The sequence below is a fragment of the Lynx rufus genome, unplaced genomic scaffold (genome assembly GCF_022079265.1).
Source record: "Lynx rufus isolate CCGP_SWC_20201006 ecotype Redwood Valley unplaced genomic scaffold, mLynRuf1.p SCAF_2, whole genome shotgun sequence".
In the NCBI taxonomy this organism is placed as follows: domain Eukaryota; kingdom Metazoa; phylum Chordata; class Mammalia; order Carnivora; family Felidae; genus Lynx; species Lynx rufus.
The window spans coordinates 176,783,474-176,927,652 of record NW_025814834.1 but is presented as its reverse complement, the minus strand read 5'-3'; the positions used below and the strand labels follow the sequence as shown (position 1 = coordinate 176,927,652).

Below are 144,179 nucleotides of genomic sequence, written 5' to 3'. Positions count from 1 at the left end.
AGGCCCGGGCTATGTGCGCAAGTTTTCAGAAAGCTTTGTTTCTTGTCGAGAGCTAAACTGATGTTTTTCCTGGAATGGGTTTTGGAAGGAAGCATGATTGCTGATTAAATATGAAGTGGTTTGAAACCTCAGGGTCTCTCTGAATAACGTAATGTGTACTCCTGATGACCAGGAAGGGGTGCCAAGGGGCTGTCTCCTCAGAGTTATTTACATGTCCGGGTCTCCAACACCCCCTTTGGAAGCTGCTGCAGTGACCCTCTTTGGGTTGGACGCCCCTGAAGGGATCCGTGTCCTGAAGTGGCCTGAGGGCTGGGAGGGAGGACTGCTGTCCCCAGAGCCATCATCTCTGCTGGCTGCACCCCCCACACCCACCCCCAACCCTTGTGCCTGCAGAGAGCTGTCTTCACTGCTCCGTGCCCACGGGAGGAGGCAGACACATACAGACTCACAGTCTCCCACCATCTTAGCATGGGGCCAGGGGATCCTGGCCTGTGATGCTCTGGAAGGAATCCTGGAGGCAGGTGGAAAGAAAAATAAAAGTTTCATCTAAAAGGGCATCCTAGGGGTGCCTGGGTGGCTCAGTCAGTTGAGTGTCCAACTTTGGTTCAGGTCATGATCTCACGGCTCATGAGTTCGAGCCACACATCCGGCTCTGTGCTGACAGCTCAGAGCCTGGAGCCTGCTTCGGATTCTGTGTCTCCTTCTCTCTCTGCCCCTCCCCTGCTCGTGCTGTGTCTGTCTCTGTCTCAAAAAAAAAAAAAAAAAAAAAGATAAAAAAATAATAATAATAATAAAATAAAAGGGCACCCTGTGCTACATCTATCATCTCTCTGAATTCTTCAAAGAACCCTCAACGTGATCATTCCTGTTGCCGTTTCATAGTTAAGAAAAGCCAAGACCCAGGAAAGTTAACACTTTTCCCAAGTTCTCAGAGGATTTGCCCCCAGTACTGTCTGATTCTAATGCCTCTGTTCACTTCAGGAAGGAAAGGGCAGGTAGGAGGAAAGGGGGACTTATTTTCTGCCATGCACTGTGCTGGATGACTTCCTCTCCATTATCTACTTTATTCTTCCTACCATTCTTGTGAGAAAGGTAGGATCATACTCATCTCACAGGTAAGAAGACTGAGGTTCAGAGGACTGGAGTGCTTGCCCAAGGGCACACATGCAGTGAAAAGAGCTAGGGGGCCACCCGGGTGGCTCAGTCCATTACGCGGGACTCTTGGTTTCGGCTCAAGTCACGATCTCATGGTTTAGGAGTTCAAGCCCTGTGTCAGGCAGCATCTGCTTGAGAGTCTCTCTCTCTCTTTCTCTCTCTCAAAAAAAAAAAAAAAAAATGTTAGAACCGGGTGATAGTTGAGGCTGGTCCTCATTTCCCATCCCCTTACACTGCCTCACTGACAATGAGTCCCAACGTCTGAATCTCTTTCTAACCCTACCCCTAACTGATGTGTGATCTGGGATCTGGGGTAAATCACTCGCCTCTCTCAACCTCAGTTTCCCCTTCTGAATCATAAAATGGCCGCGAGAGTCTCCTAGGTTTCTAAATCTGAAACAATGGAGGCCCATCAGAACAGTCTCTACGTGTGGAGAGACAACCTGGCTCCTGGTCGGGTTTTAAGTAAATGTTGTTTAAGTAGCTGGCTCTTAGGCTGTCTTTGTGTAAGGAAAATATCTCAGAAGATACCCAAAAAGTTTTGTCGGTCACTAGGGATAGGCTGGGGGCAGGTGGGGGGGGGGGGGTTGGGTGGGGAGGAAGAGTGGGATGTAGGAGTGTTTGGGAGAAGAAGCTTCAAGAAATCCCCGGAAAGTCCCTGAAATAGCTCACGTAGCCACCACCTCGCTCAGCCACAGCAGGAAAAGTGTAGGTGACCCAGGGCTCGCGTGATGGTGTTCTGAGGATGTATCACGAGGCCATCACCCTCCATTTCTTCACCCCCAAATTCCATGCCCCTGACACGTGCAAGAGTCAGGGCTCGCAAACATCAGTCCAGGGACACCAGTTATAGGAGAGAGTGCAACAGACCAAGCTTGAGAAAGGAAAAAAACCTAATTTGTTGCAGACCAAATGAATACCAGACACATATTCAATAATAAAAGTAACAAATACTGCAGTATTTTTTACCTACTAATAAGGATAACAATAAATAGGAAACGAAAGACAAGTAAGAACAGTAATAACTGTGACCAACATTCCCAGAGCTCTTCCTTCGTACCTATGCCCCAGTCCCTCTTTGCATGCATTATGGTCACGAACCCTGACAACAACTTGCTAGAATATTTACTGTTACTATGCTCATGTCACCAATTCGGCCCCTTGAGGCTCAGAGAGGTTGAGTAACTTATACAAAATCAAACAGCAGGCAGCTGGCAGATTGGGAATCTGAACCTATGTCTGTGACCCGAATGCTCTGGTTACTCTCCATTAAACCATGAGGACTCCTGGAAGAATTCCAAGAATTTCCCCATCTTTCCCCTTATTAACTCTGCCACCTTGGTCAAGGCACTGAACGTCTCAAAACATCAGTTTCCTTATCTGTAAAATGGAGTTGTATGAGGACCAAGAACATTAGATCTGTTTGTGTACTTAGCCAGTCATTCCACAGCCACTTGTGGGGCTCCCCTGATCTATCAGGCACTGAGGTTCTGGGGTTTGGGAGGTGAATGTGAGTGTCCACCAACAAGGGCAAAAGACCCCTGCACAACTAACCACAGGCAGTGTGCTAAGCGTTATTAGGAAACTGACTGTGCACCCAGTGACACCGATAAAAGCTCAGGGTTCTTAGGAATACAGAATATTTATAGAATAAATTATTATTACGGCTGTTCACTGGGACATTAAAGGCCCTTCTGAGTCTCCCTTCCTGACTTCTCCCTTCAGATCCCACATTCCCCAGATGAACACTTTGACCAACAGAACGTGTAAATGCAGCTGGGTTCAGAACTTGCAACACTATGGACTTTTTTTTTTTTAACCCTCCAGGAGCTGATAACTTGGAAAATCCCAGAGGTGACTCAGAGACTTTCAGGGAAAGCGACCAAAGCTGAAGCCACTAAAGCCCCTAGACCCTACCAACCCTACATCGTCCCCTCTCCCGGGGGCAGAACTGGCCGGAGCTGAATCCCACAGACCTTCCCACCGCCTGTGGCAGCTGAGGGAGGGCACAGGCGCCCCGTGGGATCTGCTCATCCAGGCTCCACCTGCCGCTCAGCTCTGGGTCAATTGTGGGTCCCTGGGCAAGTCCCTCCAAGGTCAATGTCCTCTTCTACAAAGTGGAGACAGAATTTTTCTACCCTCTTTTCCTCATAAGGCTGCTGTAAAAACTCAACAGGAAAGTACAGTATTATGCAATGACTTACCTGTAAGAAAGAATCCATTCATTCTCTATTTGTTGAGCATATGCTTTGTGTCACAAGCTGACCGCAATAATTTATTGGGTACTAATTCCATGTCTCAAATTAGTTAACAATTCTACACTACATTTCATATATTACATTTGTCAATACATATTTTTTTAAAGCTTAGTTTTACATATATTACCTAATTTAATTCTCATAGCAAGCCTGTAGGTATATATTTTCTGTATCCCTACGTTGGGTTAGGCGACCTGCTTGGGTTACACAGACGTGGCCGGGGTATAAGGAGCTGGACTCTGAACCTGGGCAGGCTAGCTCCAGAGTCTGTGTTCCCAGCCTTTACAGTACTTCCCTCTCCCTGGGGGCAAGACACGGTTTCTGCCCTCAGGGGGTTCGTGGTCGGGTAGGAAAGAGAGACAAGTAAGCAGACAATGACAGTATACAGTATGATACTGCTGTGATGGGGGATGTACAGGGGCTCGTTCTGACGGAGCCTGGGGGTATCAAGGAAGACTTCTCGGAAGAAACAGATATGGGGTAACAGAGCCAGAAAGCCCCGGGGTGAGAAGGAGCCTGGTGCATGTGATAACAGAGGGGGCCAGGGAAGAGATCAGTCGGTGGGGGGGGGGGGGGGGATCACACAGGGCCTTGTAAGCCAGGGTCCCAGCAGGAGAGAGGAGGCACGCTCGCCTGCACGGTTTAAGAAAAGCTTAAGAAAGGGACTTCACACAAAGTGTGAGCAGGGACTAGGAGACTGGTAACAGATGTTGTAGGGGTCATGGGTTAGCAAGCAGCAGCACCAGCAGCCTGAAGAGATAAGAGGCAAGAGGAGTATACAGGACTGTGGCAGGAGCTGTGGCCTGTGGTCCAGGGGCACAGCCCTCCATGGGAACCTGGCAGGAAGGAAGCAGGAGGTAAATGCTCTGACCACTCTCTCCTCCCCTCCCACTGCCTGGAGCTTCGGGGGTTGAACCCAACTGGAAACACGCATGCAAGCAGGCTCTGTTGGCACAGTCAGGACGGCTCGGGGTCTTGAGGCACAGGGCGGGGTGAAGAAGGGAAGATGGGAGACCGATGGGGTAATCCGAAAACAGCCCTGCCATGGGATTTGTTATTCATCCTGGGGCCCACGGGGAGCCATTACTATACTAAGTGGAGTATCATTCTAGAAGAATGGATCACAGTGTGAAGGAGAAGGAAAGCAACATGCGGGCTGGAGGCAGGAAGGCCAGTTAAGAGGCCACGGGCGGATGTCCCCGTGGGAGGGGCGTGGGCCTGGACCACAGCAGTGGTGTTTAGGGTAATGAGATTCTCACAGGTCATTAGGGAAGGCCCTCCCAAACCTCAGGAAACTGCATACCTTTCCTTTTCCTCTTCCTCTTCTCTTACACGCACCCCTTACATGCACCCTCACGGGCACGGAGCCACGTGCCCTGGTGCTGTCCCCAGCTGCATCCTCCGTTCCTCTGACTCAGATTCAGCTCACACTTGCCGGGCATCCCCGGGAGAGCCGACACTGTGTCGCTGTGTTGTTTCATCCATACCCTCCACAGACCTGTGGTCCGGGCACTCTGCTTTCGTCGTACAGCTGAGCGCCGAGAGGGTCAGACAAATCCAGAGACTTGCCCAGGGCTCCCGTGGCAAGTAAGCGGCACGGCCAGGACTGGGAGCCAAGAGTGCCTGGCGCCCCCCCCCCCCCCGCCGGGGCCCTGACTATGCAGAGTAGCCCCCCTCCTCTTCCCTTTGCCCTGCCATGAGACCTCTGACTCTCACACTTTGCCCCCACCCCGGGATTTCCTCGGTGAGAGGCATCACTCCCCACGGGGTCCTCAACAGCCAGATCGGGATGTAAAGTCAACTTCCCACTGGCACAGGAAGCCCAGGGCACCGCGGGGCCCCACAGTGGTCTCCAAAACGGAGGGCATCGCCTGCTGTGGGATGGGTGATGATCACAGTAACTCTTTATACCTGCAGGCCACTTACTTTACTTTATGCCAGGCACTGTCTGAAACGGGAAACCCCACATGGTGCATACGGTGAGTATTCCCATTGCACAGATGAGAAAACAGAGGCGCGGTTTAAACGAATTACCTCAGAACGCAAAGACTGTGGGCGGCAAGGCTGCATCAGAATTCGGGCAAGGTGGTTCCTGAGTCTGCTCACTTAATCTCCTCATATGTTTTTTGCCGGAGCTGGAAAGTCCCAAAGGACATCCAACATCACCCCTCATTTTGAAAATGAAGACCATGAGGCCCAGAGAGAGGGAGGGGAGCTTGCTCCAGTCCGTGGGTCCGTGGCAGAGCCTGGACTAGCACTCTCCCCCCCCCCCCGGTTCCAGAGCCCCTCCTACCTCTGGCACTGCACCCCTTCTTAGCCTTCCATGGAACTAGTCTCTCCTGGCTGGAAACGGGCTGGGTTTCTCGCTAACAGCTCGATTATACTGGGGTGAGCACTCCACTCCAGGAAGCCGGTTTACGGGACATTAAAGTCTCTTGCTAATGACCTATGTTCCTCACATTCAAACTGGAGCCTGGCCAGACGCTCCAGGCAACCCCTTGCAGGAGTCACGAAGCTTTTGGCTGGGGAATAAGCGAAGTCACATATTTCCAGAGACAGGAAAACCCCTAGGGTCCCGTTGCTCAGCTCCTCCACAACCCACAAGGAGGTCGCTGTGTAGCCAGTGGAAGGCTTTTTTTTTTTTTTTTGGCCTCCTGAGATTCTCCCGGAGGACACCTGGCTAGCCTGGGCTCCCATCACCCTCACCCCGGAATTGTTCTATAGATGAAAAACTGTCACGGGCTTTTGGATAGGGGATGTCTGTCCAAACCCCACCTTGAACCAACGGGGAAACTGAGGCCAGCAAGGAGACTGGGCCAGCTCCGAGCCACACGGTGGGCCAACAGCTGCCAGAGGCAGGCTGGAAACCCGACCTGTCCACTCGGAATCCTACTTTCCATCACACTGGCTCCTCCCAGCACTCTGCCCAGAGTAAATAATCCCTGAAAGTGTCTTAGGTTCTTCTTAAAACTTTAAACCGTTGTAGATATCTCTGCAAAGACATATTTGTGGAAATAAAGACAACAATCGTTCAGGGAATAACTTGTCTCCCTCATCCTTTACTTAATCTGTTTACTCAGCATTGCTGGGCCAGTTACCCAGCTGTCCCCTTCCTTCCCCGGGGGCTTGAAGGAGGTAAATTTAGGACATATCCATGAGCTCAACGAACTAATGTTTGTGAAGTGCTCCACTTCACACAATGGTTTCGTGTTACATTTTCCAACGGCCTTGTGAGGTAAACACAAGCGTCTTGCAAGAGACGGTATGGCATGCCGTCTCCACCGGACACGAGAGTGAGGTAGACCGAGGGCTGGATCCCAGTCTCAACACACACGAGCCATGCGAGCTCAGGTCACTCATCTACCTTCTCTAAGCCTCTATTTTTCTCACTGATAAAACGGACATCGTACCCACCTCACAGATTTGTTGGGGAGACTGAATGAGGCAAGGCGCCCAGCACACGATAGCACTCAGAAGATGCTAGCAATGGTTATTCTTGCTTCCTCTGTGGCCAGGGGCCACATTACCAATAAGGCAGTCACCCCTGGGGTTTGATAACCCAATATAGGCAAAAACTACAGATGAGCATCAGAAGGGCCGGATGGATTCCAGTTGACAAATCCATAGCGGGAGCTGGATATACTCAGGATTGGCACATCACCCTGGCTAATCTAGTCAGGGTGAAGCCGGGTTTTGTGAGGGGGCTGCTGGGAAGATGCACTACTTTTTTCTGTTGGATGTGAATCCAGAGAACGCAGGCACGGAGGTGGCGGCTGCCATGCTGGCACTATGTGGAAAGTGGGAATGAAGCCAGCAGGGAGAAAAGAAGGCCCAGGAAGGGGAGAAAGGGGGTCCCCGATGACATCATCTTAGCAAGTTCTGCCCCAGGGCATTCAAAGGGCAGGAACCAATGCATCCTTTTTTCGGTCGGTCAGGGGAGAATGTCTATCACTTACAAGTGAAAGAATCCTACAGATTCACCCACTGGCCCCCCGGGGTCTTTGATGGATCAAGAGAGCCACTGGCCCGCTGGGAGAGAAGAGTTGGGCGATGCCACTGGAATGAGAATACACAGGGCACTTCAGAGAACTGTGGAGGAGTTCTACTTCTTAAACTGGAGAGCGAGTATGCAGGTGTTTTTGATGTTATTCTCTGTGCCTTGCACGGATGAAAAATCTCACCAAAAAAAATTTTTTTAATTCTACCTAAAGAAGTATACCTCACAACTTTTCTGGAGACAATCCGGCAACACATTGTATTGTGTCCTGTGTATTTGTGTAAACACAAATGTATTTATCCATTTTTAAATTACCAACTGAAGGTGCACAAACAAGTTAACCCTAAAATCCCTCTTCTTATCCTAAGAAAACATTACCGTGGGCACAAAGATTTATGTTTCACACTGTTTATAATTTTCAAAAATTGAAAAGACCTTATGAGATTGATCAATAAGGAACTGAGTAAATCCTTATGCGGGAATATTTAATCATGAGGAAGAATACAGATTTTTCAATGTGCTAACCGGGAAAATATCTACAATATAAAGTTAAGCGGAAGGGGTGGGAGAGAACTAGGTGTCATTTAGAAACTGCATTCAGTATCAGGAGCAGATGACTTCATCATAGTGGCCTAAGCTCACAGGGGATTATTCTCCAATGTTAAAGAGAGCCTGAAGAAGGACGATCAGAAGTGGTGTGGCTGTTCCTTTAAGCTGTCAATGATTCAGACACTTTCTTGTGGCGTCCAACGTGTAGCTTCCATCCTCAGGGTCCCCTCATGGCCTAGGATGACTGCTGGAACTCTCTTTCACATCTGTTTTTTAGGCTAGGAGGAGACAGGAAATGAGCTAAAAAGATGCACCTCCCACCTGACTTAGCCTCATTTAAGCAACCTTCTCGGTGTTGCACAGTCTGTCTGCTTATCTGCTATTGGTCAGAAGTTAGCCACATGCACACGCCTTGCTGGAATGGAGACTGGGAAAGGTAGTCTTTATTCCAGGTGGCAAAGTGCTCAGCTAAAAATCAAGATTCTGCACTAAGTGGGGTGTGTGTGTATGTGTGTGTGTCCACATGTGTGTAGACTGCAACATACATGTTTATGCGAACAGAGAATAAAGTCTGGAAGCGTATGCATATGACAAAACATTGTTATGTCTGGGAAGTCCAAATAGAAAAGATTCTTTCACTTGCTACTTCATATCATCCTGAATTAACAAAATTATTTTCAACCACCTTATATTACTGTTAGACTCAGAAAAAAAAAAAAAGCCATAAAGATTCCTCAATACTGGGGACAAAAGAGGTTAATGATGTTAAAATCCTATAAGGTGAACTTCAGAGTGTGCTATGAAATTGGCAACAATATTTTATTTATGCCAGGGTTTGAATACACTCATCTACAGTCATGCAGTTAATAACCATTCTTGGGGTGCCTGGGTGGCGCAGTCGGTTAAGCGTCCGACTTCAGCCAGGTCACGATCTCGCGGTCCGTGAGTTCGAGCCCCGCGTCGGGCTCTGGGCTGATGGCTCAGAGCCTGGAGCCTGTTTCCGATTCTGTGTCTCCCTCTCTCTGCCCCTCCCCCGTTCATGCTCTGTCTCTCTCTGTCCCAAAAATAAATAAAAACGTTGGAAAAATAAATAAATAAATAACCATTCTTAAAGCCTTTAGTGTGTAGTAAGCCTGAATAAGGCTGAACATTGTAGACGTGAAAATCTCTCTTCTGATCTAAAGAAATTAGATCCTCCTGGTGGTGCTCTGATCATGAGTCAATGAAGACTTCCTTTTACAAACATTTCATCTCCCCACGAGACTCATTCAGTGAACATTAACTGAGTGCCCACCACAGGCCAGGCAATTTATCAGGCCCTTTCAACCTTTTCTCACTTCATCCTTAACAAAAGCTCTGCCAGGCAGATACTACCGTCCCATTTTATAGATGAGAAAACCAAGCCTGAGAGAGCTGAAATAAGTCACTTGATCACATACAGCTCAACACTAGATCTATCTGACCTTGAAGTCCGTCCTTTTTCCATGCCAGCCCCTCCTCTGAAGGCCAGTGGATGATAAATGACAAGTAATCTTCACTGAGTTCCTTGTCTCGTACCTTAGGAGACTCAGAGTCTGAGGCTTTCTAAAATTAGGTTGATGGCTTCCTTCTCTACCTCCGGCCAGTTTTAAATATAGGCCCTCCTATCCATCTTCCTTACTCACCAATGTTTCCTCTGCACTTCACAGACCATCAGACCAGCAGTATTTTTCCTATTGCCCTCTTAACTTCCTCTGGGAGTCTGACTTGTTACTCGTTTTGGACCCAGCGTCTTGCAAACTTGTTAATGGTCATCCTTACCTAACCGTCAGCTCTGACACAAGTCAAAAAGGGCCTCCATGTATTAGTCACCCCTTGGGGACAGGGCTCTCGGTGACGTGCCGCCCCTTCCACGTTAACTTGAGCAAATTTCCTGGAAGCAGTGGGTGCGGTGGACAGACCTTGGGCTTCGGGCCCAGAGAAGCTTGGGTGTGAATCTCAGCTGTTCGATATTTCTGAGTCTTAATTTACTTATTCCTAAAATGCAAGTAAGATAATACATCTTTTCCAGGCTGTGGGGGGGGGGGGAGTTAATGGAGATAAGTATTTTATCACCTGGCACCCGGGAATTGCTTACTAACTTTGGCTATTTCTCTACCTTTCAGTTTTCTTGATTGAAAATGCCCCAAATTCTCACTTTATAGCTAAAGCATACAAACACCGGTTGTAACTGTGCCAATAATTACATAGCACAATAGTCCAAAGTACAAGCTTTAGGATTGACTGCCTCAACCCGAATCTCAGCTCCATCACCTGGTAGCAAGGTGACCTTGGGCACTGACTTAAATCACCCGAACCTGTTTCCTCAACTGCAAAATGAGTTGTCTGACCTTACCTACCTCGTGGAGTTAAATCACTTAGAATAGTGCCTCGCCCATTTGTAAGCACTCAGTTTATGTGAGCTATTACAGCTGCCATGCACTGAGCTCCTGCTACATGCCAGCCTCTGTGTTCAAGTCTCATCTATGTGTTCTCATTTCCACTACGTCATGGGTCACACAATCCCCACCTTTAGGCTGCGGGAACCGAGAGTCACGGCAGGAGGTTGACTTCACAGCTGGCAGGTGGCAGAGGCTGGGCTCAAGTCAGAGCTCTTTTCCACTTCACCCCAAGTTTATCTCCCTCTGACTTCCAGCTCATTCTCCAAGGAGCCCCCTTGGCTCCTTCGCAATTTCCTATCCTGATATCTCAGGGACATTTCCACATTAATCTTGGTTTCCTATGCTATTTATGTGCTGTTACCTTGCCCATGCTGTATCACCAGGGTTGATTAATCAGAAATCGTGTCTCCGTGGTTATGACCCTGAAGGAAATGTTTCGGAACCCCTGCCAACCCATCCCTGATGTCAGCTCGTGAAGGACGGGCTGTTTATCAGAGGGCAGAGGGCAGCCTATTGTTGCGATATAAAGGAGAGACGGCCTGGTGGCAGCGTCTCCCACAAGACTCGGCCTCCGGGGCCTGCTGAGTAAGCGGGGGCCCATGTGGCCCTCTGTAAGCAGGACGGTGCCGGCCCAAAGTGCTGACGCAGCTCCGCTGTGCGGTGGAGGGAGGCCTGCAGGAGCAGGGATGCGCACACAGAGACAGTCACACGCCTACCTCCCCACCAGCAGCAGTTAGGATCACGCAACACTCTGACTGTTTCTCCCATGCTGAGGAGGAGGCACACATACGTCTTGGGTGTCAGCTCTCACCAGTCCCTGCCTTGCCCCTGAAGCACCAAGAACCCCAAACAACCCAGAGCTCCCTACAGGCCGCCTCCCCACCAGCCCCCCGCCGAGCTACTTCTTGCCTCTGTGCCTTCATCCATGCATTCCTTCATTTGACGAATATATTTTGACTACCTACTGTGTGCCTTTTGTGGGTTGAATTGCACCCACCCAAAATTCGTATCTTGAGGTCCTAGCCCCCAATATCTCAGGATATGATCTTATTTGGAAATAGGGTCATCGCAGATAGGATTCATTAGGTTGAGGTCATGCGGAAGCAGGGTGCACCCCTAATCTTATATGAATTGGGTCCTCACAAAAAGGGAAAATTTGGACACAGACGCACACACTCAGCGGTAAGGCCACATAGAGATGAAGGCAGAGAGCAGGGTGAGATACTTACAAGAAAAGGAACACCAAAGACTGCCAGCAAACCACGAGAGGCCAGGAGGAAGACATGGAACTGATCCTTCCTCACGGGCCTCAGAAGGAACCAATCCCGCCTATGCCCTGATCTGGGACTACTGGCCTCCAGAAACGCGAGGAAATACATTTCTGTCGTTTGGGCCGCCCACTCTGTGGTCTCTTGTTACGGCAGGCCGAGCAAACTAATCCGGCATCAGGCCGGAGGCAAGGGGGACGCCACACTGAACAAGACAGAGGAGGTCCCCACCCACATCACGCTTACATTCCCACAGGGAAGGCAGGCTGTAAATCCACAAAAATATATATAAGATGATTTCAGGTCATGATAAGTGATATTAAGGAAACTAAATCAAGGTAAAGGAATAGAGGGACCAAAGTACTCAGACCAAATGCCTGTGGGGAGGTGACATTTGAAGCCCGGAAGAAGTAAGACAGCACGCCATGAGAAGTTATGAGGAAAGGACATTCCATGCGGCCCGTGTGTATGGTGGTCCACCTCTCCTGTGCGCCCCAACTCTCACACCCGGCGGACTCATCCTCCAAGGCTCAGGTCAGATGCCATCTCCTCTGAAACAGACTTGGCTGACCTACAGACTAAGCTTAAACGTGCTTCCCTCTGGGCTCCCAGGTCCCTCGAGTTCAGGGCTTTCCCCAAAGTCCCACACTGTTTTATAATTTGGGGGGGTAGAGTTTGTGTGCAAGCCTAGATAGTTTCTGTCCCATTACTCCAGACAAATACCAGAGACACGCTGCTCTGTTCCAAGACAGCAGGAAACACCTGCCCTTTAAAACAAAATAAACAAGAAGCAAAACAAAAAAAGGAGAAAACCATTATACAGACATAGCCCGAAAATCCATTTTTCCAGAGAACTGCACTTTAGTCTTCAAAGCCCCTTTCCCTGGAAGACCAGAGCTCTTCTGGAGGATCGAGCTGGAAGACAGCAGACTGACGATGAATCCGCCAAACAGAGCAGCCCCTTCCACAGGGAAACACGTGGAGGTGGACAGGAATAAGTGTGGGGGTGGACGGAGTTCCAGAAGCTCCTGCCTCACTGACATGGATGGGGGTTTGCCCAAATGGTCCAGTATTCCCAGCAGGAGATGGCAGAGAGCACAAGTCCCAGCGTGGCCGGCAGCCTATAGGCCAGCAAAGGTCACTCTCCTCAGTGTGAATATCGCTGTGACTTCCATCCTTGCTGCCCATGTTGCAAAACAGCCCTCTGTTCCGTCCTGGGCCTCTGTGCCCAGGTCAAGAGTATGGATTCCACCTGGAGAGGTCAAGGTCAGATCCCAGAGCCCCAGTCCCCATGTGGAAAAAAAAAAAAATCTTTCAAGCTTACAAAGCATTTTTGAGTAAAATACCTCAAAATTGGTCTAAAAACGAGGGCTCTTATCCCCCCAAGCTTACTTCCACTCCTGTGTTCTCAGGAAGCACCAATACTCACGTATCATTCAGCTAGAAAAGTAATTAAGCATCTTCGTTTTATCTCCGCATCATTCCCCTATTCAAAAGATGAACAGAAGTAGCTGATTCTACTTGAGAAATGTCTCCCAGTATCCCTTCCTCTCCACTCCCGGAGCACCCGCGCTCCTGCGAGCACCTTATCGCCTCGCTCGTGGCCTTCTTACTACAGCAGCAACCTTCCTCCCCCCCCCCCCCCCCCACACACACACTTGCAACCTACCCTCCCTGTTGGTGCCATCTTCCCACACAGTTACCCTGATCAGGTCAGTTCTCTGCTCCTACTGCTGAATCCCGATTTCCCTCAGGATACATCCAAACTCTTTATCAGGAACCACAAGGCCCGGCACAACCCAGCTTTATCTCCTCTTACCACTGGTGCCTTCCACTTTTCTCTCCAGCAGCTGTCAACTGCTTAAAACCACATCACACCATTTCTCATCTCCGATCATTTCTTCATGTTTTTCCCTTTTCCTGGGACACCTCCCTTCCCTCACCCCACTCCCCTCACCCCGCCCCTACCTAACTCCTTCTCATTCTTTGTGGCACAGCACAGGTATCATCCCCGTGAGGAAGCCTTGCCAGGCCTCCCTCACCCCGCCCCAGCACACCTGGCGAGGGTAGGTACCTTTTCCAGGACCCGAGTAAGTCATCTTCCCACGGCCCTTTGTTGTGACATGGTGCACCCAGAGTGACAGCCAGCCATTCATGTGCCATTCCTCTCATTTGACTGTGAGCTCCTCAAGGGCCAGAGCTGTGTTCTACTCGTGTCTACACCGCCAGCTGCTAGTCACAGCCTTGGCAGAAAGTAAGAACTGAGTAAGGGTCGAATGAAGGAAAGAATCTTTAATGGACTTGATGTAACTCATGAGTGGAAATGAGGAGTCTAGGGTAATTCCAAGTTCAGGAGGCTGGATAGTGATGACTTTTATAAGCACAGGAAATACAGGATGAGTGAAGGTTTAGGGAGCAGATAGCCACCTGCATCAGGAAGAGACTTCACTAAGCAGTTGGGTCTATGTACGCTTCTAGAGTTCAGGGAAAGCTCTCACCCGAATGAGAGATATCATTTGGGGGAATCAATGCAGTGGGAAAATTCCCCAGAGGGTGGTCTAGAGTGAGAAAAATAGTGGAGGAAACCTTGAAAGAACACTGGCATTAAAAGGTGGGCAGAGAAAGACAACCCCATGCAAATGACAGAGGGGGACCGGCCAGAGAGGTAAAAGCTGCTCCACCAGAGAATGATGTCAACCAAATCAAGTGAAGAGTGCATTTCCAGAAGCGTGACAGGGTTTCCAAATGCAGCAGTAGCGACCACACTTTTTCAACTATGGGCAAGGCCCTTTATAATGCAGTCTTTGCCTAGACTTCCCACCTCACCCCCTCGCACTGCAGATCCCAGCCTGTCTGCATGGTTTAGGATTCCCGAATATGCTATGCCATTTCACCCTCTCATACCTTTGCTCAGTCATTCCCTCTGCCTGTAAGGTCCACATCCACCCACTCTGAAATTGTCATCAATCAAATGCCACCTTGAGCTTTTCCTCCTGCAAAGCTCTCCTAGCCTGTGCCCTGACAGGAGAGGGAGGTGACTGCTCCCTCTTGGTAAGCCTCCACTCTTCTGTGAACTTGGCTCTTATATATGACCTGTAATACTATATTTTTCTTTCCATGCTTGAGTTGTCTAGGGGCACGGGCTGTCTTATTTATTTCTATATATTTTTATAATGCCAAGACCAGACACAGTCTGGCATAAAGTCTGAAGTCCATATATTTTATTGAATGAGAAAGAAAGAAGGACTCTGCACGTCAACATCACTCAGAGAACAAACCAACAGACATGCAAGAATCAAAATCTGGTTAAATGGTCTCCTTGGTTGGGATTTGGTTAACAGGTTTTCCTGAGAATGCCTGGGTTAAATGTTACATAGGATGCATTAAGTGAGTTTTGCCCTGGCCTACGGAAGCTCCTGAGCACGGCTGCAAATGAACTAATCTGGGTGGGAGAGAGCACCTTTGAGGGGTCACAGAGAAACATCCGTTTGTGTTGAAGCTGCCAAACTGCCTTTCCCTTGCCCCCAGCGCACCAAGGGTGTCTCATAAATGTTAAATAATCATAATGACCACACTCAAGGGGTGTCAGTGCTCATAAAATCTAGCTTTTATGGATGATTCCGAGTCTCCTGGTGGGTGGTTAGAAATTGAGCAGGCCTCATGGCCAGAGGTCTCCATACAGGCTGCATCTGAGAGACCTATAAGCTTGGGTGGCAGGAAGGGGATCCAATCACAAGCTAGGACGCCCAACCATTGATTGATTGAGGAAGGCCACCCACACTGAGCCTTCTGGAATCCATTGGTGAGTCATGGGCCAAAGGATTATGTCTTCAATATGGGCCATCGGGCCTGATATCGAGGCATTTCCTGCTTACAGCTTAGGGGAGCTATCCTTAATGAGGGTGATGACCTGTGAGTCCAAGAAATAAGCAGCTGAGAGGAAAACCCTGGTCTCCTTTACCCCTCATGGCGGGCGCATGGCTTCCTAAGCCTTTTCTGATGGTATAATCTGTAGCAAACCTCAGTTTACATTCATTCATTCATTCATTCCATCATTATTCAGCTGTTGTATTCACTCTTTCCACAGACATTAATTAAGTACCTGGGCTAGATGTTAGAAGTACCGAGATAAATAAGACACGGTTCCCACCCTTGTTGGGTCAACTGTAGGAAAATGAGTAAAACACCAATTTTTATGTAATGGGTTAAGTACATATAGCCATAGAGGCACGTACAAAGGGCAGAAGAGCAACCTGTACTGCTGTAGAGGATGAAGAGTTCTACCAGGCAGGTAAAAGGGAAGAAGAGAGGGGGCTAGGTATCCAGGGGGGTTGAGAAGGCATTGTAAACAATTAGATACACAAAGTGAGGGTGGCACCAAAATAGGGGTCACGACCAGGACCTCCACCTTGCATAGTTCCAGGAGCTACTACTCACATCAGCATCTATAGTCATATAGTGCACAGTCAACCCCCACACCCGCCCCACCCCTAATCGGGGTTCAGTTCCTGGCTCTGCTTCTAACTAGCTGTATGACGCTCTTGGACAATGAATGCTTTTCCCGTTTCTCAGTCTCTTCAAGTGTGGAATAAAGAAGCTGCACCAGCTAGCTTCCAAATCTCTTCTTCCCTCTAGAGTCCCCTAGGAATCTAGGAGTCTAACCGGAGCTGAAATGACATGGGGTCATTAAAGCTTGTCATTCAGGACCAAATTAGGTATTGTCCTTGGAAATGAAACTTTACTCTTCTCCAAATCTTGATTCACGCAAAGTTTGATTAAACACTGATGCACTAAAATGTAAATTAAGGATCACTTAGGGGCGCCTGGGTGGCGCAGTCGGTTGAGCGTCCGACTTCAGCCAGGTCACGATCTCGCGGTCCGTGAGTTCGAGCCCCGCGTCAGGCTCTGGGCTGATGGCTCAGAGCCTGGAGCCTGTTTCCGATTCTGTGTCTCCCTCTCTCTCTGCCCCTCCCCCGTTCATGCTCTGTGTCTCTCTGTCCCAAAAATAAATAAACGTTGAAAAAAAAAAAAATTTAAAAAAAAAAAAAATTAAGGATCACTTAACCCAAGTGGTTCCTTTTTGAAAAGGTGAGACTGAGGCCCAGAGACAACAAATGATTCACTCAGAGGTAAACAGCCAAGTGGATTAGGACCAAGACCAAGGTCAGGACAAAAGTGTTGTGTGTGCCCAGCCAAGTAGTTACCAAGCTGGACCCTGACTCCCTCCAATGCTTTGTAATGGCAGAGCACCCCGTTGACCAAACCTACAGATCTAGGACTGGAGCACAATTCCAACTGATATGCCTTTAAGACCTAAGACTTCCAAACCCATTTCCTCAGAAGTAAATTGAGTCTACATATATAGTCAAGTTACTTTAGACATGGCCAAAACATTTTAAACACCATCCATCCTGACAGCCAAATGAGAACCCAAGTGTGATCCTAGCTCCTCCCTCTCTCTATTGTCTCTTGCCAGGGGGCGCCTGGGTGGCTCAGTCGGTTAAGCGGCCGACTTCGGCTCAGGTCATGATCTCGCGGTCCGTGAGTTCGAGCCCCGCGTCGGGCTCCGTGCTGACAGCTCAGAGCCTGGAGCCTGTTTCAGAATCTGTGTCTCCCTCTCTCTGACCCTCCCCCGTTCATGCTCTGTCTCTGTCTCAAAAATAAATAAACATTAAAAAAAAAAAATTTATTGTCTCTTGCCAGATCCTAAATACGTGCCTCTCCCTGTCCCACCGCTGACCTGGTTCAGAGCCAGGCTATTGCGTTAGCTGGCTGACTAGTCTCCCGCCCTCCCATGCATCTTCCTCCGTGTAGCTACCAGGACGGTGTTGACTCTCCCCTGCCCTGAGCAAGCTGGGGGCACTCCCACACCTGCCAGATAAAACCCAACCTCTGCAGCATGGCACGCCACACCTTTTGCAATTCCCCCCACCTGCCCGGCATTGTTGGTCTCTGCCTTCATACTCAAGGGTGCACCGGTATTGCTCATGGGTCTGCAGTCATGCCGAGCTCTCTCGGCTCTCTGTACCTCCTCCTCAGACTGTTTCCTACGCCTGGAAGGCTTCCCCCGCCTCAAATCCATCTCCTTGTGCATCCCTCCTATACTAGTCTGCTCGGGGTGCAAAATACCACAGGCTGAGTGGTGCAAACAACAGAAGTTTATTTCCTCACAGTTCTGAAGGCTAAAATGCACGACCAAGATGCAGGAAGATTCAGTTTCTGATGAGAGCTCTCTTGCTGCTTAGGGACAGTCGCCTTCTCTCATGACCTCACGTGGTCTTTCCTGTGTGTGTGCATGGGAACAGAGCTTCCTGGTATCTTTGCCTCTTCTTACAAGGACACCAATCCTATTGGACCAGGCACCCATCTTCATAACCTCATTTAACGTAATAACCTCCCTAAAGGTCATACCTGCAAATACAGTCATATTCAGGGTTAGGACTTCAATATATGAACTTAGGGGAGGGGGACAAACTTCAGTCCATGGCACCTCCATTTAGAGGTCTTATCTCTACGAACTGGGATGATTTATTTTCATATCTGTCTCTTCTACTGGTTTTGAGTTCCTATGGAAAGTTAAAATGGTCTCTGAATCCTATGTCAGTGATGACTGGTCTAGGTTTTGCGAGGTCCTCATTAAGAAAAGGATGAAAAATTAGATATGAAGTGAATTTAGAAAGGGCCCGTACAAGTGACGGACCCTGGAGTTAAGCTTTACGGCTTCGGAGTACACCCGCCTCTGGGCTCATAATAAGAAGCCTCACTGGGTGCTGGAAAGACCACAGGCTGGGCTGCATTCCAACTTCTCCTTCCTTTTTGGGCAGGTGAGTTCACTGTCTGCACTTCAGTATTTCTGCATACCTGCAGGTGAGGGTATTTTGAAAATGTAACGACATAACCCGAAAAAGATGTTACGTATTTGTTTACGTGCCTACTGTCTGTGTTTCTAACTACAGTGTGTGCTCCACGAAGAAGGGGACCTGCCCTGGTCACTGCTGAATCCCAGTGTTCCATGATGGTGCCCGGAAAGGATGAGATGCTCAAGAAACATGTGTTGATTGAAAGAATGTAGTCCTTGGTAGTACCTGAAAGACTGGTGTCTGGAATCCATCTGTAAGTTTTCCCCATTGAAACTCTTGCTATTATTAATGAATCTTAGTTAAATGAATAAAGAAGAGTCAAAACACACCCACGTTCAGAAGACCTAAAAATCACTGTAAGCTAGACTCTGGAGAGCATAATAATTCAAAATTTCTTATGGCCCTAAATGTTTTTAAAGCTAGAATAATAAAATACCTGGAAGGAAGAAGGGAAGGAAAAAAGGGGAGGGAGAGGGGGAGAGAGAGAAGGGGAGAAAGAGAGGAGGAGGGGGAGAGGGAGACAGACAGAGAGACAGAGAGAGAGAGAGGCAAAACAAAAGAACACAGAAAACTCTCCGGGCAGTGGGCATAATCGAAATAGGAAAGCCCCGGAAATTTGACATGGTTTCTCTGGGGACTAAACATATTTATTCCTTGTGGAGTGGCCACCTCCGTACTCTCCAGGGAGCAGAGGGTGCTGGTAGGTGCTCTCCAGTGGGCTGCTTAAGGGGAGGCAGGGACCAGCCTCATCGGACAACCTGGAATAGTGCCAAGCTCCAGTCTCTTGCAGCTTGGAGCTGAAAAGCCAATCCTCCAACTTAGCTCTGAACTCTTCACCCCAATCAATTAAGAGAAATCCCATCAAAACCTCCAGATAAGTCTGCTTGGCCTGACCCTGATGATTCGAGAGACTCTGCTGCTCCTGGAAGAATCGTTTTTTAAATGGCTCACCCTGTCGGGTTGAGGAATTCAGGGAGAGGTAGACAATCCCAGCACTGTAGAGCTGAGAGGGACTTAGCACTCACAGAGTGCACATCTCGACAGGGTCACGTAGCTTCCTTAGTGTTGTTGGGAGAAATTTCTTAAAGTGGTCTGGCTTCCTACGCAGCCCATTTAATTCTCACACTTGACCGTGTCAGTAACTCTGACTCGTGGTTCAAGCATAAGAGCGTGGCCTCAGCTTCACAGACCTTGTTTCATTTCTCACTCTGCTTCCTGTGTACTGTGTGAGCTTCACCTTCCTGGGCCTCAATCCCACCCTCAACAGGACAGATATTATCTCACATTCCTGTAGTCAAGATGGAGTCAGATAGCATTTACCTAAAGGCGGGCACTTTCAGGGCTGAATCAGTGGTGATTTCCCACCTTCTCTCTTGCTCCCTCTTCCCTCGACTCCTTTTCCCCCTCTGTTCCCAGCAGGTACTGTGATGAACGCAGAGTGCAGTACGGAGACCTTGCTCAAAGGAAGCTCACCTCCATGGAGCTTCAAGCTTCCATGTGAAGGTGGGAAGACATGGCTTCTCCAGATCCATGCTCCCCCACAGACTTCTGGGACATCACATCCAGGCCGTGGGCCAAGCTGCAGGAATACACAGATGTCCATTCCCTATCCTCAAGGAGCTCACAGAAAACTCTAGCTAAAGACAAGGAGGAGAAAAAACCCACAGTAAGCATGAAATTATATAGAGCCCAGAAGTCATGTAGAAGGGACGGAAATGGCTGCATCAGGGTCCAACGATGACACGACTGGGGGGAAACCCAAGAACAACTGCAAAGTCCTCCTTGTCTGATTAAAAAAATAAACATGCAAAAAAAAAAAAAAAAAAGTACAAGGAATTAGAAGCTCACCAGTCAGGGCAAACTATTCCTGGGCACCGCATATTCTGAAGAGAATCTGGTGAGTACCAGCTACTACACTTATTCAGTCCTCTGGATCCTGTGATTATTAAGGCTGGTGGGAAAAAGTATACAATCAAAGGAGACTGAAAGAAAAAGAAAGAAAATGAAAGAAGAGCAGAAAAGAGGAAGGAAGAAAGGAAGGAAACTACCTTTGGTTTCACTTGTGTGTACTAAGTCCCCTACCAGGTCCCTGCACTTATTCCACTCCCTGACTGGAAAGAAAGAAGGGGGTGGGGGAGGAAGAAACCCTTGAGATGGATAATATCTCTCTGTAACTATGAGGAAAGTAAAGCCAGGAGATGAAACGCCTTGCCTAAGGCCACATAACCGTCAGCAGAGAACAGGGATTGAAAGTCAGCTATGCCTGGGGCGCCTGAGTGGCTCAGGTGATTAAGCTCAGGTCATGACCTCACCGTTTATGGGTTCGAGCCCCACATCAGGCTCTGTGCTGACAGCTCAGAGCCTGGAGTCTGCTTCGATTCTGTGTTTCCCTCTCTCTGCCCCTCCCCTGCTCGTGTTTCTCTCTCTCTCTCTCTCTCTCTCTCCCAAAAGTGAATAAACATTTAAAAATAAAAAATAAAATAAAAAAGAAAGTCAGCTACACCTGACTCCAAAGCTCATGTTCCTTTCAGGGTATCCTGATCCCTGGGACAGACTCTACCATATTCTTCCCAAATGATGGCGTAAATGGAAAGGGGTAGTCATGGGTGTAGGAATAGGAAGAACAGAGACATGAGCCCTTCCACGTGCCCAAGGAATCCCACCACCCCTGTGACTGACTTCTCCCTTTGCTATTGAGTTAACCCTGGGCAAATTGCCTAACCTCAGTGCATCCTGGGTTGTCTTACATGTAAAACAGATCCCTAATATCTTCATCATCTGATAAAGGAGAATGGATTAGCTAAATTCTTTTTTTTAATGTTTATTTATTTTGAAAGAGCACACGAGTTGGGGAGGCGCAGGGAGACAGAAAGACAGAGTTAATCCCAAGAAGACTCTACACTCAGAGCAGAAGCCTGATTAGGGCTCAAGCTCATGACCCTGGCATCATGACCCGAGCTGAAATCAAGAGTTGGTTAACTCAACTGACTGAGCCACACAGGCACCCCCAGATTAGCTAAACTCTTGAGATCCCTTACAGCCTACTCACATCACAGAATTTCATACCTAGAAAGAACTGTAGAAATTACTGTTTCTCAAGCTTGAGGAATGGCTAAATCCCATGGCAGCTATCTCCATTTGGCCTCTTTATCCGTTCACGAACAAATTTTTAGTTGGTCACAAGAATGTCCAGCTGAAGAGATTTCTTGGCATCCCTTGAAGGTAGGGGTGACCACTTGACCAAACTATGGGCAGGGAACTATAAAAAGAAGTGATGTGTGCAACTTCTGCCCTTTAAAGGAAACAGTTGGCTCTTGCCTTTCCTCCTTTCCTCCTTCCTGTTGGATGGAATACAGACTCAATGGCAGGAACTGGGGCTGCCATCTTGGATCACAAGATGGAAGACATGTGTGGAGAACTACAGGGCAATATGATGGAAAAAGCTGAGGTCCTGATGCTTGAGAAGCCCTCGTTCCCCTTGGGATGCCTATCTGGACTTTATATTTGAGAAAGAAATAAATTCCTATCTTGTTTATGTCTTCTAACAAATACATTCCATTTAAAGAAAAAAAAAATTCACAGATTCCCCAGTTTGGGAAGCACACTGCACAGAAAGTGAAATGGGAGAAATTTTAGATGTTTTCAGGCTGCTGCCACAGTCCTACATATAAATGCCAAGGGAGTGACTGAAATTTCATGTCTATCCATGAGAAAAAGGGGTGAGGGAGGGCCATCAAGATAATCTGGATTATGTTTATATGTAATGGCTAGAGCGTTGGATAATCATTTAATGTATACACAAAATTATAAAATTATCACAGGACTTTTTAATTGCCCTCACCCCTACCTTGAGCCCAGGGACCCGAGAAGCCAGTTTACAGGGAAAATGTTCGATTCGGTTGTTTCAAACTAAATTGCACTATACCTCCAGGGCAATGTCTAGGACTCAAAAGTCCTGAGAGGATGAGTAGGACAAGTTGAAATCTAAAGCTAAAATCAGCAGAACCTCAGGCCACAACCCCATGGCTTTCATCTGGTTTATATATTGGGGTTCCACAGAAGAGTTCAAAGAGCTCTGCTGATCACATGTCACTAAGTGAAACCTTCTTGTTAATAGAGGAGGGACCTAATATCCAGAAAGAGGAAGTGATTTGCCCACAACCACACAATGAGGAAGAAGCCCAGTTCCCAGGCCTAAAAAGCAGCCTTTCACCTGAATCTGACCTACTGAGCAGACCATACAGCTTCTAAGCTGAGGACAACCCAACAAGGCCTCCTGGAGTCCCTCAGCCCACTCTTACCCCAGAGATGGAGCTTCCCTTTTGTTCATAAGTTTTAAGTGACTCTCCATCTCCACAGCCAGAAGAGAAAGCAGCTTTGACCACAGCAGGTGCTCCCAGCCTAAGGATGAGCTGGTGAATTCCCATACAGGCCCCAGAAAGTCACAGGTTAGCCAGCCTGCTCAGCTGACCCACAAAGAGATGGTTTCTCTCCTGGGCAGGATGGGCCATGACAACAGATAAGGGAAGGTGTCACATTGTGATCATGACCAAAGGTCACTTCTACCCAGAAAGTAGGATCAGGTAGGTGCCTAGTGTCAGGAACAGACCCCCAAATGCCTGGGCACTGGTGTTGGCCACAAAGATTAAGATTAAAATTGTGTTGGGGCACCTGGGTGGCTCAGTCAGTTAAGTGTCCAACTCTAGATTTCAGCTCAGGTCATGATCTCACAGTTTGTGAGTTCGAGCCCCACATGGGGCTCTGCACTGACAGCACAGAGCCTACTTGGCATTCTCTCCCCCCCCCCCACCGTCTCTGCCCCTCTCCCACTTGCACATGCTCTCTCCCTCTCTCAAAATAAATAAGTAAATAAATGTTTTTTAAAAAGAGTGTCTAGGGGTGCCTGGGTGGCCCAGTCGGTTGAGTGTCTGACTTCGGCTCAGGTCATGATCTCACGGTTCGTGGGTTCGAGCCCTGCATCAGGCTCTGTGCTGACCGCTGGCTCAGAGCCTGGAGCCCGCTTCAGATTCTGTGTCTCCTTCTCTCTCTGTCCCTCCCCCACTCACGCTTTGTCTCACTCTGTTTCTCAAAAATAAATAAATGTTAAAAAATAAAAAAAAAAAAGAGTGTTTACTCATAGGAATGATCCAGAAGTTCCTGGTTCTCAAAGGGCTTTTACACACATTATCTCATTACATACAATCCTAGAGGGAAGGACCCTTATGATACTGTAACAGACACCAGAGGCCCAACAGGATCTCACTAGAACACAAATTCCTCCAGGGAAGGAGACTGTGAAGACTTTGTTCACTACTATTTCCCTCATGTCTACAATACTGAACTTGGAGTGACGCCCACTGATTATTTACTTCATAAGTGAAGAAACGGCTCTGCCAATCTTCCAACCTCGTCTCTTCAAGGCCCCCAGGACACCACGCACTCTCCCTTCTGGTCACAGTGAACCACCTGCAGGTCCCCAAATGAAGGAAGCTCTTTCCCAAGCCTGCAGGTTTGGCATGCTTATTCCTTGACTGGAGGCACCAAAGGGCTCCGCCTGCCAAGCGGTGCATTCTGATACGGGGATGCCCAGAAAAAAAAGGGGGGGGGGAGCGGAGGTTGGCACCTTTTTCAAATTTTCATGAAGGTTCCACTACTAGGGTTGTGGTGGTCCTACTGCCATCAGCTCCTCCAGGGGCTCTGTTCCCATACCCCAGGGTAGTTTAGGATCCACTCACAATGTCTGGCCTTGTCGGTTTCCCCCTCGAGGTTTTGAGTGTGTCCACTATAGGGGCTGTCTTGTTAGGTGTCTCATCCACCAGGACTGTGCCAGGCCCACAGTAGTACAAGAAATGTTAGTGAATGACAAGGGAATTGCCTTTTCCACGGTCACAAAGCCAGTGAGCGGCAGAGCGGGCTCAAGCCCCCCCCCAGACCTCCTGTAATCGAGGGCAGAGCTGCCTTCCACAGTAGAAGCCCTCCTTCTAAATATCCCTTCTTGAAGCCAAGCCTTCAGAGACACTTTAGTTAGCAGTGAAGACAAGCCAGAGTGGCTAAATTAATTTTAAGAACTGCACGCACCTCATCCACTAGGTCAGTGAGGGTCACTCATGAACAAAAATATTTGGGGGGAGGGACTTCAGTTTTGCACCCCCAATTCATAACTCTATCTATTGGTCACTCTCCACCCAGATTTAAGAGATTCTAAGTTCCAGCAGTCCCCATGCCTACGGTGCCGGCTATCCTGACCAGGCTTTGCCCCTCTGATTCTCATCCTGCAAACCTAAACCAAAGTTGCTTTACCAAATGGCTTCTCTAAGGGGTCGCAGAGCCAAAAGCATCTCACACTTTGGTTTTCTGGGATGACGTGATCCAGATCCCCCGATGGCATGCTGCACGGGAGAAAGCAAGGAGGAACACAGAAAATCACCACGTTGGCAGCCAGGAGATCCAGGTGCTTGTCTTGTTTGAGCAGGAAATTCATCATGGGAAAAGTGGTATTTGACCCTACAACTGGAGCCAGAGTGGAGCTATTTTACCTGCTGAGGCCAAAATCCCCAAGGGCAGTGTCAGAAAGATGGGAGTCAGGAGAAGGAGGGCTGTGATCAATTCTCTATCTAAGGCGGGGTTATGCTAGACGGAGCAGAGAGAACCCAGGACTGGTCTCCAGGGCCGGTTCCACCACTTTTTCACTCTGCAACCTTGGGCAGCGGACATCTCTGAGCCTCAGGTCTTCATCTGAATGTGGGGGTGAGACACATTTCTACTGTGAAAGGTTTTTTGTTTTTTGTTTCATCATGCCTTTCTTTCCTTATCTACTTTCCTTATCATGACAGATAACAGAGTAGTCAAGAGCCTGGGCTCTGGGCTGAGATTTGCACTGTGATCTTGGGTAAGTTCCTTCTGTCTCAATTTTCTCCTCTGTAAAATACCTGTAAAAATACTATATTTTGTCCAATACCTCATGGAGTTGTTACGAGGACTAAAAGAAACGCAAGTGTATAAAGTAACTTATTTAGTATGTGCTAAACAAGTGAACTACTCTTACAGAAGTCGGACCCTCAGTTATTAAGAAATCCAGAGAACACCTTAAAGGGTAGAGAACCTGTGTTCAGGCCATTTTGTCTTTCCTGTTCTGTGATCTCATCCTCTCTGGGCCTCTATTTATTTCCTCAGTAAAATAAAAGGGTGGGGGCTCCCTAAGAATCTTCTAGTCAGTCCATCCTGTGGGTACCGATACATGCCCCTTGGAACCTGTCTCAGCCATGGAACTCCCTACTCGTCTTCAGTGGCCAGGTTACATTTAACTTCGTCTGGGAACGCTTCCCTGTATCACACAGAAACAAGCCAACACACAAAAATGACCACTGGAATCTTCCCTTGCCTTGAGCATTCACCAGATACTTACTGTTTCCCTAATCATCAGTTTCCCTCCTCTCCCCACCCTTGCAAAGCCCTTACCCCTGGAGGGCATGTCCCAGGTGGAGTAATACAAAGTGCCCAGGCTATTAAGGCAGATCTGGGCGAAGCCGAATTCTAGATGACACTGGGTACGTCACTTCAACCCTCTAAGCCTCGACTGCCTTATCTTAAAAAAGGCAGACTAGTATCTACATCATAGGGGTGTGAGGATTCCACGCAGGGACAGCCAGGAGCTGGAGCACAAGTCACTAGAAAGGGCTGGAAGTCGCCTTTTTCTCCAGAAACGTCCCAGGCTGTGGCAAAAAGCACGAAATACAGGGCTGGAGGACCGCACGCTGTGCTTTGTGCAGCTTGGAGATCCAAATCGTCCTGCCGCCTCCCCCACGGATAAACCACCGCCACAAAGAGTTAACGTTCAACCAACCACCCTACTGACCCCATTCTTTTCAAAACCAGACCTGGCTGGAAGCCCTGAGCTGCTCCCATTGGGCCCGTGCCTGCCCCGCCCTCCAGCGTCCCACCCGAGGCGGGGGCTGGGGAAAAGCACGCCAAACAAAACCCTGCTGCTGTGATCGGGGTCACCCCAAAGACGCTCCCAGGAAAGCGCGCCGCTGCCGCAGAATTCCGCACCCGCAGTCTAAACTGTGGGCCTGGGGATGAAAAGCAGGGAACTGGGTCCCAGCCGGCCTCACTCCCACCCCGGGACACCCGGGCCGGAGGCAGGGCTCCGGCGCCCACGACGCCCAGAAAGGCGCGCGACGAGCTCACTGCGGGGTCTCGGCGCCCGGCAGCCGGGGCAGGCCCCGCCCCCGCACTCAGGCCTCCAATCAGCGCCTCCTTCCGCCTCCAGCCGCCCGAGTGCATTGCCGGGGGCGGCGGGCGCGCGGGAAAGCGGGCGGAGACCCACCACGGGGCGCGGGCCTCGCGGCCGGCGGAAAAGGCGCTAGGAAAAGCGCAACTCACCTTCTCCCGAAAGGCGGAGAGTAGTCCTCACGGGAAAATGACCGCAGAGGCTATTGCAAAAAGGAAAAAAAAAAAAGAATTGGACAGTCACAAAGGCATATATGTATACATATGTGTATATATATATATGAATATTTTGAAAAGAAAAATCCATACCTCACCCCCACGGCTTTAACAATCCATCGCTCCCATCACCCATACCTCTGTCCTCCCTCCGCTCCCTCCGCAGCTCCAAGGCTAGCCTCCATCACCTTTACTCGGCCTCAACTCTTGTGCCCCATCCCCCACACCCGTCCCGGGCCGCACCTGGCAACCCCCAAGCTGGTTAAAGCCCACCCCCGGCCGCCCTCACCTGCGTCCCGCACCGGGAACGCAGCACGGGAGCAAGCTGCCTTGCTGCCTGGTGTCGATAAATTCCTGCGAGGAACTTCAGGATTTCCCGAGTGGATTCTTCCCCGCTCCTCTAAAGGACATTGCACATCTACTCTCTTATCAGCCCAGCACCTTCGCTCTCCTCACAGCGGCTCGTTTGGCCGGGATGTTACTGCGGAGGTAGGTGCAATCGGGCCAGAAAGGACACTTTTCACCTAGTTCCCCCACCCCCTCGTCTACGGCAGCCAGACTTCTGCCCGCCCCCGCGCCTGGGGGTCTGCGGGGTCGCCCCGGCCCTTTTCTTAGGCCTTGCTTTCGCCGGTACTCTGTGCGCATGCCCTTCCCTTCTCCCCACCCCCCCCACCCCCACCATCACTTGCCCCTTGCTTCCAAATCATTGCCCTCGGCTCTCGAGTTTTCTCCTATCTTCAAAAACAAAAGCAAACCAAAGCCGAGCCAAAAACCAAAAATCTCTCTTGGTGCCCTTATTTCCTCCGGCTACCTACCCGTTTGCCCCCTTTACAGAGCAACTCATCAAGAACCCTTAATGCCAGTGGTCGTCAAACTTGTTTGGTTCACCTGCGCCCGAAAGAATATAGACGAATCGTGTACTCCAAAGCCGATTTTTAAGTTAACGTCTAAAATTGTTCATTTGAAGTTTAAATAGTTGCAAACATGATAATTTATGGCAATTTGTAAATATTGGAATTATAAAGGCACTTACTATTTTAAGTGTATCCAAGTGAATTTAAATATAGCACTCTGTTGCTTGCAAGAATGAAAGATTTAAAGAATCAGAAATTTTGCATAGTTCCTTTTATTCCTTGAACTCTTATTTTTATCCTATTTACCTCCCTTCCAGAATCTTAGCCTACTGCAGATTATTCGATTGAAAGTCTTTTATTCATCATCATACCATATATCTAACAAAACATGGATATAAATGGAAATATAAAATGTTCCGCTTCCCGTGTCCCTGTGGTTCAAAGTATCAGAAAATTCCATCTGCGGGTGGCTGGGGGGCTCAGTCCGTCAAGCGACTGACTTGGGCTCAGGTCAGGATCATTGGGCCCTGTGCTGACAGCTCAGAGCCTGGAGCCTGCTTCAGGTTCTGTCTCCCTCTCTCTCTGCCCCTTCCCTGCTCACGGGCTCGCTCTCTCTCTCTCTCTCTCTCTCTCTCTCTGTCTCTCTCAAAAATAAATAAACATTAAAACATTTAAAAAGAAAATTCCATCTGAATTATAATAATTATCAGTTGTACACAATTGACCAAAACAACAAATATACTATGGATTTTTAAAAATAATTCTGAAACATATAAAGTAAAATTTTATTGGAAATGAATCTCATAATGAGATCTATGAGGATTTTCTCAGTTCATGTTTCCATTGGCATATATTTATTGCTAGAATGGCACAAGGTTAAGCATCAAATCTGTTCCTATTTTTCATATTTAGAGATGTCAGCACTGAGAAACCTTATTCTCAAAAATAAGTATGTGGGGAAAGAGTTTGTTGTAAGAATGTGACTCAATTCTTTGAATTCCTTCTAAGGCACGTTCCAAAACCACATCGCGAACTACCATCAAAAATTGTTTTCAAAACTGTATCATTGGATAACAATAAATCAGGGGCTCAGTTTAGGGTATTGTGAGGTGTCTATTAGATATTTGGGCAGAGACGTCAAGGGAATGCATTCTCTGCTATGGAGAAAACTGTGTTCTCCAGGCGGCATCAGGATGTGAAGTGACTGCAGAGGCCGACCCTGACCCTGACCCTGACGGCCAGTGGAATGGGAAGAGCACTGAACTGGAGTCAAAAACTTGGATCCTGGGGTGCCCCGGTGGCTCAGTTGGTTGAGCAACTTCAGCTCAGGTTATGATCTCACAGTTTGTGAGTTCGAGCCTGGCACTGGGCTCTTTGCTGTCAGTGCGGAGCCTGCTTGGGATCCTCTGTCCCCCTCTCTCACTGCCCCTCCCCCATTTATGCTCTCTCATGCTCTCTCTCTCTCAAAATAAATAAACATAAGAAAAAATAATAAAATAAAAAAACTTGGGTTCTACTCATGGGACCTAGTCTCTGCTGACAGTGTGAGCTTGCCCAAGTTACACAACCTCTCTGAGCCTTAGCTTCCCCTTTCCCCTTTCATGGGGTCCACAAAATCTGGAGCAGGAGGAGCTCTCACTGGGAACACAGACTTTTCTGAGTTCTTTAACTTCTCAGGAGACCAGAATAACACAGATCCAGATACGGCTGCATCACCAGCCACACAATGAGTTTTATTTTATTTTTTTTTAACTTTTAAATATAGTAAGATAGGCATAGTATAAAGTTTATCATCTTAACCATTTTTAAGGGTACAGTTTAATAGTGTTAAGTGTATTCACATTGTTGTACAACTAATTGCCAGAAGTTTTTCATCTTACAAAATTGAAATTCTATATCCATTAAACAATTTTCTATTCTTTCCTCCCCCAGTCTCCGGCAACTGCCATTCTACTTTCTGTTTCTATTACTTTCACTATTCTATATACTCCTATAAGGGTGATCATATCTTCTATGTCCTTGTGATTGGTTTATTTCATTTAGCACGATTTCCTCAAGGTTCATCCATTTGTAGCATATGTCAGAATTTCCTTCCTTGTTAAGACTGAATAACATTCCACTGTAGGTATATACCAACTCTGAATTTTATTTCACACTGAGATGGGATTTTTTTTTTTTTTAATTCAAAAGATGCTATGTTTCTGCATACACATTTGTATACGACCTACCAGACAGATGTAAGGTTCACGGTCTACTGTAGACTTCAAAATTGACCCATTCTCCTGTCCTATTTATTATTCCATCAATCAAAGCTGTGGGTCAGAATATCAAGTTAACACCACAATCCCAGTGTTCCAGTTTGGAGCCCTGAGACTACCTAGTTCCATTCTCCAAGCATACAACACATCTCCAGATCGGTCCTCACACCAACTCAAACCTCTGCTCACCTCTTTATTCACTCTCTTATGATAGCTCTGTAGAGGTCTGTATCTCTCATGAGATTGTATACCTGTTTGCAAATAAGAAGCAAATATTTGATTCTGCATCCCCAGCACTTTAACAAGGTATTTGGCACATGGAAATGTTCAATAATTGTTTTTTAATGTTTACTCCTAAAGTTGGAAAATCCCTTATTTGCTTGTTCCAAATTATTCAAATAGTTCAAAATTTGAATGCAAAATAATTCAAAAATTACTGCTTGCCTTCTCTGAGCCAGGCTCTGTTCTAGGAGATGGACTATCACAAAGAACAAGACAGACTTGATCCATACTCTCATGGCACATTCTGGTAGGAGTGTGGGAGAACCAACAGTCAGTAAAATTCCAGGCCCTGATTAGAAGGGGGTATTGGAGTAGCAAGGGCCTGGGTTTATATTGACTTATAGTGGGGGGGGGGGGGATCACGGAAGTTGTCTCTGCAAAAGTATTAAAGAGAGACCTACATGCCAAGAAGGAGCCAAGCAGGGGAAGAACAAAAAGAAGGGCATTCCAGGCAGAAGGAACAGAGAGTACAGAGGTCCTGAAGCAGGAAAGTTACACTGATGCAGGTTAAAGTCATATTACTTCTATTCTAGAGATACGACAACTAAATCTAAGAGAGAGTGATTTGCCCACCTCTCACAGAAGTGGCAGCTAGGTTGGGAGTTGACTACAGCCAGAAAGTAGTCATATTTAGGGGGTTTGCAGACGCTTACCAAAGTGGTTCAATTCCCTACACTATGAAAAAGAAGTAGCCTGACTGACTGTGATCCCCAATAAGTACGTGTCTTATTCTACACTCTCCCACTGGACCATTTGTCTCATCCACCTCTACTGGCTTTCTCCACCTCCGCCAGTTGTTGACTCCAAAAAGCCTACTAACCCCCAACTGGAATGCAAGCACTATTTTGTTTTGTACATTCCTACATGCCGAGAGCTAAAACACTGTGTGGCATGTAGTAGATACTCAATAAATATTTGTTGAATGAATGGATAACTGGACCGCAAACCTATTTTTCTGTTATTCACTGGAGGTGTTCACCTCGACCTCCCACAAACACCTGAAGTTCAGCACATGCAAAGCAGACCTCCTCATCTCTACTACTCTGTCCCCCAAACTGCCCTTTCCCTGTCTTGTGTTTCTCTCTAAGATCAGTACACACTCCACCTGATTGCCCAAGTAAGAAACCAGATTTCTTCTTGATGATTTCACCCATATCTAACAGAAAATGAGATCTTCTCAGTGCTGACTCTTGATATTTCTATAATCTGTCCCTGCTTCTCTATATCCCTTCTGCTTATGCCTTGGCTAAAAATCTTATCCTTCTCTCCTGAATTAGTATAATAGTCAATCAGTTGTCTCATTTTTTTCTTACTGCCCTACATAAGCCTCTATTCTGTACATGCCTATAAGAGTGATAATTCAAAAAATATTTTTAAATTGTAAAAGCTATATATCCATTCTAAAGATTTGGAAAGTACAGAAAAAACTTGAAAAGCAGAAAAGAAATCACCAATAATCCCTCCACACAGAGATAAGTACAGTTATTTATTCGGGTGTAGTTCTTCCCTTTCTTCCCCTCTTTCTTTCCCTCTTTCTTTTAAAACAAGACCAGGGGCACCTGAGTGGCTCAGTCCGTTAATCATCTGACTCTTGACTTCAGCTAAGGTCATGATCTTGAGATTGGTGGGATTGAGCCCTACATTAGGCGCTGTGGATTCTCTCGCTGTTTCTGTCCCTCCCCTGTTTGTGCTCTTTCTCTCTCTCTCTCAAAATAAATAAACTTTAAAATCAATAAATCAATAAATCAGAGAGACAGAGGTCAAATCATGCAGTCCTGTATACCTACCTAAAAAGTCTGAACCATTTTCTGCACTCCAAATCAATCAATAAATAAAATCAATAAATAAAACAAACCCAGAACCATTGTATTTAAACTTTGAATTCTTCTTTTTGCATTGACATTTTATTATGAATGCCTGCTATACCTTTAAATGTTGTCGAATGTATTTGATTTAAAATATTCTATCATTTGGATGTATCATAATGCGTTTAATCATTTTCCAATTATTTAACATTTAGATTATTTATAATTTCATTATTATAAAACAGTCTTCGATATGCATTCTCGCACATAAATTTTTGTCTTTATCCTGATTATTTCCTTATTATAAATTCCTAGAAGTAAAATTATTAGATCAAATTATATGAAAGTGCTTAAGGCACTTGACACTTTTATCAAGTTGCCTCAGCATAACTTTTTTCTTCTTTCTTTTTTTTTTTTTTTTTTTTTTTTTGCCTTAGAGTAAATTTTTTAAAATGCAAATCAGTTGGCTACGCGTTTAACTCTTTATTTTGGCTCAGGTCATGATCTCATGGTTCATGAGCTTGAGCCCCACATCAGGCTCTCTGCACTGATAGCAAGGAGCCTGCGTAGAATTCTCTCTCCCTCTCTCTCTGCCCCTACCCAACTCATGCTCTCTCTCTCTCTCTCAAAATAAATAAATAAACTTAAAAAATTTTTTAATGAGTAAATAATGCAAATCTAATCACCTTCTTTTCTTAAGTGTTTTTAAAAGATTTTAAGTAATCTCTACACCCAGTGTGGGGGCGTGAACTTACAACCTGAGATCAAGAGTCCCATGCTGCACCAACTGAGCCAGCCAGGTGCCCCACATTATTCTCTTTTTTAAATCTCTAAACATGGAGTGCAGAAAATGGTTCAGACTTTTTAGGTAGGTATACAGGACTGCATGATTTGACCTCTGTCTCTCTGACTTCAGCTTCCACTTGTTCTGTGAGTGAACACTTCGTTTCAACCATATCAAACTATATAACAGTCCATTACATGTGTCACACCTCTGGACAAGGCTGTGTTCCTCGTCTAGAACACCACTAGAACACTTTTATTCTAGCCAGTCTTGCATGTTGCTTCAAAGTTTAGCTTTAAGCATCATCTATATGTGATATAATAAAATATCTTCCACTTGTGGCGCCTGGCTGACTCAGTCGGAAGAGTGTGCCGCTCTTTTTTTTAATTTTTAACGTTTATTTATTATTGAGAGACAGAGAGAGACAGAGCATGAGCAGGGGAGGGGCAGAGAGAGGAGGAGACACAGAATCCGAAACAGGCTCCAGGCTCTGAGCTGTTAGCACAGAACCCGAAACGGGGCTCGAACCCACAAACCGCGAGATCATGACCTGAGCTGAAGTCAGATGCTTAACCGACTGAGCCACCCAGGCGCCCCGAGTGTGCCACTCTTGATCTCAGGGTGGTGAGTTCAAGCCCTACGCTGGGTATAGAAATTACTAAAAACAAAATAAAAAAATAAAATAGCTTCCACTTAAATGCTTGCGGTGAGTCAGACCTTCTGCTAAAAACTCATGTCATTTGCTCATCAGACCATTTCACACAAGTACGTTATCTTCAGTATCCAACTGAAGAAATGGAGTCTCCATTAGTAAGTGGTTTCTACTGTTAAGTGGCAGAATGGAGGCTTAAACTGCTTCCAAGCCCACATTCTTTATCACTGTGTGTGATTTCCTGCCTCTCTGGGCTTCTTGCCATTTAGATTCATCTTCTCTGTGTTTCCATAGTATCCTGGGCTTACCTCTGTCTCTCTGTCCATAAATCAATCTCCCTCCCTAGACTGTAAATTCCTTGAGGGCAGGAGCTATGTCTAAGTCACAGTATAGGAGCTCAGTGACTCTTCATTGAATGAATGGAGAATGAATAAACAAATACTGGTATTACTCTTATAAATCTGACCTCGGTTTTCCTTAATTTCCTTTGCTGTCACTGATGATGACTTTATGAGCTTGTCTCCTTGGGGGATCACCACTCATTTCCTCTGATGTCTTGATTCATGCTGGGGTCCTCCAACAGAGCAGAGGTGACATCATGGTCATGGAACTCCTCTGCCAATAAAGGTGGACCCCTAGACAGCATCCCATGAATCAAGCAGAAAGAGAAAGATGTCGAATGGCAGTGCTGGTAGAAAGTTTCTGTTTGCCCACACATGCCAGAGTAATGAGAGGAAAAGAAACACAGAAATAGAAGGCAGAGGCTTAATGGGATGGAAAGAGGCCCCAGTGTGCAGCAGGAACTAGCCTCAAAGGATTAAAAAGAAAATGAAAAATGAAAACTTGGCACATAAGCTTCAATTGGCATTAAAGAGATCGGGTCCGTAGGAACCGTTGTCCACCGAGGCTGTCCCATTGATGTCAAAACTCATTCTTCCCCCTCCTCCCAACACCCTAAGTGTAAGAGCAGTGTAGTATTTGCTTAGGTAGAATGGATTGCACCCCCCATTAGAGGCACCTTCCATAGGGAGAGTTTCTGGCTGAGGGTTGCTTGGACCACATATGCCACAGTTTGGTCACCAAAGTGGCAATTATCCTTTATTTCCCCTCTCCACTGTCACCGCAAACATCACAGCATCTCCACAAATGCCACCTAACGGTTTGTGTCTCCCACTCAGAAGCAGAGTGAACATGGACATGCATATATTTGGATGCACACACTCACATTTGCATGCATATCCAGAGATACAAATCACGCATCTGCAAATACATATACATACTTGCACATACAATCCCACCCCCCCCACACACATGCAACTTTCACATATAAACTGAAAGAGGGACTCTCTAGTCATCTATTCCATCAAAAACTATTTATGGAGTTCCTACTCTGTGCTAACCCCTGAGCTCCATCTTAAGGAAAAAATGAAGGATGAGACATTATCATTGCCCTCAAAAAGTTCTCAGTCAGTAAGTGAGATAGGGAGACATATGGTCAACTGCAGAACAAAAGGGCAGTTGGAAGGCCCGCAAAGCCATCCAACCCAACCTCTGGACTCAGAGTTTTTCCAGAGAGGTTGGAGGCAGATCCGATCCTCAAGCATGACTGGCTACAGATACAAAAGCAAAGCAGAATGAGTTTAGAAGGATCGCAAGCAGTTCAGCATGGCTGGATTTTAGGGGGCAAGGGGGAAAAGTGAGTACGTTGGGAAAATATAGGGGTAGAGGGATAGGCAAGTCCCAGATCATGAAAGTTACATTCCACGCTGAAATTCCAAATCTAGCAACATGGCAGACTTCACTAATGTAGAACTACCTCTCCCAGAAAAACACATAGAAATACTGAATACAATATACTGCCTCCCTCCACTGAATAAAGTATAACAATTCCATGCCCCCATTAATCCATGGACCAGATGAGTAGAAGTTCCCTATATCTGAAATGAAAGAGAAGTATAAGAGCAAAATAAGACCTTGAGGCTAAAGTTGATGTTGGAGAGGCAGCCATCAAATCACGCAGTCCTATACATCTGAAGAGTCTCAACTCTTTCCTGAAATCCCTCTTTAGAAAGTTTAAAAAGATGGGGCACCTGGGTGGCTCAGTCGGTTAAGCATCCGACTGAAGCTCATATCATGACTTCATGGTTCGTGGGCTCGAGCCCCACGTCAGGCTCTGTGCTGACAGCTCACAGCCTGGAGCCTGCTTCCGATTCTGTGTCTCCCTCTCTCTCTGCCCCTCCCCTACTTGCTCTCTCTCTCTCTCTCTCTCAAAAATAAAAACATTAAAAAAAGAAAAAAATAAAGTTTAAAAAGAGAATAGCATGCTTAGATTTGCATTGCCCAAGGCCTGTGAAATCCCTGGGACTCCCTCCTGGCAGGAGCAAACACAGAACTACTTTTTAAAGACCAGGGCACATGGCACTCCTACGTTAAACATAAGCCCGGCCATAGATAAGCTCAGAATGAAAACATTATAAACCACACAAGCTCAACCTATTTAGTATCCAAAATGAAAACTAAAATGCAAAGGGATTTTACTTATTCATACCTATTAGATCATCAAAATTTTAAAGTCCAACAATTGTTGAAGATGGATATCAATTGGAAATCTGTGCTGCTAATAATAGTTTGAGTGTGATACAACTACTTCTGAGAGTATTTTGACAATGTCTGTTAAAGAAGGGATATATATATATTCTATCCAGTGATTCCATGTCTGTGGATCTCGTGACTAAAACTCACACGGACAAGGAGAGAGACATAAGGGTGTCCATTGCTGCACTGTGTATAATAGTCAAAAACTGCAAACAACTTGAATGTCTTTCAACACTATAATGGATTCATGAGGAATGGTTTACTCATACAGTGCTGCTGCAGAGTGGCTAAGATGAACATTCTAGATCTGTGTTGCATCATGTATAAATTGCAAAAACACAGTGCTGACTAGTTAGAGCCGATTATAAAAATACATACTATTTTGATAATTTTTACATATATGTATATTCAAAGCTCGTAAAATAGTTCTACACATTACTCATGAAAGCATCCATGTATTGTTCAACTACGAAGATCTGATTTGCAAGGACTAGAACTCAGGATAATGGTTACCTCTGGGACAGACTGTATGGAAGAGAGGGGCCGAGCTTAAATTGTATCTTAATGGTTCATTTTTAAATTATAACACTATTTGATCTGGAACAAATGGGGCAAAATGCAAATTTGTTATACCTGGGGGGTTGGCATATGGTTCTCACGTTACTCTCTGTATTGTATTACATTTTTTTTTTTTTTTTTTTTTTTTTTTTCAACGTTTATTTATTTTTGGGACAGAGAGAGACAGAGCATGAATGGGGGAGGGGCAGAGAGAGAGGGAGACACAGAATCGGAAGCAGGCTCCAGGCTCTGAGCCATCAGCCCAGAGCCTGACGCGGGGCTCGAACCCACGGACCGCGAGATCGTGACCTGGCTGAAGTCGGACGCTTAACCGACTGCGCCACCCAGGTGCCCCTTGTATTACATTTTTAAAATAAATTGAAATTTTCAAATAAGAATAAATGCCATGCAAAGATTTTATTCCCTGAGCGGAGAATGACACGGTTAGTTTTGTGCTTTGGAAAGCTCCCTCTGGCCCTTGTGTGGAGGGATTGTTATGATAATGTAGATGGAGGCAGGGCTCTTGCAGTAGACTAAGAAAGAGGTAATGAGGCCTGGCCTAAGTTCATGGCCAGGGAATGAAACGAAGGGATGAGTTTGAAAGTAATTTAGAAAGTAAAATTGCTTATATACTATCAGCCTTTTCCTTTGTCCTTTGGTTTTTTTTTTTTTTTTTTTTTTTTTTTTTTTTACAAACTTTCCTTTTTTCCCCGTTTCAACTGAAGTATGTCATGGCAAAGACTAATGAATAAATCATAAGCATACTGCTTAATAAGTTTTCACAAACTGACCACCACCTAGGTCAAATCCTCTCCCAGCCAGTATACTCCCAAATGTAATCACAAATCTGACTTCTGTCACCGAAGATGAGTTTATTCTTTTTTTTTTTTAATATTGAGTTGAATTTATTAAAATAACGAAGGCATTTAGTGACCACGTATTATGAGAGTCTACATCCAGATGGTTCCAGAGCTGATCCATCCAGGGCATCGGGTCAACGGCCCTGTGAGGTTCTGGCCCTTTCCTTATGGCTGGCAAGGTGGCTGCCATAACCCCAAACATCATACCCTCACAGGACAATGCCGAAGGAAGGAAGCAGCCATAACCAAGCTAATGAGACACCTCCTCAAATGCTTTCCTGTTTTCTCAAATACATAGAATATTAGCAGCTGCAAGGAGGCTCAGAAAGCCAGTGACCCTCTTCTTTAGACTCCATGACGGAGGATAGGTTAAGAACAACCTTCTTGGGCCAGGCGCCTTATGATAGTTAAATAATTTCCTTGGTTTCCAACCAGGCCATTTCAATGCTAGGAATCAAGTAGTACAAATATTTATTTTGGTTCAAGAGTCTTTTTCTGTCTGACGTATAATCATTACCCTGGAATTTTCTGTTCTTATTGAGCTCCTTGAACTATTTTTGTTAGTTTGGTTTTATTTTTTGTTGTTGTTTCCCAGTTTTGAGTTATAATACGCATACAGCACTGTGTCAGTTTAAGGTATATAGCATGACGATTTGACTTACATATATTGTGAAATAGTTACCACAGTAAGCTTAGTTAATATTTATCATCCATAAAGATAGCAAGAAAAAAAAAAAGAAAAAGAAAAATTTTTTTTCCTTGTGCTGATTTAAGATTTATTCTTTTTTTTTTTTTTTCTTAACGTTTATTTATTTTTGGGACAGAGAGAGACAGAGCATGAACGGGGGAGGGGCAGAGAGAGAGGAAGACACAGAATCGGAAGCAGGCTCCAGGCTCTGAGCCATCAGCCCAGAGCCTGACGTGGGGCTCAAACTCACAGACCTTGAGATCGTGACCTGAGCTCAAGTCGGACGCTTAACCGACTGAGCCACCCAGGTGCCCCTAAGATTTATTCTTTAACACGGGTGCCTGGGTGGCTCAGTTCATCAAGCACCCGACCCTTGATTTCGGCTCAGGTCATGATCTCACAGTCAGGGATTGAGGCCCTCATCGGGCTCTTCACTGGTTGTGGAGCCTGCTAGGGATTCTTTCTCTCTCCCTCTCTCTGCCCACCTCCTCAAAATAAATAAACGTTTTTTTAAAAAAAGGATTTATTCTTTAACAACTTTCAAATATGCCGCACAGCAGCGTTAACTATAGCCATCATGTTGTACATTACGTCCCCACTACTTATTTATCTTATAAGTGGAGTTTGTACCTGTTGCCACCTTCATCCGATTCCTTCCCCTCCCACCGCCAGCCTCTGGTACCACAAATCTGATCTCCTTCTACGGCTTTGGGTTTTTTTGGTTTATTTTTTACATTTCACATATAAGCAAGATCATACTGTATTTATTTTTCTCTGGTTTATTTCACTTAGCCTTAAGCCCTCAAGGTGCATCCATGTTGTTGCAAATGGCTGAATTTCCTCCTTTGCATAGGTGAATAGTGTTCTATTGTATGTATATTCCACAACTTCTTCCCCCACTGATAGACATTTAGGTGATTTCCATGTCTTCGCTATTGTAAATATTGCTGCAGTGACATGAGGGTGCAGATATCTCTTTGACAAAGTGTTTTTGCTTCCTTCAGATATCGTCCCAGAAGTGGAATTGCCGGATCATATGGTATTTCTATCTTTAATTTTTTGAGGAACCTCCATACTGTTTTCCACGGTGGCTGCACCAGTTTGCAATCCCACCAACAAGCATAAGGGTTCCCTCTCTTCCACATCCTCATCAGTATTTGTTACCTCTTGTCTTTTTGATGCCGTTCTAACAGGTGAGGTGACATATCACTGTGGCTTTGGTTTGCATTTCCCTGATGATGAGTGATGCTGAGCATCTTTTCATGTACCTGTTGGCCATTCATATATCTTCTTTGGAAAAGTGTCTATTCGTGTCCTTTGGCCATTTTTTAAAATCAAAATTATTTATTTATGTTGAGGGAGAGAGAGAGAGAGAAAACAGGGGAGGGGCAGAGAGAGAGAGAGAGAGAGAGAGAGAGAGAGAATCCCAAGAAGTCTCCTCACCCTCAGGGCCGAGCCCAACGCGGGGCTCTATCGCACAAACTGTGAGATATGACCTGAACTGAAATCAAGAGTCAGACACTTAACCAAGCCACCCAGGTGCCCCTCTTTTGGCCATTTTTAAATTGGGTTATTTGGCCTTTTACTATTGAATTGCATGAGTATTTATATATTTTGAATATTAACCTCTTATCAGATATGTGATTAGCAAGTATTTTTTTCCCATTCCATGGTTGTCTTTTCATTTTGTCGATCATTTCTTTTGCTGTGGGCTTTGCCAGTTCTGAACTTCGTACAAATCAACTCACACAGTATGTATTCTGCTGGGCTTGGTTTCACTCACTCTATAGTCTTCTGTGAAATTCACTCATATTATGCATAGTGGGGGTTTGTTAATTTTCATTGTTCAATAGTATTCCTCATGTGGCTATTTAATTATCCACTCAATTGATGAGAATTTGAGTTGTCTCCAGTCTTACGTAGTGCATCCATGAACATTCTTGTACCTGTCTTTTGATAAGTATGTGGAGATATATATATATATATATATATATATATATATATATATATATATGTATTTGGTGTATATTTAGGAGGAGAATTTCTGGGGGATAGGGTATGTGTATAACTGGCTTTAGTAGATACTGCCAACGTTCTCCAAAATGGTTGTACCAATTTACCTCCCATTTGCCATGCATGAGTTCCAGTTTTGTTTTGTTTTGAATGTTTATTTTTGAGAGAGAGAGAGAGAGAATATGCAAGCTGAGGAGGGGCAGAGAGAGAGGGAGACACAGAATCTGAAGCAGGCTCCAGGCTGTGAGCTGTCAGCACAGAGCCTGACACAGGGCTCAAACTCGCGTACGATGAGATCGTGACCTGAGCTGAAGTAGGACGCATAACCAACTGAGCAACCCAGGCGCTCCAAGAAGTCTACTCTTTGCCCAAACCCAGGATCGAACTAGGGACCTTTAGTCTCCTTTTCTTATTCATTATTATCTACAACCTGTTTTGGTGTCAAAAGAAAACTACCAAAGCCTCCCTGTCACTAACATTTTCTCTGATATCTGGCTGGGGCCATTCCTTCCACGTCATTTAGAAAGAGACGTGGAGAATCCAAATGGGACTGTGTGCACTCAAGGGTCTTTGAAACTGCAAAGGGCTATTAAAGGCATGATTATCATCATTGGAAGGATTCTTGCAGAAGCTAGCATCTTTTTCGGGATTGGATGTCCTAGAAAGGACGCTTACATGAGGTGAGAAGAGGGTCCACATGGAGGGTGTCAGTCTTTCTGATTCATTCCATTTAAGTTCCCAGGACACTTTATACAGGGCCGTCCTCCCCCATCCTACTGCCATAATTATTTACCTACTCATTTGTCTCTTGTCCTAGACCTGCATTTGGCAGACTCTTCATTCGTTCTGTTGGGGTCGGGGAGGGATACAAACAGGCTTTGGCCCAAGGTAGCTCTTAGGGAAACCAGCCTCAGATAGGACATCTCCTTCTGCCTACACCTCATGGCCTCCTCTACTTTCTTCATAACAGCTTAATTCGTGATTACATATTTGTGTGATTATTTGATATTTTACATTCTCCTCTAGCCTATAAACTCCTTAAAACAGAGATCCTGTCCCTTTTATCCACTATCCCACCTTACGTGTTTACTAGTGCTCAGTACACTGTAGGGAATTAATACTAGTCAACAAATAATTGAAATGGGTTGGATCTGAATCCCAGAGGTGCCCCATACTATGGCATGGCTCCATCTTCCCTTAAGTCTCCAGGAAATGGGGCTATTTCTTCTTGAGACCAGTTGAGTCTGTCAAGTGCTACTGGAAAGGTGTGATGGAAAGACTAGAGGATTAGCAGTACAGGGGTTTGGTCTCCTGGTCCCCCCTCCTCTAATTTGCCTTCTCCCCCCCCCAGCAAGTTATTTTGTCTGTCTGGACCTTTGTTCCTCTGGATTTGAAGGGAAAATCTGGACTCTGACCTTGAGGGTCTCCCTAGCTGCATACTGGGGCCCAAAGGTACATTTCTGCCTGCAGGAAAATGCTGAGAAAGTGCTGAGCTAGTGTCAGGGCCTGAGCAGGCTTATCTAGAAGTGAAGAGCAGACTGATTTGGGGGGGGGGGGGCTTTATTCCCCCATGCCCTGAAACCAAATGAAGTTTTGCCTCCTTGGATTTTCAAAGTGCTTGGAATCCATGGCTTTTTTCCTCCCATTTTCTCTTTTGAACAGGAATGTCTGTAACTGTTATTCTATGCCTGTCCCGTCGCTGAATTTTGGGGAGCAGCTGACTTGTGTTATGCATTCACAGTTGGAGAGCAATTATGCCTCAGGATGGACTAAACCCAGAACCCCATCCTTACCTGACTTCGATGACTTAGTTTAGATGATGAGATTTGAGATTCTGGAGTCAAGATTTAGAGAAGACTTCGGATTTGGGTTGATGCTGTAATGGCTTGAGACTTTGGGGGAGGTTGGGATCTGGTGAATCTGTTTTGCATGTGGGCTGGATGTGAATCTTTGAGGCCTAGAGGGTGAACTGCGGTGGGCAGCCTGACCACCCTGCAAGACGTCCGTGTGCTAATCCCTGGGTTCTATGCATATGCTCTGTGACATGGCAAAGGGGAATTAAGGTAGCAGATGGAATGAAGGTTGCTAATCGGCTGACCTTAACACAGGTAGAGCATCCTGGATAAGAGAGGTGGGTCCGTCTAATCAGCAGGGCCCTAAATGTGGAAGACGTGGCAGAAGTAGAGACCCAGAGACCGCAGAATGGAAAGACCTGGTCCAGTAATGCTGGCTTTGCAGATAGAGAAAGAGGGCCACAAACCAAGGGATGCCGATGGCCTCTAGAAGCTGGAAAAGACCAGGAAACAGCTTCTTCCCCAGAGCCTCCAAAACTGTCAGATAGCAAATCTGTGCCGTTTTAAGCTACTGTGTTCCTGGTAACTTGTTACAGCAGCAATAGGCAACGGACGCAAGTCTTGGCTGGCAATTTACTCTTCCAGGATCTCAGACAGGTCGTTCCATCTTTGGGCTCCTTCACGTTCCTCAGTTCTCAAAGTAAGAACTGCCAGAAGGATCAGCAGTGACCAACAGGCAGACGTGCCTGGCACACAGGTGCTCAACGGGTGTGACATGTACCAGCTCCCCCTCTTCTTCCAGGCTGGGGAGACACCGGGAGAGAAAGCAAGGGCCAAGTGCCATTCGCTGGGGAGCGCCCTCCACCCTCCTTCTTTTGATACGTAAAGAGCTCCCTTGGGAGCTCCCCAAGCACACCTTATCAGGAGCCCTGCTTCTTATCTGCCTTTGGGGGACCCACTAGCTCCTCCCTCCTTGACAAACCCCTTTAGAATACAGAAGCTCTTTAGAGCCTGAGACAGAGCAGAGCCAGAGTCTGGCTGGGCAAACAGGCTTTCAGAGATGAAAGAGCAGCTGAGGCAGCTACGGCCACCATATTTCCCACTGGAAGGATCAGGAAGTGGTGCCCCGAGATGAAGCCAGCCCATTGAAAGAGCTCAGATGGCCTGCGAGCCCCCTCCCTCCTGCCACACACCCGAGACAAACACCCCTCACACATTTCAGGATTCCAGCCCCTTCATTAGTTGGGTTATGAGCTTTTATTTAAAAAGCACATTTAATACAAGTGTAGTTTCGCAGATACAAGTTTTCACTTTGTATTCTACAAAAGTCTTTGAATATTATTCTCTTTACAAAATGGAACCTTACAAAAATACTGACACTTTAATGTTTTTATACAGTTTTCTCTAGTTGCAGTTATTTCTTTCATTGTAAAACAATGTCTACCACAGAACTACGATATTTTAGTTGATATTAAAAAAAAAATTAACTCCATGCTTTTTTAAGCAGCTAATGTAAATAACACAGGTCGAGACAGTTTATAATCATAGTGGATGTAGCTAAAATTGTTTCAGAAATAATATCTTACATAGTTAACTTTTAATGTTTTATACATTATTTATATAATATTTATATATAAAAATCATAGCTTGCTAGAAGTGGAAATGAAAAGGACGGCTTCTGGAGTAAGGATGTACATGTGCTTGATCCATGTGGTTACATTTAGCCCTTTGCAAGGTTTGCACCCGCGATCTGAAAGCATTTCTTCCTTCCTCCTTTCCTCGAAGGTTCAGTAGAAAGGATCCCTGTCTACTGCCCCGCGTGGGACCTTGCTTGGAAGGACACTTACGGAGAGAGGATGAGGAAAAACTCTACGGAGATTTAACCCATGTGTTCTGCCCAGCAGAACCTACCGAGAACTGCCCTAGAGATCAACCCCAAGACAATAGTGCTTTACACAGCTTCGCAAGAGCAGCCCCCGCAGAGACGCTCGTCCGCTCCGAGATCTGGAAGCGCCGCCTCTCAGGCACGAGACCATCTGCTGCTCTGGCTCATTCTGACTCTGAGTAGCCAAAAGGTTGGTGAGTTTTTCATTCTTGCCCATTCGCTCCCACGTCTCTTGCACGTAAGGCTGCTTCCCGTCAGCCGACGGCAGAGCACGCCTTTGCTGGTGTCGGGACCCTCCCGGGAGACCCCGGGGGGCACACAGCAAGGACTTCCGGGGAGAAAGCAGTGACCGAAGCTAACTGTTACCAAGAGTGTGAAGGTGCCGAGTGACTGGTGAACACAACAGGGGCATCCCGCTGCTGACGTCCCGCATCACCCAATGATGCGGCCAGAGAAGACAAAGGAGGGCCAGCACCCTCGATCGCTTTTGAAATTGTGCTATTTGTGAAACTCACTCATCCACAAAGAGTCTCCTAATCGCTAAAGTGAGGGGCTGTGGCTGCTGGCCTGGGGTCCGGGGGAGGGAGGGAGAAAGGCCTCAGGACTGGGAATCCAGATTCGGGATCGTGTGGCCTGACTTAGCACACCTGCTCTGCCCTTATATTGAACAAAACAAAACCAACCTTCCCGAACCAAAGTCACAGCACAGATCAGAGTGGTGTGGACAGAGAGACACGAGACAGGAGCCCGCCCAATGGCTGTTTTCTTGATTCAGTGCTACTTCTGGCATTGTGTGCTACAATGTGAATTTGATCTTTTCTCACAGGCCTGGGGTTCCTCGGGTCACAAGCGTGACTGGCAGACCCTACTCAAATCATTTTAGTGTCTGTTCCAGAACAAGCCCGTGTTCACTAGAACATGAACACTTAGACCAATTGCACATCCAGGATTTCGGCACTTGGTGTTAGTTTGCTGTTGTTTCCACATAGGTGAATGCTACCTATTTTGGAAGGCCACAACATAAGACTTTTTTTTTTTTTTCCTTTTTAAAATCAGTTGGGCAAAAAGTTTTTCCCTACATTCTACTGTCTGATGAGATTGGAGAGCAGCAAGAGCTTGCTGTCAGCAGTCACTTTATAAAACAGCTCAGGAGGTGGGCAGCACCTACACCATGTTGTGGTGATTGTTCCTGTCAATAATGTCCACAGGCGAAAGGATTTCCTTCCGGAGAGCAGGGGGAGGCAGGGAGAGTGTCGTCTTGGTCTTGAAGAGGTCGGACACAAAGAAAACCTAGAAGCACAAAATCAGACATCGAAATTAATAACTGACATCTGGGGCCTGGGGACAGGCAAAGGGAAGGTCACAGAAGCACAGACTCTGGGAAAAAGGGACCCCCAGACCATAGATCTTTGACTAGGGAAGGATCCTACGAAGATTTTATTTATATATATATATATATCAATCAACTTGTGTTATACAGGTAGGGAAACTGAAGCCCAGAGAAGGACAGTGACATGTCCCAGGATGCACAGCCATGGTGGGAGTAGAATTCTGTTCTCTGGACTCTCAGTCCAGTGCTTCCTACCAAAAATGCTACTTCCCTATTTCTCAAGGAAAATGAACAGCAGTGAAAAATAAATTCCTACATAAGGAAGCAAGTCATAATTAGTCATGCTCATTAATCTATGATACTTTCCCTTTCCTCACAAAGAAATCTAGGGTGTAACCACAAGAGATCAGCCAACATGAATTCCTATCAGCAGGAGTGGAGAAGGAAGCCGTTGTGACCACGTTTTCCTGAAAGTCCGGATCTCAACAATTTGATGGGGGGTGCAGAAGCCAGGGTTTTGTGGCTGAGGGAGTCAGCAGCTAACCCGGAGGAGAGGTCAATGCAATCTCCTATCGCTCCTTCCCAAAGTCCTTCCCATTTGTGAGCACAAGACCCCACCCGGTCTTAACAATCCCTGAGGAACATTTACAGACACCCAACTTGCAAAGGTACAGGGACGGCTGAGGCATAGCTCCTGTCCCAATTAGCTTACGAGGACAGATTCAAGGGCCTGATGAGTTAGTGGAGTAAGAAAAATTTATGCTTTGTATTACATGGCAAAATAAATACACAGACATCCACTTGAGCCATTCAGCAATAGGAGTTTGTATTGCGTAACCATAAGAGGCGGCTATCAGTCATGTCATTTAGTAGGAAACACAGGGCAGATTTTTGAAATGGAGACTAGAGCACCTCCAAATTCCCTATGCCTAGCCAACTTTCTGGATTGGAAAGTCCTTGTCCTGCCATGGGTCATGCGCTCACTAACAACGATGGCACTGTGACTTCGTTCTGGACACAGTAGAGGCTAAAAAGTTACTTTTCAAATTTTTTTGAGAGAGAGAGTATGAGCTGGGGAGAGGGGCAGAGGGAGAGAGAGAGAATCCCAAGCAAGCATGCTCAGTGCGGAGCCAGATATGGGGCTCGATACCCTGATCCTTGGATCAGGCATCAAGGGTCCATGGATCACCCCTTGGATCACCTATCGAACCAACTTCCATGATGTCCTTTCTATAGTCAGAGCATCAACCAAGTGCCACAGAAAGCACAGCCAGAAACTGGTGGTGCTGGTTACTCAGGAGATCAAGGGACCAGAAGAGGAACAGGAAATAGAGACTTATCAGCCGCTACAAAACCCTGACAACTTTAAAAAAAAAAAAAAAAGAATTTTTTTTTTTTAATGTTTATTTACTTTTGAGACAATGTGAGAGACAGAGTGCAAGCAGTGGAGGGGCAGACAGAGGGAGACACAGAATCTGAAGCGGGCTCCAGGCTCTGAGCTGTCAGCACAGAGCCCAACTCGGGGCTCGAACTCAACGAACCGTGAGATCATGACCTGAGCTGAAGTCGGACGCTTAACGGACTGAGCCACTCAGGCGCTCCAACCCTGACATCTTTTGAATTTTGTACCCATTCTATACATCACCTACTCAAAGGTTTAATTATTATTTGTTTGTAAAAAAGCAATAAATAAGAAAAGATGGCTGGGATGTTTCTGTGCTACTATCAGAAAGTGAAATGTTGCCAAGAAATGTTAACATTTTAATACATTTACAGCCCCAGTGCTATAGAATGTACCATTTTGCAAAGAAAAAATAAATAAATAAACCTTCTGTCCCTTTCTTTTCCAAGGAGGTGTGAACAGTGAGAACTCCTGGCTCCCAGTCCCGGCCAAACCCGAGAACCAGGAAAGGAAAGATGTGTACCCAACCCTGCCAGGAGGTTCGAGGCCCCCTGGCTGGGAATCCTTTACATGTGGTCACAGAAGGAGCTTGCAAGTGCTTCCCGTATAAGGAAGCACTAACGACCGTGACTGAAGTTAAATGTGGAAATAATTACACTTTTCAACTCTTCTCTGACAGGTGCAGAGCCAGTATCCCCATCTCCACCTGGAAACTACCCTCTCCTTCCTCCTTTACTTGGTTTTGGAGGAAGGCTTCAATCTAAGCCCTCTGAGGCGGACTCCCAACTGCACTTCTTCCTGCCCAGCCGCCGGTGGCACCAAATGAGGGCTCTCACAGCTCCCATCTCTTAGAGATCTTTCTCCCAGCTTCAGCCCACCTGCTGAAGGCAAACATAGCAAGGGGATGAACCCCCAGCCCCCAATAAACATCTTCCCTCCGAGAATCTGACACCACCTTAATCTACTGGCTTATTTCCCAGTCTAATTTTCTGAGCTCATTATCTACCGCATATTAGGGTTTCCGTTTCCCAGCTGCGAGACAGGGATAATATGGACGTTAAAGGCAAGAATGTAGGGGCCGCCTGGGTGGCTCAGTCGGTTAAGCGTCCGACTTCGGCTCAGGTCATGATCTCGTGGCTCGTGAGCTTGAGACCCCACGAAGGGCTCTGTGCTAATGGCACAGAGCCTGCTTGGGATCCTGCTTCTCTCTCTCTCTCTCTCTCTCTCTCTCTCTCTCTGCTCCTCCCCTGCTCACTCTCTTTCTCTCTCTCTCTGAAAATAAATAAATAAACCTAAAAAAAATTCTTGTTGCATTTTTTTTTTTAATATGAAATTTATTGTCAAACTGGTTTCCATACAACACCCAGTTGAATTTCTAAACTCCTCTCTACTGGAAGCAAGCATGCTGGTCTTGGGTCTTATCGGCACATGCGAATCCCCCAGCCTTCTGGGGAACCACACGCTCGCACGCTGCATGTACGCGGCCAGGCGGCAAGATGAAAAGTTGAGTCAGGTCCAGCAGAACCCCCCTTTAAAAGCTGCATTTCGCTTTCAGTGTGGCTTGAGCTTACACAAACACTTTTTTGGGATCATGAAACTCGATCCTGTCAAGACTCAAACAGGGCTCAGTCTTCCCAACGCTTGAACAGCAGAGCACAAAAAGGACTAGTAGAAGTGAAAACCTTGCCCCGAGCAGTTCCATTTCCTGCAGAAGGTGCTCTCCACCCAAAAAGAAAACCCAGAGGCCCAGACGGGGAAGGGTCTATACAAATTAGGTAGCTATCTTATGTCCAGGGAACCACTCCCAGCCCACAGCCCTACTTCCACAGATCTCTGCTGTGAGAAGAGAGAACATTAGATAATAAACACAGTGTCAGTGAGCCGGAAATCTATACCCTAAGCACCAAGAAAAGCTCTTGTTTAAACTGCCCTGAGCATTTGCTTTCAATTCCATCTCTCCGATTCTTTGAATTTTATAAAGTGCTTTTTTTGAAAAATGCAACCAGTAACGCGTATTGAACATCTGCTCTGTGCCAAGCCCTGAGATTATAAAGATAAATGTACCTAAGAGCCCTTTGCCCTCCCAAGCTCACAGGGCAATGTCGGGGGAGAGATCCAAGCAAACAGATAGTTACGATACAGTGTTTTAAAGATCATGATAGAGGGAAGCCAGGGGGGTTGAAGAATCATGGAACCCACACTGAAGGGGAGGGTGGGGGGCTTTATAAAGAAGGCTTCCCCCAAAGGAGGTATATTTGAGCTTAGCTCAGTAGGAGTTAGCCAGGTGGCGAATGCCAGGAATGTTGTTCTAGGCAGAGGAGCAGTGCGTGCAAAGGCACGGGAGTGAGAGAGAACAGCACGTTCAGGAGCTGGAGGAAACTCAGCATGGCTACGGCCACGCGGTCAGTAAGGCTGCAGAGGAGACAGCCAGATCCTGAGAAGGCTCCTAGGACACGTTAAGGAACTCGGACCTCATCCTCTTGGCTTCAGGAGCCACTGTCAAGGCTGTAGCAGAGAAGCAGCCTGTTGAGAAGGCTGTTACCTAAAGATGCAGAAGGAGTCAGAAAGGGAATGGAGAACCTGAAGGCAAGGGCACCAAGTCAGGACCCGCAGAGTCCAGAAGACGGGTCCCGCGCTACAACCAAGCCGTGAAGACGCAGAAGAGATGGGCTTCTGGAATGTGGAGAGCAGACGGCAGTTGATAAGAATTGACGGGGGTGGTGTGGACGTGTGGAGGTGGATACGCGTGCAGGAAAAAGGCGATGCTTTCCTTCCTAGTTGCGTGTCTCACTCTAGGAATCTTTGCTCTTGTCCCCCCCCCCCCACCCGCCGAACTCTTGCGGCGGGGGTAACCACGCCAGGGGAAAAAAATTCTAGCTCCGCTTTCATCTGCCTTCTAATAACATTTGGGGTCCCTCTAACAGCACCTTGGGGAAGCAGGTGTGGCCTTCTTCTGAGTTAGAATGGCCAGGCCATTCTGGGACCCGAGTGTGCAAGATGCCCTGACGTACCCAAGCCCTCAGGAGAGTGGAGTCCTTCGACCAAGAGCAATCCTCCACACAAACGAGGCAAGTCCAGGCTGAGGAATCCCATTCGTTACAAAGAGGAGGTAAGAAGCATACAGGGAGCTACCATCCCCAGCGCGCCACTGTGTCATCACCCCCCCCCCCCCCCCCCCCCCCCCCCCGTCCAGCACATGCGGCACTGGCAACGAGCCTTGCCCACAAGGGCAAGACAGACTTGTCTTGAAATCCAGCCTCTGCCATTTTCGGTAAAATACCCAAATGAGGGACACAGTACCCACCTCGGAGGGTCACTCTAAGGATGTGACGTAACAGAAGGCACAAGTGTTGACAGCGTGGTTAATAAACCATAAATAAATAAATAAAGGTTAATAAACCATAAATAAATAAAGGTTAATAAATGGGAGCCATGGCCACTGGCTCAGGCGTCCAGTGCCTACCTACACAACGTCACTTCTCCTTCCCCGCCCCTTGTGTGGGAAGACAAGAAACAAGAGAAGGAACTAGAAGAAAGGAAAAGGGGGGGGGGGCGGGGAAGACGGATGATGAAGAATATAAATAAGCCAAAAGGTAAAAGTCGAGCCAGACAGGAAGATCATACGCAGGTAGGAGTTTTCCACAGGACAGATAGAATCTGATCTCCAAGTCCTATAATTTCCGAGGCTATTTTGGGGAATGAGTCAGCACAATCAAGAAGGAAGATGCCTCTGATGTCTTGCTGTCAGCACTCACTGGCCCCAGAGATGCCAGCCCCCCGGAGCAGAGAGGCCCTTCTGGGGTACGGCCTGGCTGGAGCTCAGCAAGGACCAAGCCGGCCAGAAACAAGAAGGCCGGTCAGTAGCAAGGTTTCCACTCCCACTTGCCTGCGAATGGCCACGTCGGCAACTTCTGAGGGTCACTTCGTTAATCTACCCTCGGTTATGACAACAAAAGTGTTCTTTAAATGTTTCTGGAGTCCTTGAGTGTTTCAACTCCTGAGAATGTGGAAGTTAGCTCCCTGAAAATGGGAATCACCTCCTCATACATCAAGGATTTTTATAAGCCCCTGTTGAGCTTAGATGCCAGCCCAGGGCAGCTAAATATTAAAGGAGAAGAATGTTAGAACCTTAACAACCAGAAGAACACGGAGGGTTGTCTATTCTGGTATTTCTCCAAATTATAATCCTCAGATTATCTGTTTCAGAATCAGCCGGCTGCCTCTTGAAAAAGCAGATTCCTAGGCCCACCCTAGGCCTACGGGAAGTGTAGGGTTTTAACAAACCCTATTTTAGTCTGTTATGCAGACTAAAGTTAGGAGAACCGCCAATGGGCACCCTATGGAGATAACACAGATGGGCTCAAATGCTAGGTCTGCCATTTTAATGGCTGAAGGTCTTACACATCTTGTAATTGCTTTGAAAGCAGCTCCTGTATCTATACACTGGGTTTCGGGATACCTGCCCAGAGCTGCCTGTGTTTTCTCTTTGCTACCCACACTCAACGTTTTTTAAGTTTATTTATCTATTTATCTTGAGAGAGACAGTGTGAGCGGGGGAGGGGCTGAGAGGGGGACTCCCAAGGAGGCTTCATGCTGTCAGTGGAGAGCCTGACGCGGGGCTTGATCTCATGAACGTTGAGATCATGACCTGAGCCAAAACCAAGAGTTGGACACTCAACCAACTCAGCCACCCAGGCACCCCTACCCACACTCAACTTTTAATGACCTTCCGTCTTAGCACTGGGCACAGGCTTTGAGGAGTAATGCTATGCCACGTTTCCACTTTAGACTGTGAGCCACTCAAATGCATGAACGACTCAGAGCCCAGCTGTGGCCCTCAACAAATTCTACTCCACCCCCACGGGAGGATACAGTCCATGAGCTGATCTTTTTCTTTTTAACATTTTATTTTCAAGTAATCTCCACGCCCAGCACAGGGCTCAAACCTACAACCCCGAGATCAAGAATCTCACACTGCACCGACTGAGACAGCCAGGCACCCCTGTGCTGTTCCTTTTTGTAGACATCCCCATGCCTTGGCCTCAGGATTTCCTTTTGGCATCCTGCTCTACCATAATAAACAATCTCATGGATTAAGGAATCATTTTCTTTGCAGGAGAAAGCCTTGGGACCTGGCTCACCCTCGTGCCCCAAGTATAATAAGTGCTGTCTAAAGAAAAGCCATCTTTGGCAGCCCTGTCTTTTGACTAAATGAGAGCTACCCAGTTGCAATCATCACTTTTTGACCTCAGAAAAGGACTTCCAGTGGCTTTTGGCACTGGGGACTTGCCAGCATCTCATTTGAATGGTCTCCTGGTATATCTGAGAGGAACTTGATGGGGTGGAAACGGTCACAGAAAAGACTTGCATCAGGCAGCAGGATCTGGTACCAAAATTGCTTCTGCTGTGTGTGACCTCAGACTAAGTCACACTCTTGTTGGGACTTGAATTTATACCAAATGAAGAGGTTTATAACTTCAGATGATAAATCGTCTCTGTATGTGTGTGCAAGCATTATTTAAAAATTCACCTTCCCATAGTTGTCAGGCTTCAGTGGGAGAATTCACGTGAAAACACCTCTACTGATGTAGGGCTACTCAAATCCTACCTCAGTTATCATCATTCATGACCATCACTGCTACTGAGGGTCACGGATGAAGTTAGTCTCACAAAAACAAGGTGTGTTTGGAACAGCGGAGGAGAGTTGGGGGCAATTCTGGAGGAGAACAGGGATCTGTGCCTGCCTAGGACCCTTCCAGGAAGGCGCTTCTAGGCTATGGCAAAGGAGGGTTTCTGGGAAGGCGCGGGGGGGGGGGGGGGGGTGGGCACAGCACCGACAGCTCAGCTAGTGGGGAGCTACATCTAGCAAGATCTGGGCTTCCGGAACATGATGCTCAAGGGTGACAGAGGCTGGAAAAAGCAGGGGCCCTGCTTCCAGAAGTCCTACATTTTGAAGCTTTCTAGGATCAGAAGACACACTGTGTTCCCATTGTTTTCACCCATCCCCATGTCTCTGCAACATTCCTTCTTCATGAAATGCCTTTCCTTCTCTTTCATAGCTCATAAAAAAATGTCCACTCATCAAGGTTCCATCTCCTCTAGGAATTCTTTCTAGCCTTCCAACACCCTCAGAATGAACTAACTATCCCCTCTCTTGTGCCCCCCATTGTCCCCACTACGTCAGTGTTTTTCAAACCTCATGTCACAAGTCCTGAGAAAGTTACAAAATCCATTTACTGGGTGGTCACTACCAGCATTTGTTTTTGTTTTTGTTTTTGTTTTTTTTTGGATACACTACCAGCATTTTTAAAGGTTGAATGAAAAATATTAGACTGTATCACACACAGTAAGGGTAAGTCTTATTTTGGGAAATTTTCCAGTTATGTGTGAGTGCTTCTATTGGGTTATAATGGAAAACATACTTCTTTTACAGTTTATTTATTGAGAGAGAGAGAGAATGAGAAAGAATATTCCAAGCAGACTCAGTGCTGCTTGCACAGAGTCCAATGAGGGCTCAATCTCACGAACCATGAGATCATGACCTGAGCCGAAATCCAGGGTCAGAAGCCTAACCAAGCAAGCCACTCAGGCGCCCTGGAAAATGAATTTATTATTACGGATCATGATCAAGTCTGGGGAAGCTCCTGCATTAAAACTCTTCAAGGGCCAACTCTTTTTAGCTCCAAATCTTTAAAACAAAGTATAGTACTTCCTCCATGATACACATTCAATTGATGTGTTGCATGTGGCAAACACAAGCATCTTTTATTCATCAATTCCACAATCCAAAGAGAGTGGGATGTTATTATCATCCCCACACCCCACTATGGGGAAAGGTGGCTGAGAAGAAGTGACATGCCCATATGCCTAATTAGCAGGTGGCTAGTGGGATTCCCTTTGGAGTCTCTGACTCATCACTCATTCATCTCAGCAGTGGAATGAGAAACGAGATTTTCGAAGGACACTGAAGATGGTGGAGGCTCCAGTCATCATCTGCTGGGGCCACAGTTTGTCTCCAGACCTTGCTCCCTTCTCTTTCCCACATCACGGTCCTGACACCCTTACCCTCCTCAGAGTGGGGGCCCTGAGGAGGCAAGGTCAGCCCCAGGGCCTACTGGGCAAAGAGCTAGACTTCTGCATGGCCAGAAAAGACTTGCAAGGTCATTTCATCCATATTCCTGTGCCCAGACAACAGTGCGATCAATCCAATGGGAATAGATGGGAATCTTCTATTAGAGAAGGAAGAGATCTCACAAATTCATGGCATAGACCAAGCATGTTTGGAGTTCACGGTTTTAGTCCTGTGAGAGAGAACTGTGAGCCAGGATCTGGTCCCAACTCTGCCACTGTGTGTCCTTGGGTGTGCCACACCCTCTCTGCATCCATTTCCTCTCAAGGGGGTGTCATCACCAAGTTCTTAACACTTGTGTTCTTGCTGGTCTCTTCTCCCAAGGTCACCGCACTGGGGCAGAGACAAAGAACGCCCTCTCCCTTCCCTACATCCTGGAGGAAGACAGCAGCACACAAAAGAGCGACTGCTAGCTGAGCTACACCCCCCAGAAAGAGGAAAACCAGGAAAGACTCTGCTGTGTGTTTATGACATTCGAAAACAGCTGCTTCCTCTGCTGCACCCACAGCAATGGCGGCCTGGCCCTGCCCTGACCCCTCCCAGGGCCCCATCGTTTGCCATCTGCTGGAGGGTCAGGGAAGAGGTGACCAGATAGGCAAGTTGTCACCAGACAGGAAATGAACTGTTTGTCGCCTCGTCGGAGTCCCTGGGTTACTCTATGGGTGAGTCCAGCTGTAGGGCTCATATCTTGGTAGGGCTGACTGTGTGTGTGTGTGTGTGTGTGTGTGTGTGTAGGCAGGAGGGGCACTGCGAAGGTCAGTATGTGGCTGTGTTTGCATTGGCTTGCCTGACTGTGTGTTTCTGTGGTTCTGATCGGAAAAAGGATGGATGTCTATGTGTCTGAGTACTGCTGGGTCTGTCCATGCGCCTCTGGGTCTCTCTACCTCCAGCCACATGTGTAAAGACATACATCAGTGCGCAGGCCTATCTGATCCCGTGTGCCCATGTCTTCGTGTTCAGTCCATAATGCCACATAGGTTTTCTGTTTGTGGTGAGTGCCATCAGCTTCCCTCTTTGGAAAGGTTCAACTAGCGAGCAGTGGGGTAGGAAATCGGATCTGCTCTTGCTTGACACGTGGTTTCTGTCTAGACACATGTGCTTGCTGTGCAGGACTTACTCTCAGAAGACCTGAGTAAAAGTGCTAAGCTGTCACGGCCTGTTGCCCAAGGCTCTGCAGTGACTCAGCCAACGTTCTAGGGTGATGCAAGGCACCCACTGGGACTTAAAAACAAGTCCCGGTCCCCCAAAAGAGGCCATCTTCGTGGGCACTACAGGAAGACGGTTCCATCTGAGAAGGCAGGTAGTTTACTCGCTACAAAGTCGGCCGTGCCTCTCAATCTCTGTGGGAGAAGGTCCCAGAGCTATCACGCCTCCAAGGTCCATTCACAGGATGAGAAAACGAGGCTCAGAGGGGAAGTGTCTCGCCTGAGGTTACAAGTTCACTCGTCACACGCCCTCTTTAACCAAGGCTAATCAAGCACCCCTTGTGCCAGCCACTGTATAAGGCCTGAGGATGACAAAGAGCTGGAAGGTGAAGCCACAGGATTCTGCTAAGGCACTGGCAGCCTGGTTCGGGAGACAGACATTTGAGCAGGCAACTTCAACAAAGCCAGGCTGAAGGCCACAGCAGGAAAACCATGAAAAGGGCCATAGGAACAGGAGGAGAAAGTTAGACAATTCTGTCTTCGAGGAAGATGGCGGGAAACGTATGATAGACTAAACAACGGTGCCCCAAAGATGTCTGTGTCCTAATCCCTACAACCTGCTAATATGTTACCCTCCATGGCCAAACAGACTTTGCAGGTGGGATGAAGTTGAAGACCTGGAGACGGGGAGATTTCCCTGGATCACTGGGTGGACTCCATGGAATCTCCCAAGCCCTCCTAAGAGGGAGGCAAGAGAGTCAGAATCACAGGGGAAGATGTAGTGACAGAAGCAGAGGCCAGAGAGAAGGAAAGAAAGACCTGGAGAGGGAGGAAGGGGCCATGGGCTAAAGAACGCAGGCAGCTTCCAGAAGGAACGCAGCCCGCCAACACCTTGATCTTAGCCCAGTGAGACCTATTTTGTAATTCCAAACTCGAGAACTGCCAGAAAATAAATCTGTGTGGTCTGTGCTGTTCCGCCTCGGGTTAACTCTGGTTGGCCTTCAGCCCCAGTGACCATCCTTCCTTGCCAAGTGCAGAGGGCAAAGCTTTCGAGTCAGGGAGCACCTGGGAGCAGCCATCGACCATGGGTAAAGGATCTGGAATGGTGCCAGCACAGAGTAGGGGCTTAGTAAATGCTCGTACCAACTTCCTCTCCTCAGCTACAGTCAGCCAGAGTCAAACAGGACAAAAGTCAGACCTCTCATTTCCCTTGTTGAAAATAAACCCTGGTCCTCCCAGATACTGTCTCATTGTGCATGGAGAGTGCTATAGGATATGAAAGAGGCAGGCTACAAAGCATCTCTGCACCTTTTTAAACTGGGGGTGCAGGAGACCCTAACTAGGACAGCAGCACGCGGAAGAAAACACAGCAGCCGGTGGGCCGGGTGCCTGCCAAGAGCACGGCTCAGAAGGCCACAGTCAACAAAGGGTTACCCCCTCGAGCAAACACCCGTCCCCTGCTGTCACTTCACATTAAAGCATCAGAGACTGAGCTGGCTGGTGACCGATGCTCTCATTTAACGGTTTACTCCCCCCAATTTCCCTCCCTTCTGACCTTGACTGAAAAAAAAAAAAAAAAAAGGAAGAAAGAAAGTGATGAACAAAGCCATCAAAAGAGGCAAGTCCTTAGGCCAGGATTCTCCTGCCAAAACTGACAAGCAGCTCAGACACGACTTTCTACCTGGTGCCCACTCGATCGCCACTACTCCCTGTCCACTTCCTTCCCCCTGCACCCAGCCCTCGCCTGCAGCCGAAGCACCCTGTCCGTATCTCCATGACAGCCCCGTGTTGTGTTCTAACCCCTGTGCTGGCCAGGCGGTGGGAGCAAGTAGACTGGGATTTCCTTGGAAGCAAGGCCCGTGCCTTATTCATCCCTCTGCCTCCAACACAATGTCTCTTGTAGTGTTCTCAAGGAAGAGGAGAGCCACCCATTGACTCAAGCTTTCTGTGGATTAAAGACTTATCTACTCTGAGCCAGACTCCCTGAGAGGCACTGGGGAGACGGGGAGAACAACAGTGTGTCATCTATGGTCCCTGTCCCCGGGGAGATTTACAGTCTAAAGGGATACACACATCTGCAATGTCAGCACAGGGTGACAAACGCCATCACAGGAGTGAGTGGGAGAGGTGATCGTAGGGAGACTCGGGGCAGCAGCCAGGTTTAGAAATGAAGAAAGGCCAAGGGCTCGTCCAGATCTCTATTGTTCATGAGTCTTACTGCGAGTGGGCAAGGATTATACGAACAACACAACCCGCATGTGTGGTGCCTAAACATCCAGCCATGACTGTGCTCTGAGATTCTCGCTGGCCTGGTGTGAGCTCCCCAGAGTGGGGCCCAGGAAGGCACGGTATCAGAGCAGGAGCTCCGCCATGTGTGCTGAATAAACCCCTCAAAACTTTTAGCAGGCAAGAAAAGCAGAGATTCTTGAGGGGACAGAAGCTCAGAGAGCTGGGATGCCTTATGCACATTCACAGAGTCAGGGATGAAATATGGGAAAAGGGTAACCCAGTCACCTGGGGCAAAAGAGAACCTGGCCCATCCCGAGGCCATTCGCTAGGTACAAGGCCTTCTCTTGATGTACAAGGCCCTCTCTTGATGTACAAGGCCCTTTAGCTAGCCAAGGTAAGGCTCAGCCTTGACCAAGCCCCCTCTTGTCTAGCCGACACCACGTTTAGGGTCTGATCAAGTCACCCTAAAGGTCACACTGGGAAGGGTGGAAGTTTCCCAAGATTCTGAATTCAACTCAATTTTAAGTGTCCACCAGAGCAGCACGTGAGCACTGAGTCAGGGACCCAGACTCTGCTGGTCACCTGACATGTGACCTGGGACAAGTTTCTTCCCCTCTCAAACCCTAAATGTCCTCATCAATAAAGTGAGCAAGGTGGCCACTATCAAAGATCTCTGGCTGCAATGCTCTATGAGCCCAAACCTGAGGACTTACAGACTCTGCTGAATGAAATCTCACAGGCTGGAAGGAAACAGAAATGACTTTCCTTTTACTGAAGGGGTCCTGGGGCGGGGTGACTCTTTATACACCAAGCAGAAAAAAGGATTGAGAGCTCCCTAGCTTTGGTCACTGAGCTGGAAACATTTAACAAGCAGGCGGTGTGGGGCTCTGCATGTGTAGTAAGAATACGATGCTACTCACTATGCAGCAGGCCACCAGGGCTCCTTGAGCAAATCCTGCAAGCACATCGCTGGGATGGTGCTTGTGGTCGGACACACGCGACAGTCCTGTGTAAAAGGCCATCATGATCAGGGTGAACTGCAGGAGGGGCCGGAGCAGGCGGGCCCCTCGCCAAGTGAAGCGGGCCTGAAGGTAGAGCTGGACAGAGGAGAGAAAATGAACAGAAGCTCAGTGCATTAGAACACCACGAGGACACACACTACACTTCCGTTAAATGGACCCATCTGGACCTCAGGTGGCATGTTTTACAAAAAGCATTCAGCTTGGATATGACCTCAAGCCAGTTATTTAAGCCTCGAGCCTCAGCTCCCATATGGAAGAAAGAAAAGAAAAGAAAAGAAAAGAAAAGAAAAGAAAAGAAAAGAAAAGAAAAGAAAAGAAAAGAAAAGAAAAGAAAAGAAAAGAAAAGAAAAGAAAACAAAAGAAAAGAAAGAGAAAGAAAGAAAGAAAGAAAGAAAGAAAGAAAGAAAAGAAAGAAAGAGAAAGAGAGAGAGAGAAAGAAAGAGAAAGGAAGGAAGGAAGGAAGGGAGAAAGAAAGAAAGAGAGAAAGAAAGAAAGAGAAAGGAAGGAAGGAAGGAAGGAAGGAAGGAAGGAAGGAAGGGAAAGAAAGAAAGAGAGAGGGAGAAAGAAAGAAAGAAAGAAAGAAAGAAAGAAAGAAAGAAAGAATTAAAATGGAGACAGCAAGGAATGCCTTAGAATACACAGCCTGGGGGCGCCTGGCTGGCTCAATTGGTTAAGTGTCTGACTTCAGTTCAGGTCATGATCTCCCGGTTTGTGGGTTCCAGCCCCGCGTTGGGCTCGATGCTGGCGGTGCAGAGACTGCTTGGGATTTTCTCTCTCCCCCACTCTTTCCGCCCCTGCCCCACTTATGTGCACACATGCTCTTTCTCTCTCAAAATAAATAAATAAACTTAAAAAGAAAAAAAAAAAAAAAAGAATCCACAGCCTGGACCACACTGGACACTTCCTAAAAGTTCACTAGTTTCTTTTCATCATCTTCTTTTGAAGATATGAAGTTTGATTGAAACTCACTAAAGAATACTAACCAGGGTAGGAAAGCTTTCTTTTCTGCAACCCGTGACAACTCATTTCACGCATCTGTGTGTATTCCTGGAGATATGGCTGTACAGTCCCTACATGACTCGCCTCTTAGGATCGTGTTGGAAATAAATGCAGGATCGATAGGAGAGGTTATCGAGATAGTCACAAGGGGATGCTTCTGCTTCAAAACAAAGCAACCCTACCAAAGACCAAGTGTCTAACTATGGATTTTTGAGCTCGAATATAAAGGAAACACATAAACCAACCAGACAATGCCAGGGAGCTTTCACACAGAGGTTGACAGATACTGGGCTGGGTGGAGTAGAAGAGTAACCTGAAGAAAAATGGAAGAAAGAAAAAAAACACCTCTGGCCGAGGCAAAGAAATGACGTCAACTGAGCATTGTCCCTTGGAGTTATCTGGCTGCAGTTTCCGTTCTAACCTCTGGGCACAACCTACTTCCCAGGTTCCTGTGGGAACTTGGGAAATGAAGGGGAAAAGGCAAGTGGACAAGGGGAACTTCCGAAGACAAATCAAAGGCAAGCGCAGGGGGAGACCAGGAGAAAGGGGAAGAGAGCACAGGGAGGAGCCGATGGCCCAAAGATGGACCTGGGACGGCAGGGATGGGACTCTGCCCTGCCGGAGACAAAGGGACACCTTCCTCCTGGTGGTCAGGAAGGAGCAAGCCACTGGCTGGTCCTGAGGAGAAAGAAGGGTGGAAGATTCCAGAGCCAGCCCTGACAGGGCGGGAAAGTTGGCCAGCACTGAATCCACAACTAACCGGAAAGACAATTCTAAAACCCAGGCCAAGAAAACAGCAGGCAACTCTATAATCATTATGAAATGCTATGAATGCATTATTGGGCAATCTAAGAATAACGAATGAGAAATAATAAAGAATGCACTGATGGGCATGGTTGAACAAGTGATAAAATCAACAGTTTCTCGTATATAAAAAATAAACAGTTGAAAATCTACAAGAAGAGGTAATGGGGCGCCTGGATGCCTTAGTCCGTTAAGCGTCGGGACTCTTGATTTTGGCTCAGGTCATAATCTCACAGGTGGTGGGTTCGAGCCCTGCGCTGGGCTCTGTGCTGACAGTGTGGAGCCTGCTTCGGATTCTGTGTCTCCCTCTCTCTCTGCCCCTCCCCTGCTCACACTCATGCTCTCTCTCTCCAAATAAATAAAACATAAAAAAAAAAAAAAAAAAGGAAAATCTCACTGAGCCTTGAGTTTTCTCACAAAGAAAATAAGTGTAACAGCCACTATCTCTCAGGTTGTAGTACAGGTGGCTGCTATGGTAGAGATGCCTGGCACCAAGTTCTGCTCAAGACACAGATTTTATTCTCTAACCACATTTCTTTTTTTTTTTTATTTAAAAAAAATTTTTTTAAATTTTTTTTAAACGTTTTTATTTATTTTTGAGACAGAGAGAGACAGAGCATGAACGGGGGAGGGGCAGAGAGAGAGGGAGACACAGAATCGGAAGCAGGCTCCAGGCTCCAAGCCATCAGCCCAGAGCCCGACGCGGGGCTCGAACTCACGGACCGCGAGATCGTGACCTGGCCGAAGTCGGACGCTTAACCGACTGAGCCACCCAGGCACCCCTCTAACCACATTTCTTAACCCGGCCCTGAGATTTTCTCATTTCCCTCAACTGAAAAGTCCGCAGATCCTCAGAAAATGCTTCTTTAGAATCCTCCAGGGCTTCTCCCTCCCCGTGCAGAGTTTAGGTCATGGGCCTTGGAAATGAGGGTGGGGCAGAGGAAGGGTGGGTTTCCCAACCGGACACGGCCCACATCTCCCCTTCTACTGACTCAGATACTGGAGCTCACGAAAAGAAAAAAATAAATACACCAGAGGAACTTGAAGAGAGAGGAAGAGACCAGTCATCAGGAGAGCTTCAGGAAGGGAGTGCTTATGAATGAAAAAGGAGTAGGGGCCACAGGAAAAGAATCCCTTTGGGAAGCAGTCAGACGTGGACTGGCCGGCAGCACGCTGAAGCTTGCTCCTCCGCTCCCATCGGTAACCAACACATTTTACCCACGAATGGCTCAAGGCCTCAGGGCTGATCCTGGGGTCTGCAGCTGGGGCTTCAGGGGGAAAGCACAGCGGCAGCGGCACCGTGAATTTTGGGGTGAAGCGGCCCCAACTCCATTCCTGGCTCTGTCACCTCCTAAGTGGGTGGGCCCCCAACTTCTCATCTGTGGAACAGGTACAACACTATCTCCCTCTCAGGGTTGCCGGGATCGAATGGGACACACAGGACCCTGCCTGGCGTGACACGGGAAACTCAAGGCACTCTTCAGAAACCTGTGTCAACCCTTTACGTCGGTGAATGCTATTTACTCGCTGACGATGAGGGATTTTGCCAAAACACGTAGATTACCAAAGCAAAAGGTTGCACAATAACCTTCCACCTTGTGGCTAATTCTGATTTGAGAAGCTGTTACAACAGGCTTGGAGGCTGACCGAAGGACCTGGTAAGTCCCTCCATGCCCCAGCAACCCTGCCGCTAAATGGATTAGCTTCTGCCGGTTCATAGCCCAGTTCTCCTGCTCTGGGAAACCTGAGCCTGGGAACAGTCCGTGGGGCAAGAGGCTGTGTTCACTGCCATTCCACGGGAGGAAGTCGCACTTCTGACCACAACACTCCCATGGCCCCTGTCCTAGACCAAACAGCAAGGAGACTTGCCCGGAATCAGAATTTCTGCAGGGGCTCCAGCAAAGTCCCAGGCACCCTGAACGAGTAATTAGCAAAGACATAAGCAGAGTTGGACAAAACCAGAAAGGCTGAATCACCTTGATCTCTCCTCGTGGTCAGCAGCCCTGAGGTCCTGACCGATCTGTCTTTACTTCCCCTTCTGTGTGAAGACCTCTGGGCTGGGAGAATCCACTTCTAACCATCAGTGTGACACTGCAGAAAAGTGTCTGATTTGCAATCAGAGCAAAACCAAACTTGAATCTTTTCTCTGCTCCAGGCCAGCTGGGGGACCCTGAACCAGTCACTCTGCTTCTCTGAAATTTCTGCTTTCTCTTACAGAATAACGGGATTTGTTCATTAAAAAAAAAAACCTCCAACACATATCGTGTACATCTGTTCAAAATTGTGGGGCGCCTGGGTGGCGCAGTCGGTTAAGCGTCCGACTTCAGCCAGGTCACAATCTCGCGGTCCGTGAGTTCGAGCCCCGCGTCGGGCTCTGGGCTGATGGCTCAGAGCCTGGAGCCTGTTTCCGATTCTGTGTCTCCCTCTCTCTCTGCCCCTCCCCCGTTCATGCTCTGTCTCTCTCTGTCTCAAAAATAAATAAAACGTTAAAAAAAAAAAATTGTGAAAGACAGAAACATGAATAAAAAATAAGTTCCTCCATGCAAAAAGAATATGTTCACATTAAAAATTAAATCTCAGGGCGCCTGGGTGGCTCAGTCAGTTGGGTGTCCGGCTTCGGCTCAGGCCATGATCTCCCGGTTTGTGGGTTCGAGCCCCGCGTCGGGCTCTGTGCTGACAGCTCAGAGCCTGGAGCCTGCTTCGGATTCTGTGTCTCCCTCTCTCTCTGCCTCTCCCCCGCTGATGTGTGTGCGCGCGCGCGCTGTCTCTCTCAAAAAGGAATTAAATGTAAAAAAAAATTTTTTTTAATTAAATCTCATTCTTTGACTAAGATTTTTCTCCCCAATTGCTAAAATAACACTGCTGGTTGTAGACAGGTAGCTTACAACAGAAAGGACTATGTCTGCCCGTGAACCCCCATCCCCAAAATGATGTATGTGGAAGTCCCTGGCACACCCAACTCACTCCCTAAATGGAGTTCTCTTCTCCTTCCTGGTCCTGGCTCCCAAACTGGGGTCCTGTGGAATTCAACAAAAACTCTTTAGAGAGGTCTGGCTGAACTCAAGCTGGCTCGCTGGTCTGAACCAGCCGAGTCACATGTGGGGTGAGTCACACTCCTTCTTGCGAAGTCATTTGTGTTTCATTACATGATTTGCATACTGGTGAAACAGGTCGGTACTGTCCTCTTACTTCATTTCCATTGCTCTTGGGACTGCTCTGCTCAGAGTGAAAAGGAGGCTTTTGTCCCTCCTTATGTCCCTGCATATGCTCTCTTCCTGGAAGTCGGTCCAGATCACTGACACCCACAGGGAGAAACTTTCTCCCTCCTCTCAGCTCCTCCACGGCTCACGCCTGGCTCTGGTGCCTGTGCCTGGTGATTCGTCTACGTGGTGCAGAATGGGCATTTCTCTCTGGGAAGCTATTCCACTACTTTCAGGACAAAAGAAGAATTTTTAGTCGACTTTTCTCCTCCTTGAGAAGGGAATCAGCTCTTGTTTTCTGTCACTATCAGGGGGAGAAACATACACTCCCCATTTGTCAAGCACGGTTTCAGACACAGTGCCGGGGCTTTAAACGGCCTCACCTGCAACTATCACAATCATCCTGTTGGGTAGATACCACCATCGTGCCCATTTTTCAGATGAAGAGATCAAGGCCAAAAGGCCCTGTCACTTGCTCAAGGTAACAAAGAGCCACGATTTACACTGAGTAAGACGTGTCTTTTTCTAAGACTGAGGTCTAACCACAGAGCCTGGCTTCCTTTGAGGAAATTAGTGCTCTCCACACAAAGTAACGGTCTTTTATACTGGATTTGTCTTAGGAGAAAAGCAATTTGAGGGGACTACCCGCTTGTCGTGGGCTTAAGGACAACCTACGGGGAACATCTGAACACTCACGCTCCTTGAATTCACCGGTCACATACTTTTACAAGGCCCATGTCAAAACACAAGTACACAGCTTTTGGAAGAGTCAGGGTATTAGAATCTCTGACCTGATCATAAGCTACGGAGACCCTGTGAACTGAGTCAGTGCGCCTCAGAGTGGAGTTCACAGCCCTTCCCTTGGGGCTCCGTGCCTCAGTCCACCCGAATTGGGGACCTCATCCAACTGTTCTGAGACTCTACCTTTCAGGATTTCCACACCAAATATGAGGTCTCTTCGTGTCCTTAGGTGCTCACACAAGGTCTGGCTCAGAAACTGCTGGCTGGCTGAATGGATGGACAGACTGATGGATGGGCAGATGGACAGAAGGCTGGTTGGATGGATGGATGTAGATGGGGGTGGGGAAGAGTTTGGAAAACATTTGGTACAGTGGTTTATTCCCCTTACAAACAGCCATCTTGTCCCTACAAGGGGTTTCACCAGAAACTCCCAGGATCTGTGGGCATGTCTCGAGGGCATACCAGACCCCACCGCTCCAGGATTCTAAACACACTGAACAAAACCTCAATGACTAACAACCACAGGCCAGGGAACATGGCGGTCAGAGGACGGCCGCTTCCCCGTTTCCTTGGTATCCGACAAACCCTTTGACACATCAACATTTCTCATGGGCACTGCAGTAAAGAGCCAGTGCATAAACAGTTCAGCAGAGAGGCAGCAGAGGCCTTCCTTACACCACATAGGTCCTTCACGATCTATCAATTCAGTGACGAGGAGAGGAACAAAATCTGCATGGAACGGAAAGAAGCATGGCCTGGGAATGTTGAAGACCTGAGATTGATTCATTCACTCACTCGTCAAATATTCATTGCAGCTAAGTGTCAGACACTGTTGGGGGCAGTGGGATACAAGAGTGAATCAAGAGACAAAAACGTCTCCCTCATGAAGCTTACAATCTATCCGGCAGAGATAAACAAAGAAGTGAAGAATATATAGTATGTCAGATGGTGAGAAACTGGTCGGGGGAGGGGGGCAGGGATTAGGCTGCACAGGGGAGTCAGGGAGTATTGCAGAAAGGGGGCAGGAAAGGCTTCTCTGACCCTGAAAAAGGCAAGCGGCCAAGGTTCACGTTTGGGGAGGGGAGCGCAGCAACAAGGGAAAGGCCTCACCACCAACTTGCTGCCTGCTCTGGACTAGAGAAGGAGGAGCTGGGGTGGCTGGTCCCAAAGGTCCTCTCAGCTTTCACTGCGCCCTCCCGCCCCTGCTTCCTCCCCTACCAGCCACCCCAGCTAGACCGAAATGAAAACCTGCAGCCCCCAAACCATCGTCCCCCTTTTCACCTGCACACGGGTGGTCCTTCCAATCTGCCCATCTTTACCTTACGGGAACCCTTCCCCAGCTCTGCCCCCCTCCACTCTGGGCTGGCTCGGGGTGCCACGACCCCGAGCTTCCATAAGATCCCACATCCACCCCCCCACCCCCACCCCAGCACACAGCGTACCCAACCGCTGTCACTGTCTCCTTGCTCCCCTAGACTGAACTCCCCAAGGCTGTGACCACGACTTCCCCATGTCTATAATTCCACCCCCCTAGCATGCTGTTTGGTGTATAACAGCCACCCACTGAATATGCGCTGAACGCCAAATGCTGAAACCGTGTTGAGTCCCTGGAGGGCAGGGCCCACGTCCGATGCACGTCAGGGGCCCCGGGAGGTAGCAGGGTGCTGGCACAACACAAGAAACACCAGGTTGTCTGGTTGCTACATGGTTTAGTGCCTGTGCTGGTATAGGCGTTTTATCCAGAAAGCCAAGTTATCCTCAGTCCCCGACCGTGGAGGGTACAGGGCCAGTCCAGATGTGGTTCCCTGGGGTTGGGGCCAGGACTCCGGGCTAGGAAAGCTTCACATGTGCTTATACATGCTGTGGGTTTTTCTTATTAGAATCTGCATTAATCACTAACATGCCTTAACCTCATCTGTAAGCTTCTATGCCCAGAGATAATTTGGTGTTTGGGGCATGGTTTTTCCAAGCTAACCATTTTACAAATCAAAACCTAATACGGAGTGTCCTTCAAAGCCATGGGAGGCTCTAGAGGGCAGCTGCCGTCAACAGGCCTAGAGTGCTTCCTGTCCGCCCCTCTCTTTGAACGCCAGGGCCATGAGGGCATAAGTTTGCCCCCGAGGGCTTCCCATCTTCCCTCGCAGAGTTTAGGGTAGTTCAAACATCTTTCAAAGAGAGCCACAGAGATTGAGAAGTAAGTAGATGCCATCTAACTCCACTCTTTCATAGGACAGATGGAGAACGTGGAACCTGAAGAAGTGAAGTGGCGAAAACCCTGAGAAATACACTATTGTCTCTACTTTACAGAGGAATACACCGAGGCTTCAAAGCTCAGTGAGCAATGCCTGGTTCCAGAGCTAGTAACCACCAGGGCAGAATCTTCAGGTCTGCCTGACCTTGAGGGCAAACGCCATCAATGCTGCCGACACCCAGCTGGTTCAAAGGCGATTTTCCCCCAAGGCCCCAAGGAGGCTGCCCTGGCGGGGGAGGCCAGGGTCTCCTGTGGTCTCATTTGCCCAGCTCCAATACTTTGGGAAGCTCCACATCCCTGGGGGATGGGTCTGCGGGCTGCTCTGACCGACTACAGCATTTCCCACTGACCCTGACGGGCAGCCGTGGTGTTCTAACTTGCTTTAGAAACCTCTGCAAATTGGACATAGAGAGGGTTGAGACTTCGGTGTGACATCACATAGAGGAAGAGCCCTGGGAATGAGCACTGTCCTCCTTGGAGTTTAGCCTCAGAGGTTGCCTTAGGGCAAGATAACCTCGGAGCTAAAAATGGAGCTATGTGTTTCCAGGTTGTATATGTGGGTGTCCGTGAGTTGTGTCTGTTTGCAAGGGTCCTTCAACGTGTGATGTGCGCATGGCTGTGTGTGCACGTGTAGCAGATGCGAGGGACGTGAAGGACTAAGGACGCTCTTCTCTTCCTCCTTCCCTTCCTTCTTTCCAGGAACATAAAGGCACTGTAATTTTTTTCCTCCCTCAGAGATGCAAATAAACACCCAGTCTGAACTACCCCTTACTCCTCACCCCTGCAGAGATCTCCAGCTGTAATCATCCTGGTGGTGGAGGGTGGGGGCGAGGGGGGCATCTCATCCATTAAGCCAGCTCTGAAGAAAGGCAGGTCGCCTTCAGGTGAAATTGAAATTAGGGTCGGGAGCTTATATTCTTTAACTTTATCCCGACGAGGTTGGTTTTGGGTTTGTAGTGCAGTATCACGAAAAGAACAGGCAGCGATCCTAGTGGCATCAAGACCAGCCTTCAAATCTCTTTTCTGCCTCTTACAGGAGGTAGAACTTTTATTGTTTTTAATGCTTACTTATTTTGAGACAGAGACAGAGTGCGAGTGGGGGAGGGGCAGAGAGAGAGGGAGATGCGGAATCCGAAGCACGCTCCAGGCTCTGAGCTGTCAGCACAGAGCCCGACACGGGGCTCGAACTCACGAACCGTGAGATCATGACCTGAGCCGAAGTCAGACGCTTAACCGACTGGGCCACCCAGGCGCCCCTGGAGGTAGAACTTTTATTACTAAACTTCTTAGCGTCAGGTTGGTTGGTTTGTTTTCAGCTTACAACGGGGTAATCAAAACGCATCTCATCGAGTTATTGAGAGAACCAGTGTGGAAGAGAGAGCTTGACCCAGTGCCTGGCACACAGAAGGCACCAGAAACAGGTCAGCACCTTTATCTTTTGGGCGGCCATAGAGCACACAGTGCACACAGTTGGTTTCAAAATTACCCAGTATTTTTCTCTTGGAAGAAAATGAAGGAACATGAGAAAAATGAACAGAGACCCACTCCTCCAAGCACCTTTGCAAAACACTGAAATTACATTTGTAAAATTGCTTCCAGACCTGGGTAGAATACAAAAAAAAAAAAAAAAAAAAAAAAAAAAACGAAATAGGAAACAAAAGATCTTCGCGACATTAGCTTTCTAAAAGCCAAGCAAAAGCAAAACAACAACAAATGAAGAATGGAGGGAGTGTGATTCGTGTATAAACAAAATCCATGTTTGAGGTTTTCATAGGTTGGGGCCCACCTTTCAGCTCCGCATCCCAGGTAACGGGAAGCCGGGAGGCCTCCAGGCTTGGAAAGGATTGTTTTGGGAGGAGGGGGGAAACAAAACAAAAAAAACCTTCTGCTAGGTTTTCCAAATCCTAATTATGTTTTTTAAATAAGTCAAAATCAAAACGTTCTTTTGCAAACAGCTTTTGCTCCCCTGAGCTATGTCTGACCTCTCAGCGCCTTCTCGCTCTGCATCAAAGGGGCCGAACGCAGGAAGTGCCTTGGCACAGGGGCCTCATTCAAGGGGAGAGGAGAGGCAGGGGACCGTTTTTTAACTCGCAAAGAGAAACAGACCAGCTGCTGTCTGTGCAGCAGCTGGGGAAGAACCGGGCACTCACCTGTCCCTTCCCAGCACCTCTAGGAAGTCGGGGCAGACAGGGCCACAGGGGTTCAGATCACGGCCCCACCACTAGCTGAGGGACCCCCCAACATGCTGCTTAGCCTCCCTGGGTCTTAGTTTCTGGATCCAAGCAGTGGGGATACACATTTCATACTTCGCCATGCTGTCATGAGGTGACGTGTGCTCATGGAGCAGAAGTATTCTGAAAAACTTGAAATCATTCTATGTAGTCGGATATTAATGATTTTTAAAGCCTTTCCATCAGCGGGGGATGGAAGGAGCCTGGCATGGTGAACACTAGGAATTTGATGACAGGGTTTGCATTTGAGCAACAGTTCTAGTGCCTGTCAATTCTGACAGTTGACTTGAATTCTCGGAGCCTTATTTAGTAATCCTTTCCCACAACGGAGACAGTAGTACCAGGGTGCCTGGAAGGGTCAACTGAGTAAACAGATGGTCAGAAGACAGTACTCGTTACCATAAAATATTACACAAGTGTCTTTATCACTTTACAATTTCAAAAAGGGCACACAAGCCTTATCAAGCAGCCATGATCAATATTATTTTTATTTGACAAATGGGAAAAGCCTAGAAAGGAAAACAACTTCTAACGCTGTGGCAGAGCTCAAAACGGAACCTAACTTTTCTAGCTAACTTCTTTTTCAAGGATTTCACAATGGGGTCTATCCCTAACCATTCTGAGGGCTCTCTGCACAGAAGAGCTTTAAGCTGGGGCTCAATAGTACACTCCATTGGAATCAGAAGGAAGGTACTTACCACCAAATACAGCATAGTGTACATGGAGAAGGAGGCGTGGCCAGAGAAGAAGGACTTCCTGCAAGAGCAAGAGAGGGCCATGAGAGGGCCATATGCACATCCCTGACACATGTCTGCCTGTCCGTCTTCTCTCCCTAGACCGTGACCTTGAGACCAGCACTGTCTTGTTTGGTTTTGCCACCTTGGCAGTCCGTTGGGACATGTTTTCTAGAACCTAGCAGGCACCCATGAATGAATAAGCAAAAGAATGAATGAATGAATGAATGAATGAGTGGACTTACCAGTATTCTACCATAATTGCTTATTTACCTATGCATCTAAATCAACTGACCCCAAGTTCCTTAAGGATGGGGACTATGCCTCATTCACCCACTGAAACCAAAGCCCAGCACTGAGCCTGGCACCTCATGTCGCAGGCGCCTTCGCAAGTGCTCCCTGAGCTGCCCGTGTCAAAGCAGGCACGCTGTGGCCACGGCAGGTGGTGACTCACCTGGCCTCTTGGACTTTGCTGTCGTCCCCTCTGCATTTGTAGTTTTGGATGTAGCCCTCGGAGCAGTTGATCTGGCTGAAATCGGGGTTGCAGACGTTCAAGAAGTGAGGACGCAGGCGCCCAATGGAGACTTTGGCAATGTCGGTGAAGGACTGGCTGATGGCACAGCCGAAGAGGAAGCAGCCCACCTGCTTGTAGAGGGCTGCCACATAGGGGTTCTGAATCGCTGGCCGAGACTTCTCCTTCAGGTAGTAGATACGGTAGAACTCCCCAGTGATGATCTGAAAGGAAGCCAACGGGGGGAATTAGGTGGTCTCAAGACCCGTCATCAAAGTGGACGCTGTGAAGGATATTTCATGGCTCGAGGGAACGTTCAGTACGTAATCGCAGGCTATAATCTAGAAAAATCCCAGTTTTGTATTTAAGAAATATACAGACAGAAATACGCAGGAGAGGAAAGAGCAAAGTGCTAATAACATGGTCATTTTCTCCTTTTTAAAAAAAGTCCCAGCAGAAATATACAACTAAATATATTTATATATAAACACATATGATATGTAAAAATATAAATATTATGGATATGTCAAAAATATAAATTATATAATATAAATTATATACGTATTTTTTTAAACAAAGAAAGAGACAAGGACCCAGATATGGAAAAAAAAAAAAATAGATGAAGAATCAAGGACATGGTCAAGGGTGGCCAGGATGTCAGAGGATCTGAGCAAATGTCAGGATTCTGAGCTTTTGAGTAAGGGATCTCAGCCTTGTGTCAACACTGAACCGTGGTGGGGGCTTCTATAGGAGGGTGGATGCCTAAGACCATGTCCTGGGTGTGAGTCCCAGCTCTGCCACCTGCCCGGTGTCCTTCAGCAATGACTTAACCTCTCTGAGCTTCAGTCTCCTTCTCCTTGAGAGGAGGCTGCAGGCCTTTGCAGAGTTGTTGGCTTCAATCTGGTAACACGGATGGGAAACGACCTGGGTTGTAGAAAGGGATTCTTTCATTTTCCTTTGTAGAGGAATGCTGTGATGAAAAGAATACTGCTCTACAAACCAAGGAGGTTTTTTTTTTTTTAAATAGAATCCAGTTAACTATTAAGCATTGTCTTTAGTTGGCATGTTTCTTTAGCTGTCTTTATTTATTTACTTTTTTATATTTATTTTTGAGAGAGAGAGAGAGAGAGAGAGAGAGAGAATGAAGGAAAGGCTGAGAGAGAGGGAGAAAGAGAGAATCCACTGACGGCACAGAGCCCAACATAGGGCTCGATCCTATGAACCCTGAGACCATGACCTGAGCCGAAATCAAGAGTCTGACTTAACAGACTGAGCCACCCAGGCGCCCCCAAACCAAGGAACTTTTAACACAATGCCCTTCAGTGTTTGCAAATTTCCAAGTCTCAGCACATTGTCTCCCATCTCCTCAATCCTAAAGGGCAGCCAATGAGTCTGGATGTTCATACCCTTTCTCCATCCCACCTTCCTTACTCCTAATACTGAGGGGAGGTTTGTCACTCCGGGAAAAATTATTGATTACCTACTGCATACTAGGTATTGCTTTCATACACTTCATTTCATGAACTGCCTACAATAATCATGAGTTAGGTACGGTGGAAGCTCAAGATCAAGTCACACTGCCTGGTTTTATATTAGGAGTGGGGGGCCAGCCTGCTCTCCGTAAGGCAAATGCCCTTGATGCCAACACAGCAGAGGACCAATCCCACTTTGGTGATGCCCCACCACACAGCCTGCTGCTCTTGTCTTAACTCCATAGCACAGCCCCGGCCACTTCCTGATTGCAACCACAGTCCAGGGAGAGCGATGTTCAACTCATCACACACCACAAAGCTCCTTTCAGAATTCCTCCCAGGGCAGGGTGACGAGCCACACTTGCTGCTTCAGGGAACAGACAGCGTGTTCACAACCGCAAGGGAAGCAATAGACTGACATATCCGGGCACTCCTTTTCAACGTCTCCCATTATTTTTTTTTTTTTTTTACCGCTGGGGAAGGGGTCAATGCAGGGGATCTGATCCAAGTTCTCAAGGGCTCCCACGTCTAGCAGGAGGATGGCCAGGTGGCAGGGAGATGCCAGCCGGGCCCAGGGGCCAGCCGGTGTGGCAGCGAGAACAGCCACCAGCACTGCTAACGCTTACACAACGATTCTGTGTTTATAAATACCTGATTATTTCTAAGTGCTACACCTTGGTTCCCACATCACACCGAGTGTGATTCTACAATAAAGAGAGACGGTCAAAGGCCAGTCCAACGCAAAGTCCTGGCTTAGGCATTCCCTGAGGGGCAGGACGAGTACCTGCTCTGGCAGAGGTGCTCAGACTACTGATTGAATGAATGGACGGATGGAAACAGGACCACAGTTTTCGCAGTTGTTTTATTGCAAAATTGGAAATATCCTCTAAATATTACCAAAAGCCCTTTGAGAACATGTTGCAGAGATTAAAATCTGAGAAGCACAGCAAGTCAGAAATGAAAGGGTCCCCTATACATGGAAGAAACCGAGGTCCAAATTAACTCGCAACTGAAGATTGGACCCAGGTGTTCTAGCTCCCCGCCCAGCGTTCTTTCCTACGATTCCTGGTCTAACTCCCCTTTGAACCTGTTTATACTTTTACCCTGTGTAACCTTACAGGCTAACAAGTTCCAGATGTTCACTACCACCGTCATGCTCTTTCTTCTTCTTTATTTATAAATGATGCTCACATGACTTTGGATGCAGGGAGAAGAAAACTACAGTAGGAGTCGGTAGCCAGCGTTCTCTACTCACTGAGCGAGTCTCTACTCACTGAGTGAACCTGAGATAAGCCAGTTTCTCCACTGAGGAGACTAGACTCCGTAATTTATCACTTCCTCATTGCAATGACATTTTCTTGTTTTTGAAAGGGGGGGAGGGGTGCAAGTGAGCGACGGGCAGAGAGAGAGGGAGTGAGAGAGAGAGAAGCGGGGCTCACCTGAAGCAGGGCACGAGCTTACCAGAAGCGGGGCTTGAACTCACCTGAGGTGGGACTCGAACTCACAAACCGCGAGATCATGACCCGAACCAAAATCAGACGCTTAACGACTGAGACACCCCGGCGCCCGTGCAATGACATTTATTTTCAACTCTCCCATACTACCTTCACCACGACCCTCCTAACCAAGCAAAGGTAATCAGCAGTAGCAGAGGTAAGGTACTCCCTCCGAGATGATGCCACGGGCACGGAGCAGAACCAAGGCCCCGTGCACAATCCCCGCCCTTGGACAGCTCCTGAGTTCCTTGAACCATACCGCGGCCACAAATGAAGAAACTCTAAGTTGGCCTGGTTTGAGCCCGATTTCCTATTTGATGCTGAAAAAGAACACGTAGCTTTTCACTGCAAATCAGCATCTCTTACGCAAATCTACGGATTAATCTCAGGGGATTCACCGCTGTGCTTGAGTCACTTTAGGGAGAAAGGGTTTGGTTACAACTCAAGGACTCATTTCAGTGCTAACATCCCTTCATTTGAAAACTTTGGGTTCGGTGCCACAGTGTCTCACACAGTTAAAATGCTTCCTCCTCTCACTGGAGGAGAAAGAGGTAAAGAAGGCATTTCGTGGCACCTCAGATTCCTCAAAACGATGCTAATAACGGCAGCAATCTTTTACATTTCTTTCGTACTTTTTGGTTTCATTTGATCTGCGGCTCTGTGAGGTTATACCCATTCTACAGCTGGGAATGGTAAGGCACTGAGGGAGAGTCACTAACCTGAAGGTTCTGAGGCTTCTAAGTGACAGAGCGAAAAGGAGAGCCCAGATATTTAAGTTCACAGACTCACAACACACTGTATTGAGAGAATTTTTTATTACAGATCTTCCTCAACCTATGATGGCATTACTTCCCGAAAAACGCATCCTAAGTGGAAAATATCGTAAGTCAGAAATGCATTGAACACGCCTAACCTACTGAACATCATAGCTTCGCCTGGCCTACCTTAAATGTGCTCAGAACACTTTCGTTGGCTTACATTTGGGCACAATCACTACCAAAGAGTCTATTTTACAATAAAGTGTAGAACAGCTCACGTAATTTATTAAATTTTGCACTGACAGTGAAAACCAGAACGGTTGCACGGGCACAGAATGACGTGAAGAGTACAGGCTGTTTACCCTCGTGCTGGCAAGGCCGACTGGGAGCCGTGGATCACTGCTGGTGCCCAGCACCGTGGATCACTAGCCCAGGAAAAAAAAAAAATCAAAATTCAAAATCAAAGTGTGGTTTCTACTGAATGGGTATTGCTTGTGCACCCCCGTAGAGTCGAAAAATCGTAAGTCAAACCCTCCTGAGTTGGGGATCAGCCGTATTTCTATTGTTACTAAAAACGATCTCCACGGCCCAACAGCAACTGCGTATTTTCAAGGACAGGGCCAGGCTGAAGCCATTTAGCAGACACATGACTCCAGGACCACATGGCTTCTGGGGCAGCCCTGACAGATCTTACAGTTAATGAGCAACAAATTATGTATTTTCTCTATCCCCTTGTACAGAAGGGTCGGGGAGTCGACAACACAGCCATAAATCATCATTATGAACCAGCCGGACTTGGCTTCTTGTAATCCTAACCCTTAAAAGGCCATTTAATGAAATTCGGGCTGTGAAAGGCGGCCCGAATACCTCACCTCTGCCGAAGAGACGAAGGCTTAAATTGTTCTCCGACACGTTACACACCTAACGCCGGAGTTCCAGATTTACTGCTTTCGGACTTTATTCATTACTCACAATGTTTTTATTCCCGGGTAATAAAATAAGCTCTTCCCTCCCCCTACAAAGGCTCTGTCCCCACCCCCAGACTCCAGCCCCTGGAGCCCTCATTTCTGCTTCAGTCAGCAAGGCTGTGATATGTAAATTTCACTACTGAGAAAAATGCCTTCAATGTTGATCCCTTTCTGAAACAGCAAGCAACAGATTCCGGGGGTAATGGCAAGCTGCCAGGCAGCAGAGGAGAATTCTCCCCTACCTGCCTTTTAAAGCACTTGGCACAGAATCTGGAAACTAATAAAGCGGGGAAGCATCGCAATTAAAGCTACAAGGAGACAGAAAACGACCAGCGCTTGCCCCCCCCCCCCCCCCACCACGGTGATGGTTAGTCCCCAACTCCAAGACAGCTCCTCTCCGCCTCTCCTTTCTGGTGTAAAAGACCTCAACTGTCCACATATTCACCAATATCGGCAGTGTTCCAGAGAGGAAATCTGGAGAGCATTGACTTTTTGGAAAAGAGAGAGCACAGGGTGGTCAAAGCAGGACTGACTTTGGAGCCAGAAAAACCTCAGCCTGAATAGCACATCTTACGTTAGGCAAGTGACTTTGCCTCTCTGGGCTTAGGGCTCCTCCTCTATGAAAATAACGTCAATAACATCTACCTGGTAGGATTGCCAAGGGACGCAAGAAGGTGGTATGTCAAAAGCCTAGAGCTCTCTTATAATTTTTTTCTCTTCCCCTTAGGGAAGAGGAAACAAAACATTAACAAATACTTGTAGAAAATCTTTTCTTTTTTTTTAAGTTTATTTATTTATTTTGAGAGAGACAGAGACAGCACGAGTGGGGGAGGGGCAGAGAGAAGCAGAGGCTCTGTGATGCCAGGGCAGAGCCTGACACGGGGCTCGAACTCACGAAACCATGAGATCATGACCTGAGATGAAGTTGGACGCTCAACCGACGGAGCCACCCAGGCGCCCTGAAAATATCTTCTCTAAGATACTTTCAAAAGCTCCTTGGAAAAGCACATTCCAAAGTGAAGAGTTTGGAAGTACTACCCCTCCAGAGTAGAACCAGAAAACATGTGTATGGATATATGTTGGCTTTGACCACTTTATCCATAGGATGTCTTTTTCAGGGGGACAAAGCAGAAGTCTCAACCCAGGGCAGCAAGGGAAAGCCTAGTGCATTGTTCGTGTCATCTGTCACATGCCACTCTGTAAGTTATCCCAAGAAAAGTCAGACTTTTGCACAGCATCCCAACAAACACCTCTTTTAGAGACTGAGAACTCATCTTCTTCCCCTGCCGAGTTTGAAGGACAAACTTCCTTATTTTTTGACCTGCTTGGATAATAATGTTCGCCTAGCACTTTATAGCTTACAAAGCATTTTCACAACTACTGCATTATCTGCTTCTCCCAACATCCTATTACTGAATTATTATTAACACCTTATAAGTGAGTATGGGGAAGGCCGGGGAGGCCAGGGAATCGCCCTTAGAAATCAGGCAATGGCAGAACTGTCACTGCAGCCTGGACTCCTCATTCTAGCTCCTGGGTCCCGTCCGACGGCGTCAAGCTGGCTTTCTCTTAGATGTCCCAGCAGGCGGCAGGGTCTGTGTTTCCAGTGAGACGGGTGCTGCTAGAACACCTGGGAAGGTCAGGTAATCTTGCCAAACGCTTGCCCACCTCAGTCCCTGCTAGCCACAGAGGGCCAACCTGTTCTTTCGCATCTCAGGTATGCAGACTAGTGAACTTCTTTCCATCCAGAAGAATAGATTCATTCAACAAACACTGGATGATGGACAATAGAGAAGGGAGAATCATTTTTTTCAGTCCCCAGCGAAAGGAAAAAGGTAATGGTATTCGGATCCCGCTTCGCGGGACGGAGCCAGAAGTGTGGCTGGATCTTCTCTGAAGGTGGATGCTCAATCCAGGACAACAAAATGCAGTATCTTTAATGACTAGAAATAAATGATGAGAAATTTAATCTTCACTGCTTCTCCTGCTGGGGTGGAAGGGCAGTGCCTCGCAGACTGGGAAAAGCACTGAGGACATAGTTCTGTCCAAGGCCACCAGTGGAGTTTCTGGACTCCGTGGATAAGCCAACACTCCAATATCTAGAATACAGACAGCAAAGAGGCCAGAGAGAGGCCACAGGAGCTAGCTAGGGCGGAAATCAGCAGTGGCTGCCCTAAGCCCAGAAGCCTTAGGAAGAAGGCAGTCTGAAGTGCAAAGCATCGTAGGGGCGCCTGGGTGGCTCAGTCGGTTAAGCGTCCAACCTGGGCTCAGGTCATGATCTCACAGTTGACGAGTTCGAGCCCCGTGTCGGGCTCTGTGCCGACAGCTCAGAGCTTGGAGCCTGCTTCGGATTCTGTGTCTCCCTCTCTCTCTGCCCCTCCCCTGCTCATGCTGTCTCTCTCTGTCTCTCAAAAATAAATAAATGTAAAAAAAAAAAAAAATTTGAAGTGCGAAGCATCGTCATTTTCCCAAAAGTCAGGGACTCAAAGCCACAGGTGTCCTAGATGGCTAGCTCTGCCTGTCTGCGTAAGGGTCTCCTGAATATTTTTTCTGTAGCACTGCCTGCTGCCCATCTCATGCTCTCTTTTGACAATGAATCCCCTGAGCTTCCTGAATATCACACCACCATGCTTTTCTTCCTATTTCTCAAATGCGTTTCTCCTTAGAGGCTCCCCTTCAGGGTTCTCCCAGATAAATGTGGGTCTTCCTGGGGTTGAAGCCTTGCCTTTCCGCCCTGATCTCTGCTGCTTCAACAGTTCCAATTATTACCTCTGTGAAGACAACCATCAAAAGGGCACTTCCCTCTCTCTCTTCCCCCCCTCACCCCAGCTCTACTTTCAGCTTACCCCTTACCCCAGTGGTCAGCCTTCTTCCAATCTTCTGCCAAATCTCCCAACCAGTTATCAAACCAATGGTATCAGTACGTCAACCTAACCCAGTCTGTCACACCCATTCCCACTTTTTCCCCAAACCTCACTCCTCTCCCCCTTATTCCTGCTCAAGTTACCATTATTTAACTGCAAAGACATGACCCTGTAGGCTGTCGCATGGTCTTCCAATTCCACTCATCTTACTTCTACAAGGGGTCTCGTATCCGTCTCTCTCTCTCTCTCTTCCCCTTGCATCAGCCCCATCGTGGTTCAGGCCTCCTCCTCACCTTGGCTGCAAAATTGACGAAGCTAGCTTGAAAGGCTTTCATCACAATCTCCAGCCGATTAACTGGGGTAAAAACTCCTTGACATTCAAGGAATTTCACAATCTCGCTGTGATCCTTTTCTACCTTATCTCCATCTACTCCCCGATACTCTTATTTCTCCAGCCAAACAAGGTTGCTCTACGTTTCCTGAAAACACTCCATTGTTTCAGCCTCTCGTTCTCCAAGCAAGCCCTTCTGCCTAGAAGGTCAGGATCTCTGATGGAAGTCCCACCCACCCTTCAAGGCGGAGCTCCATCAATCAATGAGTGCATCGGGGGAGAGTTCCGGCTCTCTTCACTTAATGGGTCCTGGACAATAGAGCGCTGTAGCCCTCAGTTTCCTCATGTGTGAAAAAGGGATGATGCCAATACCAAGAGCTCAAGGGCTGTGGTGATGATTAAGTGGGACCAGTGCCCAATGAATGATGAGGGGGACAATGATGATCCCAGTCTTGACCCATGAAAGTAACCTTCAGTGATCTTCCTCTGAATTTTCACAGCAGCACTTGATTTATACATCACACCATCTACAGCCTTTGGCCTCTTTTACCCTTGAAGCTCTCGGTTCCGGGGGGCACCACCAGCACCACCCGGGGCGCTCTGGCCCCCGTCCTGTTCTCTGACCAACTCCTCAGTCTCCCCACAGGGAACAGTATTGTCAGTCTTGTAGTTGCCCTGCTTCCCCTTTAGACCCTAAACCCCTAGGGTAGCATCTGGGTCCTAAGGCGAGGTGTCTACCACAAAGCCTGCTTGTTCTAACGGGGAGGGGGGGGGGGACTCACCCAACATCCACCCTCCCAGCAGGTTACCACCTTCTGCAAAAGCCACTTTGCCCAAAACACTATCGCACACCGTCCACGGGAGGATCTTAGGCGGCCGTCTGCCTAGCGGTCTCAGCGTTTTGCCTGCCGCCATACACTGAGCTCCCCAAGCCCAGAAATGAAAAGGTTTTACAGCTCACTGAAATAAAGAGCACTCGGCATAGCTCCTGGCAGAGCAGGCCTTGAATAAATGTCAGTTCAGGCACTGGGCTCTGAAGCCACAGAGACCTGGGTTCTCATTTCTGCTCCTTCATTCACTAAACAGAGTAACCTTAAACTAGCCACTTCTCCCTTGGGAGCCTCCGTGCCCTACTTCATTTGTAAAACAGGGTAAATAACACCTACCTCTGGGCACCTAGGTGGCTCAACCGATTAAGCGTCCGACTTTGGCTCAGGTTGACGGTCTCACAGTTTGCGAGTTCGAGCCCCGCGTAGGGCTCTCTCCTGTCAGCGCAGAGCCCGCTTTAGATCCTCTGTCCCCACCTCTCTCTGCTCCTACCCCGGGCATGCTCTCTCTCTCTCTCTCTCTCAAAAATAAATAAACGTAAAAAAATAAAAATAAAAATAAATAATAATACCTACCTCATCTAACTAAAGAAGAGGATTTAAGATAAGGCATTAGTTTCCCGTCCATCAGATAGCTTGTTAATGTTACCTGATTCTCTGCCCCAATCCCGAACAGACAATGATTCACAGAATGGACTTCTCGGCCTCCAGACCATTATCATTTAAAATGGACAAATGAGGGGGCGCCTGGGTGGCTCAGTTGGTTGAGCATCCGACTTCGACTCAGGTCATGATCTCGCGGTTTCCAACTTGGAGCCCCGCGTCGGGCTCTGTGCTGACAGCTCGGAGCCTTGCAGCCTGCTTCAGATTCTGTGCCTCCCTCTCTCTCTGCCCCAACCCATTCGCATTCTGTCTGTGTCTCTCTCAAAAATTAATAAACATCAAAAAAAATTTTTTTAAACGGACAAATGAAAAGCCACTTGCACACTGGAGACATTTTCCAAGTGGTCATTAACCCCCTCAGAGCTACATGTGCCTGAGGAAAAACTGGTGCCAGAGCATGGACTGTGTGTGTGTGTGTGTGTGTGTGTGTGTGTGTAAGGGGACAAACTAAATCCTAATCCCGGTGCCCGTGTTTGTTAAATTGCAAATAGATGCCCCCTGCCACCATCCCCTCAGGGATAAGAAGGTCTCAGAAGAACTCTGTGCCATTTGATCAGGGACCGACACAGTGGAAGGATTCATGCGGCCACTCTCTGTGGGTGGTCCTGGTAATTGCACAGGCCTAGTGGATTGTAAACTGGGGGACCGGGTCTCCTACCGGGGCACCGCTGGGCCAGCCCGACTTCACTTTTTGCAGAGTTGAAAACTCGACTAACCCTTAATGAGGCAATCTTGGGGAACCTTGTTTTCTTGGCAGTGTGCTCTCAGATAAAGGGGTTGGAGGGGTGGGGAGGAAGTAATGAAGTCCAGATGTGGGCACACTGAAGCCCGATCCTGAATAAACAAGTCCTGGAGGTATTAAGCTCTTCTTCTTGTCTCTGCAGCAAAACATCTGCCGTGTGCTACACAGCCCGTTCCCGCATGCATTGAGAACCATATTTAAGATTTTAGGGAAGCAAATGGAATACTTTGCCCAGCTGCCTAGGTCCTCTGACATCTCCTGGCCTAATGCTTTTCATTTGCTGCCCAAAACGTATGGCTTGTGATTTTTACAAACGCGTATTGAGCACCACAGTCTGTGCTTTGCACTAGAGACTAGCAATTTAAAATCAGATCAGGCCGCTCCCTGTCTCTGCTGCAGCTATCGGGGTCACCGAGAAAAAGATAGGACAGTTGCACACAGTAACGGCAAAGACAGAGGCCAGCCCAGGGATCTCTGGGACCTTTGGAAGGTGGGGAAGGAGGCAGCCAAGGAATGTTTCCTGGAGAGGGAGATGTCTGCCTGGGGTTTATTTAATACATACCATGGGCAAGAAGAAAAGGCTGGTCTCAGCCTTCCAGGGACCTATCATCTAGCTGGGGAGACAATACCCAGACACAAATCACATTACCAGGCAGAAATACTGAAGGTGCTGTTTGCCTGCTTGAGATGCAGCAGGTTCACCATCGGGTCCCCAGCACCTGCTACTTCAGGGGTGCTTGACAAGTGAATGTGGAAGGCAGGCAAGCAGGCTTTATAAGGCAGCAATGGTGCCATTATTATTATTATTATTATTATTATTATTATTATCATTATTATTATTTTAAAAGCCTGACCAGTGAATCAGAGGACCCCTGGTCTGGCCCTGCCACTAAGTAGTTATGGGAAAGTCACTTAATATCCTTGATCCCCAGTGGCCTTAACTCTAAGAGTCAACCTCCCAGAATCACCACCAGGTGCAAATAAGGGAATGTGCACATAATGGGCACTCTGTTACCTGTATGACACTACAGCAATGACAAGGAGGATTCTCGCCAATGACACACATAATGTCACTTGATTGGACCTCCAGAAAAGCCTAGGGGGTTGGGGAGCTACTGTCACCATCTTACAGGAAAGGAAGGTATAGTTCTTTTCCAAAGGGGTCTGACAATCAATAATCAGCACAAAAGTTAGGACATAAACCTAAACCAGATGATGCCAAAGTCTGAGCTCTTTCTCTAGTTAGGAGTATTATTACAGAAGTCCCATTCAATGGGATCTGAGAGGAAAAGAAAAATTTATATGGCCAGAGGGAGAAGGGGATTCACCCGTGACTCATTCACACATCAAGTCCTAGATGCTAAGAATCTATATAAACCACTTTCAGGGCCTGACCAAAGCAAGCCCTGAGCCCACGCTGATTTAAAAAGAATACTGAGCATTTTTCCATATTAAAATCTTCACCCCTGATACTCTTCATAGTGCGGTACAAGGCAAATTGAGAGGAGGCTAGGTAGGGGCTGATACTTCACTGTTTTTGCTCCTAATCTCTCTGCTGCTAGAGTCATTAAACCTTTACAAGGCAGAGATAGGAACCGCTGCTTTGTGGATTTGGAAGGAATTCCTATTATGCTATAATTCCAGAATCTGAGATACATCTGAAAAAGAAGTCAAAGCGACTAGATTTTTCCATATCTCCTGCCATCGAAAGGTGTCTGCTTTCTCTATAACTTCTGATGATTTGCACCTCCTGGTCACATTTGAAACGGCACCGCCACTCCACTCCTTTGCTGTGGGGACACTCAGACTGGAGCAGGGGCGTGCAAGTCAGCCAAGGATTCTCTTGTTGTTTTAAACAAACCTGAGGTCGGCAGGAGAAGGCCCGGGCAGCAAATATCAAGATGATTAGATTTCCAGACCGGGTTCCCCACCCCCACCCTCCCTGACTGTCACTCACGCCCTCTGATCAGAAGCAGATCCTGGATGGAGGCAGCCAGGCTCTGTGACCAGTCATGATGGGGAAGTGGGAAACGTGTTGTTGTTGTTTAATTTAAGCTGTATATAGCTTTTCCAGAATCGGGTGCACTAAAGTGAATTACTCATTTTTCCTCTGAGGTCTTGCCTCTGCTTATTTCCATGAGTACTCTAGTACTTAATGGCAGGGAAGTGGGTAAGCAGACCTCGTTATGAGCCCACATCTCACACGTGCCCCCAGCTGGATCCAGAGGTAAAGGTCCTTTTGCAAAGAGCACGGGAGGAAGAGTCAAGAGATCTGGGTTTTAGTGAATTAACTACAAGGAAAGAGAGGGAGCGGCAGGATGGGTCCCAAGGCTGGCGTTCCTTTCCTGATTCTATTTTTATTAGACATGAGGTCTTTGCAAAGTCACTCCACCACTTTTTGACTGTTTAGTCATTTATAATGAAAACACTTAACATTTATCGAGGATGCCCCAGGCGCCAAGCACTGAGTTACCTTACATGCATCATCTCATTTAATTCTAAAAACCTTAATAAGGAGATATATTATCTCCATTCAACAGATGGGCGTACTGAGGCTCAGCGGGGTTAATTCATTTGCTGCATACACACTGCACAGCGGGAGTTCAGAGAGGCACCGGAGCACATGCCTTTAACTCCAGACTATATGGAGGCAGGTTACCTAGCTGTCAGGGTTTCCGCACAGGTGAAATGCTTGAACACAGTTTGTAGGTTTCTATGGCACACAGTGGCACCTAACGAAGGACACTAATTATTATCTGTTTTGCCTGTTTTGTTTTGGGTTTTGGAGGGGGTGGGTGGGAGGAGCACGGAGAACTAGAGGAAAGCACTATCCAAACCTATTTTGCTGACACTGTATGGGATGTGGAAGCAATGCCGTTGCTCATCCTATAACCAAGGTCACAGCGCACGACTGACCGTTCCAAGGAAACCTGGGAGGTCAGGGAGGCTTTTAATTAAAACACCAACATGACATGAGGAGAAGAGCAAGCCAAACTAAACTCCTAAAAGCAGATTTTTTTTTTCAGAAATGCTAGCATTTCAAGAGGAAGAAGGGGCTGGTCTTGGCCGACAGCAGGGAAAGAGCTGCTGACCAGGAGTTTTGCTTGAGGAAGGAAGAACAGACGAGAAGCACAGCCCTCAGAAAAGCCACTTTGGCACCCCATGTCCATCTGCTACAAAGTCCGTTCCCACGAATGATGGCATCTGATCCTTATAGCAAGGCCCATGAGTGAATCTGAACACAGGTAAGGAAAACGAGGGCTGGACAGAGTCACGATTCACCTGATTCACGTAGCTGGGGTGCCACGGCCTCTGAAGAGTGCCTCGCTCCCGTGCTGGGTCTGGGAGCAGTCCCACTAGGCAAGCCGAAGCCAAGAACAAATGCATGTAGAAAGAGCAAAGGGCATGTGACACTTTGTCCCTGTGCTATTCTTATCTTAACCACTCCTGGGTTATAGTCAGCTTCCTAAAAGCACTCAATTAACTGATCCTCCCGAGTGTCAAAAACACCTGTTCAAACCTTAGTAGACGATACTGCACAATTATGTGCCTTCTACGACAAACTTCTCTTCCAGGAAAAGCCATTCTTCCTACAGAACTCAACCCCACACTGTCCATTTGGAACAAACAGTAAAATTAGATTTTATATCTCTCAGTTTCTGAACACAAAGATCCTCAGTGCACCTTTAAGAAACTACGAGCATTGCCCAATGGACTGTTTTTATTTTAAAGGTTGGAAAGAATTCTACCAGCCCCCCTCCCCCCCCTCCCCAATTTCAAACTGTTGATTGTGTGCCTGGTTTACGATGTTATTAAAAAACAAAGAGGGGTCTCAAAGTTTACAACCAGCCCCCAGAGTGGGGAAGTCAAAAGAAAAACTTCATGAAATGCGGCTCAGGACCATCAGCAGCTTCCATCTGATCCAGAGTAGGCATGAGTAGACAAATGCCGATCCCTTAAGCAATTAATTTGGAGAGAACAGCCACTCTGCATTTGAAATCACGCCTGCAAAATGGAAGCAGGGCTTTGAAATAAGCCAGGGACAGGCTTGAGCCCCAGTTTTTACTTGCTGTAGACTTTTTTTTTTTTTTAATTTTTTTTTTCAACCTTTTTATTTATTTTTGGGACAGAGAGAGACAGAGCATGAACGGGCGAGGGGCAGAGAGAGAGGGAGACACAGAATCGGAAACAGGCTCCAGGCTCCGAGCCATCAGCCCAGAGCCTGACGCGGGGCTCGAACTCACGGACCGCGAGATCGTGACCTGGCTGAAGTCGGACGCTTAGCCGACTGCGCCACCCAGGCGCCCCACTTGCTGTAGACTTTGAACCTATCACTTAACCCCTTCGAGCTTCTGATTTTCCATTCGTATAATGGGAATACTAGCACTCAATTCACATGTAGTGTGTTTAACTCTAGCTTCCTTCCTTCTCGGCTTCTCATATAGGCCAAAGATAAGCTTCCAGGCTCTGGCTAATATAAACATGACTCAAGGATCTGAGAGGGAGAATTTATGATCTTGGTGGACATGATGCCTATCCCTTATGTCTACATGGCTGGGGTTCAAGGGCAAAGAACAGAAAATACTGGAGATGTGGAACGGACATCTGTGAAAATGTATGACTCACAAATTAGGAGAGTGGATTATCATCAATTACTCTCCCAAACACCCCAAATGGGCACATCTAAAAACAAAAGGTGGTGACCTCCCAAGTAAAGCCCAAGTAGGCCATGCCCCAATTTCCACGAGGCTAACATTGCTCCAAAGTAATTCTGGACTCTGTCAAAGACCGTGGCACATGTGTGCATTCCCAACGAGGCTTTCATCCTTTAAGGGATGAGCTGTATGTAAGTCTAGACTTTACACTCGCACCTGAGTAACCCGCTCAGCAATTCAGGAGTTTGCAAAGTATTTCAATGCTCATGCTCTCTTTTCCTCCTCAATACAACACTATGCAGCAAGGGGGTCATCCCTGGTTTTAAGCACATACAGCTTGTCAGCAGGGTGCCAGGTCTAGAACTTCGGTCTCTTGATGCCAAGTCCCAATTTTATTTTCGCTTTGCCACCACAGCCCCTGGATGAGAGAAGTAAACAATATGCCAGAGAACACCAGTGGCATGACTGTTACAGAGGCACAGCCACAGTGTGAAGACAGCAGAACATGCCTGTGATACCCCTCCTCGGGGGCTCACCTTCATGGCTCAGAGGTCAGACTCTGGGGTAAGGGACCGATGCATTCAAATTCCAACTCTACCGCTCCAAGTGAGCGTGGGCAAATTATTTTCACTCTGCAGACCTCAGTCTCCTAACTGTAGAAGAAAAACAAGGACGGTATCTGGACTTCACCGGATGGCTGTGAGGATAATGCACGCAAAGTAGAGTAGAGGGGTGCTTAGCATACTTTTAGAAGACGTTCAGTATATATGTGTGTATACAGATGATACTTTTAGTATATGCTTTTGGTAACAGCATTAACCGCATGAAATACACACTATTATTAACCGAATGAAATTCTGCTTGCGCGGCCAACCTCCGTTGGCTCAGATATCCTGAAACACGACACAGGGGAAGTCGGACAGGTGGAGCATGGCAGCCCGGGCGCTTACCGCGAGGATGGCGATGACAATCCCCACGGCGCAGAGCACAGCATCATTTATGGTCTCGCCGGTTTTCAGAGGATACTTGATGCTCTCGTCATTGCAGTAAAACCCTCGGTGGTAAGGCTTGATGGTGCTTGTCTCAATGATGAGGAAGGGCAGGCCCGCTGGTCCAGATGCAACCATCACAGGCACCGGAAAATTAAAAAAGGGAGAGAGAGAAAGGGAAAACATCAATAAAAGGAGGCCGGAGAATGACTTGCAGCAAAGACCAGCCCAGGTAACACCATTGCCAGGGACAGGAATTTCGTGCATTTGCAGCTATGTACAGCCCACAGAGAGTGTTCAGCACCTGCAGGCCCTCTCCTTCCTGGTCACCCCCGGGGGGAGCAACGCATTATTCTCTGGTCTTGTCCAAGGGCACAGTGGAAGGCAGTGGAAGAGCCGGGGAGGAGCTTTCCCACCGCGCGACCACACCCTGCGGACATTAAAGCCCAACGAGTGACAATCGCCAACAGGGCCCCGAGTCTAATGATGTGTCGTTCGCCAAGTGCATCGGACGTCACCATTCCCCCTTCGAGAGGCTCATCGTAAGGCTCTGCTGCTTGGAGCCGTGAAGGCCTCGGGGTCAGATAAGCTGAATCTGGATCTCAGGTCCAATATGACCCCTGGTTGTCATTCCATCTTTCTGAGCCTCAGTCTCCCCACACATGAGTTGCAGGGACAACAAAAGGAGAACCAGCCACACACGACTTCCAGCATAGCGCCTGCCACACGGTAGCTGCTCAGTGGTGCCCTTTTCAACCATTTTCTTCCACTGAAGAGTCCCTACCAAGACGAAGTAGAGCTGAGCAGAGGGCCCTGCGGCCTGGAGCTCTGGAGCGGAGCCCAAGGGCATCTGGGAGCACCAAGCTGCTCCCACAGCTGCTGCTGGTTTATCAGTGGCTCGGCTCAGATGCCATTCCCTTAAAGGTCATGGCGAGCGGATTCCATCACCTGCCAGGAAAAGTTCCTCACAACCCTGAAGCAAAAAGCGAAGGCCTACAAGATCTCTGGCCTGGTCACTGCAGCAGCCTCCGCATCGGTCTCCTGACCTTCACAGCCTCTCACACATATCTACCGGTTCACTTCCTGACCACGAGCACGTCACTGCCTTGCTTAAGTTTCTTCCGCGGCTCGCCGTTGCACCGCACGAGATAAAGTGTGACCTCTGGAGTGCCCCGCGACCTGGACCTCCCTTCTCCTGACTCATGGTCTGTGGCCCCCTTGACACAGCCTCCAAGAAAACAGGACACGGCGACTCTTGCCTCAGTTCCTACTCTTCTCTCAGACTGGAAGACCTCTTCCCCTACCACCCAAGTTCAATACCAAGCTGCAATACCACTCCCCTAAGTAAAAGGTGAGCCAGTAAATGTTAGGACTAGGGAAGACCAAGAAAAACATCCTGTTAACAGCCACCACCGATGTAAGAGCCATCCACAATGTGTAAGGCATTCATTCATTTCTGTATTGGATCTCCCAACAACCTGAAGAGGTCATTTTACACCATCAGTTAAGCATGTGCCGTTCATCTTCAAGTGAAGAGAACAGTGACTACGAGAGAATATTTAGAGAGAATATTTAGCTCCTTCAGGGTCTCTTAGTCTACCCCCAAATGCCTGAATCCCTGATTTAACTTTGCAAATTGGTTTCGTTCAACTGTGAATTTCATTAGCCGAAAAATCCCAAGATAAGCGGTGGTTGAAAAGATAAAATTCCACTTTCGTGTTTTTCAAAAAGAATTGAATTCACGTCACGTTGCTCGAAGCCCCAGACCGCCTCTTAAAAAAAAAATGTACCACGAACTCCACAATTTTTCAATTACTTTGGTCCAGACCAGCAGCGATAAAAATGCTCACTTTCTAAAAAGTGTATTTATGTATCACTGTGCATACACACATGGATTTATTTGGTTTTATTCTTTGGATTTATTTGAATTCTACGGCTATTTATTTTGTGACCCCTAACTGCTTCCTGCTAGAACAACAATTTACTTTATCAAATTCATACTAGTGCTTTGAAAAGAAAGAAACAGCAACATACCACAGCATTGTGCCTGACCTTCTCAAAGTAAACACAGAGGGACCCTGGAAGGCAATAACCATTAGCTCTTGAGACCGTGTCTCTGCAAAAGAGTGAAGCGGGAGAGGTGAGGCAGGGAGGGAATGCTGTGGCGAGGAAGGGGCAAGAACAGTCAGCTGATCTTTGGGGGGTGGGGCGCTGGGAGAGAAAAAAATATCCTACGGGCCCAAACCATCTTCATTCCACTGCCTAAACATTTTGAAATGTGGCCAAGTTGGCTACGAAAAGTAGCCAAGAAGCCAGCACTATGATATTAATAGTCCGCTTTTAAAGCTCCACACATCGTGATAAAAACCTTGAGCTCCACGTCTGAGCCCGGCCGCAGCCTCTGTGGTGCCTGGGAGCCAAAGCGTTGCTAATAAACTCAGGAAGGGAACAGACCTCGAGTGCCTTACATTTGGGCTGGGCTCTTAGGCCCCAGCTTCTATTTTTAATGGTGTTCACATGATAGGCCTGTAAAACATATGTTTCTAAGGACAATAAAACACATATAAAAGAGCTGTGGAGTTAGACAGAACTGGGTTAATGACCTCAACTCTGCTCCCAGCTACTTGAGCAAGTTATTTCACATCTCCAAACACTCTTCTCATCTCTGCAATGGGAAGAGTGCAGTCTAGCTTTGGGATTGCTGGGATGATGTCATCTACTACTACACTAATCCATTCATTTAGTCGACAAATATTGATTCCATCTTCACTATGTACACGAGGTACAAAGATGGCACGAGCCCTGCCCTCAGGGAGCTTGCAATCTAGTAGGGCAAGACGTCATGGAATAAAATCAGTGCAGGAAGGGGTTTTAGTTAGAGGAAACCAGGCAACAGCACTGGGTCATGTCAGCTCGGGGTCTGGCACGCACCACAGACACTCAATAAATGTTAAAAGGACGAAGAGGGGGTGGGGGGGGAACAATCCCACAGAGAAAGTTAGTAAAGAAAATCTGTTTATTCCGTTCCTTTGCCCTCTCTTAACCTGGGAGCAATCCAAATCCTTTCTCTTCCTCCCTTGCCTAAAGCTCGGGGAGCTTCCGGTTCTGATCATGTGGATGGTGCCCACAAACAGTCAAGAAGCTGGATCTGAATGTGTTCTGTTTATTTTCTTGAAAGGCATGGAGAGAGCATTTAGAAGACCCAATGGCTTTTTCTGTTTCCTCTAAAAATGTGTGGTATGATCGGGGGTGATGCCAGTCAAGTCTTGACTTCACTCCAGGAGAGAGTAACCTCGGATTCCCTTCAGTTGATGGGAAAAGCATAGGCATTTTCTCCAATGGGGTAGCTGGTCCTCAAGAGACACAGCACCATGCCTTCCTTGCCTCTCCAGGACCCAGAGAGGAGGCTGTTCTTTTCCAAAGCAGGATCTCCATTTCCAACACTGGCACCGTCTTTATAACCAACTACTATAGTTCTTGATCAGTTCATTTCCAAAAAATTCCCAGTGCTAATGACTAGGAACCTAGAGGTGAATACATCATAGTACCCGCCCTCAAGAGGCTTATGGTATTTTAAGAAAGTTGCAAAAACAAGCGCACTAAAATATTTCTAAATGGGCAGACTGACGTATGTATAGATTACAGGGAGGGCCCGTAAGACTTCTCCACCAGGGACACTAAAGATGGCCCACAGAGGATGGGAGGCTTGAGGGAACCCTTATGTGAGTAGGAGGTTTCTGGGGTCCAGGGACTAAGTACGCTCAAGAAACTCAAAGTAGTTTAGGGACTTCAATAAGGCAGTCATCACAACTGATGGCCATTACGAGAACACGATTTTAGATTTGGCTCCAGAGCTGGAAGAGACACACAGGTGGACAACGAAAGGAAGAAAGAGAGAGTCAACACAGACAACAGCAAGAGTAGCTAACATTTACTAAATAACTGTTTTGTGCCCGAACTGTGCCGAGGAACCCCACATAAAGGACTGCCATCTGGACAATCTGGATACCCATTATTGTTCTCAGCACTGACTGGGTCACTGTGCTGAGGGAATTTAAGTCCCAACCTTCAAGTGGCCCAAAGGCTAATGGGAGAAACAGTCATAAAAATGAACACATTCAGTCACCCGAAGGTTCAAAGGGATTAAAGTGACTTACCAGAGACACTAGGACTTTCGAGTGCTTTCTAAAGTAAGCGAGTCACTTGAAACAGAGAAGGAAGCCCCGAGGTACATTGATAAATTAGTTAAAGCTCAGCAAATTTCATGGCCTTTGAAGAAAAAGATGCTTTATATGGAACAGTCAAGGCAACAGCATGGGCGATTACTCACTGAATATTCACCACATACACATCTGTGCTCAGTATCTAATTTAACCAACACTCTGAAGCCAATATCCTGGAATTTAGATTTATCTATAATGAAAGGTACATTACAAGCTTTTTGCAAAGTAGAAACAAGAAGTGTGTGTGTGTGTGTGTGTGTGTGTGTGTGTGTGTGTGTGTATACATACCATCTGGTGATTCTAGACCCCAATTCAAAGCACTTCTCCTTCTTTTAATCAAGGATCAATTAACTTCCTATACCTCCAGGGACCTCTTGGGATATGTAGGCTGCAGAGGAGGCGAAATACGAACTCACTGACAAACACTTAACGGGCAGAAAATCAAAGCGTGAAGAAAGGCCCCTGTGTTGGGTTCGGGCCTTTGAAACTTCTTGGGCTTTGAAAAACTAACACTTGAGCAGGTTGGGTGGTTTGGGGGTGGGGTGTAAAAAAACACAGGATAAGTTTTTGTGGCCCACCCATTGATAAAGTCATGTGGGAAGTGTTACCAAAGTGACCCAGCCCCGGAGCCCTGCTCCCTTCAGCCACAGCTTCACGTTGGCACAAAATTAAACACAGCCTCCTGCTCTCAAAGTGCTTTTTTAGAAAGGGAAGGAGTGGGGGTGGAAGAGTGAATAAGAAATCTTTGCACTTGGGCGGGACCCACGGCAGGACCTGACTCAGAGCATCAGGAAGGGGCTGCCCGTGGCTCCTATATACCAAGTCCTTCGAGTGCCTTTCCCGGAGTTGTCCAACTTGCCATTTCATCCAATCTGTGGTTACCTTAGAATAAACAAAGTCCAGGATCTGTGAGAGTAATAATTAAACTAATATCTGCAGAAAGCCTACACTTCTACCCACAGAAGAATACTGGGTGCAGACCACGTATGTGGATATTAAGCACAGGCTCACTGCTCCAATCAGGCAGCTGGGAGAACTCTACAACAGAGTTTTCCACATCTTACCTACAGTGTAGACTTCACTCTTGTGCTCATTTTACAAATGAAAGACTGAAGCTCAGAGACTGAAGACTGCAGCTCATCTAAAATGCAAAGCTGGCAAATGGCACCAATGTGGACCAGATGTTTGAAATAGTGACGGAAGGGCGCCTGGGTGGCTCAGTCGTGGAGCATCTGACTTTGGCTCAGGTTATGATCTCACAGTGAGTTTGAGTTCCATATTGGGTGAGCTCAAGCCCCGTGTGAGCCCCACTTCTCTCTCTCTCTCTCTCTCTCTCTCAAAAAAAAAAAAAAGAACAGAAAGAAAAGAAAGAAAGAAAGAAAGAAAGAAAGAAAGAAAGAAAGAAAGAAAAAGAAAGAAAGAAAAAAGAAAAATACAGATGGAAGACATTGGGCTTCTGAGTTCAAACCTGGAATCTGATTAGGAATTAATGTATCTGAATTTTCACAACAGCTGTGAAAATGTGCATTATTATTTTCATCTGTACCCAACAGAAAGCTGAGGCCAGAAGTTTTGTAACATGTTCAAGGTTCCCACACTGAGTCAGTTGGTCACTGGGATTTGAACCCAGGTCTGTCTGTCTTTTGGTTCATGTTTTCTTACTCCATGACCTGACCCTCCCTTTCTTTATAAATGTATGCCTTGTTAAAATATGACCGATTTTTTTTTTTAATCACTTAAGGCCAGAATGGTCAACCCAACTACTACTTAGAGGTTCAAAATACAAATATTTATGTTGCTTGTAAGTGACAGGGTTTCTATTTAAAGTAATTAATTGCTACTGGTCTTAGAAGTGTGCAAACTTTCTTTGGTTTACGATTATTTGTCCAGATTTTTGTACTGGACACAATCCAGATGAGACAAAACTGAGTTTACTATGAAGGCGTTTCCTACCTTTGAAAAGGGCTGCCATGAAAAACACTCGCTGTGGGCTGGTGTGAACATGCAATATTCTGGGTCTAGGGGTTTGCCTTGACAAATGGTCATTCTTCAAAGCTGGAAGGTCCAGACCTTTCTTTACAAAAAGAAGACTGTCATAACCGAAAGCAACTCCATGGGAGAAACAAAGACATTAGTGGCAGATCTGGTCCCGGTGCTGGGTTTCCTGAGCCCAAATCCAAGGCCTTCAATGCAATTCCACAAACACGTACTGACAGTTCCTGAGTACTGGGCACTGTTAGGTGCTGGGGACACACAGTATCGAGAAACCACACTGTTTCTGAGTTTCTCAACGTTGGAAAGTCTCCGGTTCCGTGACAAAGGGACATCTGTCTTTAGTCTAATCATGGATGTGAAAAAGAACTTTGGATGGCCTTTCTTATTTGGAAGTGCTTAAAGGGAAAAAACCCACTTTATTCTCCAAAATAATATCAGCCACCTTAAAACTCTTAGCGCTATTTTGGCCTTTTCATTTGGACTTTGAAAGGGGTGTCAGATCCACCCCTAAAAAACAAACTAGCCAACAGCATGATTCAGACCTTTCACGAAGAGAGTCCCAGCCCTCTTTTGTCGACACGATATGTCTAATTTTTGAGTGAGCTCCACACCCAATGTGTGGTTCGAACTCATGACCCTGAGATCAAGAGCCACATGCTCTAGCCAGGCGCCCCTCGACATGATATTTCTAGTAATACACAACTACCAAAGTTAAAAGGACTTATAATTGCTCTTCCCCAGGTCAAACTGGGTCACCTCCTTCCTCTTTTGACCCCTCTTTTCAATAAGGACGAGAGTAATATGCATTCTTTGGGTACCCATACTACGTGCCAGGAGCTCTGTATAAGTCAACTGATGTAACTCTCAAAACAATCCTCTAAAATAATTATTAATATACAGCCAAATAATTGAGAGTCAGAGAGATTATAATTTGCCACTGCTGATAACCAGTGTAACCAGGATATATCATAGAATACCAAGACCCTTAGAGTTCATTCAGAGATGGGGCCAGTTAGCCTTTCTTGCTAAGTACATAGGAAATATGTCTATGTAGAGATTAGCAGAGCTACAAAGCTCTGAAAAGTGTAGGCTGACCTTGAACGAGGATAAAAAGCAGGGCTCCCCCTTATATGTGAGATGGACTTACCACCTACCCTCTTGATCTCTCTGGATCTCTCAGATCCACCTACTCTCCTGCCTCAGTCTCTGTTATGACCCAATGTGTTTATTTCCAATATGGCTCCCCAGAGCTAGGACACAGCAAGAATCCCATGTGTGCATGGGGTTTTATTAGCTCTTACATAAATAACCACATTTAATCTTCCTAACAACTCCAGGAAATGATGTCTTAACATCTGGATTAAAGTACCACTGGCAAACTCCTATTCATCCTGTAAGACTTAGATACCTCTTCTACAAAGGATTCACTGAGCCATGTAAGCTACTCTGGCAGAGTTACTTTTTTTCAATTTACCTGTGAACTTCAGAGTCAGGCAGACAGGATTTCACCTCTTACCTCTATCACCCGCCACACTTACGGTATGACCTTGGGCAAGTCAGGTTTCAGAGTCAGGCAGACAGGATTTCACGTACTTCTACCACCTGCCATGTTTATGGTGTGACCTTGGGCAAGTCAGTTTACCTCTCTGAGCTTCATCACCATACAACAGGACCTTGTACAATAGTTCCCAATGCACGAAGACACAGTTTATAAAATATCCAATTGCCTGGCTCCATGTTAGCTCCTGCTCCTGTAGGTGACAGGAAGCCACTGAAAGCTTTTAAGCAGGTATAAGATGTGATCAGAGTTCAGTCAAAAGCTCACTCACGCAGCTGTGGGTTTGCCAGCTCCTTCCCAACTGCAATCTGATCCCATGGGAAAAGCATGCTCATAAAATCCTGCAATTCCAGGGACTTCTTGGGATTGTATAAACAGAAGGGGCTTGAGCAGTGGTTAGCAGGACCTGACACCCTGATGCAGAGAAGAAATATCACGGCAGGAACCCTGCCGCGTGTCATCAAAGGGTCGCACAAGGCTGAATGGGAGGGAAGTCCACGAGGGTGAAAAAAAATGTTATTTTCCCAACAGTTACGCACACGTGCGTCAGCAGGCGTGCTCCCACCCCAGCCACGCTGCCCAGGTGTACACAAAATACCAGGTTCACGTGGCGGTAAAATAAACAACATGTGGACTGGCAGGACATCAGACACCTGGGAGGGCCAAAGTTCGAGATAGTCAAAAGGCAAGACTGGAGCCAGACGCGGTGCCAAAAATGAAGAGTTGGAGTGTTATTGGAGACGCTGTGAGAACAAAATCACGCTGGTAGGCAATCCAAGGCCACCAGGGCCCAGCTGCATGGTCCAACCTGGGTCAAAGGTCACAAACTGGCAGCCCATGGCCAAATCTGGCTGGCAGAGATGCTCAGTTTGGACACCCATTGCTTAAATTTTTTTAAACGTGTATTTATTTAAGAGAGAGAGAGCGCAGGGGAGGGGCAGAGAGAGAGGGAGAGAGAGAGAATGAGAGAGAGAGAGAATCCAAAGCAGGCTTTGCACTGTCAGCACAGAGCACGACGTGGGGTTTGAACTCACAAACCGTGAGATCATGACCCGAGTCATCAAGACTCGGACACTTAACCAGCCGAGCCACCCAGGCCCCCCCCCCATGTATATGTTTTCATCTTAACCCTATCTATGTGTTCAACTATAAATCCAAGAATTTATCCATCACATCCTAGCACCGTTAATTATTCCTTTTTCTGTAAGCCCCCTACATCAGCTGATAGTCTCTTCAGAAAAGGGTTCATATTTTATTCATCTCTGCATACCCCGCACAAAAAGACTAATTCCTGGTGCCTAGTGAGTGCTCCACAAACGTATATTGGAGAAATGCATAAAGGAAATAAACTAAAATCCAGATGACCTGGCTCTGCCCCAGATACAGTGTATGGCTTGTAAATCCTTTTTTCCCCCACCCTTCGGAGTTTTAATCTGATCTCTCTCACATCTCCAATCCTGTTTTTCTAACACAATCCCCTGAAACAACACACGACCACACAACCTCATGAAGACCAGACAAATCCATCGGGAGTTATTTACGGGGAACCTAACCAGCTTCAAGCCTCTGGCTGTTGGGCTGGATGACCGCGAAGACCCCGAATGTTCAGTTTCCTCATCTTTTTCAGGTAGTGAAACTATCAGAAAACACTTTGTGGGGCAGCCCCAGGTAAGCCGCGGAGGCCGCCACTCAGTGATTCAGCCGCCCCGCCCCACCCCACCCTGCCCGGCCACCCCGAGGGCTAAGGGATCCATTTCAGCACACCTCTGACCCACTTCCTGTGATCCTCTTGGGAGCCGCTGCCCAGGAGAGAGCTCCCAATCAGAGGAAGGGCACAAATCTCAAGAAGGCAACTCGGATCCGGGTTTGGAAACCCGTTTTGCCACTTGGAATCTATGCAAACTTCAGCAAGCTGCTTAATTTCTCAGAGCCCCAATTTTCAAAAGAGGAGGTCAATACCCACTTGGAAGAGCTGGGAGGATGACAGATCACATGGTAGGTATTTAACAAAGGTGAGTTCCCTGCCCTCCCAGCCTGCAAATCTACTATCCAGCTGTATCAGCCGGCTTGACTGGTTTCCCCAAGAAGGTGGCCAGACTACCCTGGTCGGGGCTGTGTCAGCTCAAGACAAGGACCGGCACTGGAGTTCAGTAAAGCTGGAGCGATTCCAGCTTCAGGGATAAGACCAGCCTCACGCCAGGAGCACACTCCCCATTCCCCAGCCTGTCAAACGTTCCTTTTGTAAAACCCAGAAGCCTCCTTCAAATCTGACAGCTGCCACCTGCACAAATAATTCAGGGATGCAATTCTGAAACCGAATACAAGGCCCCTAAAAGCTGAAAAGTTTGAAGTCCAAAATAATCCCTTTGACCTTCTGCCTAAATGCGCGCTAATCACTTTGTAATTTGTAGTGTATTTCCTCCCTATGTGTTGTACTTGTGGGGCCACATTTTCGTTTTAGAAGTATCCAGGGAGTGGATGGCATTACAAAACACCTGATTAAAGTACAAGGCAAACTTCTTGCCCCGACATCTGAGGCTTGGTGTAGGCCCCGAGTTTTCCGAACTGCACTGGGTGGCGAAGAAAGTGAAGGAGAAAAAGGCTGCTTTTGAAGGAGAGTCCGTACTGAGAGAATTACGGGCTACAGAAATTATTAAGAGGTGGCCCCTGCCCTCTAAGAGTGCACGCTCGGGGGACAGCACACGCGTCTGGGGAGGCGTACCCATGATGCAGCGTGACAGGAACGTCCAGGACACGTGTTAGCACGTGACGCGAAAGCCAGCAGACGCGCAGTACCAGTTTATTGACTAATCCAGTAAACACATTTCAAAGATTCCTTGCTGTCATCTGAACGCCAACAATGTAGGTGAGGCCACACACAAAAAAATTTTAATAAAAAAATAAATAAAAATAAAAAAATAAAAATTCAGAACTGGAAACCACCCCCCCCCACCACCACCCCGACGAGCCAGTTAACAATACTGCTGTTGCAACCTACCCTCATTTCCTACCCAAGTTTTAACCCTGAGGAAAAATGAGAAAAGGAGTCTGAGGGAGCCATCTAATTTCACAGATGCTGAAAAGATGCTACAAAGGGAGAACTGGCAGTTAAAAATGTTGTTCACTCCAGAAGAAATGTCTTATTTGGGGTTTCCCCCCAAAAGGGGAAGGTTTCCCCAACCCTTAAACTAGGTTTCTAGTTTAAGAAAGGATCTATAGTAATCACCAGGATTACTCTAAATGGAAGTAAGTCAAATCCAAATAGAAGGATCAGGGTCATTCTACACTGTGTGACTATCCTAGTGAATTAGGCAACCTTTCACCTACTGACTAATGAAGTCTCAAGTAGTCGGAGCTGGGTCAGCTCAGCCAGGGTCCTAGAGAAGAAAATGGTCTCCACACTAGTCCCTGACTCGGTGAAGAGATACCTGTTACCACAAGTGAGTTGGGAGTACGAGGGAAGTTTCTGTTGGCAAGGCAACCTCAAAAACTAATACCAACTAACAATAATTGACAATAATAATGACCCGTATTCATCAGCGTTCATTCCGCAGCTGGCTAACTATACAGAGACTCACTTCTGCTCTCTCAGGCTCTGTTTCTTCATGTGCAAAATGAAAGGGGTGGTTTCATCAGGTGGCTTAGGGACATTTCTAATTCAGGAGAGTTTTTGCCTTTAGCCTATAGGCATTCTATAAACAAACTGCAGGCTTCATTCCCACGGCGTCCTTACAGGGCGGATTCGCCACCTGCCCGCTATGCCCCTGGGGTAACTGAGGAGCGGTGCTACTTTCAGTTGGGGTGCTACTTTCAGTTGGGGAAGAGAGACTGGCCAAGCAGAACCCTCCAGAATTCAAAGGTGCTCATTTATAAACAAGAGCTTCAGAAAACATCCCCAAATCTGCAGGCCTTCCCATCCAAAGTGAGTTAATGATTGGCAGCTCTTGGCTCTGTCAAAGAAGCAGGTTATCAGCAAAAATGCAGTGTGGGTTGGAAGCAGGTGGGAATTCGCATCAGCTACTGCAGCCAACTGGATACTCTCCTAGGCGATTTAGAGCTGAGCCTCTTTTATTCCTCCCAGGAACCCCTTCCACGTAAGCGGCACCACCTAGGGTTTGCAAAGGCCCAAACTGAAGATCAGAAACACGGTCACAGAACAGCAAAGCAGAAATGCCACCGGGTCAGACCGGCTTTGCACAGTTCTGTGCAGTCACCGCACTTCCTATCTTTAGGTGCTTTTGCCCAGACTGAGAAAGGGGTGCCTCTGGTGAACCGGCTGGCCTTCTGTAGTAAGAAATCCCAGAAATGTCTCTGGGGCCACCCTCAGTTTCTCTGGCAGCCCCCCTCCCCCCACCAGGATGGGGATAACAAAATGTGGGCATTCAGATACAGGAGAACTGGCAGCAGTAAAAAAAAAAAAAAAACAAAAAAAAAAAACCCAAAACCCTAGGTGGTTTGCTATAGGAACCCTATTGTTCCAGAGGGAAGCTCTTTTGCCAAAACTCTCCAGGAAGCCACTGCTCTGTGATGCATTTTTCAGCTGTTGAGAGAAAAGGGTAGTTCCTGGGATGTTTCTTCAATGGTACTGGAAACCAGGCCCTTAATCCTTGCAAAGCAGCAAGGAGCCAGCTTCCCTCAGAGGGACAGAATGTCTAGAGTCCTTCTTCCAAATAGAAACATAAAAACTCCTCAACTTCCTCCTTATAACCTCTCAAAATGTGTGAATCAGGCAAAAGGGGAGAAGCAGGTAGTGAATCCCAAGGTGGGGAGGGGAGCGTTCAGGCCTCCTCTGCACCCCACCTCCCCTCATGGCCCTGCCCACCTGACCTCTCTGTAGCAGTAAATTACAAAGCCCCCACTGTTCTCTCTGCCCATCCTCCCACAGCCTCCCTACCCGCCCCCCCGCCCCCCACACATACATTTTTTTTTAAGGGCGAAATGCCAAATAACATTATTCCCCTTCACCATGGTATTGCCATGAGAGCTGCCTGGTATGTGTGCCTGAAAATTGGAAGGTTTTCATGGAAATCTCGGCCTCCACTACAGCTCTCCCTTTGTGGAAATGGACTTGGAAAGAAATGGAAGGGCCTCTAACTGGAACCTAATTGGGCAGACGAGAGCAGAGAGCAAGGCCCCTGGGACTGCTCGGAGGCCTGAGGAATACCTGACTGCCTTCGGAAGCCTGGAACAGGGCTCTGCACACTCGAGAGCCCGCCTTCTCCAGCCACTCATCCGCCTGCACAATGTGGCTCTCTGTAAGGGGCAGCCTCACCCCAGAGTAGGGACCCTACTACAGACCTTCAGGGGAAAGGGGAGCACTGTAAGTGCATATATTACCCACAGGTATCCCTGGCTCAGGAGGTCAACGACAGAAAACTGTTCCATAGCCCATCTTTTGTTTGTTTTATTTATTTATTTTGAGAAAGAGAGAGAGAGAGCAAGCATTAGCAGGGGAGGAGCAGAGAGAGAATGGGAGAGAATCCCAACCAGGCTCCATGCTGCCAGTACGGGGCCCAATGCAGGTCTTGAACTCACGATCCGCAAGATCATGACCTGAGACAAAATCAAGAGTCCGACGGTGGTGCGACCCAGACGCCCCCACAGCCATCTTAATCAACTGACCACCAAGCAAAACGAAAAATGGTTTTCCGGGTTTGGTCCAGTTTGGCGACAGTTTGGAATTAGCGGACCTAGATAGGAGTCCCTCCCTTCTCTGTTGTGGCACTGTGACCCTAGATTAGTGAATTCTCAGAACCTCCGGATCCTCAAAAGAGGTCATGCAGCCTGGAAGGGCTGCTCTAAGGATTTCCTAAGACAGGGTGTTAAACAGCTGGGCATGACACAAGAGTAGATGCCCTGTTTCTTCCTTCCCCCGAAAGCACAGCGGGGAGGGGGACAGATTGCTGAGCACAGGACAGGAACCGTGAGAAATAATCTCTCCTATCACACTCCTTGTACCGCTGGGAGCAAAACCATGTATGTGGGCCCCTGCTTGTCCATCAAGATGACAGAATGGGTCTCGGGGAATTAAGTATTCAACAAACTGGCCCTTCACAAATCCCATCCAAAGGAACGGTTTGATGCCTTTCAGTACACTGACTATACAAAATACTGAAAGACCAGTGCACTTCAAAAGCTTCACAAAAACCCAGGCCTGGGTTTGGCAGGAGTTCCTCAGCCACTGGGTTTTTCTGTGTGTGGTTTATAATAACATGCAAGCCCGATGCCAAGTCCTAATCTATTAAGGGACTGCCAATTAGCAGGGGGCTTAGAGCCGCAGGTTTGAGAACTAGGGAGCAGGTCTAATTAGGGTTCCAAATCATTTCTCTCCATCACCCCCTCTCAGTCTGACACCAGGTATACTGGCCAATTGTTCTGCGAATAACCTTTCTGCATTTCTCAGCACGCTTTGTTTCAAGGCTCCAGGCCTGAAGGCTAGTGCTTATTTTCATGGCTGTCTTTAAGTGTAAAGCTGGGGATTGAACCAAGTTATCCTCTGGACAGCGACTTTCAGATCTGGCCAATCAACAAAATCATCAGGGGCACTCATGAAAAAATACATTCCAGGCCCTACCCAGACCTACTTAATAACTCAATCAGAATTCCCAAGACAAGGGCCTGAGAATTCTCATTTTTAATGAGCCTTTGAAATTATTCTATTCCCAGGTGATTTGGGAATCACTGCTCTAAAAAGTAAAAGCAATTTCACTGTCGAACTCAAGGGCTTTAAAAAAAAATTGACGGGGGCGCCTGGGTGGCTTGGTCGGTTAAGCGTCCGACTTCGGCTCAGGTCATGATCTCACGGTCCGTGAGTTCGAGCCCTGCGTCGGGCTCTGTGCTGACAGCTCAGAGCCTGGAGCCTGTTTCGGATTCTGTGTCTCCCTCTCTCTCTGCCTTCCCCTGTTCATGCTCTGTCTCTCTCTGTCTCAAAAATAAATAAACGTTAAAAAAAATTTTTTTTAATAAAAAAATAAAAAAAAATTGACGAATAATATACATAAAATGCAATTTATATATGCATACACCAAATGATTACAATTTTGAACCACAATGAACATCAAATGTTTGCTGAGCACCTACTGTGTGAGAGTAGGGGACAACCGAGGGGAAAAAACCAGGGTTCCTGCCCTCAGAAGAGCTCGCTGTCTAGCGATGCAGTGACATCCCAACAGGAAAGGCAGCCTTTCTTACCCAGGGATCCTGTGAGACTACAAACCCGCGGCTCTTCCTCGCTTTCTCTTTTGCCTCATTGTCAACTTTGCTTTCCAGTCTCTTCGCCAAGATGGCACCAAAAACGAAACAGGATGATTTCAGGCACCAAACATCAGAGGCCTATCTTAGAAGGGGAGGAAAAGCCTGAGAAACATATGGTTTCAAGATCCAGGAGAAAATATGTGTCTTAAGCCTGCCTAGTCTGAAGACAGAGAAATAGAGTGGTTCCCTATACAGCAGACAGAGCCCTGGGCTGGGTTTTGAAAGAGCCCAAGGTCGGAGTGTTTCTCAACTTACAGCCTCCGTTCCTCATTGTGCCTCCTTATCTGTTAAAGAGGGGAGACTGGACCTTGTGGTCACACCCGAGAGCATATGTAGCATAAACCTTTTCCCTGGAGCCTTCATCAAAGTTCTCTGCTGAGTCTTCAAGACTGGAAGAATCGTAGCTCTCCAGAACGCTCTCTAAGAAAAGCTCGACTAAAGGATCTCTGACCGGCTCTAAAATTAGGTTTCATGTAGCCGGCTTTCAAACAAGACTCGTTTCTTAGCCGGCAGAGACAGGGCTTCTTCTTTACTCTCTGCAGTGCTGGGTACACAGCAGAGACTCAAAATGAAGGAAGAGGTCTAGGCTAGGCAGTGGCATGGCCAGGCTGCTTTACAAAGATGACTCTGGCATCCACGTGGAGGACAGACTGGAGCACAGGGCCCTTAGAACTAATGCTCCCTGCTAACTGAGGTGTGACCAACCACCTTCCCGAGGAAAAGCCTTCTGCGTTTTTTAGACACATCCCCATCAATTCTGAATAAGATGTATTAAGGCCTCCCACAGCCCTGACGCCATGCTAGGTCCTGGCCAGCACAACTCAAATAAACACGGCCTGCTCTCCGGGAGAGTCTGGGGCTCTTTCCCTCTTTGCTTTTAAACACCTCTCTGAAACGGACTGCTGCGGCCTCTCTGTTCAGACTCTCGGGTTATCTTAACACAGAGCACTATTCAGGAGCACGCCTCGGTGTAGACTGCCGAAGGGGCAATCCATCTATGGGCAACTGAACTACGATGGCTTCGGTGGTGCTCTAAGCAGGTGGATTTGGGGAGTCAGACACACCTGGGGCTCATCTCCACCTTAACCAAGTCAGCATACCTCACGGTGACGTGAGACGAGTAAGACACTGGGTGCAGAGATGCTTAATTCAATGCCTGGCACACAGAAACGCCCGATAACCGTTGCTATCGGGACTATGGGATGACGCGCCTTCTGTAACAAGGAGAGAGACAGGTGTTATCCTGGCCCACGAAGAGGGCCACGGTTTACTTTACGTACAGTTGCCAAATATGTACCACGATGGTTACCAAGCCTTTGGCTTTTTGAGGAGACGTGAGTGAGTGAGTGAGTGAGTGAGTGAGTGAGTGACAATATAGACGATCAGAAAAAGCACACAGGGTTTGGGGTCGATTCAATTTGCATTTGAAGGTTGGAACGGTTTCTTCTTAGTCCTGTGACGTTGGGCAAGCTGCTGAAGTCTGTAAGGCCATCTGTTAGGTGGGGCTAGCTGAGCCACTCCTGAGGGGCGAGTGTGGGGTTGAAACATACAGCATGATATATAAAGTGCACTCCGTTCATAGAGGTGATCGTGATCGCTGACGGTCTTTCCTACAAAACCCATCAGAACCAAGAAAGAGGATTAGGGGAGTCCTTTGTCCCCGAGTGGGAGCTCTTCATTTCCTTTCAAGCAGTCAAGGGCAACAACATATGCAGAGTTTTCGAAAACACCAGTTGCCTTTTGGATGTTGGATTATTTCCCACTAACGGAAAATAACTGGGGATTTTCTCAGCACGGCAGGCTGGTTTGAATGGAATGTCCCTTGGGACTGCCTGGGGCCTTCGCTTCATATTGATAGTCTCCATACAGACAGAAACTACTGGTTCACCTTCTCTTCATTCACTTTTTTCCAATCAATATTATTATGCACCCACAATGAACAAAGTACAGATGTGAGGGCAGCTGGGGGTAATCCCGGGTCAAACCCTTTTTTAAAGCTCATGTGAGGAAGTTAAGAAAAAGAAGAGTGACCTGCCCGAGCGCACCCAGTGAAAAAGGGACTCAGGTATTTATGTACAGCACGACCCCAAAGGTCACTACTTACAGGCTTCAGGGTCAGCCAGGCCTGAATCTAAGGGCCATTTCCACTCCTGCCTCATGGAGAAGGCTGAGCAGGCCCCGTGCAACCTCCTCTACTCAATAGCTTCAACAGGGGCCTTGGATTTCTTGTGAGCATGGCATCCTCAGGACCACAGCCTGGCTGATGACGTCAGCTGGGCACTGTTACGCTGGGTCTGGCCTTCCCTGGGGCCTACTGGGGTGTATGTGATGTTCACGCCAAACTTGGATGAATCGAGTCATAAGGAAACAGAAAAGCCCAAAGTGTGGGGCAGTCTTTCACACAACTCGCCAGAACCCCTCAATAAATTCAATGTTATAAAGAAAAGAAAGAAGAGAAAAGAATCTGCTGCAGATCGTTGGTCTCCTTTGAGACTGAAGAGGCAGTCATCAAATATGCTGAGTGAAATTTGATTAGATCCTGGATCCAAAACACCTGTAAAAGACATATTGGGCCCATTCTGCCATTTTGAGGATGGCCCACGTATTAGACATTACTGAATACATGTTACTTTCCTTACCAATAGTATGTACGTGGGGGTGTAGCACGTATGCACGTGTGTACTCCTAGTTGGCCATAGTCACGCCGAAGAACGAAAAACTAAAAGGGATATATGAAAAAGAGAAACAAGATAAAAACGGATGACCACTATGTAATATTGATAGGTTTTTCACTCTGAAATGTGATCCGACTGCCAGGGAATCATTGGGATGCCACGGAGCCAAGAGGAACGGAACAATCTGTGCAACAGGTTAAGCAAACACCGCAGAACAATAGAAAGGTTTCACAAAGCATAGTGTACTGTACTTCTCTTCATTTTTAGATAACATGATTACCCAGGTTCCAACGGGTCAAGCAGTTAAATTTAGCAGTTACTAACCATCATCAAACATTGTCTCACACTAATCAAAATCACATCAAGGAAGACATTTTTTTTTTTCCCACCGTTCATGGCATTCTCAATTCATGAGTAGAAAACAGGATGTGAGGATAATGCACATTTCAGAGTCACAGAAGCCTAGGTTCAAAGCTCCAGTTACTTGACTTGGGACTCGTTTTCCTCGCATATAAATGGAAGAGAGTTATGGCTTGAAGTGTCTCTTCCTCCCATCCCCAACATGTGTGGACCTCAGAGTGTGAGACCTTATTTGGAGATGGGGTCTTTACAGAGGTAATTCACAGTGAGGTCATTAGGGTGGATCCCAATCCAACATGACAAGTGACCTAATAAAATGGGATATCTGGACGTAGAGAGGCGCATGGAGAGAGAACGCCAAGGGCCCAGGAAGATCACCATCTTCGGCCAAGGAGAGAGACATGGAACACCTCTTCCCTCACAGCCCTCAGAAGGAACCACCGTGCATCACTTTGATCTTGGACTTCTAGCCGCCAGAGTTGTAAGACAATAGATTTCTGCTGTTTAAGCCACTCAGTGTGTGGTACTTTGTTAATAGAAGCCCTAGCAAACAGGACCAACAGTACTACCCCAGAGAGAGAATCAATCTGGGGGAGAAGCGGGGAGGAAAGGTACAGGGTTACAGGGTAATCCTTAATTCTGAATAAGGGTAGAGATGAATAACTTTGATTATGGCAATTCTTTGCAACACAGAAAATCATACAAATATATGTACATATATATACCTAAAAAATTAAAAGAAACTCAAATAAAAATGGCTAATGGGATATATGCCCAAATGGTGGTAGAATTTGTGTCAGGTGGTGGATATGAGTGATTTTCTCCCTTTTTCCCAAATTTGGGCAAGTTTAAAACATCAGTGATGAAAAACAAACTGATAGGTTTAGAAAGAAAGGCTACAGGGGCACCTGGGTGGCTCAGTCAGTTAAGCGTCCGACTTCGGCTCAGGACATTATCTCGCGGTTCATGGGTTCGAGCCCCGCATCAGGCTCTGTGCTCAGAGCTAGCTCAGAGCCTGGAGCCTGTCTTCAGATTCTGTGTCTCCCTCTCTCTCTGTCCCTCCCCCGCTCATGCTGTCTCTCTCTCAAAAATAAATAAAACATAAAAAAAAAATTTTTTTTTTAATGGTAACAATTTTCTTTTTTTTTTTAATTTTTTTTTCAACGTTTATTTATTTTTGGGACAGAGAGAGACAGAGCATGAACGGGGGAGGGGCAGAGAGAGAGGGAGACACAGAATCGGAAACAGGCTCCAGGCTCTGAGCCATCAGCCCAGAGCCTGACGCGGGGCTCGAACTCATGGACCGCGAGATCATGACCTGGCTGAAGTCGGACGCTTAACCGACTGCGCCACTCAGGCGCCCCTAAAAAAATTTTTTTTTAAAAAACTTAAAAAAAAAGACATTATTTAAAAAAAAGAAAGAAAGGCTATAACATTTATGCTAGTGTAAAAATCACTTCGGTTTATCTGTTTTTTTTTTTTCAATTTTTACTGAACAATTTATGTATATCAAGCCCTGAGTTAGGCAACAGGAATACAGAAGTAAAAAGAGAAAGTCCCTGCCTCAGATTTCACTCTCAGGGTTCTACATAGACCGATAGCTATTCTCTGTGTCTCTCCCAATATGTATAGGAATATGGTATTTTCTCCAAATCTTAATCCACCATACAAAATGCTCTCATTCAAAGAGGGAAAGAAAAGTTGTGCGCGTGGTCCAGATATCTACAAACACATGGGACACTTTTCTTCGAAATGTCATTGTTCAATAAACCAATCAGCTGTTATAATGTCTCTGATGGAGTCCAGTTGTCAAAGTGAATTAAGTCCACCTGAATCAAAAGAGAGAGACATGCTGTCCCTACATCTCATGACAACACCTAACTAGGGTGAGAACAACCTAGTCTGGATGCAGATTCAAAGCCCTGGCACCTCTGAATTCAAGTGTGCTTGACTTTGTTGGTCAAGCGCGTCCGTAAAACTACTAGGGGAGGAACAATACTCGTTAACTGCCACCACATAAATAATGCTACAAGGCAGAGGCTTAGATCTTGACTCTCAGAAGCCTCTTAGCATGGACTACATTACTGACACCCATTTGGGGCACAGAGCGCAAATAGTTAAGATCACTAATCTACGAAAAACTGTCCCTCTTGCTCACATCTCTGAGTCCTGTTGCCCTGAAATCTTAGTTTTCCAAATGGGTGACCCAGAGTCGCTGCGCCTCGTCTAGGTGACAGTCCCGGTGGACCCAGGCCCTCCCAGAATCCTGTCTGTTGTCAAAGGTTCTGCCAAACCCACTCATTTCCTTTCGTTGTTCCCATTGTTCTATGTCGACCCCCACGCCCCCTGCTCCAACCTTACGAAGCAGTTGACAGGAAGTGGGTCTTTACTGCTCATGGACGTTTTTGCTTAGTAGGTACTGTTTAGATACATAAAAATGAAGAAAAGGAAAAAAAAAAATGAATGGGCTCTGCCAGAATTTATTTTCTCTTCTGTGAGTTATATCGCTGAGTCTTCTCCATGTTTATAGCCCTTCTCTAACGAACCGTCCCTGCAGGGCTCCATCTGTTGGTGGGGTTGCTGCTGTTTAGAAAATCTGTGAGGCGACCACTGAAGTCTCACTTCAGGGAAGGTCAAATTTAAAAGCCTGTTGGTTGGGAGACGGCCACACGTATGTGAACGCGGTGGTGGGTGCTTATGAAGAAAGGCAGTCTCCTAGACTTCCAATCTTCACGCTCTGGTCCACTCAAGTTTCAGCTCCTTGGTACTGGAATCGTACTCCTTTAACTCAGCTCCATCAACCTGGCGGATAGCAGGTGATCAGAAAATGTTGCACAGATAAGCGGGTAAATCAGTGAATTCATGAACGCAGTCACTTTGGGTGGCGAGAGGAAAACCTTTGGTCTCAGGTCAGACATCCTTGCTAGAGTGGTCATGTCTGTGTGTACCTTCACGGATCATTTCCGTCTTCTGCTAAAAGACATACTAGTGTTAAGTCCACACTAGACAGGCTGTGCAGATTAAGCGGACAGAGGAAAGATAACAGCTTCTGAAACCGACTTTCGAGGGTTTTGGAATAAACTCTCACTGTATGGGGAAAGTTTATACTTCCTCCATCGATCCCATAGTCCCTCTCCTCCTCGGCAAGTCCCGGGGCGCTGTTCCAATCCCACACTGCTCTGTGCTGAAGCCAAAGCCCCGTTTCCTGCCTCAAAAGGCCCTTTGTTTGGGCTCTCTTTCCAAATCAGCGTATCCTGAGCTTGAACCCTCTTGCTTTTGAGAACTCCGATGCCTTGGCAGCAGAAGCGTTGGCCAGCAGGTCTGTAGTCCTAACAGCTTTCAAAAACCTCAATGTGAGGGCATGTCTATAGCTAAGAAACTCTGTTTCATGGGAGGGGGGGAGACGGAGTATTATTTTAAGAGTTGCAAAAACAACTTCAAATTGACTCTTTAGTCTTTAATTGCTACCAGAAGACTGAGAACTTCTTGTTCCCTTATATTTAATTAAGATGATAGTTTTAATCAACTTTAAATGATATTGGTTAATATGCTCAGCTTAATCTCTTGGGCAAGTTTTGCCTCAGAACACTGGAATGCATTAAAGACAAAACCCCAGCATGCACACTCTCTCCCAACTGGAAAACACCTTCCTTTAGCAAGAGCAGCTGGCAAGGTAGCTATCTGTGCAGCTGCCATAGCATTCTCTGGAAGGGCTCCAAAGCTACTTTTCAAAGATCAGATAAACTACGTCTAATCCACACTTTGTATACTACACATGCTATAAATCCAGGTAGCACTCTTTGACACACTTACTGGTTCTGAAGTTTGCCAATTATCTCTGACAGATAACGGTTTCCAAACAAAAAGTTTCTAGGGGGGCAGGGCAGAGGTAGAGGTCAGTATGGAATAGGCTGCTGTCTGCCAGGGCATCTTCCAATCCTGGGACAACCTCTGAGATAGGGATGACTGCCCCCATTTTACAGATGAGGAAACTGAGTTTCAGAGAGGTTACAATCCTTTCCTTGGGTTGTAAGCTAGCAAATGGTGGAACCACGATTTGAGCCCAGAACTGTCCCAAGACACATCCTTTTTCCATTGTGCCACATTGTTTTTTATAAAGGGTTAACACTTTGGGCAAGCGCTGGACTGGGGAACTTGTTAGGTCAATCTCTTCATCTCTCTTCTTATGTTGAAATCCTGGGACAGGACTCAGCCATCCAATACGATCAAGACTCCAAAGTAACTAAGCATTGTGTTAGGTGCAGTCTTTAATATTTTATGACCTCAGCAGATCTTAAAGACCATCTAGGGGTGCGTGGGTGGCTCAGTCGGTTAAGTGCCCAACTGTTGATTTCAGCTCAGGTCATGATATCAGTTTTGTGAGTTCAAGCCCTATCAGTGGGGTTCAGCGCTGTCAGTGTGGAGCCTGCTTGAGATTCTCCCTCTTACTCTGCGCCCCTCCCCTGCTCTCACTCTCTCTGCCTCTCTCGAAATATATAAATAAATAAACTTGAAGGGAAAAAAAAAAAGGCCATCTAATTCAACTGCCCCATTATTTAAGTGAGGAATATTAGACCAACAGAGTTCAGGGCTCTGTTTAAGACTGTTAACTAGTGCCACAGCTGGGATGACTTCAGATGAGGTGGACGTAGTGAGGGAGTGGGATGAGCAGAAACCAGCCATCAAAATGGATACGCTTTCCCACATGCAGAGAGGAAGGAGAGGGTGCTTTGAAGAGGGAAGATGTGATCAAAGGCCAGAAGGCAGCCATCTGTGGGGCGTGTCTAGGAAACAATGAGAGCAATATGGCTGAATGTGGATGTCAAGGAGAATACCTGTGTATTCACAATAAGCCTGGTAGGAACTAGAAACTGTTAACAGTAGATGCCTCTGGGGATTAGAATTTTGAGGGATGATGGGTGAGAGGGTTATTTATTCCCTTTTAACATTATCGTATTTTTGGATTTTTTTTTTCTTTTTTTACTGTAAGAATATTTCGCTGTGCTCTGGTATGCTGTGTTAAGGTTTAAAAGGCTTTGTAGATTACTGACACATGGGGTCAGTACCTGATCTGCAAAACGACCAAATCCATAGCGTGCAGGGATGCTTTAAAATAAAGTACTTACTGGATTTAAACTTGAACCTGCACAAGGTAAGCGTTTTATTTCCTCTGGGTTTTACCCATTTTCCAAGACGGTTAACTTTTCTGAGCCTAGTTTTCCCACCCATAAAATAGGGGTGGGCAGGGGAAACCCTTGGTGCTTGTGCCCGATGCCTTCTGCATTCTAAGACTTTTCTAAAGGATGGTCATCAGTACAGGTCAGGGCTGAGAAAGAAGAACCACTCTGCTGGTGTAATGCCTTATTTGACAACGGTGCCTAACAGCCTTCTCCTGACTTGCCGTCCAAACAACTGTGATATTACTACCCTCGGTCTCCCCAGACCAATTCTGCTACCCCTGTACAATGTCCGTGTTGAACTTCTAGATTCGTATCTGCCCAGTGTCTGCTCCAGAAGACTCATGGGCAGGGACCACATCCAATTCATCATTAGATCCCAACACCTAGCACTTTACCTGGTACATTAAAGATACTCAAGGAGGGGCGCCTGGGTGGCTTGGACGGTTAGGCGTCCGACTTCGGTTTAGGTCATGATCTCACGGTCCGTGAGTTCGAGCCCCGCATCGGGCTTTGTGCTGACAGCTCAGAGCCTGGAGCCTGTTTCAGATTCTGTGTCTCCCTCTCTCTGCCCCTCCCCCATTCATGCTCTGTCTCTCTCTGTCTCAAAATAAATAAACGTTAAAAAAAAAAAAAAAGATGCTCAAGGAATATCTGTTGAAATGACACACCATGACCATTTATTCTAGGGCTTTTAATGATAAAGCTGATTAATATTAATAATGCTAATAATTAACGACACAGTACCAAACATAGTTCATGCTGGATTAAAATTATAGCAAGACAGATTGCATATTAACAGTCTTTGAGGCAACAGTCATAGAGAAGGAAAGTTACCTGGCCAAGGTGATCCAGTAAAATTAGAAGGTTAGAACAGAAGCCCAGATTTAGATTTCTTTTTCCCAGTTTGGATGTCTTTCCTCCACAGAAGGCCTCCACTCTCTCTCCATGTAGAATCCTACCTTCAGATAGGACCAGATGAGAAAAATCTCTCATTCTAAAAATAGCCCTGGCTTTTGGGGCACTTGGGTGGCTCGGCTGGTTAAGCGTCCGACTTTTGATTTTGGCTCAGGTAATGATCTCAGGGTTGTGAGATCGAGCCCTGCATTGGGCTCTGTGATGACAGCGTGGAGCCAGCTTGGGATTCTCTCTCTCTCTCTCTCTCTCTCTCTCTCTCTCTCTCTGCCCCTCCCCTGCTTTACTTGCTCATGCTCTCTAAAAAATAAAAAATATTTTTTAAAAAAGTAAAGAAATAGTTTAAAAATAGCCCTAGCTTTTAAGGTAAGTTAAACACTTTTTTTTTAAAACAGAAGCTGTCGTGGTTAGTACAAATTCAGTCTGTTGACCACAAAACACTGTATGAATGTGAAACTGAACTCAAAATATCTAGCGGCATTTAATTTTGTTACATACTCTCAATTTTCTCAAGTTCATTAGTACTTTATGATGGGCTGTTACAAGTCTAGGAAGCAAAGGGGTTTTTTTGTTCTTTTTTTTTTCCCATTTCATCACACTGACTGGCAGGAAGTATGTAGTAAGCATACAGTGTTTAGCATTATAATTATACTTAATAATAATGTAGCTATTTATAGAAAGAAGAGATAGTGTGCCAGCGGCTACCTTAGGATTGTGCAAAATGTTACTTTTCTTTTTTGCTTCTTGTCTCTACTTTCTAACATAACTCTTTGCTGACATTTTCTTTAATACAATTTCTTGAGCACCTATTATATGCCAGGAAGTCATAATCTATTAAGATGGAACTATACAAAAGTGAAAATAAACCAAACGCTCTACCTGAGAAAGATCAACACAAAGTGCTATGAGGGCCCGAAGAAGGTCTAATTCTGCCCAGAGGAAATAGAGTAAGGCTTCACAGATATTGCACTTGAACTGAATGTGGGGAGGTACGTAGCATACAGTGAACAAAGAGAAAGCATGACAGTGGGGAAGCCAGTGAGCAGTCATAAAAGGGAGATGCCCGGGGCCAAGGGCATGGAGAAGGGGAGGAGAGGGGGAATGGGAAGCAAGGGAATGAGGAACACAAACAGTTGGCTGGGGCCTCACTCCGAAGGGTCTCAAATACGTTTAAAAGTTTATTTTGTAGGGGCACCTGGGTGGCTCAGTCGGTTAAGCGTCCAACTCTTGATTTTGGCTCAGATCACAACAATCTCACGGCTTCATGGGTTTGGGCCCTGCATAGGGCTCCGCGCTGGTGTTGGGAGTGTTGGGATTCTCACTCTCTCCCTCTCTCTGCCCCTCCCCTACTCATACTGTCTCTCTCTCAAAACAAGTTTTAAAAACCTAAAAAAAATAAAATAAAAGGTTACTTTGCTGTCAATAAGAGGTCGTAAAAGTCCTGGTCTGAAGAGAAAGGCCTATGCAATCTGAATTGCTGTTTTAGGACACACTCCTTTATTCTTTTTTTCTTTTGTAATTTTTTTGTATTTATTTTTGAGACAGAGAGAGACAGAGCACGAGCAGGGGAGGGGCAGAGAGAGGGAGACACAGAATCCGAAGCAGGCTCCAGGCTCTGAGCTTTCTGCACAGAGCCCAACATGAGGTTCGAACTCACGAACTGTGACATCATGACCTGAGCCAAAGTCGGAAGCTCAACCGACTGAGCCACCCAGGCGCCCCAAGAAACACTCCTTTATTCTTAATGCATATGGAGGGGAGACACTATCAACTTAGAAATAAAACCTCTGAAGAAATGTTTTCAGCCACAAGTATGTGATAGCATGCATCTAAAATGAGATAGAAACAGGGACAATGGAGAAGAGAGCAAACTCAGAAGATAATATATATACATACATATATATGTATATATATACATACACAAATATATACATATACATATATATACATATATGTGTATATACATATACATATATATATGAATACACACACACATATATATCCATTGCAAAATACATACATGATTTTACAGCCTAAGGCATTTCCTGTATATTTGCGACACCATACCCTGTGGTCTCAATAGCTCTAACAGGTCAGCAGAAAATGAATTGTCACCCCCACCGTATCATTTCTAAAGTAGTACTGATTTGCCAGGGGACCCCCAACCAATACAGCAAAGCAGGGAAGACAGCCCAGGATCAGCAAGGAGCTGCTTCCTAGACTCCACATTTTAAGTTTTTCATTTAATCATCCACCCAAGACACCTGGCTGTGTTTTCTAGGTCAACTGATTGTGTACCTATCTTCTCATCTTCTCACCTGCCCCTTAAGGGCAGGATCCACCTCTCCAGATTCTTTGTCTCTCTCAGCCTTTGTATGTATCTCAATAAACACTGAAGGATAGATAAGATAGACCGGGAGTCCCAGGAATGTTCTCATCTGTAGTTTTCCGACAACAGAGAATGGTCAATAGCCAAGAATGCACTTTCTCACTGGTTTTTTTTTTTTTTTTTGTGGGTATTTCCCATTCATCACTGGTCCACAGGGGAGGAACAGCCCTTGCTATGACTCCTATGATCCCAAGTGCCTCTTGCCAGCTGCTTTGCTGCTCTGCATGCTAAGTGTGAAGGATCTGTACAAAATGGGTCTGCTCTAAGTCCTATTTAACTTTTCCATGGGTCTGTGTTTGTCAAAGCTTCATGCCAACTCTGTCAGAAAAAGAAACGCCACAAAACTTCTTTTAGGAAAAGGAGAAAAAGACCTACTTTATACACTTGCTCTCATGCTAATCATACCACCATTCAAAACCAGATGAATAGGAAACCTACAATAGCCTGGGAAATACACAGAGCCTGTAACCAAAGTGTAGGCTACTTCCCTCAAAATGTTGCATTTCCCCGGGGTCTTTTTAACTCTTTTGGGCAAGACTGATAAGCAGCAAGGACAGAATCTGAAGTCCCCGATCTCTACACAGAAAAGTCCATCCATTTCTGTATGAAATTGGCAAACTATTCTCCTGCCAGGCCCCTGCCCTTCTTTAATGCTCTACGGAGCTGGAGCTAAGAATCTCCTGCGTATTTTCAATAAAAACGGATGCGTGGCATGAGTGACCAGCTCAAAACAGATCCCAGAAAAGCACTTCCCCTGGAATCTTAGTAAACGATCTTTGCTAGTGATTAACTAGTTGAATTATTAATACGTTGTGTCACTACTCACCACAAAGAGTTGAGACAGGCATTGCTAACTAAGTTCAGAGAAAACTAAAATGAACTCCAACCTGCTCCTTCACAGAGTTATTGTGAAATTCAAGTCAGTTAATAATGCCTGTAAAGCCCCTTGCATTACAGCCTGCCAGATAAGTCTCCAGCAAAATGCATGCCCTTCCCCCTTCCAGCCTGAAGGTTTTGAGTCTAATCTCCACCCTCCAGGAATCTGCAAAGCAACAGGCAAAACTAAAAGGCTCTAAATCCCAAATCACACTTGAACACTTTAGAAGGCCTGATCATTTCATTCTAAAACTTTCTGGCTTGCTTGCTTTCTTCATAAGCTTATTATTGAAAATAGAAGCCAGTGCAATTCCCAATGCTAGTCTTCACTCTTGGAGGAAAGAGCGAAGGTGTTGATTGCTTCTTATCCCCAGGCACTCAACCATTTTCCTATCGCAGGATCCCCAGCAAGCCACTCAACCTCTCCAAAGGGCAACTGCTTCGTCTTTAAAAATCAGTTATGGCAGTATCTCCCCCTTCGGCATTACACAATTTGATGAGATACACATCATGCGTGACTATACCAGAAGGGCTCAAAAAATGTTCGTTTCCTAGTCTTTTTCCAATTGACATTTGGAGAAAAATATTCTGAATGTGGGGGTATTTGTGTTTTGTTTTGTTAGCTTTCAGGGTTTAGGTAGCCAGAGATCTATCTAGAATGAGAGAAATTAATTGGGGCAAAACAAAATATTTACGTTCAAATTCTCAGATGCATTTGATGGAACTGTTCAGTGAAAGAGATTATTAATTAATAATAACTGGATTTCACCACCCAGACGAGTGGGACTGCAGATACCAAATTTAAGGCAAAATGTTGATTAAAGGTTTTTCAATCATCAGTGGCCCTAGGAAAATTGAACCAAAGAAAAAAAAAATCAAGATGGCTTATTTTCCCATGGGATTGAAAGGCCAGTAGTTTGAATGTTTTGACCCAAGAAGCATATTTTAATTTTCCAGCCAGCCCCTGGAAATCATGCATTCACCCAATGCCTATGATACAGATCTTCCAAAGCAATCGTTTACCAGGTAAAGAGTGGAGACCATCCCTCCTGCCTACTTATTGGAGTCATTCTCTCCAAAGAGATTTAAGTGAGAAGCCCATCAAACAAAAGACTCGGCTAAGTTGGTAACATCCTTGGCAATATTTTAAAAATCCTAGCCTGCTGAAAGTAGGTGCAGCTGTTCAAAAGACAACACTATATATTTCATCAAAATGTCCATCAAGGCCAAGATGACAGCCAAGACCAATGCAATGATGAGAACTAATACATCAGGTCATTCTTCCCTAGAAACCAAAGGAGGCCAAATTGACCAAATCAGCTACTGTGGGCAAGTGTCTAATGAAATCCACTGCGCGGCTGACAAGCATGTCTGCAACTTCCTGTTGGTGGTCACCAACTCCACAAAAATGTGGGTCATCTGTGGGGAAGAGGCTATTGGGAGAAGTTCTATTCACCGCATCTAATGGAGGTACTGCACCCACAGCCACTAACCAGAAACGCGCAATTTCTCCATGGGACCCAAAGGTTACATCACACCACAAGCACAGCACATCAAGCCCATGGAACAGAAAGGTCACTAACACAACAACCCATTACTGTTGCCTGATGCAGGTGACAAAGGCTTGGTTCCAGCCCCTCTTCCATTTGGGCCGCCTTCCCATGACCTGGTGGTTTCCTCTGCTCTAGATTCACAGAGCGGCTTCTCCATCCAGGAATGCTCAACCTTTTCACCACCAAAGATACCTGCCACTTCCTTCTTGACCCTCTGTGACCTCTGGAAGATGTCCTTATTTACCAAGTAAACTGTATTTTACATCATTTCTCCGCTTTTGTAAAACAAAGCATAGACAGTGCCAATCCCATCTCCGAATGAGCAGAGATAACCAGCAGGACCAGAGTGCGTGGACAAGTGTCCTTACACATTCAAGTGACAGCACAGAACACCAATGCTTTGACTCGTCTAGGCAGAGGCTGATGGTCTGAGTTAGTCCAGTCTAATTGACTGTGGGTAAATGAATGTGCAGTACATGTTAGCTATTTTTGAAGTACAGAAAATAGCATAAGATGCCCCATAATTGCCCCAGTGGAGCTTTACAGGCCCAGAGAACCCAGGGTGAGAATCACAAATATAACTCATGTTGGACAATTCATCATGTGTCACCAATGTGAAGGCCAGCACGGACTAGTACGGACAAAGGGGGCTTCAGAAGCACCTGGAGAACAAAAGCAGTAAAGCCTGGTCTTATGGGACAGACTGCTTAGCTCTGACCCCAACACTGACACTCACTTGCCCCATAATCTTTAAGAAGTTATTTTTTAACCTCTCTGAACCTCGGTCCTATAAAATGGAGATATCGGTAATAAGGACTCCACAGGTTCACTGGGAGGATTAAATAAGAGAATGAGGGCACACTGCTTAACCCAGTGAGAGGGACAGAGCTAGTACTTGATAAATGTCAGCAATTAACATTATTTTGGCAGGCCTGAGTCCCAGGCCAGCCCCAACACACATGAGCTGTGTGAACTTGGCCAAATCATTTCCCCTCTCCGAGTTGTAAAACCAAGTCATTGACATCTACCTTATTCTGTTATTGTAGAGATCAAACGAGACAGCAACTAATGTTCCTATTAATAAAGGTGAGTGTTGGGGCGCCTGGGTGGCTCAGTCTTAAGTATGCGACTTTTGGTTTCGGCTCAGATCATGATCTCATGGTTTGGGAGTTGGAGCCCCACATCAGGTTCCATACTGACAGCGTGGAACCTGCTTGGGATTCTCTCTCCCTCTCTCTCTCTCTGCCCCTCCCCCCTCGCTCTGTCTCTCTCTCTCTCTCTCTCTAAGGTAAATAAACTTTAAAAAATAAACAAAGGTGAGTCTCTTCCTCACCCTTTTGTAATATCTGTGGTTTTTCATGCCCTTACCGTTTCATTTGTAGTACAACTTACAGCATGATACTTAAACTAATTCGTAAAGATTTGTGCTCGGGTCTTATGCTCTTTACCATCTCCGGCACCCAGCACAAGTCCAAAAGACAGGTGGTAATTCTCATTTCTGACATGATCATTATGTACACAGCCACACAACTGGGGACGGGGGGAGAGTGAAGGAACAACCTTAGCAGACACGACAGCTCTATTCCATAGCCTTAAAAAGACTGTAAGACAGATCTCAGGAATACTCAGGTCTTAATATTAACATTTGCACTTTTAACTGTTTTCAAGAGGCTCTGAAGATCCAAGTCTTGTTTTCATGTTGCCAAGGCAGGAATCTGACTGTAACATCCCGGTTTGTGGAAATAGGTTACTCAGCGGGTGAGCGGTCTAGCTGACCACCCGGCATCTTTTTCCTCGGTCCGCTTTATTGTTCTCTGCCCACTCATCTTAAACCCAGGGACAGTAGTAAACTGATTAGAAACTTTGCTTCTTTGTGGAAAATGGCCCTGAGAACAAAGGGACACTATAGTGGTTTCATGAATATGTTAATTCCAAAGGTCTTTGGTAAAACTTTTGTGTTTTCTCCTTACATATTTTAATTAATCTGAAGAAATTTTCCTTAATTTTTTTAATGTTTTTTTTTTTAATTTATTTTTGAGGGAGAGAGAGAGAGAGAGAGAAACAGAATGCGAGAGGGGTAGGGGCAGAGAGAGACGGAGACACAGAATCCGAAGCAGGCTCTAGGCTCCGAGCTGTCAGCACAGAGCCTGACGTGGGGTTCGAACCCGTAAAGTGCGAGATCACGACCTGAGCTGAAGTCGGATGCTTAACCCACTGAGCCACCCAGGCGGCCCCGATCTTAAGATATTTCTAAAATGGTACAGCCGTTGTGGAAAAGAGTTTGGCAGTTTCCTCAAGAAGTTAAACACGGAGTTACCATGGGGTCCAGCAATTCCACTCCTAAGTATACATGCCCAAGAGAATTGAAAACATAGCCACACACAAAGTCTGTACAACGAATGTTCAGAGCAGCATTATTCGTAATAGCCAGGAAGTGCAAATAACCCAGAGGTCTTACTGACTGATAAATGTGGTATGGCCATACAATGGAATATTATTTGGCAACAAAAGTAAATGAAGTATTGATACATGCTGAACAAACACGCTGTTCATATGTGATACAATATGGATGAACCCTAAAAATATTATCTTGAGTGAAAGAGGCCATTCACAAAGACCACATAGACGATTCCACTTACATGAAACGTCCAGAAGAGGTGAATGCGTTAGACACAAAGAGTTGATAAGTCCTTGGCGTGGGATGGCAGGACCAGGAGGGTAAATGGAGAGTGACTGCTGACAGGTACGGGTTTCTTTTTACAGGATGAAAATGTTCTAAAAATTGAATGTGGTGACAGTTGCCCAAGTCCGTAGGATATACAGAAAGCCAGTGAACTGTACATTTTAAATGGGTGAATTATACAGTACCTGAATTACACCTCAACAACGCCGTTTTAAAGACAGCATTACAATCCAAGAAAAATTGTTTCTCTAAACCAGGAGGATATCCAATGGCCCGTTTATTTTCAGGGGCATTTGAGAAACTAAAAGTTCCGGGAGGCAGGGGTGCAGAGATAACTCACAAGTTCACTTGTCTAGTAAGGTTATGAACATGAAGCGTTTTAGTAGTCCTACAAGATGGGTTTCATTGAGTCTTATATAAGCACTGCCTTGAAAGTGTGGAGGGAGGGAATAATAGCACCACTGTTCGGAGGTTCCCACCAAGGAGATCAGGAACTAGCTGTCTGTCTGTCTGTCTAGCTTGCTTGCTTTCTTTCTTTCTTTCTTTCTTTCTTTCTTTCTTCCTGTCTGTCTATCTATCTATCTATCTAATTTTTCTCCCTCCCTCCCTTTCTTTCTATTTATTTATTTTGAGAGTGTGTGCCACTGGGGGAGGGGCAGAGAGAGAATCCCAAGCAAGCTCTGTGCTATCCGCACAGAGCCCAGAGCACACAGCCCATCAGCGGGCTCGATCTCACAAACTGTGAGAGCGTGACCTGAGCCGAGATGAAAAGTCAGATGCTTAACCAACTGAGCCACCCAGGCGCCCCTATCTGTCATCTTTCTTACCTTCTCTTCTCTGCCTCCCTAATAACTGGTCCTCACTCTCCAATTTCCCTCTCCTCAGACCCAGTGATCTCCAACACAAATCAGAGTAGATGAATCCTCTCTTAAAAATGGTTCATGAATATGTTAATTCCAAACGTTGTCTATAAAACCTTTAATTTTTTTCCTGACATATTTCAACTAATGTTATGCTATTTCTAAAACATGCTGCAGCCGCCATGGAAAAACAATTTGGCAGTTCCCCAAAAAGTTAAACATGGAGTTACCATATGACCCAGCAATTCCACGCCTAGGTATATATGGTGTTTGGTTTCTATATGACATTTTCCATAATAAAAAGGAAAACGAAAACAAAAATAAAATTTCATTTGCTCGGCTAGTCCTCCAAAATAAAGTTCAAGTTCCTCGGCTGCCTGCCTTTCACAGCCCCCCCTTTACAATCTGGCTCCAAGCTATCTCTCTAGCCTCATCCACAACATTCTCCCTCCCACACACAATACAAACACACAATGCTGTGCTTACACCCCAGCCTCGCATACGCACCCTTCCCGGATGTATGTTCCTGTTTCCACGACTCAGCACCTGCTGGTCCCTTTGCTGGATCGCCGTCTCCTCTTTCCGGGCATGTAAGCCAGGATTTCTCTTGCATGACCCAGCTCCAGTCGCTCAGGCAAACTTCCCCACTCTTCACTTTTCTGCTAGAGCCCCTCCTCTATCACTCCACATCAGCGACACTTAGTGTGCAAGAGTATGCAAGTCTGTTTCTCACTCCCCAGCCTGAGGAATTCTTAAAGGTCAAGACACCCCGAGGGACCCAGCATATAGTAGGTGTTCAAGGAACATCCGTGGAAGACAAGACCCCTACTCGAAAGACAGGTACCAACCTAGACTTAATTAAACAGGCTCTCTAGAAATTATACCGACTGATACCACAAACTAATTTGGACGCCAGATATAAAGAAACCATCAATGAGAACGGCTTCCTTCGTGTCAATATAATTATGTGCATTATGTGCTTTGGGGGTACATAAACAGGAACCAAAGCATACTGCTTATTATGACAAGGCGCTTATACTGATTTGCATTTCTCTGCAAAACTCTCGAGGCATATAATTTTGTTAATTTGTGACAAACCTCAAAAACACACCACCAATATTCTGATTGCAACATATACTTTCAAGGAACACAGAGATCAACAAGTTCCTTTCAAAAGTTTCCAACTGGATCTCATGTGTGTTGTTTGGTTTGCTTTTAAATTGGGGGGACTTTAATGCACATTCTAATTTATAAATCTGGATCTAAAGGAAGGAGAGTTCCACAAGGATGTTGGAGAACCTGACCCAGCTTTCTTTTGAATGTTGGCACCAGTAATTAGTGCGTGACCCTGAGGAAATTATTTAATCTGAGAGCCTCTGTTTCCTCCTCAGTCACATGAGAATATTTTCTACCTCAAGAAGCTTTTAAAAAGCAAAAACTTGGGGCGCCTGGGTGGCGCAGTCGGTTAAGCGTCCGACTTCAGCCAGGTCACGATCTCGCGGTCCGTGAGTTCGAGCCCCGCGTCAGGCTCTGGGCTGATGGCTTGGAGCCTGGAGCCTGTTTCCGATTCTGTGTCTCCCTCTCTCTCTGCCCCTCCCCCGTTCATGCTCTGTCTCTCTCTGTCCCAAAAATAAATAAACGTTGAAAAAAAAAAAAAAAAAAAAAATTAAAAAGCAAAAACTTGGCAAACTTGGTTTTCTTTTTCTTCCCTCCTGATACAGCGTTTGAAAAAGTGGGCGCCTGTTCAAACTCCAATCAGTCAGCAGTGATCTTTGGTAATGAGCACTTTCCAGAACAAGTGCTGGTTTGAAGAAAAATGGTATCGAAAAGCTGCCTTGTCCTTCAAATTTGCCTCATGTGTCTCTGGCCTCACTCAACTACTACCTGCCGATTTAGACTACAAGTTAACCCATTTGCCTTGTTCTTCCCTTGACACCAGCAAGGGAAAAAAGAGAAGTTCTGGAGAACTGGACCTCACGAACGACACTGATTTCAAACTCACAGCCACACAACACAGGAAAAATGGCATAAAAGGCAAGACACTGGGTGGAGGCCCTGCTCCTCCATGATGGCCAGGCGATCACCACCCAGTTCAGGCCTCAGGCTCCTCTTATCAGATCAAGGGCCCAGATGAGGACACAGTGACAAGGAAGACAGCAGCCACCACCACCTGCTGAGCGTCCCGCACCAGGCACTATGCCTGGCAGAGTCTCACAACCCTACAACACACGTACCATCCCACCGACAAAGGAGAAAACGGAGGCCTCGCACACATGCAGTGACTTTCCTTTTTTTTTATAATTTTTTTTTTTAACGTTTATTCATTTTTGAGAGACAGAGCATGAGCCGGCAAGGGGCAGAGAGAGGGAGAGGCAGAATCTGAAACAGGCTCCAGGCTCTGAGCCGTCAGCACAGAGCCCGACGTGGGGCTCGAACCCACGGACTGTGAGATCGTGACCTGAGCCGAAGTCGGACACTCAACCGACTGAGCCACCCAGGTGCCCCTCAGTGACTTTCCTGAGAGTACAAAGCCAGTACTAGCAGGCAAGCTCTCATCTGTCTGACTCTAAAGCCTGTGCCTCCCTCTCCGACCTCACGACCAAGAGCCCTGTGTTTCTGACTGAAATTAAAAAAAAAAAAAAAGACCTTGATATTGTTGATCATCATGCCTCTAAGCCCCTTCCAAATTCTAAAGATTCCATGAATCTAAGGCAGTGGAGAACTGTTCCTACAGAAAGGCTCATTCAACACACTCTGAGCTGTTTTGCCATTAATTATGTACAGCTAGCTCTTCACTGCCCAACATGATCCTTCAGGTTTCTATTTATGTCCGAGGCACCTGGGTGGCTCAGTCGGTTAAGCGTCCAACTTCCGCTCAGGTCATGATCTCGCAGTTCGTGAGTTCGAGCCCCGAGTCGGGCTCTGCTGACAGCTCAGAGCCTGGAGCCTGCTTTGGATTGTATGTCTCCCTCTCTCTCTCTGTTCCTCCCCCACTTCCTCTCTCTCTCTCAAAAATAAACAAACATAAAAATTAAAAAAAAAAAAAAAAAAGACTCCTACGTATGTCCTATATTGGGTCCCGTAGAACATACAGTACATATCCGGACTCAATAAAACTGAAATGAATGAAATAGAATGAACTAGAAAAAAGCAAGTCTTCGCTGCATTAACTGCATTGAAAAGTGGGCAGCGAGACAGATGGGAGCGGACAAGAGCTCTGGAAAACTGCATGACTAATGACCGCTAGGCACCCGTGTTTCCTCATCTGAGCTGCAGTTTCCTCATCTAGGAAAGGAATCTGGTACCGACCCCACACGGTCGGCCTGCATAATCAATCTGATAATTAGCAGTGCTGGTCCCCCACTTCCTCAAGAAATACAGAGTGCCCTGGACGACAGGCATTTTGAAAACTGTCAATCATGGCTGTTCTTTTGAGTCAGATTTTTCCCTGGGCTGGCATGGCAGAAGACACAAGTAAGAGGTGACCCTGAGACATACCATTTGTCCAAACTCCCTCCCACCTTTCCTAAGGTGTGTTTGTCTTTCTCTCCAGATGATGCGGCCGTGTCCCTTGCCAAGGGGAAGAAAGCAGCCATCAGACATTACTGAGGTTCCTGTATTGTGACTTTCCCACAGGGGATCAGAAAACCTGCCCCTGCTTTTCTTCCGCTAATGGAAAACATTTGTGTTCCCTCTGCCTGGCTTTTTCTTAGGATTCTCTTCCCACTTTTTCCCCCTAGCATATTTTTCAGGCAATTCTGCTGCCAAAAAATGCAAGGATTTCATAGCACCACTGGGGAGTAAGAACACTAGGAAAGAAAGGGAAACACTACTATTACCAGGAGTAATAATAGCAACACAATACCTGGTAGTGATAGAGTGCTTTTTAACTTCCCAAAGTGCGTTCAGATTCATGACCTCATCCGAGTTTCACCGGACAAGGGGGTCACTAGGTTTCTTGCTTATTTTCCAGATGAGGAAAGTGAAGCCTGGAAAGGTTAAACAATTTTTGCCCAAGTCACACGCAGATCTGAGTGAATCCAAAGCTGGTATTGTTTCTACAATACTTTGCCAGGCTAACTTTGATCCAATGAAGGCTCTATTCAAGAACCTCATTTATTCATTTCGCTTGTCACTCATACACAAACTTCAAGATCTCAAAAGAAAATATTTACAAAGTTAACACCTCATGTTTCCAAAGTGGTCACTGGGCTGGCAACTTCCACTGAGCAGAACTCAGTTTAGAACCCGGAAATAAAGAAAAAATCCCGGCCTCTCGGCAATCAGAAGACATCACGCCTAGTCCCTGCACTAAAAATCACAGACCTTCAGGCCCGCACGCAGAGGTAGTTTTTCCTTTTGAAAGAATTCTTTTTTTTTTTAAACGTTTTTATTTATTTTTGAGACAGAGAGAGACAGAGCATGAACGGGGGGGGGGGGTCACAGAGAGAGGGAGACACAGAATCTGAAACAGGCTCCAGGCTCTGAGCTGTCAGCACAGAGCCTGACGTGGGGCTCGAACTCACGGACTGTGAGATCATGACCTGAGCCGAAGTCCGACACTCAACCGACCAAGCCACCCAGGCGCCCCTCCTTTTGAAAGAATTCTAACAAGCTTCATGATCTTTGCTGAAAGACAGGTGTGCTGGCCACCAACGAAAAAACTACAGACGACCTAACAACGTGAAAACTGGCAGAACAATCGGTCCGGGGACAAAAGGCCCAGCACATAACCAATTGCCCTGAAGACACAGCTGTTGAACAACATAGTTAATATCCGACTGGCTTGATGAGAATCACCAGAAGCTTTTATAAAAAACAGGACCCCAGGTCCTGGCCCAAAGCCTGCCGAATCTGAATCTCCTGAGAAGGAGCCTGAGAATCTCCATTTCACATCAGATGGGTTTCCTTACTAGGTGAGTTTGTGACATACTGATATAGTAGGCATCCCCCAAATAAGTCATTACCCCTCATATAATGTGCGCTGGTTGAACTGACACACTGGGTAGGGTGTCTGCATAAATATAACTGCCCACACAGGGAAGAGGTCCTCGACTACAATCTCATTAGCATCATGCTGTGACCAACTGGGCTTGCCAGCCCAAACAACTGCACAGGAAGGGGAAAGAAAAAATCCAAAATTGACAGGAAATCAAAGGGGCTAAAAGTGGAAAAGGCCACCAACTCTGGCTTTAATAGCCTCCCACAAAGACAGCTAAACCCCCCTGGTGTCTTGGGAAGAAAGAGCTAAGGGAAAACAAAAACAGCACAAAAAGACCTTGGCCGTTCGGACAATTAGGGAAACCAAGGTTTTCAACCATTCTGGAAAAGTCATCATGGCTTACCTATGAAATGGAGGTTCCCTTCTTTTTTTTTTTTATTATTTTTTTTAACGTTTATTTATTTTTGAGACAGAGAGACAGAGCGTGAATGGGGGAGGGGCAGAGAGAGATGGAGACACAGAATCGGAAGCAGGCTCCAGGCTCTGAGCCATCAGCCCAGAGCCCCAACGCGGGGCTCGAACTCACGGACCGCGAGATCGTGACCTGAGCCGAAGCCGGACGCTTCACCAACTGAGCCACCCAGGCGCCCCTGGAGGTTCCCTTCTTTATTTCAACCCACGCAGGATGCCTGGCTGGACAGTTCACCAGTGGATTAATGAAAACCTGTCTCTACATTCTGTGGTTCACATGGTAGATTAAGCTATCAAAACGTATTGAGTTATTAAAAACACATAGTGACTACAATAAAAGAGCAATAAAAAAAGGGAAAAGTCACCTGTTGTGATGGTATGCTTGTGACTACAGCCGACTCTTGAACAACACAGATTTGAACTGCATGGGTCCACTTACAGAGATTTTTTTTTTTAATTTTTTTAACTTTTTATTTTGAGACAGAGAGAGACAGAGCATGAACGGGGGAGGGTGAAAGAGAGAGGAAGACACAGAATCCGAAACAGGTTCCAGGCTCTGAGCAGTCAGCACAGAGCCCGACGCGGGGCTCGAACTCACAAACAGTGAGATCGTGACCTGAGCCGAAGTCGGACGCTCAACCGACTGAGCCACCCAGGCGCCCCCAGAGACTTTTTTTAATACAGTACAGTACTACAAATGTATCTTTTCTTTCTTAAGATTTTCCTAATAACATTTCCTTTTCTCTAGCTCACTTTATCATAAGAACCCAGTATATAATACCTATAACGTACAAAATACGTGGTAATTGATGTTCATGTTTACCAGTAAGGCTTCCGGTCAACAGAAGGCCCTTAAAGTTTTGGGGAAGTCAAAAGTCATATGCATTGCTCAAGGGTCAGCTGTACTATACATTTCAGGAGGCAGGTTAAGGGACACATCTGGCCAAGGAAAAGTCTAGTTAGTTTCTCAGCATATTGGGTTAACTTTAGTAATGGTGCTTACTTTTCCTTCCAGAAAGAATACCAATATTACCTTATGGTCAGCATTCATTCTTTGGTAAAAAAAGATGACACTTCAGTTGATGGTAAATGGTCCAACAGAAGGAACAACTGGGTTTCTACATCGCAGTATCTACCAGCACAGAATCATAAAACTGTTAGTGCTGCAAGAGATCTGAGAAGATGATCTAGTCCCTTCCTTTTGTTGTGATAATGACGAAACCCAGGCCCAGGGAAGTCAAGTGACTTTCTCCACAGTTACATAGTGACCTAGTGGCAGTGTGAGGCCAGAACCCCTATTTCTAGGCTCATCACTGTTGTGACTCACTGAGATAATGGACAATGAAGAGTTAAGCAGAGTGCACCCATGAGGGTAGATATTCCACAAATGTGTCACTCCTCTCTACTAGAAATCCGTCACAGAATGTTGCAAGGCAGCTTTACACATTAGAGATAATCCCGCCCAACAAGTCATTTTACTACTGGGGGAAAAAAAAAAAACCCTGAGATCCACAGAAAACCAACTTGTCCACAACCACACAACTGGATGGTAGCTTTGGCCACCCTGGAACTGGAAGCTTTCTGGCTCCAAGTCTCCTGCTCTCTTCACTACACCACACTGCCTCTCTTCCACAGTTAAAAGTGGGTAGTTTAATAATAACACAAGAGGGTGTTATGTAGCCCATATATGGAACCAGTTCTAGGATTTTACCTCCACTGTTTAAGTGAAAATCAAGAAACATCCAAGAACATTCTGGAATCACTAAATTACCCAGCATAGTTGCTGAGTGTCCAGATTCCATATTTTTACCCGTTTGAGCTTCTTTCTCTTTGCTTCGTGATACTACACCCATCGACTGCATTTCCTGGCGGGGAAGGGCACAGGAGTCCAGCCTTCCAGGCTAAATCTGACCAAGCACCTGCTTCTTCAAACACCTCCCACCCCCTACCCTAAGTTCAACTTACCTACCTTCGGGTATCAAAAGCCAAATGAGGACAGTTGGGTTTTTTGTTTGGTTGTTTTGTTTTTTTTTTTGAACAAACAACTTTCTCTAAAGAGAGCTCAGGGTACACTGTTGTTGAGCAGTTGGCTCAAGAATTCTGCTCAGTTTTAGGGTCCACTTTCTCAGCTACAGTTTAGCGTCCCGATGAATGGGAATCATCCGTCTTCAACTTACTGGGCAAACGTGACATTCTCCTATTTGAAGTGAAGCTTTCTGGTCTTCACCATACTATTCTTACTGAGTATTTCATGGTCTCATCTACTTATTATTCTGAGACACAATGTATAAAGACAACCACAAAACCTTCATCCAGGGCTTAGGTATAAACCCCTTGCATTTGCCCAAGTCTTAAGAGAGGACAAAAAACTTTCACATCCAGTATTTCTTCTGATCCTTGCAGCAACGTAACGAAGTGGCCAGGCTGACCACTGTTTTGCAGATTAGCTAACTGCGCTCGAAGGATGAAGGGCCTTGAACAAAGCCCACGCATAAAAAGCTGGACCTGTCTCAAACGGCCTAGACCTCAAAGTGCATGTGTTGGAAGGAGGCACTCAGTAAATACCTGGGATGAGGGACAGGAAAGAGGGAAAGCAGGGGCATAGAAGCTCCGCATGGATTTACCAAATCTCTGCCTTTTGCTACAGCCACGGACTGCTGGTGTTCCTTCTTTGGAACTGCAGTTGCACAGAGTAAAAAGGTGCCCTCAAAAATCTGTGAACTACTTAGACTCACAACCAGCCCCAAATCAAAACAATGCTATGGGGCCACAAAACCGTATCACTAATGAGAAGAGTTCAATCATGTTTATCCATTTGCTTTGGTGCAAATGGGTAACTGGGAAATGTACAGAGGGAGGACTTTGTGCGAACGGTTTCGGAATTTTCTGGTAAGAATCTGAGTTTGAGGGGCACCTGGATGGCTCAGTCAGTTAAGCATCTGACTCTTCATTTCAGCTCAGGTCATGATGGATCTCAAAGTCCACTGAGATCAAGCCCCACGCAGCGCTCTGCACTAAGTGTGGAGTCTCCTTGGGATTCTCTCTCTCTCTCTCTCTCTCTCTCTCTCCTCTCTGTCTCTCCCTCGCTCACACACTCTCTCAAAGTAAATAAATAAACATTTTTTTTAAAAAACCTGAGCTTGAGGGGCGCCTGGGTGGCTCAGTCGGTGAAGCGTCCAACTTCGGCTCAGGTCATGATCTCGCGGTCCGTGAGTTCGAGCCCCGCGTCGGGCTCTGTGCTGACAGCTCAGAGCCTGAAGCCTGCTTCAGATTCGTGTCTCCCTCTCTCTCTGACCCTCCCCCGTTCATGCTCTGTCTCTCTCTGTCTCAAAAATAAAAATAAACGTTAAAAAAAAATTAAAAAAATAAAAACCTGAGCTTGAAAAGGAGACTGACTCCAGTCCTGCTCACTGAGAATTAGTCCTCAACCCATATGGACTTCAGTGTGAACCTCAGTCCTTCCCTTCTCTGACACGCTGGTTTTCTCACCTAGGAAATGGAGGTGATCTCTCCACAAAGGTTACAGCAAAGAGGAGATACATTTATATTAAGAAGAGGTGAACAGGGCTTAGGACAGTGGATGCTCCTCCCTTCTTGCCTGGGAAGGTCCTCTGCCACTCTCATGTCCCCTGCTACACCAGAACCCATGCACAAAACACAGGAGGTGGTACATGTTACATAATTGAAAGGAAAACAAAACCAATTTCGGAAAGACTACCACACAAAGATTCTTAACTGTGTTTACAAAAGCAATTAGTTGGCAAAGACAGCTCTTCAATGGGAGGTAAACTCCCTTTGGTGTCCTCAGACACCAGATTCTTCTGGCCTTCAAGCCAAGAGTGGACTTTTGTTTTGTTTTGTTTTTTTCACTAAGAATTTAGCGTTCCAAGAAGGTATGAGAAACGAGTTCAACCACTAGCATATTTCCACTCACATAACACTTATGTAGCACATCAGCTTTTATTTTTTCCAGATACAAGGAGATGAAGCTTGCTATGTATTCCTGTGAGAGAATAAACAGAAAACTATGCTTCTCTTTTTAATATATTAGTGCCCTGTAATCCAGACCATATGATCAATAAACTATATAAAAATTAAATCATACTGACAGTCTGAGGCAAAAAGTGAACCAAGTAGAAACAATGTTTTAGGACCGTTGTGTAGGGGATATTAAAATCACATGCTGGTTATTAACTTTCTTTTGGAAGTCAAAGAGTTCTCCTGCATAGGTTTCTCAAGTGCTTACCTTATGGCTTTTCCTATTAATTAAAGGTGTTAGGCATTAAGTTGGTGATGATGTATTTTGGTCTATGCATCGGGGAGACGCTGATAATAAGTCACTTTGAAAAGGACTTTGTTGACATAGTTTTAATGGCACGGCATATACCCTTAAAATAGACAGCTACATGCCTCATAATAAAATGCAGGGTCCGGCTATCACCTTTTTGAGGTAAACAAAATCATTTATTCAACCAGACCAGCAGTGAGTCAACATAATAGCAAAGTAGAGAATATTAGCTTGCGGGGGGGGGGGGGGGGGGGGGGGGAGACACAGGGAGAGTTGGGGCAGATGACCTAAAATGCACAATCATACACATCACTCACACCTTCCACGCACAACAGTGTCCCTGGCTAAACCATAGCCGATAGTTGGGTCTTCTTGCAAATTCCTTCACACTTCTTTTCCCTTTACTGAGAATGCATCGTCTCTTGGGGACGGCCTTCTGAAATCAGCAGAGTGGAAGGGGGGAGGAGAACAATGAAACTGTTCAAAGGCTGTCAGGCATGTTCTACCTTTGTTTTCCTAATCACAAAGTGGGAGGCAGGAGGGTACGAGGCACAGACCGTCTGGGAAGAGTTTACCTTACCGCCAACAACACGCACCAGTAAACACTGGGAAGCCCCAGACAAGTTTACAGCAAACAGCTTCAATGTGTTTAGTGTTTTCCTTGTACTCCCCCAGGACCAGGGAGGGCCTTTTAAAAATTCAATAGCTTGGCAGCAGACTTGAAATACTAATCTTCCCACTGTACAGGATAATAAGCCCTCGGCCCTCAGGAAGGTAGGCCCCCCAGTGACAATTCCTTTACATAGCATCTTAACGTTCAATTTCTAGCAAGAGGTGCCAAGGGGATTTGTGCCTCTCTTCCCTTCCACAGAGCACAGTTTTATGGACAGCTGTCTCTCTGGGCCCAAAGGGGACCATTCTTATGTTTTCATAACCCTAAGCGTCCCATCTTTCTTTGACTCCCAAACTTACTACAGACAGTCAAGCCAAGGACAGACGAACGTCGGTAAGGACCTCGCTGCAGAAAGAGTCAGCAAACACAAAGAGAAGCGTACCTCCAGCCCACCAAGTCTCTGGTTTGCACAATGTGCACGGACAAATCCATTTCAAAGGGGACTTAAGTCTCCGTGCAGGAGTTCTATTTTAAGGGAACTGAACTGGGAACACAGATGTTTCTTCAGTTAGCAGAGTTGGCAGAACAGCTCCTGGACCAAATCCGAGTTCTTAATGCAGGAAGGGGCCTTAGGAGAGCATCTAATTCAACCCACTCACTCCACTGACGAGGAAACTGAGGCCAATGAGGCAGTGGGGTGGCACACCCAGCAAGTGGCAGTGTTCTGATGACAAGTCCTGCGCGCTTTCCATTACGCCATGAAGCGCTTTAAAAAAAAAAAAATTCTACTCTGACTTCAACCTTGGAACTCCTGTAGATTCATGTCAATAGCTTTCTCCTGCCTCCTACCAAGTTCATAAATCCTCCTCGCTCCCCGCTCCATTCTTTAACGCCCACCGCTCTTCCGGCGGGGGCATCCAACTAGCGGGGAAAACAGCAAAGGACCACCGCCTCAACTTTCTGGGACTGCCGTTAACCATGGTGCCAGAACATGAACTCGATCCTGGCTTGCCTGCCCCTTGCCTCGGTCTTCCTAATCAGTGAAACGGGGTTCCTTACCCATCCCGCACCGAGTCAGGGCGAGGGCTGGTTGAAGCCAGGGCCGCGACACCGCCCACCCCTGGCACACAGTAGGCGCCCAACAAGTTGCAGCGGAACGGGCGCCCGCATCAAGGCCCCGGGGCGCACCTTCCTGCCCCCCCCCGGGGGGCGCGCGGGGAAAGGCCAGCCCGAGAGCCGCCGGGCCGCGGCGGCGCGAGCGGAAGGGTTGGGTGTTTACACACATTCAGCGAGGAGGCAGCGCGGCTGCAGGCAGGGGCCCGGCGCCCCCGGAGATCCATTTTACTCGGACGCGGGGCCACGGGCTCGGCGCGGGCTCCGGGTCACGGTTCCGCCCACGGCCCTGCGTAAGGAGGCCGACCCCGCACCTTCCGCGGGACCCTGCCTGCGCCCCCAGCCGGAGGCGGCTTGTAAGGGGCCGCGGGCTCCGGTGGCACGGGGAGCCTGAGCGCGCCCCCACGCCCGCTTCCAGGCCGGGAAGCCGGCGGCCCGGGGAAGGGCGGGCGCCGGGGCTCGGGCGGCGCGAGGGCTCCGGGACAGGGCTGGGGTGGGGTGGGGGTGGGGGGCCGGGGCTGACGGCGCGGGGCCGAGCTCACCCATGAAGAGGCAGAAGAGGTCGAGGCAGATGAGCAGCGCCCGCTTGCTGCCGCCCTTCCTCGGGTTGTTGTTGAGCGCCGGGCTGCCGCCGTTCTTGCTCTCCGGGGCGATCGCCTTGTCGTACTTGTAGTTTTGCATGGCGCTGGCTGCGGCGCGAGCCTCCGGCCCCGCGAAGACGCCCGGCGGCGGCGGCGGCGGCGGCGGCCACACACCCGCGCGCCCGGCCCGCCTCCCGGCCGCGGCTGCTCGGGGACGCGGAGGGTCGGCCCCCGCTGGCGGCGCGGCGGCGACGGTGCAGCCCGCCGCGCGCTTCCCGCTGCAGCCCGGGCTGTGTTCGGCTCCCCGCTGCTCCTCCGCGCTCCTCTCTCAGCCCCCAGCCGTGCGAGAGTCCGGGGGGACGAGAGCCAGATGCCGAGCAGAAACTTCTGCAGAGAGCTGTGCTGCCCGGGGCGCGCGGGGCTGGCGCGTGTCCGGCTGCGCGAGCGGGCGAGTGGGCAGCGCGGGCGCTCGGCCACCTTCCTCGGCTGCTGCTTCCTTAATGAATGGGAGCTGCTCCGAGCCCGGCCGGAGCGCCTGCCCCGACTCCCAACTTCTCCTCCTCCTCTTCCTCCGCCTCCTCCTGCTGCCGTAGCGGCTGCTGTTGTGGTCGCCTGTGTTTGTTTCTGCACTTTATTGCACGAGGTCCTTTTAAAAAGAGAAGGCGGGGGGGGGGGGGGTCCTTACTTGGCTCCGAAGAGATCCCGAAAGCACAGCCCCTTCCTTAAACTGCCTAAGACGTAGGATAATTAAGGCCACATTTTCCCCCACCCCCTTCAAAAAAAAAAAAAAAAATCCTAAAAGGAAAAGTTAACTCTCAAACCAGAGAATCCGGGAGCCCCTAGCGTTCAGAAACACCAAGTTGTCACAAAAGGAAAACGATATAAATAAAAAAACATTGTCTTGCTGGCCCTTGGGTCGGCCAAAAGTTGAGGCTGTATGCATTCGTTTCTCCTCCCTTACAGATTCGGGGCTTTCAAGGATTTATTTCGGTTTGAATCGTATTAATCGTGAAAATGCTCAGGGAAAAACGCCCGGCACTGGATTCTGAGCTAGATTCTGAAGATAGGAACTTGAGACACGACTTTGGAGCCAGAGCCTGTAGATTTGAATCGCGGCTGTGGCTCTGTGCCTCAGTTTCCCCATATGTAAATGCATGTGTTAACTGTTTCTCCCAAATACAGTAACTGTAAAGATTGAATTAGTTAATCCATGTAAGCATCTAGAACGGTGTCCGGTACAAAGAAATGCTACGTAAGAGTTAGCCATGACCTTTATTCCAGTTTCTGGGGATGAAGGCGTCCCAAGCCATCAAGCCACTTTGCAATATCTGTAATATTATTTTACATTATTTTATATGAGTTCATCCTTCTTCCAGGTAGAATACTATATCAACATTTACGGGGCAAGAGCCTTCCCCTATATCTTCTATAGCGCTTGGCAGAGAACTGGGCACACAGTGGACGATAAATGGACACTTTTTCCAGCTGTCTTTTTTGTGTATCAAGAAAGAGTTGTAGCTTGCTGATACATTTACACTGACTTGTTGTGGGGTTCAGTGACACCTATATCCAGCCACCATCAACCACTTGTCCTTTCCAGAACAGTCCTTTGACACCATTCTCTTGCCCTCCTACTCCCTCTGCTTATGACGCACATCTATCCTTTCTCTAGCTAGCAAAAGGCTTCTGTTGCTCTAGAGTCCTCTGAAATGTCACCTCTCTGAGCCCTTTCTTGACCCTTGGGCAGAATTAACTTCACTTTCAACCTTTGTTTAGAACACTGTCGTGGCACTTATCACCGTCTGGTTTGGCCTTGTAGTTAGGAAAAATCAGTTGCACAGCATCTGTACCGTCCCCAGCACAGGGTTTGGTATCTGCTGAATTAAGGTGAAGTCCAGCCTGGACGACAAGTCGGGCTGGCAAAGAAAGGTAAAATCTCTGTCTTCTGGAATCTCCAAGACAGCTTTGGAGCTGGGGCAAATTCAAATAGCAACAAGTAAAAGCCAGGATAGCTAAGAGAACAGATTCCTTCCGTAGCTTTTCAGTGACACCCACCTCTTGAAATGTTAAAATGGCAGAAACAATACAATGTGATTATTGACGTTCTGAAAGGAATTCGGGGATTCTGGAGTCTTTCCCTTGCCCACTCAACCCTCTTTGTAATGATAATCACCCTTGAAGTTCTAAGTCACCAACCCCTGTCTTTGGAATTTCGATCTGCAAGTAAGTCCAAGTCTTGTTGAAACCTCAGAGCCCTCCTATCTTCCCCCCTCCTTGGACACCTGTGCCACTCAGATGGCTCCTTGTATTCTACTCTGTTCTATCATTAGAATTTTAGAGTTACCTCCTTTTCCATTTCCTGTATGCTTTTCCTTATCTGCGAAATGACTTTTATTAAGAATAAACATATTTAAGAATAAACATTGTAAAAGCCAGCCTTTTACTGTGGCTAAATGGTATTACAACTCTTCAATCTTGTCGGTTCCTAAAGTAATTGGGTGAGATTGTTAACTTTAGCTGGCACTAGACTGAATACTAAGAACCTAACATTCAAGTTCTCCAGGTTGAATTCAGCTGCTTGCTAAGAAGGCAAAAAAATCTGTTGTTCCAAGAGCAGATAAGAGGGAAAATGAATGGATGTTGAAGTAAGTTTTATATTTCCATTCACAGGGCTCTGCAGGTTATCTTTTGTTCATAACAAAAAGATCATAGCGCTGATTGAAGCCTGTAGTTGTATGCAAACAAGTATTGTATTCGGATTACTCTTCCAGGGAACAGAATGGTAGAGATACTCATTAAAATTGACTTGAACAAATCACAAGTACAGTGTCAATATCATTCTTTACATAATAGGAAATCAAACCACCTAACCAGATACGTGAACGTGAAGGCATCTTTGCTTTAAACTCCAAAATTGAGCAATCTAACTAGCAAGTTAAATGCAGTGGAACAGACTTCATAGTTTAGAATGGTGTCGTTTCAAAGTAATTAAGTCATTAAAATTCCTGGTAAACATAGCTTACCAAAACTCACTCCTGAAAATGGCATCCAGTTCACTAAACTAGTCTGTATAAGAAGTATAGCATCAGCAGGGATAAATGCCTTTTTTAAGATTAATTTATTATGTGTGACAACCATAGCACATCATATTCTTAAATAACTGATACCTCCCAAGAGATTTAAATGGCTTTCATTTCTAAGATCTCCTGTTACCTCATTATTTTATTTCTCTTTCTCTTTAACCCCTAACATTTAATAATTAATCTTTTTTGTTTTGTTTTGTTTTGTTTTTTGAAAAGGCATGAACTGGTTCTGGAAATATTTAGAGGAAAGGTAACTGAGTGCCTTTACATGAGAGTGTGTAGTCCAAAGGTCAAAGCAAGCCATTGAAATTCACTTAAGGAGACAGATAAGTTTTGGTTATGAAGTACCCCATTTATCCAGTTTCTTTAAAACTGGTACATTCCACCTCTGGATTATACTAAACAAAAATTGCTAGATTGCTTTTTTGTAAGTGCTGGATTTGGAATCATGAGTGTTGCTACAGGAGTGAGTAGAGGCCGCCACAGTAATGGGCCTAGGAAAAGACAGGAAGGAGGTGCCTAGGTGGCTCAGGCAGTTAAAGGGCCAACTCTTGACTTTGGACTCGGGTCATGACCTCCCTGGTATGTGGGATCAAGCCCCGCATGGGCTCTGTGCTGACAGTGGAGCCTGCTTGGGATTCTCACTCTTCTCTCTCTCTGCCCCTCCCCTATTTTCTCTCTCTCTGCTTCTCAAAATAAGGAAATAAACTTAAAAAGAAAAGGCAGGAAGGAACAGGGGATTTGAGGTCTGAACATCTTGGATCTGCTGTTTGACCTGAGGCAAACTGAGCAACTTCTCTGAATCTCAGTTTTCTCAACTTTTCATTTCAATTTCAATTTAATTTCAATTTTTCCCTGGTTTTGAGGACTAAAACATTAAAAATGAAAGAACACATTTTGAGAATACTCAATACAAAATAGGCAGTTGATAAATGTTTAGTTGAATGTTAGTATTTTAAGCGAACACTTTATTTCTACAATACACCTAATTTAAACACACATATTCAAAAAGTGTTTATCAACTACTAACTCTGAATATATACCATTTAGTTTGAGTTTATCCTTCCCTAAATGCAATGATACCTTAGGCTTCTCTATTCCTGTCTTTTTTTTCTAAATGTGCGATCTCCTGAGATTTCTCCTCCTCCCCGCCCTGAGGGGGTGCGCAGTTCCTAGAGGTACTGCATTCCCGGGTCCGTGTGGAGTAGACTGAGCAAGCTCCAAAAATCCATTTACTAGATTGTCTTCAGATAAAGGACATATCAGATATTAACCTGATAAGAACAGATACTACACTTGATCTTAGCTCAAAGGCCGAGAAGTGATGCACAATTTCCTGAGATTTCTGAAGTAAATCAAACATGCTTATTTTTAAAAGCCTATTTAGTTACATGTTGTTTTCTTCAGGATTGTTTGTGAAACTCAAGAAAAGCCATTTGCTTAAACTAACAATCTTGTACAAGTGAGAGTACTCGCACTGTAAATGCACTTTCACATCTATTACCTCATTTTATCCTTACAAGTCACTGAGGTAGGTGGGGTTGCTTTCATCAGCCCATTTTATAGATGAGAAAACTGAGGCAAGCCCATTTAACTGGCTAGAACTGGTTTTCCCCGTAGGTAAAATGGAAATGATTCTAACATTAGCTCATGCAGTATAAAATAGAGCCCTTTACAGTTTATAAATGTATTTACATTCACTGATCTCATTTCAAGTAGGTAAGGCAGACATTATTATCTTTGTTTTAGAAATAGAGGTACTGAATTTGGGAAAGATAGGAACTTTGTTTAAAGTTGGAGATAAGGAGATTCCTGAAGCACCACTAGAATCCCAGGTCTCTTAATTTCTAAACCAGGATTCTTTTCTTTACACCACAAGGTCTCACCTCCAAAGGTACTCGGAAATTTCTGCTTCTGCGCAGTGGTTTCACAGAAATAATTTAGAAGGACTGCAGAATCAGCCACATGTCTTTATTTAGAAAGCCGAGAACATTTGCTTTTGTTTTGTTTTTTCTTACAGACTTGAAAAGGAACAACATTGTTGCACCTTGTGTAGCAGAAAGGAAGGCTTGGGTTCATGATTTGTCAAGCAGTTATTTGTTATGGAAATGGACCTTTAGGAACACACAAAACAGAAGTGTTACTGTAAAGCGGCCTGGATTATGTCAGTACTCCTTCATCTTTTTACCAGCGGTAATCTTTTCTTTAGCTAGAAATTAGGGCAGTTAAGAGCTCACCTTACAGCAATTCAAATAGTTAATGTTGTTATTCAAAGCAACAGAATCTAGAATGGATGGAGGAACTTGCGCAAAAAGACGCTGCGGGATTTCTCTCTAGAATAGTGAAACTAGTGCGGTTGGTCGCTCAAAAGGAGACTGATGCTGCCACCTTGTGTCACTGGTGAAAAATGCTATGATTCCCAAAGAGTGAAATTGTCATCATTGGGGACTGGGGGATGGGGAATGGCTGGAACTGGAATTCAGAGCTTTTCTATCATGTATGAAATAATCACAGCCAACAATCATCGGGATTTTCCTGATCCACGTATTTCTCATTCACGCAACAGATGTGATCATCGAGTGTCTACAGCGTACCGGTCTCCTAGGAGCTAGGGGTACAGCAATGAAGAAAGCAGACAAAAATTCCTGTCCTCATTGAGCTTTTTAGGTCTCTGGTTGTTTCATATGTATGCACTCATTTAATATTCTAAACAACCCTATGAGAGAGGTCTTCCCATTTTATGGATGAGGTTACTGGGGCACAGAAAGATTTAGCAACTGGTCTAAGATTACGCAGCCACTAGGTGTTAGAGCCTGGATTTGAATGGAGGCGGTCTGATACAGGAGCCACCAGGACTTTGATCATGAGGCTATACCATGTAAACTTTGTCCTCTGACCAAGGTACACAAAGATTAGTTGCACAAGAGGTACTTTAGCTTGTGTGTCTGGGAGGAAGAGGTAGAAGGCTGTGTGTGTGTGTGTGTGTGTGTGTACATTGTACATATTCACTGGAATCTTATATGTACATAATCTGTGTACATATGCACTGTATACATATATGTGCATATAACCACTGTGTATGTATGGGTATTTATCCACTCATTTACTCACGAAATTTTCACGAGCACCTCTTTTCTACCAGAATTCATGCAAAGTGCTAGAGATAATCAAATTAAAGCTTTTGCCCCTTTCTTCAAATGACTAATTTTTAGTAGGAGAAAAACATAAACAAATACCTGCAATATAATCATGGCACTTATCACATTTTATTGTAGAGACTTCGTTGTTATCTTTAAAAGGCTATAATCGCCTTGAGACTAAAGCCAAACCTTTGCGTCTAGCATGGTGCATAAAAAGCCTTTAAAAAGTAGTCGTTGGACGAATGATGAGCTGACAGTTGTAAGCTCCACATTTGGCCATCAGGGAATGTTTCAGGGCTGGTAAGTCACAGCTGCATAGGAGAGTTGGAAAAGGTGTATGATAATTTGAGTACATAGAAACAAAAGTGTAAAACCTCTGCTTTGCACCATACACAAAACTGAATCCTAGACGGGTCATTGACAAACGTTGAGTGATAAAATACAGCTTTTTGGGATAAAACAAAGGAGAACATATTCAAGAACTGTGATAGGCAAAGATTTCTTATATAGGAATAAAAAGCATTAATGACCAAAGAAGAGACATACATTGGAACTCATGAAAATTAAGAACTTCTGTGTATAAAATACATGTCGGGTCCACCAAACTATGGCCAATGTACTAAATTCATCCTGCTATATGTCTTTGTACAGCCTGTGAGCTCAAAATGGTTTTTATATTTTCACGTGGTTGAAAAAAGTCAGGGGAAGAATAATATGTAATGATATGTGAAATGCACATGAAATTCAAAATATCAGTGTCCATAAATAAAGTTTTATTGGAATACAGCCATGCTTATTCATTTAATGTATGGCTGTCTACAGCTGCTTTTTTTCTACAGCGGCAGAGTTGAGTAGCAGCAACAGAGATCACATGGCTTACAAAGTCTAAAATAATTACCATCTGGCCCTTTATAGAAAAAGTTTGCTGACGGCAAAAATACACAAGTGAGAAAATGAAAAGGCAATTAGGGCAGATCAGGAAAAGACACATATTTACAAAGAGGACTCATATCCAGATTATATAAAGAACTACAAATCATTTGGAAAAATACAGACAACCCCAATTTTTTGGGGGGGAACAGAAAAAACCTTCAATAAGCACTTTGCAAGAGGATATACAAGTGGCCAGTAAGCATAGGACAAAGTACTCAACATCATAAGTCATTAGGGAAATGCAAATTAAGACCCAATTAAATCCCACTATATACCTATCAGAATAACTACAATGAAAAATCCTGACACTATCAAGCGTTGGTGAGGATGTGGGCCAACTGGAGTGAAAATTGGTATCGCTACTCTGGAAAAGTCTTTGGCAATATCTACTAACACTAACCATATGCCTATCCTATGGCCCAGCAGTTCCACTCCTGGGGATGTGCCCAACGAAGATAAGGGCATATGTCCACCAAAAGACCTGTGCAAGATGATTCATAGCAGCTTTATTCATGATAGCTCACAAATGGAAGCAACACAAGCACCCATCAAAACAGAATGACTATATAATACACAATGGAATACTATGGAGTGGTGAAAAAGAATGGACTCCATCTACACGGAGGAGCATGGATGAATCCCTCATACATAATGTCTAAACAAAGAAAGCGACACGAGAATGCATACTACATTGCTTTATAAGAAGTGTGAAAACAGTTAACTAGTCTATGGTGATAGAACTCAGAATAGTGGTCGCTTTGGGAGGAGGGGTTATTAACTGGGCACAGGTATGTGAAAGCTTCCTGGGTGCTTGATTTGAATCGTGCTTACATAGATATACACATATGTAAAATTTAATAGTATGAAATCAATACGTGGGCATAAAGTTTTATGCTTCATTGCTTGTATGTTATACCACAAGTTTAAGAGACTTAAACTATAAAAAGGTAGCCAAAGTAGAAGTGAAATATGAATAAGGGAGGGAACAGTTCTGTATGGTATGGATGGGAAAAGGGAGAAATGGAAGAATTTCTTCAATATGCCAGATTGTTATCATTGGATTACATTTATCTACTTGATGTTTGGCCAACAGGGAGTTAATAATTCTTCTGAAAATTTAACCTACCTAGTCATCCCAACTCCAAAACAGATGCCAGCCCCACCTTGCACTTGGACCACATTAATGGCCATGGCCATATGAACATCTCTTTCTCAGATAATTCGTGGTCGTCCACCTCGCCTAGTTCTGCATAGGCACTGCCTTCCCAAAAAGCATGTCTACAGGGCAACCTTTCAACCTGAAGAAAAAAAGATGGGGAATGTGAGGAAGTCCAGAGTGAGGGCAAAGTAACGCTAAGACAACTTCACTGACTATAGTGGACTCACCCCCTTTGGAGGGGTAATTCACCCCTTTGGCGGGGGTGAATCCACTCACACCTTGGAATGGTCACCCCTCCAAAGATATGTTTATGTCCTAATTGTCAGAACCTGTGATTGTGACCTTATTTGGAAAAAGCGTCTTTGTAGATGTAATTAAGGTTCTTGAGATCATCTTGCATTACGAAGTTGGGACCGGAATCCAAAGACAAGTGTCCTTTTAAGACACAGAAGAGAAGACATGGGCACACACAAGAGAAGACCCTGTGACGGTGGAGAAAGAGGGGACAGCGAAGCAGCCAGAAAACTCTGCAGTGGTCGCTGGGAGCTGGAAGAGGCAAGGAATGGGTTTTCTCCAAAAGCCCCCACAGAGAGCACCGTTCTGCTGGATTTTGGCTTTCTGGTCTCCAGAGCTGTGAGAGAACACATTTTTGTTGTTGTTTTTTTTTTTTTTTTTTTTTTTTCAACGTTTATTTATTTTTGGGACAGAGAGAGACAGAGCATGAACGGGGGAGGGGCAGAGAGAGAAGGAGACACAGAATCGGAAACAGGCTCCAGGCTCTGAGCCATCAGCCCAGAGCCTGACGCGGGGCTCGAACTCACAGACCGCGAGATCGTGACCTGGCTGAAGTCGGACGCTTAACCGACTGTGCCACCCAGGCGCCCCAACATTTTTGTTGTTTTAAACCCCCTGGTTAGTAGTAATTTGTTGAAGTAGCCCTTACAAAGTCATACATGGAGTTATCGAGTACATTATCTTCTTCAGTCCAATAGAAACTTTTCACTTTTCTCTTTCAATGTTAGAAGTGGAGAAATGGAACACAACATGGCACACAGACAGGACGATGCAGGGCCTTTGCACTGAACGCTCCCACTGTTGGGAAGTTCCCCTCCTCAGGCCTTTACTGTATTTGCCATATCCACGTCTCTCCTGACGCCACTGCTTGCTTTGTCCCCATAGAATTTACATATGTTACTTGTTTCTTCCCTGTAGTCCTCGACCAGACTTCAAACTCCATCAGGATAAGAATTTTTGTCTTGATTTCCCTTTGGTTTCCTTAGTGCAAATATCTGTTGCCTAAATCAGTAAATAAGTGAATGAATGAGCAGGTGAATGAATGAATACCTAGCTGGGATGGCAGACACAAAGGCCGCAGGAAGAGTTCATGATAATTTTAGGTATTGTCAAATCACTTGAAGAAGCCTGCTTCCCTGTTATTCATTAGAAAAAAGACATGATGTGGGGTTTCATCTCTTAGCAAACAGTGTTTCAAGCCAACTCGACCTTTCCATATTACCGCATCTGCTTCACTAAGCTGGATTCCATATTTGCTGAGTGCATTCTGTCTCCTCAACCTGGATTGTGCCCCCTCTTTTCGAGATTCCTTTCTCCATTTTCCCCTCTTTGGTCACTGTTAACTGGCCTTTATCTCCCATCCTAAACTGTTGGGCGACTAAGTAGGCTTTCTTATATTGAGTGCCTCAGGTTAATCCAGTCTGGATAAGGGTAAGAAGTTCTATTGAGGCAAAATTCAGGTGGAAAAATAAGGAAGGAAACTTTAGTAACATTCTTCGAACACCTACTACATACTGGTTCCCTTCATTTGTATCATCTCTCTTCATGTTAACCCCTTGAGTTAATAATAATAGCAACCACCTACATCATGCTTGTCCACCAAGCCCAAAGCATTGTGTGTGTATTATCTAATACATATATTATTTGATAACCCTATGGGATAGGTGCTTTTATTATCTGTATTTGGGGGTGAAGAAAATGGGATTCGAAGAGGTAACTTGTCGCACGTTACACTGCTGTGGTCATGGATCCAAGTCAGGCAGTTGAGGCTCAAAGTCTGTGTTCTTAACCAAAAAGCTGTGATAATCCAGTGGGTTATTATTTGGCTATTAAAGGGTATTGTAATCTTCACTACCAGATGAAGGAATCAGGGAAAAAAATAACTTTTCTCAGCGTCACATAGCTTGCAAATGGCGGAGCCAACATTGGAACCCAATCTGAACTGTATATCAAGCTACCTATGTACATCTCTACCTGGTGGTTCTCAAATGTAGCATATCCAGAACTCCCGGACCCCAAACCACACTTCTCGTAGGGGTCTCCATCTAATGGAATGGAGTCCTCCTCTACCCCTAGCCTTCATGCCCTACGTCAGTCTGTCACCAACTTTATCTACTTATCCCTCCAAAGTAGATCCTAAGATCCATCTCTCGTCTCTGCCTCTACTTCAACAATCCTTTCTTCTGCATCTCCTGCAATAACCTTTTAATTGCTCTATTTCTACATTTGTCCTGTTCTAATTCTCCCAGCCAGAATGTTTGCTTTTTTTTAAATGGAAATTTGGTTATGTCACTTACCTGCTTGAAGCTCTTTAAAACTTCTTTCAGGCTTGTGATAAAATTTAAAATTCTCCAGGATATAGTCTTTATCTAACTCTCCAGCTTATTTCCCACTTTGCTCATACACTGGGGATTTTGGCTTTCCCTCTTTCTTTTAGATACTAAGTTCCTTTCTAATGTGGAGTCTTTACATATTCTGCTCCCATTTTATTATGTTCTGTCCTTCCCTCCTATTACCTTCTGTTGTGTTTATTTGTTTGTTTGTTTGTTTAGAGAGAGAAAGAGATGTAATTCACCTATCATAAAACATACCCATTTATAGTGTACAATTCAGAGACGCCTGGGTGGCTCAGTTGGTTCAGCGTCTGACTTCGGCTCAGGTCATGATCTAACAGTTCGTGAGTTCGAGTCCTGTGTCGGGCTCTGCACTATTAGCGGAGGATTGGGATTCTTTTGGGATTTGCTTGGGATTCTCTCTCTCCCTCTGTATCTGCCCCTCCCCTTCTCACACTTTCTCTGTCTCTCAAAATAAATAAATCAACTTAAAAAAAATAAAGTGTACGATTCAGTGGTTTTGGTATATTTACAGAGATGTGCAAATATAACCACAAATCAATTTTAGAACATTTTTTTGTCGTCCCCAAAAGAAACCTGTGCCCAAGAGCAGTCACTTCCTGTCTCTTCCATCCCCTCCAGTCCTGGGTAGCCACTAGTCCATTTTTCCATCTCTATGGGTGTGCTTATTCTGGACATTTCATATAAATGGAGTCAATACAATATGCAACCTTGTGGCTGATTTCTTTCACTTAGGATAATATTTTCGAAGCTCATCTACGCTGTCGCATATATTCGTATGTCGCTTTTTTTTTCTTACCAAGGATTTTGCATTCTGGACTCTACCACATTGTTGTTGATGTATCCATTTGGTGACATTTGGGCTGTTTCCACTTCTTGGTTTATTAGGAACGATGCTGCTATAAACATCTGTGCCATCGAAGGGACTGTAGTCCTTAGAAGACGCGAAATGAAAGTCTGTTTTAGAGCTAGGGTCAGAAAGAATCATTCTGGCTGGTTTTTTTGTTTTTTTGTTTTTTGTTTTTTTTTTTTAGAATAGACTGGTGTGGACAAAGGGAGAAGCAGAGTCTGGTTAGAAGACCATTGCAGTCACCCAAGAGAGAGATGGTTATGGACTGGTTTAAGGTGCTAGCAGTAGAGAACATGGCAAGAGATGTCAGATTCTGGAGATGTTTGGAAGGTAGAACCAGTTGGATTTGTTGACAAAATGGTATGTGGCAGGAAAAAAAGAGAGACATCAGTAACGACTCCAAGGTTTTTAGCCTAAGTAACTAGAAGGATAAAGTTGCCATCAATAGAGAGAAGGAAGACTGAGTAAAGCCTACCTGGGGTGGGGGGTGTAGAGCAGGAGCTCAGCGGGACATGAAAAATTCGAAATATCGATTAGTGATTCAGGATGTTAAGTAGACAGATAAGCATGTATTGTAAGTTTATTTGTCCTTATTACATTAAATAATATAGTATTAATTTAATTTTTTTAATGTTTATTTATTATTGAGAGACAGAGAGAGACAGAGCATGAGCAGGAGAGGGGCAGAGAGAGGAGGAGACACAGAATCCGAAGTGGGCTCCAGGCTCCGAGCTGTCAGCACAGAGCCCGACGTGGAGCTCAAACCCACAAACCATGAGATCGTGACCTGAGCCGAAGTCACACGCTTAACCGACTGAGCCACCCAGGCGCCCCACTAATTTAATTTTTTAATGTATTCAGTAAATAATTAGTGAATGCCTATTATGTGTAAGGCACCACTGCGGATAGCCAATGAAGATAATCTGACTCTGTTTACATCTCAGACAGTTTTCTACATATTGCCAGTTATCAGTGAAAGCAGTGTGGAGTCTGGAGACACGAATATTAGTTCTATCTCTATTCCAACTGGTTACCTGATCTTGGGCAACTATCTTCACTTACCTGTGCCTCAGTTTCTTCAACTTTAAAAAGGGGGGTCATGCAAGAAGATAGTCAAGATGCCCCCACCTGGCCCTAAAAATTCTTCAGTTTGCATATCTGAATTGAAGTTGATTTTTCCTCAGGTGATATCATTCCCTTGGAACTTAACCGGGGAAGACAGCTACTTTTCCTTCTTCCAGTAATTCATTGGACAAAGAAAAAGTTGTTCTATACACAGACAGTCTCGACCCACAATGGTTCAACTTACGATTTTGCAACTTCACGGTGGTGTGAAAGTGATACGCATTCGTTGGAAACCATGCTTCGGATTTTGAATTTTGATCTTCCCTCGGGCCAGCTGTACATGGTATGAGGTTCTCTTGTGCTGCTAAGCAGGAAGAGTGAGTCACAGCTCCTAATCAGCCCCATGATCATGAGGATGAATATCCAATACGCTTACAATCAATCTGTACCCGTACAACCATGCCGTGTTTTCTGTCTGTACAGTATTCAGTAAATTACATGATATTCAACAGTTTATTATAAACACTTTATAAAATACACTTTATGTTGGGTGATTCTGTTCAACCGTAGGCTACTGTAAGTGTCTGAGCATGTTTAAGGCAGGTCAGGCTAAGCTGTGATGTTTGATAGGTTGAGTGTAGAAAGTGCATTTTTGACTTGCGATATTTTCATTTTACAATGAGTTAGCAGGGTGTAACCCCACTGTAGATTGTGGCAGACCTGTATCTGTGACTTTCCGTGGCCACTTCCATATTTGTGCTTCTCTTCCATAAACTTAATGATCTCTCTTCATTAAAAACTAGGGGCGCCTGGGTGGCTCAGTCGGTTGGGCGTCCAACTTCAGCTCAGGTCACGATCTCGCGGTCCGTGAGTTCGAGCCCCGCGTCGGGCTCTGGGCTGATGGCTCAGAGCCTGGAGCCTGCTTCTGATTCTGTGTCTGCCTCTCTCTCTGCCCCTCTCCCGTTCATGCTCTGTCTCTCTCTGTCTCAAAAATAAATAAACGTTAAAAAAAATAAAAAAAAAACTAAATGAATCTTGGGGTGCCTGGGTGGCTTAGTTGGTTGAGTGTCCGACGTTTCATTTTGGCTCAGGTTGTGATCTCAGTCACGAAATCGAGCCCCCTGTCAGGCTCCACACTGAGCGTGGAGCCTGCTTGGGATTCCCTCTCTCCCTCTCTTTCTCTGCCCCTCCCCTGCTCATGCACATTCTCTCTCTCAATAAATAAATAAACTTAAAAAATATATATAAATAAAAAGTAAATGGGGCGCCTGGGTGGCGCAGTCGGTTAAGCGGCCGACTTCAG

The 144,179-nt window shown here is 46.3% G+C and overlaps 1 protein-coding gene and 1 pseudogene across 2 annotated transcripts; both read right to left on the bottom strand.

Moving 5' to 3' along the window:
- Positions 1-43,318: 43,318 nt before the first annotated feature.
- PLPP3 (phospholipid phosphatase 3) lies at positions 43,319-130,105 on the bottom strand. Of its 2 annotated transcripts, XM_047084847.1 has the most exons (7): positions 102,997-103,001; positions 95,208-95,210; positions 85,434-85,591; positions 69,651-69,931; positions 69,161-69,218; positions 58,135-58,311; positions 43,319-45,269 (listed from the first exon to the last, which is right to left on the bottom strand). In XM_047084847.1, coding segments are annotated over exons 1-7 (804 nt in total). In that variant the 5' UTR covers positions 102,998-103,001; the 3' UTR covers positions 43,319-45,143. The 2 variants fall into 2 exon arrangements, with proteins under 2 accessions (XP_046940803.1, XP_046940802.1); XM_047084846.1 differs by lacking the exons at positions 95,208-95,210; positions 102,997-103,001 and adding an exon at positions 129,960-130,105.
- Positions 130,106-134,237: 4,132 nt separating this feature from the next.
- On the bottom strand, positions 134,238-134,407 carry LOC124516876 (uncharacterized; annotated as a pseudogene).
- Between the last annotated feature and the right edge of the window lie 9,772 nt (positions 134,408-144,179).

Excerpts from the sequence above, each read along its gene's own strand:
- PLPP3 (XM_047084846.1), bottom strand. The coding sequence starts at position 130,098 with ATGCAAAACTACAAGTACGACAAGGCGATCGCCCCGGAGAGCAAGAAC. Across the intron at positions 85,592-129,959 it reads CCTCTTCTGCCTCTTCATGG|CGGGCCTGCCCTTCCTCATC; the intron begins GTGAGCTCGGCC and ends CATCTGGACCAG. Across the intron at positions 45,270-58,134 it reads CCCTGGTGGCCTGCTGCATA|GTTTTCTTTGTGTCCGACCT; the intron begins GTGAGTAGCATC and ends TTGTGCTTCTAG.